This window comes from Mauremys reevesii, linkage group 5 (genome assembly GCF_016161935.1).
Source record: "Mauremys reevesii isolate NIE-2019 linkage group 5, ASM1616193v1, whole genome shotgun sequence".
Taxonomy (NCBI): Eukaryota; Metazoa; Chordata; order Testudines; family Geoemydidae; genus Mauremys; species Mauremys reevesii.
This window is the reverse complement of record NC_052627.1, coordinates 98676964-98821142: the sequence shown is the minus strand read 5'-3', so window position 1 is coordinate 98821142 and position 144179 is coordinate 98676964. Positions and strand designations below refer to the sequence as shown.

Sequence of the window (144179 nt, the reverse complement as noted above, 5' to 3'; positions counted from 1 at the left end):
AATTTAGTAGTAGTAGCAGTAGTATACCCTCAATTGTAGTATCTACCATTAGGTCTGGGTGAAATTTTTGAATGAATAATTTGATGAATAATGTAGTTTCGATAGACCCAAAACTATATCTGAATTTGACATGAATAGTTAGTCATTCTCAAGACAGATGAAGAAGGTTGTGGTCAGATTGCGACAGTTCCCTCCCCAACCCAGCCCTCTCTCCTCCTTCCATAATATTTAACCTAGTAGTTAAAAAACTCACCTGAGATATTGGACACTCCAGTTCGAATCTTTGCTCTGGAATAGGCACAAAACAGACTTCAATTCACTGGAAATACTGAAAAATTAGGTTCAGTTTGACTTGCACTCTTTTTTTCTTTGTTTATTTGTTTGTTTGTTTGTTTGTTTTCCAGAACTGCTACCAAACTGAAAAATAAGTTATTCATCAACCTCAAATAAACACCTGCCACATTTGTATTTAATCAGCTGCTTGGCTATAATGATAATTCATTAAATGTCTTTAAACAAAATGTTTTCTATATGTCCACTTAACTTTATATGATACAAAATGTCATATACAAACCATTTCATTTTTTCCTGTTTTCAAGGATAAACAGTATAGACCTTTTTTATTTTATTTTATTTTTTTTTATTAACTATTACTTTGGGATACCTCTACTTTTGGATTGTTCATGTAGTCAGTCTCCCAGGAACTGGATTTTTTTCACCTTTATCCCAAGTCTCTTGTCATCCTAGGCAGTCCTTATGGTCTGATCCCAGTAGTGATTCAGACAAGAATGTAACTTTGATTGATGTTTGATTTTGAAGGCAAAACAATGTGTAATTTTGTTAACAAAAATCTGCACACATTTTCTTTCTTATCATTTCTTCTTGGATGACATTCACCAACTTATTTTGGATGCCATAGTGTTTTCAAACTGCCCAAAGGGATGGCTGTCCTTATTGTCAATTGTCTAAAAGGAAAAGGAATTCAATATGGGATCACTCTGTTAGCTGAGTGCTTTTTATTTCTTCGTATGTAGCAGAACAACTGAATCTATCATTCCTTAGACTGTTCTCAGAATCTCATAATTGCAGCACTTAGATTTTAGAGACATAATTCATCATCATTCTGTTTGCAGTTGCTATAATATTTCAGTCAAACTCCAAAGTATTTTTTTCTAATTTTCTTTCTCAAGGTTATTTTGACTTTTCTTTTTGGCTGAATTAATCAGTTGAATGACAGAATTTCAGCTTTCTCTATTATATTCAAATTAAAAATAACTTTCTATAGGTAAATAAACTTATTGTATTCAGATTTTTTAGAATTTACTTGTATACCAATTTACTTATTTGCATTAGACACGTTAGGAAAAAGTAAAAAAATAAAAACTTTTGTCTTTTCCTGATATTTTTATGATGTGCCCTGTGAAAAAAACAAAACCACTTTATTTGCTATTGTGATGTTCCCCTCTGGTGTTATTTGGACCGGTGATCTGAAGGTCACTCCAATCCTGGACTCTGGGAGCCAGCCTTACCCTGCTCTACTGTGAGAACCCCCCTCCTGGGCTGTTCACGCACAGCCTCTGGCATGTAGGCTGCACCTTGGATTGTGCAACTGAATGACACTAGCCAATATTTCCAGGCCCAGACACAACCCTAGGAACCTCCATCTTGCAGTGTCCAGTTAAGCCCACTGGGTGCTGCAAGCTTCTATGAGTTCATCAATTTAACAAAGAAATTTATATGTACCAGGCTTGTTATCCCAAGGGGAGTCTCTCACATGCTTCAAACCAAATGCACTGCTTCCGGTAGAATAAACAGATTTATTAACTGTAAGTGATTATAAGTCAAAACATAACAAGTCAGATTTGGTGAAATGAAATAAAAGCAAAACACATTCTAAGCTCATCTTAACACTTTCAGTGCCCTTACAAACTTAGATGCTTCTCACCACAGACTGGCAGGTTGTTCTTCAGCTCTCCCCTTTGATCAGCGCTTCAGTCGCTTGGTGTGGTGTCTGTAGATGTAGGTGGAAGAGAGAGGAAGAGCATGGCAAATGTCTCTCCCTTTTATCATGTCTTTTCTTCCCTCTTGGCTTCCCCCCACCCCCTTCAGAGTCAGGTGAGCATTACCTCATTGAAGTTCCAAACTGACCAAAGGAAGAGGAGTGACTCCCTCGGGAGTCTAACAGATTCTTTTGTTGCTGCCTAGGCTAGCATCCTTTGTTCCTGTGAGGCTGGGCTGGGTTTGTCCCAACCATGCCCTGATGAGGTGTGAACTGCCCCTCTGCTTCTGGAGAGTTTTTGCCTGGGCTTGCTTTAAACCATAAGGATACATTTTCAGCCTCATAACTATATACATGAAATTATAACCTATAACATCACTATAACAATGCTCAGTACATCGTGAGCATTCCAAAGACATCCAACATGACAAACTTTGCATTGGATACCACACAATCATTTTACAAGGATGAACATGGGGTTGCTGGGTGTTTTCCCTAGGTACAGAGTGTCACAGCTATATTAGAAATATCAGGTTTTCACTTACTTCTCATTTCTAGTGGTCTTGGACAAATGCTCAAGAGAAAAGAATTGTGACATGTTTAAGACCTGGACTGAGACTTGTGAGTCAGGAGATCTGAGTTCATTTTTTTTCTATGTGCATAGGCATATTGTATAACCTTGAACAAGTCACTTAATTTCTGTGCTCCTAATGGGATAATGACATTTTGTTTCCCTTACCCTTTATCTGTCTTATCTAGTTAGATTGAAAGCACTAGGGAGTAGAAACTGTTTTTTTTTTCTTCTTCTGTGATGTTTGTGTAGCACAGGGGTCGGCAACCTCTGGCATGCGCTCGCCAGAGTAAGCACCCTGGCGGGCTGGGCCAGTTTGTTTACCTGACGCGTTGGCAGCTTCAGCCAATCGTGGCTCCCAGTGGCCGGGGTTCGCCGTCCCAGGCCAATGGGGGTGACGGGAAGCCATGGCCAGCACATCCCTCGCTACCCCACTTCCCGCTACCCTCATTGGCCTGGAACGGCAAACTTCAGCCAGTGAGAGCCGTGGTCCGCCGAACCTGCCGACGCGGCAGGTAAACAAACTGGCCCGGCCCGCCAGGGTGCTTACCCTTGCGAGCCGCGTACCAGAGGTTGCCAACCCCTGATGTAGTAGCATCTATTACAATGGAGCATTATTGTGATACATAGAATAAGAAATAATTATAATTGTTAGAGAACAGTTTCATGTCTGTCTTTCTTTACAGTAAATCCACAAAGAATGGAAATTCTTAGCCGAGGATATAACCTCCATACAACTATGTACATTGTGGTGTCTGCTGATGTTTGGTATTTGTGTCTGGGACTGATATTTAACTATAGATTTAGGAGCTTAGACAACAATTACATTGTGGATACCAGATTTAGGCAACTAAATGCATACTTAGGCAACTAAATGGCCTGATTTTTAGGGGTGCTAGTAACCCACAGCTTGAGCTGGAAAATGTTGACTCTAGGTATTACAGCAATGGACGCTATAGATCAGTAATTCCCAAACCATCAATTGTAGCTCCCCAAAGGGTTGGGGGGAGGCATGACTGTTTAGATAAAATAATTAATTGATAGCCCTCCCCTCCAATTAATTGGGCTTAAAAATCATCTGCATCTTATCCATGGGTCTGTATCTTATGCTGCTGCTGCCTGGGCTGGGAGCCTCTCTGTGCCCTCCACTCTTCCAGGGGACCTTCATCAGAGAGAATTCCTGCTGAATATGGAGGGCATAGAAAGGCTCCCATGGCCTGCAGCAGATAGGGGAAGAGGGCTGAGGGAGCAAGACCTGAGTTTTATATTTAAAACAGAAACATTTTTATCAAGTGCTAAACCTACATATAGCAAACATTTGCTGAAGATGATACCAATTGGATTCGAAACACATTCTCAGTAATAGTTAACTCCTTTCCAACCTTAAGTATCTCAGCTCAAGAAAATCTGTTACAATTGTCAAATGATCACACACTGAAGACCAAGTTTTCAAACCTAACAAATCAGGAATGCAGGACTTCTGTTCAAGGACAGTACGAAGAACTCAGTGATGAAGCTATGAAAAGTGCTGTTTGTAGTTTGCATCCAGTTATATCTGAGTCTGAGTTTTCAGCAATGATTTTTGTGAAAACTAAACAGAGAAATCATTCAACCTGGAAAATGACTTACATCTGGCATTATCAGATACTCAACCAAACATTGTGCAACTATGCAGTTCAAAGCAGGAACATCCTGCTCACTAAAATCTTAGGCTATGTCTGAACATGGAAGAAAATCCGTATTTTCAAATTAGTTTTAAAAACACAGATTAGTTTGTATTATATAATTAAATCAAACTGTAAGTATTTTAATAAAGTCACAATGCCTTCTGAACTCTAGTAGCCCTCTTGAATCTAGTGTCCTCGGGTAGTTTAAATAAAAGGTATTTGGTTATGGGGAGCCAACTAGTTTTAAAATATCTGTAAAGCAGTTGCAGTACTAAAAAGTTTGGGACCCCCTAAGAGTAGGGTGACCAGATGTCCCGTTTTTAAAGAGGCAGTCCCATATTTAAGCCCTTTGCAGGTGTCCTGACTTTTTCTTTAAAAAAGTCGTACTGCTGGCCAGATTCCTGATCTCCAGCCCACCAGCGGTGAGTGGGGGGTCTAGTGGCTGAGTATGGGGGTGGGTGTGCAGGGCTGGTGGTGGGGCAAAGATGCAGCATGTGGGGCTAGCCGCTCCCCCTGCTGGTCCATCAGCACAGCCCCCACTGCGTGCTGGCTCTCCGCCAGCAGGGCCCCACCCTCTATCCTGTTTCTGGCTGGAACTGGCTGTGTGCTGCAAGCTGTGGTGGCTGGTGAGTGCGGGCAGGTGCCAGGCGGCTGATGGTAAGTGAATACCTGATATTTCAGGAAGACAAGGCACCAGGTACCAGGAGATGCTGGTCCATCCCGGGGGTCCAGCCAGGCATGGAAGCTGGAGAGCACTGGGCACGGAGGGGAGAGTCGGTTGGTTACCATCCCCCTCCCCCATGTGAAAGAGGTGTATGGGAGTGTGTGTGTGTGTGTGTGTGTGTCACCTCTCCTTGTGTGAACCCTAAAGCCTTAAAGATAAGAAGGTAAACAAAAAGAATCCAACTATGCAGTATTTCTTTTTAACAGGTGCTCAGCCAACTTGATGTTGATTTGAGTGTTTGTACTGCATAGTTCTGATTGATTGCTATGGAACTCACTTGAATATGAGTAATTTTACCAGGTGTCATGTATGCAGCATAGGAAAATATGGTCACCCTACCTAAGAGAGAGAGATTTGCATTCTCATTCTGCAGCAGAGAAGTGTTGTCGCTGTGTTCTTCATAGTGCCTTGAGGATTGGATACCTCATTTACATTACTTCCTGTCAAGCCCTATGTCCTAGCATCATGATAACCATCATTTCCTTCTGGATGTAGAAAGATGGCTGTAACTCACTTGAAAACCTGGAGGCTTTAATTCAGGTGTTCTCCACACTTGGAACTTCTTCCCCCAAGGCAAACCACATCCTGATATCGCTTTGTGCTATTGCTACACTACTAAAATCCTGTTAATTTAATGAATTTTCCATTATTGTAATTTATGTATGTGCATTGTCTGCTGCCATCCATAATCCTGGGTGTCTGCTGTGTGGGCATCTTGAGGTTTCTTTGAATACATTTGTTGCCCCCTGCTTCTTTAGAATCCCTTTCTCCATAGTTTCCATCCTACCTAAACAGTATTCTATTGCATCCTCTTTTTCTGTCTAGTCATTTTTTTTCTAACTCTTGACAATCTGAGTTCTCTTACATTGAGATTAATATCCTAGAATGTACTAGAGATGAGTAAAAATGGGGGAGAAAAAGTGAGACTAAGGAAGGCCAAACTGTCCCCAAGAAATCATAGTTATGGGTACAACCCCAAAATTTTTTATCCTCAATTCAAAACTAAAGAGCCACACAGTATCACGATGATTATATTACGGCATCGTTACATTGCAATGTCAAATCAGATGTTCCCATGTTCTAGTAGCTCACTCTGAATACCAGTGCATGAAAGTGCTGGCAGGCAGATTGTATCCTGGCAAACTGGGGGAGCTTCAATTGTCTTGCTTCCTTTTGGGTGTCTAGTGCCATTTGTGGTTGTGTCACTGGACACTTTCTTTCATTCATGGAGCACAAGCACCATGATTCTGGCTGGCTCTTGAGTAGGTTTGTAAAGGGAAGGTGAAATTATCTCTGCCTTGTCATCTTCCCTATCCCTCTCCCCTTGTGCACCAGACCAGTGTAGCCAAAACCTGACATAGATTTAACAAGTCACCTTTTTTCTCTGGTAAAGGCTATTATGAAACCAAATTACTATGAATGTACGGCAAAAGTGAGTTACATTTCTGATCACTGATGATATGTGTAACTCAGAAAAAGGTTGAAAAGAATAAAACCTTAATTGATAAATGACTGGTGACTTGGGACAAGACATTAATAAAACTGATAGTTTATTTTGAATTAATCTATTAGTGGTTGCAAGAAAGTAATCTATTCTCAAGGGAAGTGAAAAATGTCATAAGTATAAAATACAGATTACAGGTAAAATATAAGACACAATATTATTGCTTAAGTTGACAAACACCATTTTAAAAGTACTTTATTTTAAATCACTTGAAGTTAGATCCTCTTGCCTGAAGAAAGTAGTATAAGACAGTCTTCAAGGTAATTGTTTATAAACTGATATATCTGGCACATACAAAAAATGTTGTGATGGGACAAGTAGAAGACTTGATTCACAGCAGGACATTGAAATCACTGGCATTGACCAATGGGCTATTCCTGTAAAACATGACAGGAACAAAAACAATTTGAGAAATATTGAATTGTTACTGGCTCTGCCATTACTAAATAATTGTGTTTACTGGTGAACTAGCAGAATAGAGGAGGATTAGTGACTAACTAATGGGGAAATAGTTTGGGAAATAGTTTTTACTTTGTGTAATGACCCAGCCACTCCCAGTCTTTATTCAAGCATAATTGAATGATGTCCAGTTTGCAAATTAATTCCAATTCTGCAGTTTCTCATCACAGTCTGTTTTTGAAGTTTTTTGTTGCAGAATTGCAACTTTTAGGTCTGTAATTGAGTGACCAGGGAGGTTGAAGTGTTCTCCGACTGGTTTTTGAATGCTATAATTCTTGACACCTGATTTGTGTCCATTTATACTTTTGCGTAGAAACTGTCCTGTTTGGCTAATATACATGGCATAGAGGCATTGCTGGCATTATACAAAGTAAAAACTATTTCCCCATGCTAATTTTTCCCCTACTGTTATTCACATCTTCTTGTCAACTGTTGGAAATGACCCATCCTGATTATAACTACAACTGTTTTTTTTCTCCTGCTGATAATAGCCCACCTTAATTGATTAGTCCCGTTATAGTTGGTATGGCAATACCCATTTTTTCATGTTTTCTGTGTATATATATCTTCCTACTGTATTTTCCACTGCATGCATTCGATGAAGTGGGTTTTAGCCCACGAACACTTATGCTCAAATACATTTGTTAGTCTCTATGGTGCCACAAGTACTCCTCATTCTTTTTGCAGATACAGACTAACACGGTTACCACTCTGAAAACTGTAACCAAAACAGCAAAACACTATATATATGCTATACATAGTCCGTTTTAAAGCTACCATTGACCTTACTGTTGTATAGGAGACAGTATTTTTCTAATGCAGAAATAGCTCTTTTGAGTACATTCTCAGCTGTGCTCTTTTCTAATTAATTTTGCTAAATTTAATCCAACTGTCAATATAATTACACCAGTAAAATCTTTGTCAGTGATTTTCTCCTGGCAGAACATAGTAATGGCTTAAGTCATTCTTTCTTTTTTTTGCATTGAGCAGCAAGTCTATAGTCTTGGAAGGCAAATGCTGTTCCCCCCTCCCTCTCCTTTTTTTTTAATTGGTGTGTTATACAGATTTCAGCAGGATGTTGAAAGATTATTGCTATTCTTTGTTTCAGTGTCATTTCCACCATGAAGTTTTCTGACTCATTTAGTAATTTTGGTCTTTGGAATAAGATCTTTGTTAACTAGGAGCAGCCTTTGAAAATCCATTTAGGTGTCTCAGTTGTAAAACTGGAGCCTGTAACTTACAAAACATTTTTTTCCTCAAAGTAATTTCTGAATTTATTACTGGATGTCATCATATCACCAGTCACTCCATTGTATATTTTTCAGTCAACTTATGAATACAGGAATATATCTTTTGCGAGGAGCTACATATTTGGCATGCTATCTTTTTTATTGGAAAAGGAGAGATCTGTTTTAAAACATCTGGCTGAATGATGTTTAATGGCTTCTCTTAAGAGATAACATTACAAGTCTCTTGCCCAGAGGCTATGATAGTGAAAATATGCCACAGTCTGTCAACTTGTGTAGTGCATTTTAAGTCAATGTCCTTCCTACTTTGGGGGGTAAAATAATTTGGGCAGTTTGCCTTGAAGTATATGTTGGTCTGCCATCAAGTCTATAGCACACACATCTACTGTTAAGTTTGCGAAACATTTTATGTGGTTCGTGTTATCCAGAGTCCTTGTCCCTCATGATTACATTTTGAAAGACACGTTTGTTATACCTTTTTGGATGAAAAGTGTTATCAGAAGAATGAAATTGGTACACAACCTCAACTTCTTTTTCTAGGGCCCCCACAGGGATATGATGGATGTCATTATGCTGATCCACAATGTGCATTCTTTGCATTTTTCCTGACTCTTCCAAAGAATACTTTTAATGGACAAAAATCTGTATTTTATGCATCCTGCTGGGTTTCCAATTGCCCAGATAAAGTACAAGTTGTTTGAATTAATATTTCCAATACTTTTTAAATAAGCCATTTAATCCTTCTCTGTCAACAAGGTATTTTCTTATTCATGATATTTTTCTTGCATATGTTTTACTTATTACTGTATTCAGCAGATTTTCCTTTTTTCCTGCTATTTATATATTCCTTGGCCTGTAGAATATTCCTATTCTGTTAGGATGTTCTCTCCATTTTCTTTATTAGACCGTCTTAGTTAAATTGGTTTTTGTTTGGGGTGTAAAATGGAATTAATATTAAAGTTGTTGTTTTCTTATCTGATTGTATTTTTGTACATACCACTGTTCTCTACTGGGCAGAACATCAGCTCCACCCAAGTGTAGAGGTGCCTGTTGCCATTTAGTGACTGGCCCATTATTATGAATGTGATATGCAACAGAAAGGTTAAATTGTGCTGAATGGCCACATTGACTTCAGTGGGGCTTCATATGGAGTAAGGTACCATGATTAAAGGCATCAACAGCTGACCATAATTTGAATGATAGCAAATACTTCATCAGTATTTTTAAACTAGATAGCAGTTTTTAAAGTAGCTTTTAAACTACCTGAAGGGGGGTACTAAAGAGGATGGAACTCCTGACAGATGACAGAACAAGGAGCAATGGTCTCAAGTAGCAGTGAGGGAGGTCTTGGTTGGATATTAGGAAAAACTATTTCACGAGGAGAGTGGTGAAGCACTGGAATGGGTTACCTAGGGAGGTGGTGGACTCTCCTTCCTTAGAGGTTTTTAAGGCCTGGATTGACAAAGCCCTGGCTGGGATGATTTAGTTGGGGTTGGTCCTGCTTTGAGCAGGGGGTTGGAGTAGATCAGGGGTCTCGAATACATGGCCCACGGGGTTATTTTCTGTGGCCCGAGAGCTCCTCGTGGCCCCCCCCCACCCTCTGGAAGGGTTTACCTAGAGTGGCTCCAGCCTGACATGCACCGGGGGCAGGCTGCCTGCCCTGCCCCCGCGCCACTCCGGTAAGCAGCCGGAACGTGGGGAAGGGGGGGCACAGGGGTCTATGTGTTGCTGTTGCTTCAGGCAGTGCCCCCAGCAGCTCCCATTGGTTGCGGTCCCCATTCCCATTGAATGGGAGCTGCTGAGGGCGGTGTCTGAAGCAACAGCAACACACAGACCCCTGTGCCTCTCCTCCCCCATGTTCCGGCCGCTTCCTGGAGCAGCGTGAGGGCAGGGCAGGCAGCCTGCTCTGCCTCCGGTGCATGCTGGGCCAGACCCCACCCCCTAAACACCCCTGCACCCTGACCCCCTGTCCTGAGACCCCTGCTGCACCCTGCACCGACCCCCTACTCTGAACCCCCTGCCACACTCCACACCCCTCCTGCACCCCAACCCACTGCCCTGAGCCCCCTGCTGCACCCCACACCCTGACCCCCTGCCGAGCCCCCTGCTGTACCCTGAACCCTGACCCCCTGCCGCACCCCATTGCTGCCCAACCCCCTGCCCTAAGCTCCCTGCCGCACCTCGCACCCTGACCTCCTGCCACACCCCTCACCCCTCCTGCACCCCACACACCAACTCCCTGCCCTGAGCCCCTGCCACACCACACCCCTCCTGCACTCCCTGGGGGCAGGGAGGGGGCAGAGTTGGGGTGGGGATTTTGGGGAAGGGGTTGGAATGGGGGTAGGGAAGGAGTGGGAAGAGGAGGGACAGGGATGGGGCCTCATGGAAGGTGTGGAGTGGGGGCGGGGCTGAGGGCGGCGGGGGGGAGGTGTCAGTAATGCAGCCCTCGGGCCAATATACTAGTCCTCATGTGGCCCTCGTGGTCATTTGAGTTTGAGACCCCTGGACTAGATAACCTCCTGAGGTCTCTTCCATCTCTGATTCTAGTGATGGGCAAACTTCAAAGAATTCCAAGTTTAGCTACTAATTTTTATAATGAAATATAGTAATTTGTGCTACTACAGCTGCATCTATTAAGAATGTGAAAACCACTGGAAAATGTTAAATAAGATTGTGAATTCTTTGGGGAACACTATGGCAGAGCCAGGATTAAAATCCAGTCTACCATACACCCAGTTCTATGCCTGAAACATAAGACCACTCTTCTTTACTTGGACCAGCACCCCAAAATTAAGATGTTTCTGTCTTTTCTCCTTCTGTTTTGCCATAGTTCTTGCTAAGTATTATTATGATTGTACTGCTGGATCATCCAAGGACCATACCTAAAGATCAGTTTCCCTTTGTTTATTAAACACTTCAGTTTATTAAGTGTGACTTGTATGCACCCTTAATAAAAAAAAGACATTATTTGGCCCCAAAGAATTTTCAGTCTTAGATTATGAGAAGAACCAACAGGTAAATACAACAGACAAATGGAGAGAAGGAGGGAGAACACAATATCAGTGACACAATCATTATAATATAATAAGCCACTGTCAAAACACATTGGCTGCCTATCTCCTGCCTTGTGTAGCAATATTGGCATAGTGGATGTGGGAGTCAATCACTTTTTTGCTAATTTTCATTCCATCCTAAAACCTGTCTTCCTCTCTCTCACCTTTTCTCTTTTTTGGCAATAGATCTTACTGATATTATTAGAGAAAAGATTGGCAAAATCTGTCATAACCTCCCCTCTTTTCTGACACCCTTCTCTACTGAAGTCCCCTGCTCCTCCTCCTCTGTCATCATTGCTCCCTGCTTCTAAACCTTACACCTGCCCCCTAAGCCCTAGTCTCTGAGTACTGACCTTCCTTGTCCCCAAGTTCATCACCACCCTCTCCTTTCTCCTCATTTTTTCCTTCTCTCCTGGACACTCACTTTCAAAATATAAACATTCCTTGGCATAGGTGCTGGAACAATATATATATACTGTGTGGAGTTCTGGTCTCCCATGTTTAAGAAGGATGAATTCAAACTGGAACAAGTACAGAGACGGGCTACTAGGATGATCCGAGGAATGGAAAACCTGTCTTATGAAAGGAGACTCAAGGAGCTTGGCTTGTTTAGCCTAACCAAAAGAAGTCTGAGGGGAAATATGATTGTTCTCTATAAATATATTAGAAGGATAAATAACAGGGAGGGAGAGGAATTATTTAAGCTCAGTACCAAAGCAGATACAAGAACAAATGGATATAAACTGGCCATCAGGAAGTTTAGACTTGAAATTAGATGAAGGTTTCTAAGCATTAGAGGAGTGAAGTTCTGGAACAGCCTTCCAAGGAGAGTAGTGGAGGCAAAAGCCATATCTGGCTTCAAGACTAAGCTTGATAAATTTATGGAGGGGATGGTATGATGGGATAGCCTAATTTTGGCAATTATTTGATCTTTGATTATTAGCAGGTAAATATGTCCAATGGTCTGTGATGAGATGTTAGATGGGGTGGGATCTGAGTTACTACAGAGAATTCTTTCCTGGGTGCTGGCTGGTGAGTCTTGCCCACATGCTCAGAGTTTAACTGATTGCCATATTTGGGGTCAGGAAGGAATTTTCCTCCAGGGAAGATTGGCAGAGGCCCTGGAGGTTTTTCGCCTTCCTCTGCAGTATGGGGCACGGGTCACTTGCTGGAGGATTCTCTGCACCTTGAGGTCTTTAAACCACGATTTGAGAACTTCAGTAACTCAGACATATGTTAGGGGTTTGTTACAGGAGTGGGTGGGTGAGATTCTGTGGCCTGCATTGTGCAGGAGGTCAGACTAGATGATCATAATGGTCCCTTCTGACCTTGAGTCTGAGTCTATGTATAGCTGGGGTGCTGAGAGCCATTAAACAAAACTGTAAACCCGGTAAATGATGGAAACCACTTCAAACCATGGGTTGCTGCTGCACTCCAGCGCCCTTAGTTCTAGTACCTATGTGCCTTCAACATTTTCATTCTCAAAATAATATTAAAAAATCTGAACCTTAGTCCCATCTGCAAGTATTGCACCATCTACCTTCTTTTCTTCACCCTTTATAAACTCACAGAATGTGCCATTTACAACCATTTCCTCAAGTTCTTCTACTTCAACCCAATCTTGGATCCTGGAAGGTCTATCTTAGGTCAACTCCAGGCCACCAAAACTGTTAGTGATCTTTTCCTTGTCAAATCCCTGTACTCCAGCTTTATTTGCCTTGAATGCTCTGCTATTTTTGACACTCAAGCATACACACCCTCTTGACAAAAATATCTTGTCCTCCCTTGGCTTTCATTTCTCCTTCCTCTCTTGATTCTCCTCTTAATTCATTATCTTCGTTTAAAATGTTTCTAAAAGCTCTTATTTTCTGAGATGGCTACAAAAAACCTTTCCAAGGCTGTTAGGCTGCTTGTGTGCTGAGATGACACTAGTATTGTCTCATTGTTTCTTTGAATTCCTCTGTCTCCATCTGTTATCTCTCCCCCCACCCCCACCCCCACCCCGCCCCATACTTAGCCTGTAAATTCTTTGGGACAGGTACCTTATTTTTGTTATATGTTTGTACAGCACAGTGGTGTCCTGGTCCATGACTGGGGCTCCTAGGCACTACAGTAATACAAATAAATAATGATAATACCTCTCTAACTCATTCACTATCTCATTCGGTGAGTCATCCTCCACCCCTCTTGTTGCATCTCATGCATCTCATGCGGGCCGGGATAAAGCACAACAACCAATATGATTGCAAGCAGAATCGTTTATTGTGTACAATGCATCATATTATATAGGCTTCTCCAGGTTAGCAAACGTCAGACACACCAACATCACATTGCTGCTGATTGGTTCTTTGTCTGATACACACACTTTTCACATGCATGGCCCTTTGCTTACTGGTTTCCCATTTCCCATGCAATCCATCTGATTATGGACTTGTTTATCACCTTGAAACCGATCCCAGCTAGGCCACCTGGCGTCTGTCTCCCACGGGCTAGCTCTCAACTTTCTCATAACAACTTTATCTAACTCCTCTATTCTTGTTGTCCTGCTGCTGTAACTTTCCACCAAGGCAGCATAGGGATGATGTAACCCCACACCCTCTCCTGCTCTCCAAGGCAGGGGGTCAAGAGGACTCCATCCTTGCCCTGTATCTTCTCTTTTTACATCCTCTCTCTGAATGATCTCACCTCCTGTTTACTTTGGTAAGTGTTTTTTTGTTTGTTTGTTTGTTTTTACTACCATTACCCCAGTTACTCAGTTGTATTGGATAATTTCTCAGCATAAATTTAACATGGCCAAAAATATCTTCCCTCCAAAACTCTTGTCACTCCTTTCTCTGTCTCCTTTTTACTTGAGCCCAGTGTGTGTGTGTGTGTGACACACACTGACTCGCTACTCCTTCTTCTATCTAGGAGCATCATGGAAGCTCCTTCCCAGGAGGTTTTCAAAAGGAGTCTGTATACCCATCTGTCTTGGAGGATTTAGACACAACAAATACTTGGCAGGGATTACACTAGGTGACCCTTGCAGTCCCTTCTAACCCTATGGTTCTCTGATTTGCTGATTCTCTTTTGCTCTACATCTCCATGCTGTCTAAAACTTTGGTGTATCTTCCGCCAGAACACTTTTAAGCTCTGTCTCTTTCTTTCTGTTCAGACAACCAAAATTTTCATTCAGATCCTCCTCATCTTGCCTCAGGTAATCTCCTGCTGTCTGGCCTATTTAAAATCCAAATCTCCCACCACTGTTCCATATAACATTGCTGCTAAGATTATCTTCCTTACCCATTGCTCTGACCACTTCATTGCTCTTCTTTGAATCTATTTTGCCTCAGAACCAGCAACTTGTTCTTCCTTTCATGTTCAATTTTGGGGTCTAGTTGGGGGGGTGATGAAAGTAGCTTTGTGACTTTTCCCTTTCCCTCTACTTTTGTAATAGCCAGGGGCCAGCTAAGCTCCCAGCAAAACTTAGAGCAGCCTGAGAGCCCACAGGTCCCAAGACCTTTGCCTCAGGTTTGCAGGAGCAGGGCCTGCACTTCATCTATGTCTTCTCCAGAAGGGGGCAGTATAAGGCAAATTCATGCTGGCTCTGAACCATGCAGAGAGAACCTTCAGATATTTGGCTAAGCAGTCTCTGTATCTTCTTTGTACCTGAAGAGCAGCCATAGGGGAAGCTAAGATCTACTCCAGTGGTTTTCAACCTTTTTTCATTTGCGGACTACTAAAACATTTCAAATGGAGGTGGGTACCTCTTTGGAAATCTTAGATATAGTTTGAAGACGCCTAGGATTCCTTGGACCACAGATTGAAAAAGACTGATCTAGCCCACAGTACCGTCCCTTTAATCCAGTTCTTCATGAAATGGTGTCACTATATGAATTATAGCCTCTTATCTAATAGTATGCATTCAAAAATAGATTAATCCCTTTGGAGAAAACATTCTTATGAAATAGAACTATCAGAGTTGTAGTACCTACCTGTTTGCAGGAAAGTGAGAAAGAAAAATGCACGACACTAGAACTTTCCCGGTTCAGAGGTTCTCAGTCTTTAGGGTAATGGTTCTGATTACTTCTGCTTCAGAACATTTAACCCCTTGTTAAAATATCATTAACATTGTGGAAATATTATGGAAAAAACTATATAAAACTGAATATATAGCTTCTGCCAAATGATTATCTCACTTCTGGAATACACATGCTTCATGTGCTGTGTCCTGACAGAGCCTATATTAATCCTATAATGCAAAAATGTCTAATTAGGACAAATGTGATAAGCAGTCAGTTATCTGCATTAAACATATGTGTCACCATTCTTTGTACAAGTAAACCTATTATTTCTAAATGAAATCAGAATCATTAGATCAGAAAGGCTTACTGAAATAGAACTTTCTTCATTACTAAGCAAAATTGGGGATTTCTATTTCAGAAGAGAACATACATATCATTTCAAAGTAAATGACACAGTAATAGACATAATTAGCACTATAAAGTGTTCAAGAATCTTGAGAAAATTAATGTGAATGTTGAGTTTGAATGCACTAGATTACTTAGGCCATCTACATATTCCATTACAAACAGGTTTTAAGTATATTAGCGTTTTAAACAGGCTTATGGAGAAATAGATACTCTATGAAGCAAAACACTGGAAAATGAATCTTAAAAGGGAATGGAACTCTTTAAATTATTGAGAACTGCATACAAAGGGGGTTCAGTGATATTTATTTTTTTACAAAGCACTGTAAATTAGCATGGCACATACAAATAACAGTGGAATTCTTAAGATGAGACTTCATTGTTTTGCATTCTCCATCTTGATATATTGTATATGAGGCCAGATCCCAAAAGAAGCTAAACATCCTCAATTTCGGTTGACTCCCATGAGACTATGATGGGTCTTCTAACTTCACAAAAGGTGTTCAACCATTGTTTATGTGCCAGCTGTTAAATATTTGTACAGCCTGTCCACCTATGGAAACTCTCCAAGAAATATGACAAGTTTAACCAAAATTAGAACATGTTTACCTGTCTGCATTTAAGTAATATACATTATGTTTGGGAAATAATTGACAGAAGCCTTCATAGTTTGATGTACTAAAATGCTGGACCTTGGAATTCAGCTAAGCCCCACCTTTCACCTTTCCTCTCCACAAACATATGTGGTACCTGGCTATGTTTGCTGATGAACCCCTATGTTCTAGGTATACCTAAAGAACTTACTCACAGTAAACAGGTTATTTGTTGAATTAAGCTCATTTAATATTTGTAGAATATGTAGGAACAGAATAAGATTTTTATTAATGTGTTTATTATTTGCAACAATTCAAGAAATAGTTTGAACTATACACTGTGACTATTGCTGTGAGAACTTGAGTTTTGTGGTTTGCATTTTCTGCTCTATGATTTGTAACCTAAGGCACATAGCATTGTTTTTCCTTCCTGACTGGATCTTTTTTAAACAGAAGGAGGGGTTGAATAAATTAGTAACAGTATTAGCATTTCTGCAAGTATATATTTACACAAGTATTCATGTCTTTTTGACATGAATATTGTAAATATATATTCACACACATTCATGTTTCATGAATATTCTTGCACAAAAGATTCATTTTTGGAATGATAATAAGAGGTCCATGTGATACCGCACTCTAAGTATCCAGCTGTAACTTTGCCTTTCAGTTGCCCTCACAGTCTCCCCCATCTTCTCATTTTTTCCCTTTGCTGCGTATAGCAGGATGTATTAATAGAAAAAAATAACGTCTAAGATGGAGAGTTCTGTTTCGACTGGGCTTTACTAGAAATAGGTGCCAAGTATAGATAGGCAGACTGTAGCTACCATATGGCCCATTAAGCATGTTGGCATTACTTTAATGTCTTAGTAGCTCTGGTTGTTATTACCAGCCAACCTGTACTTTTATTAATTATGTGCTATGCCAGTCTACTCAACTATTTGTGCAGAGAGAATTGGAATTTTCCCTCTCAGTTTTATTCACATAGAAGTGCTTCCCCCATAAATTTATTCCTCAAAAATGGCCTTAAATAGATTTAGACCGCAACTAACTACCTCACTTTCTAGTTTCTGATCCATAAAACTCTTGGAAGCATTGGTAGAAACAATAGCCTGCCATGTCACATATTATTCCATTTATTTAAATGTGTTTCTAGCACAGTGAACCAACTCTTAAGCCCCAGTTCTGAACATTTTCAATTAGAAAAACATTGCATTGGTACTTTCAATAAAAAAGAAACATCTGAACATTCCTGAATCAAAATGTTTCCTTTCTATTGGTGCAACATTAAACTGTCTCCCTATGATAGTACATTTCCTCCTGGATGTTGTTGTTTGATTGTCTGATGTCCCTGTTCTTCCCTATGTACTGGCCACCCTGGCCCAACTACATCTCCCATGATTCACCATGCCACTTGGAGACTGTGTTGCATCATGGGAGTTGTAGTGTGGTCAGGGAGTCCAACGCATAGAAGAGAATGGGGACATCCAGTTCTTTGCCTCATGGGAATTGTAGTTCAATGTGCCACAACAAGACAATGCATGTTGGGTCAGTTGAACAATCCAATCTATTTTATTCAAGTTAATGTTTTATTTCAGGTCAGTTTTGGGTTTTGTTTTGTTTGGTTTTTTTCCTGACAGAAAAAAGAATCAGCAACATTAGAATATTTCTTGCACCAAAATAAATAAATAATTTTTCAGAAATGCATTTTCTATTGAAAATCATTTTGACAGAAAACTCCCATCTGGCTCTAGTTACTGTTTTGGGTGAAATCATATTTTGAATCTATGTGTGGCTTGAGTCCAAATACTTTTTTGAGGTTTTGTTCAACAGGTAAATAACAGTTCAAATTAAACAACCTGGATCAATGTACTCCCTCAACTTTAACTAAATGCAACTCGAACTTTTTTTTTTAAGGTTAAAAAAATGTTGTGGATTCATTTATTTTATTTTATTTTCCAAATCTCTGTGATTCCTGGTTTTGGCTGGCACTGGAAATGCTGGTTCTTAAAGGCTGTTTTATCATCCCTGCCAAACCAAGAAGTCTTAAGAATTTGTTTTAGGAGCCTGAACTCATGAAGACGTTCAGTATATTTGGCTAGGCTTCAGAAAAACAGCCAAAATAAAAGGAATCTCTTAAACTTTTGACATTTGCTGATCACCAAATGCTTTGTGTGATAGACAAAAGATTCATTAAATTTTATGTCACAAAAGAAATGTTTTTTTTTCTTCTGCTGATTAGGAATATTCCTCCTTTCTATGTTTTGTGCTGTCCTAATTCCACATTAACTGACTATCAGAAAGATTAAAAAAATCAGGATGTTGGCCAGCTTTATTTAATAGAGGCAGAACATAACTTTCATTAAAATGGATTTTGTTTGACCTGTGGTTTGACAAATTAGTTACTCATTGGTTAGCCTTGTCTTTTATTCTTCAAAAGCTACTTCATCTCAAAATTATGGTTGTCAGACCATGGTTCATTGATTTGAATACCAGACAGTGAAGAAATTTATTTGCACTGATTACAGCACAAAAAAGCAAGTTAAGAGACAAATCTACGCATTCTGTGTCATCTACACATGGTCCAATAAAAACACCAAAGAGTCCTTGTGGCACCTTAGAGACGAACAAATTTATTTGGGCATACGTTTTCGTGGACTTCATCAGATGCATGAAGTGAAAAATACAGGAACAGGTACAAATACATGAAAGGATGGGGGTTGCTTTACCAAGTGTGAGGTCAGTCTAACAAGATAAATCAATTAACAGCAGGATACCAGGGGAGGAAAAATAACTTTTGAAGTGGTAAGAGAGTGGCCCATTACAGACAGTTGACAAGAAGGTGTGAGTAACAGTAGGGAGAAAATAGTAATGGGGAAATTAAGTTTAGGTTTTGTAATGACCCAACCACTCCCAGTCTTTATTCAGGTCTAATCTGATGGTATCCAGTTTGCAAATTAATTCCAGTTCTGCGGCTTCACATTGGAGTCTGTTTTTCGGTGAATAATTGCCACTTTTAGGTGACCAGAGAGATTGAAGTGTTCTCCTACTGGTTTTTGAATGGTCCAATGGTTAGGACATTAACCTAAGACTTTGGAGACAATTTTCTGCTTTGCCACAGCCTTCCTGTGTGGCCACGGGCAAGTCACTTAATCTCTCTGTGCCTCAGTTCCTCCATCTGTAAATTAGGGATAATAGTATTTCCCCATCTCACAGACGTGTTGTGAGGATTAATACATTAAAGGTTATGCAGAGCTCAGATATAGCTGTGATAGCTGCCATATGAGTACCTTTAAATAAGCATCAACACTGTTATTAACACACTCTGAACATTCTGGGAGGTGTTCACTTCCATATCCAACAAGCAATATATATTCTAATTTGCTCTGTTACACAGAACCTTAACAGTGACCACAGAAAAGTTAAAGCAGAATAGCTTTCTAAATGAATGCACTATGTGATAGTCAAGTGTGTTGATATGTTGATACAAGACAGTATGTGGTCACCATCAAATTTCTGCAAGATAGAGTGAGGTGGCTGGGTGGTCTGGACTAGTGGTTTGAGCAACCGTCTGACCTGCCAGTTAGAGCTGTATTCAGACAGGTCAGGTCCTGGAGCAAAGCCAAAGGTTGGAGCCCGAAGCCAGGATGGAGGTGGGTGCTGGGGCAGGATCAGGTACAGTTTGGGGCTGGAGCATGTCTAGAGACAGCAGAGGCAGGGACAGGATCAAGCACAGCTGTGGGCAAGGAGCACATTGAGCAGCCACTGGATACCAAGGACGAGGCTGTAGGCCCCGCAAAAGTCCTGCTTAGTAAAAATTTTGGTTGAGCAGAGCCTCTCAAAGAGTTCATTAATAAGTGACAAAGGGTAGTGCTTTTTGAACTGTCACTTTGTTCACAGCTTGATAGTCAACCCAGGGGCATAAGGAGTCACTGTTGTCCCACTAATTAAATTTGATGGGCATAAAATGGTAGCCAAAGGATCCACATCTGACTCAACGTATGTGCAGTGGATTAATTGCACTGGTTTGACTAATTCAACAAAGAGGAATTTGGCTGAGAATATTTGTATTATTGTGCTGCTGGTGGTGATTGCATTTCTTCAGCACTGCATGTGTGTGGCATTCTACAGCCAAATAAAAAGCTGTGTTTTGAATGATTTGGTCTGTCTGAACACTGGTTGTTCCAGGACTGGGATGGGGTGCAGGCTATGGTGGGTTTTGCACCACCTGTATAGCTTCCTCATTCTGGGATTGTCTGGGAGCTGATTTGGCCCCTGTAACAGGAGCTTCATAGAACCTATGACTCCAATGGCCATTGCAATAGCTGGGAATAGAGATGCCCCAGCCAAAGCCCTTGCACCAGCCACTACCCTTACAATAGAGGTTACAAGTAGAGGGGCATACAGTTAATGCACTGACAATAAACTATCCAGAGATTCCTACTATGCAAGAGGAATTCCAATTTGTCCAGAGGTGCCAGCTTTACTTCCCCTTAACCCCTTTGTATTGGCAGAATGGCACAAAGGGGCTATTAAGACGCTCTCTGCTCTCTGTGTCCATGCCCAAAATTGTTTACAACCTAAATCAAAACAATATCTATCAAGGATGTTAAAAAAACATAGATATGAATAGAGACAGGAGTTCAGGAGCTAGAGTAATAATAAACTGTGTTTGATAAGGCTGTGTTTGTCTTGAGGTAGAGGGCCAAATTCCACTCTGGTAAGCAAAGCAACTCCACTAAAAAGAGTGAAGAGAAGTCCATTTGCCAGATGTATTTGGCATATTTTCTTTAATATTCAGAGCTATACAGAGTAACAGCAAAGATTTTTTTTTACTAAGTGTAGTTATGTCTCGAAGTTAATTTAAATAGACTGATGCAATACTGATGAGTCTCTTTTCATGAAAAGTATCAAAGCTTTATTTTAAAAAAGCCTGTCAAAGTAAATCTAAATTGCCTAACCTGAAATTGTGATACAGTTGATGGCTTTCTTTCAATTGTGTTCTGACTTGTTTTTTGCATGAATGTATTCACTAAAGATAAACCATTTAATATTCTGCCTCATCACTTTGTGAATAGACTTTTTTTCTTTCATGGTAGATAATGTTACTCCACTGGAATCAGTTGGTATTCTGTGCTCAAACCGGTATTAATGGGGCTTCCCATAAGCAATCTAAGCTTTCAAGAAGGTTTCATTCTGTTAATTAAATCGTTAATATTCTGTTATCAAAATTTCAGTTGACATATTTACATTTTAATGAAGTGATCGCCTTTTATTCTTGACCTTGTGTTGGGGGGAAAAAAAGGAAAATATCCTACATAATTCTTTTAATTGCTACTAATTATGTTAATAGGGTCCTTTTTATAAAAAAACCTAATGGTTTGCCTGACAAATGACACATAATGAATAAAGGTCAATCTCTTAGTATTAACAGTCATTTTTTCTTGCATAGTGTTATGTCTTTAAGTTCCAAATCATGACTACAATTTCTAATTTCTTATATTAGCTATGTCTGACTAACTGATAGAAATCACTGTCATCCTCTAATGTTAATTGTCCTACTCGAAAAAGTGGGACTGAAAGGTTAGTGAACATAAACAAATATCACTAAAGAATAGATTTTTGTTGCTTGAAAAGCCTCTAGGATAGAACTTGGACTGACCTAAAACCTAATACATCACGGGGAAAACAATGCATTTTGATTGTAACAAAAGCAGAAGTAAAAAGCAAATATTTTCCTTAAATATTGGGAAGGTTTTTCCATCTCACTCTATTTTGCCCCAAATCCAATATGTAAAATTTATTCCAGGATTTTTACAGATCAATATTCTGTTTTAGTTATGACCAAACTATTATGAAATGCACCCAATAATTATTAAGGGCTCCTGGTGATATCAATTTTGCTATAAGATACTTTTGAATTGAGAAAATATCCTTAATTCCCCTAAACTGAGAACTGGGGCAGGCCAATGAAAAGAGGGATTATCGGGGAACAGTTTAAAAATATCCCTTTATGCTGCTTGTTGGTAAAGCCTATTGAATGTGCAAGGCACAGAATTTGTGAACATTCATTCAAATACCAAATAGCTATATGATTGTATGTACATACCTTGTTGTTCATGAAAATTAATGTAATTTTTCATTGTTGTTGCACGAATATTTAGAGAATGGTTGTTAATTGTGTTTGCATGTGAATAAAAACATTCAAGCAGAAAAAAATTGCTATTCACTATTTAAAATGTGTTATTCTATCATTTGCTACAATTTTCTAATTCAATGAATTTGCTATTCAATTAAGAAGCAGAATCAATTCCACATGACTTAGGTGAATTGGAAAAAGCCAAAGGGCTAGATTCACAAAGGAATTTAGGTGTGGCTCTCTTCCTTGTAACTTTTAGCCTAGTAATTAGGGTATTCAGGTGGGATATGCAAGACCGGCTGCTGCCCTTTTCCAGATCACCTTCCAGGTGAGCGGGATAAGGGATTTGACCAAGAATCTGCTACTCTGCAGCTGAGTGCCCTAACCACTGGGCTATGAGATATTCTGGTCTGGGTTCCCCTCAATCTCTTCTGTTGAAGCTGTTTCACTTTAGATAACTAAGTAAAGTCACTGGAGCATTACACCTGGGTGCATTCTGTGCCAAAAAATTCTGTACCAACAAATTAAAAATTCTGTGCGCAATATTTTTAAATTTGGCAATATTTTTGTCAAAATAATGCTACATAATCATGCCAGTTTCAATTATGTGGTAATTTATTTCAAAATACCTGTTAGCAAGTAGGTCTGTAACAATAGACACACACAAAATTTTCCCCAGGAGTAGAGTTAAAGAATCCCCTATGACAACCCAGTTCCTGTTTCTCTCCCCTTTCCAACCCTCCAAGCCACCCACAGGCCCTCCCCACCCAGAGCCTAGCCATGGGGGTCCCCCAGCCAATACACCTGAACCCCCTCCCAGACCACAGCCACGGGGACCCCCGATGCCCAAATACCTGCACCCTTCTCCCCACAAAGACTAGCCACAGGAGCCCCCCCATCCCAGATACACCCCCCCTTTCCCCCACAGAGCTTAGCCATGCCCCCATCAAGCCCAGATACCTGCCCCCTTTCCCCCCAGAGCCCAGGGATCCAGAGGGAGAAACATCTTGATGCTTGGTCCCAGGCTTGCACAGAGTTTCCTGTGTGCCCTCCTCTCCTTTCCTCAGGGTGTGTTGGGAATTGCAGCTGCCAGAAAGCCTCTAGCTCAGTAGTTCTCAAACTTTTGTACTGGTGACCCCTTTCACATAGCAAGCCTCTGAGTGTCACCACCTTTATAACTTAAAAACACTTTAAAATATATTTAACACCATTATAAATGCTGGATGCAAAGTGGGGTTTGGGGTGGAAGCTAACAGCTCGTGCCTCCCCATGTAATAACCTCGCAATCCCCTGAGGGGTCCTGACACCCAGTTTGAGAACCCCTGCTCTAGCTCCTTTCCCCCACCCCCTGGCAGTGTCTTCTATGTGCGAGCTGGGCTCTGTCAGGTCCAATGGCTCCTAGTGGAGGCCAGCAGCACAGCAGCCCATTTCTGTGGGGGAAAGGAAATTCTGCACGCACGTTAATGTTTGCAAAATTCTGCATTGTGCAGTGGGGTAGATTTCCCCCAGGAGTAGAGCATGGGGATCCTGGGTCTCCCACTAGGCTATAAAGTCATTTTCGTGCTTGCACTCTCCCTCACTCACTCTCTCTCTGGCCTAATGGCTCATTATTTATCCAACATGGAACAGCTTCAGCAGGAGAGATGATTGAAGAAGCCCCCACATCAGAATTTCCCATAACCCAGTGGTTAGGGCAGAGACTAGGGTTGCCAACTCTCACTGAAGCTATTCTGGGAGATTTTTTTTCCCCCAACATGATGTAATGTCATTTTCTTAAAATAGCCTATTAAAATCTCCTGGATTGCTTTCAATAGTCACCAGAAGATCGATGCCAATTCCGGGAGACTCCAGGCCAGTCCTGGAGGGTTGGAAACCCTAGCAGAGTCCCATCCAAATCCCTTCTCCCCCTTAGCTGGAGGGGGGACTTGAACCAAGGATTTTCCACAGCATAGGTGGGCTAAAAGTTATGCAGCAGTTTCTCACTCCCCACACCTTTAGGTGCCCTCTCATACAAGTCCCAATCCCATAATTGTTTTCTCAACACACCTACCACATCAGGCCTCACAGGTGAATTAGGTGGAAGAACACCCATCTCACCCCAGTTTGTGCATTGTACTAGGGCTTAAGCATCTGGAAACTAGACTGAGCCAGCTGTGCACAGGTGCAGTGGCAGAAACATAGCCACTTAGGGAATATTTACAGTACAAACTTAAGTATCAGAGGAGTAGCCGTGTCTGACCAAGTGGGTATTCACCCATGAAAGCTTATGCTCCAATACTTCTGTTAGTCTATAAGGCACCACAGGACTCTTTGTCGCTTAGTACAAATTTAGGCACCTACAAAGTTTGGGGGCATCTGAGAAGGGAGTTTGGGAATCTCAGTGAGTCCTGATTCTGGGATTTATGCATCTAAATTGGCAGTTAGGCACCTATGTTCCTTTGTGAATCTAGCCGAAAGTCAACATTTCACAACCCATAGGCTGAACACTGACAATCCTAACAGTGTAGTGTATTCATAGGCATAGTTTGACATCTATATTTGGTGAGGGCAAAGGGCTTGATAACATATATAAATCTAATTTCTGGATTTACCGATTGTTAGTGGTTAAGTAAATTACAATGTGCTTGAAATCACAAATACAGTTTAATTTCATTATTTAATCATCCTTATTTTTTATTTTAACTTAATTATTTGCCATTTTTACCAGCTACCACTTAAAAATCAACATTAGCATAAAAACAAATTCTTCAATAAACAGAACTGAACACTTTTCATGTCACCTTAAGTCCATTTGTGAGCAAGGACCTGAAATCAGATGAATTTCAGTTGAATTCAGCTTTCTGTTTGTTCCCCAAACTCCAGGCAAACATGCAGGAGGGGAAGAAAAGGGAAAGCAACATCAACAAAATAAGATTTTTACACTCCAAACTGAGATCTCTATCTTGCACATAAGTTCTGCTTATGGTACACATATCGTACCTTTTGCAAGAAACATATCTGCCTGCATCACTTGCCACAGAACTAATTGCAATTTTAATAACTACTTTGTATTTATTAACCTTACTAACATATGTCAAAATACGTCTTTCAGAAAGACCGATAGATCAGATTTTCTCTTTCCCTATGTCACCTTTTTAGAAAGAAATACAACCTGTTCTTCTGGGATGGGAAGGCTACTATCTTTAGTTGCTGTTCAATGAAATAAGTCTAAACTGTTTTTTTCAGCACAGAACAGACCCTGCCCAGGCTCTTCAGCACATGCAATGCACACATCAAATAAAACCATTGCTAAACCCTATTGCCTACCCCTCCACACCAAGGAGGGGCTTAGTGTGGCAGAATCCAGGTGTGAGGTGAGATGGTTCTATGTGGGGCAATCTGGGTGTCGGTGGCTCAATGGGGAGTCTGGATGCAGCAGGGATCTGGATGCACAGGGGCTCATTGGGAGGTTCTGGGCAAAGGGGGAATGGGACTTTGCAGATAAAGGTGGTTGGGGTTCAGCAGGGGAGGTCTGGGTGCTGGGAGGAGTGGGGCTTGGTATGTAGGGAGGGGGGGTCCAGATGCATAGGAGTTGGGCAGACAAGGGGGACATCTCCCTGTACAGTGACCCCTTCCCCCCTCCCCCACAGCTGAGGAATGATGGGGACAGGAAGCAAGGGGGTGCAGGGTTTCCTGCAGCAGAGGGAGGTTCCTGGGGGTCTGACCGGGCCAGTGGCTCCCTTCAGGGGAAGTCCTGTTGTTCTCTTCCTTTGCCTAGCCTGGACTAGCAGCTGAGCCCTCAACTGGATTGGGAAGCCACTCAACCGCCTGCCTCTCCTCACTGAAAATGGCCACAGCCCACGTGGGGAAACTGACCTGCAGGTACAGAGTGCCTTGAGTCATTGCTCACCTCCGCCCCCCATGTTCCTCCATGTCTTCTCTAGGGGATTGAGGGGGAGAAGGGGGGCAAGCAGTAACTCCAGGGGCTCTGTGCCTGCTGGTCAGTTTCCCCACATGGGTTGTGCTGTGAGTCATCAGGAGCTCCTCTCCTGTCCTCCCTTTAGGCAGCCCATGTGAGTAAACTGACCGGCAGACACACTGCTCTCTCCCATTCCCAGCCTGATCATTCCTCTGCAGGGAGGAAGCAGGGCTAAGGGAGTAATCTGGGTGCCCCCCATGCCGCATGTTGCCTCTGCCTCATATCCAGTTGGGGGGGATGACAATGCCCTCCCCAATTTCCGCCCATGAGTGTAATATTTGCACAAATCTATGTCAATTCATAAATGAGAACAATTTAACACAGTGTATCGTTTGACCAGATTTTGTCTTCAGGATTTGAAGACACCCAACTACTAGGCCAAGCATGCTGACAAGGATGTGTTGTCATCTGGTAAGCTTTAAACGAATTTTATTTGTACAGAGAGGATGGTTGTAAGATAGAAATGGAAAAGGGTTTGTCATGGAACTAATGAATCTGCAAATGTGTTTCAGTGATTACATTGAGAGAAAATGCACTAAAGCAACCATTACTGTAAGTTAACTTAGTTTTTATAAGGGATAATATGCCACACCTATCCTCATTTTTACTCTTTCCCTTGTGAATGTATTTAAATATTATTCAGAGGGAAAATATCCCAATATTATTGCTCAAAGAAGAAAAAGTTTTACATAAACATATTGAATTGTCACAGGAATATGCCATAATTAATCACACAATTTTACTTTCCTGTGGCAATGGTTGTCCCTGTATGCTACTTATCTTTTGAGCTCTCCAATTAACAGCAGCAGTATTCAGGATATGATGTTTTGGTCAGAGGTTAAAAATGCAAAATAATTCAGTGGATCTTTGATCAGTTTCTAAAGCACTCGTTCTTCGCTTATTGTGCCCTTGAGGTTCAGTCACACTATAGTACACCCAGCAATCATTCTCAAATCCTTTTTATCTTTCTGAGTTTATTTCATGAGTAAAAAGCATAGCAGATGTCACAGGTTTATATTTTTTTCTTATCCCCCTAGATATTGTATTCCCCTTACTGACAAAACATTTAAAAATTTAAAAGTGCATTGTTTTGATAAACAGGAATCATCGTTAACTTTTTGAATTCCCCCAGATAAAGTGTAGTACATACACAGTATGGCATTTTTATGGCCCTAGGATATAATTGTACCTTTTCACACCTCTCATTTGACATCCTCCATTATGTCAGGGGAGATGACACATAGGGTGGTTTTCACTTTATAAATTATCCTTTAACCCAAATATAGAATTTATTCCATAAAACTATCTTGGTCAAATGAAATTTCTCTCTCTTTCCCCCTGATTCTAAACTCCAGATCAAATAACCTCTGTAATGTTCCCCTGGTTCTGACTCTGGGTCATAGTATTAAACTGAATAATGTAATGAAAGCTGGAAGACGGTAGACATGTAATAAAATATAATTTAAATTTTGGATTCTTCAGGTTTTGGATGCCCAATGTGGAATACTTAGAGATGATTTTGCTAGGTAATCTGTTTTATATTTCCATCTCTCTATTTATGTTCTTATATCAAACCCACTTCTGTACTGCGTGTCATTTGATGTCAACAGGAACTGAGGGAACTCAGCATTTCTGAAAATCTGATCATCAGTTTTAAGCCATTTAAGTTTCATGATACTTACTTTTTCTTATTTGAAAAGATGAAAGGTATAGCTGACAAATTAGCCACAACAGTTTTCAGCTGTTGAACAGACACAAGGCTTTATGGTTACAGCACGATCAGGGGTGGCTCCAGGCCCCAGCACGCCAAGCGTGTGCTTGGGGCGGCAAGCCGCAGGGGCGCTCTGACGGCGCCGCAAGGGTGGCAGGCAGGTTGCCTTCGGCGGTTTGCCTGCGGAGGGTCCGCGGGACCAGCGGACCCTCCACAGGCAAACCGCCGGAGGCAGCCTGCCTGCCGTGATTGGGGCGGCAAAATCCCTAGAGCCACCCCTTAGCACAATCCTTTAATTAAGAGCACATCAAGCATAATAATCATTTTAAAATACTTCTTTTAGAATCCAAGCATCATGGTACTAGAATTGTAAACTAGCTGAGAGAGAATTTTGACATTTTGAAATTACTTTTCATTCAAAATTTGGAATAAGATTAAATATTTTTGAAATTTCCTGCTGAAAGGGAATTCAGAAAAAAATGTTTTGGAAAATTTTCAAAATTTTGTTTCAAAATTAAATTTGTTTTATGACACATCAGTAGTACTGTATAATATGACATCTCACAAGTCTAATAGCCTAATATGAGTCAAATTATTCAATTAATTTTATATTTTATTTTTATTTTAGTTTATTTTTAAAATCATAAAGATCATCTGCTATCTAATATGTATTGAAACAATTAATTTTATTATCTAGATTCTTGGGTTTGAGTGCAATTATTTTTTTCTAGGATACTGAGAATAGCGGCTCCTCTAACTAGTATACTCAGTGCTCATCATCTTTTCTTGTTCAAAGTGTCATATTGTCAAACTATTTCATTACAACACAAACAAAATTTTGAAAATTTTGCAGACATAATTTTTCAAAAGGATTTTTCAAAATGAAAAAAAAAAGATTTTAATGGGATATTTTGTCACAATTTCACACACAAAAAATAAATTTAATCACAACTTTATTTTCCAACAAAAAAGAGACAACAAATGTGAGGCCCGTGGTAACTAGAACAGTGGAAATATCAACAGTGGCATAATATATGCTTAACCCCATATGATTGGCTGAAATGTTCAAAACATCTGGAAAAACATTATTCCAAGTTGTAGATTAGGCAGGCCTGTAATCATCCAAAGAGAAGTGGGGAATGTAACAAGGTAGCTGGCTCTTTAAGGGAGACGGTCCAATCCCACCTGTTACACATTTAGTTCACCTCCCCTGGTGGAGAATATGAGCAAAGTCACCTGACAGGCAGTCTACCTGGCTAAAGCAGATCCTTTGGAGTGGAGATAAAACAGAGGCCCATGGAGAGCTGGAGAAAGAAGACTCTAGGTAGGAAACCCTGAGAGTTGCTGTCTGCTAGAGAGTAGGGAGGGACTCAAAGGTGCTTGGAAGGGGCTAAAGAGGGTTTGAAATAGTAGAAGTCTTTTTGTTTATTTTCAGCTTGAATACACTGGAAGGGATGGATATTTTCTCTTATGATTCTTCCAGATGGCCACCACAGCAGGGCTGACAGTTTGAATGATCCAACATCTGTGAGGGAAAACTGAGGCAGCAACTAATCTAAAGTCAAACCAGGAAAGCAGTACTACTAGATGGAGATTCGAATAAAAAATACACAAGGTTTCCCCTTTTCACATTCCATCACATAAACACACTCACACCATCTATCTTCCTCTCTGGCCCTGTGGTACCTTTGGATGAAAAAAAAATCAAATATCAGAGGGGTAGCTGTGTTTGTCTGTATCCACAAAAACAACAAGAAGTCCGGTGGCACCTTGCATCTGAAGAAATGGTTTTTTACCCAATGAAAGCTTATGCCCAAATAAATCTGTTAGTCTTTAAGGTGCCACCAGACACCTCATTGGTTTTTGTTTGTTTGTGTTTTTTAATCAAAGTAAATCCTGCATCTGCTTCATTTTTCTAAATGCCTGAATATTCAAGGGCCTTATAAACAACCCCCATGTTATCAAACTTCAATATACCAGTGATAATCTGGGATGTAATTAACAAAACACCTAATGGTACTTAGAATTTATAGTTCTATAGTGAGTATATAGTAAATACCACAACCAAATACCAAATGTAAGCCAATTAATATAAAAAGAGTGATCCTAAACCTTTGCTCAAAATGTAATTGGAACTGAGACCCAATTGACTCTGCTTCTGATGATGATTATGGATAGTAACCTAGCCTTGGGGTGTATCTTGACAGGTGGTTTGCCCACAATGAAAGCTCCATATTTATTTTCAAAATGGCTACTGAGCATTTGTAGTAACTGCCACACCTCAGATTCTGCATGTTTATGGTCCTTGCAGTGTAGTTGCCCCTAGAGAGGCACAAAATGCTCTAAACTAACAAACAACATCCATGCAATTCCACTGCTTTCCTCCCATATTTGAACAATTGAATGCTGCAGTGCAAGAAGGTGAGTTACAACTGCTTCTGTTCAATTGTAACAAATACAAAAGTGTGCATGCTCTTTTTAAAATCTCAACCTGAACCTGCATCTTCTTTATTTCCTTTAATCTTCACACTCTTCTCCACTTCCTCATTTGTGACAGGAGCAGAAGCAGACATACAAAAGTACTATGAAAAAAGGCTATTTTTCAACCTGGTCAAAAGCAGGATGCAATGGAACTCTCACAAGGAAGCATGTGGGGTTCTATTTTTTGGTTTTGTTTCTATTCCCGCTGTAATTCATAGATTCAATTTCAGAAAAGATATGAGTAAGCAATTTAACCTTTTGATAGTACCTAAACTATACCAAACATCTGAACCTTTTAAGGTTTGCCTATTGCTGATAAATGCCCATGCAGTTTTGATTTTTCACACATGCCAAAACTTTTTAATACCTTTCTGCAAGGTTACACTATTATGTTTAGCGTTTATTGCAAGAAGAGTAGTCAAATCAAAGTACCTGTTTGTCCACTCTGTATGATGAAGTATAGAATCCACTGGTACTAATAGCACACAATCTACATACCTATCTGTAGAAAAATATTTGTGGATATCGCAGGAGGTTTCCAGAAGGTTTGACAAAGATGAGCCAACTGTGAAACTTCTGTGAATTGCCATATGGTTAGGATTCAATGGAACTGCTAAAATGCACTGTTTTTTTAGACCTCTCTTCTCCTTTAATACTATAAGGAGGAAGTTGCTCGCTCTGTGTATGTACATAAAGTATTAAGCAGAGTCCTCAAAATAAAAATGCCATAAGGCCCATTTGTATTACATTAATGTTTTGAAATGTCTTTGTCTTAAATATCATACTGTGTTGTTAAAGACCACCCACATTGACTTGGATTTCAGAGCTGTTTTTGTACATCAGATTTTCTTTGTAAATCAAAAATAAATTCAACAGCCTTCATATTCTGCCAAAAAATTGCACACTAATCACCCCACTGCTGTGTTAAGAGTTTCCTTCAAAATAAGAAGCCCTTTATACTGACTAGAGTTTGTTTACTGATGAATAACTGCTGGATTTTCAGGTTTTAACAATGTGTGGTTCTTGTAGATGACCAGGCATATAATCTTTTCCTTTGGCTCATTGAAGAATAGTGAAAGGCTGAACTTTCATGATTTTGCTACCTATTGTGAAAGTCACAAGAACCAAATAACTCTTGCTACAGTTAGGCTGCATGAAGCTTGGGGCTCAGTGTTCAGGTCGGCCTGCTCACCAACAGTACAGTTTCTTCCATGGGCTGATATGGAAGGGACAGGACCATGGCTCTTTGGGGCACCAGCAACCCTGAGTGCATACTAAGGGCCTGATGCAAAGTTCATTGAAATCAATGAGAGTCTTTTCACTGCCATTAATGGCCTTTACATCAGTCCCTTGTGTTGCTGCAATTGTGACAAGCTCTTGCACAGAAAAGAGAAAAGATACTCGCAGTTGTATGATAGAGGTGCTTGTAATGGTAGGTGGCAGGGCTCCACAGCCCTGGGGCTCACTTCCAGTTTATCTTATGGTCATGATTCAGGGTTTCAGGTGAACACTGTCAGGGGTCAGGGAGGGATTCCACCCACAACGTATCCTGAGAGGTGTAGGTGGTTTTTTGTTTGTTTGGTTTTTTTTTAAATCTCCTTCCTCTGAAGCATCAGGGATGACCATGGCTGAAGATGGGACATTGGGTTGGGAGGGCTCAGGCTCTGAGTTGGCACTGAGCATTTTCTATCTCAGGTGCTTGACTGGCTGGTTCTTGCTCACATAGTTAGGGTCTAACTGATTGCCCTATGTGGGATGGGGAAAAAATTTTCTTCCAGGTCAGATTGTCAGAGACCTTGGTGGGGATTCACCTTCCTCTGCAGTGTGTGGGAGCAGGTCATTAGCCAAGATTATCTGAGTATATCTCACTTCATCATTTTCCTGACATTATGGGGTCTTTGATCACCTTAGTCCTTCCTATTCTCTGCCTGTGGCACATAATAGTTTAGTCTGTTGTCATCTGTAATATTTTGGTCTAATATCAGTTGTTGGGTTTAATATGCAGGGGTTGTGCAGTGTGAGTGGTCTGCAATATCATAGAAGATTAGGGTTGGAAGAGACCTCAGGAGGTCATCTAGTCCAACCCCCTGCTCAAAGCGGGACAAACCCCAAAAACAGACTAGAGAGAGAGAGAGACTAGAAGTTCTGGTGGGCTCTTCTGGTCTTAAACTCTATGACTTGTTGTCCCAGGCTGCACAAGGAAAGGGGAATTTTTTTGTGTGCACAGCTCTGTAAAGGGTTGTCACATATCATAACATTCGTTGGCCTTAATTTGTGAAGTAAACTAAAGCAGGGACCTGGTTGTGTGTTATGTCTGTTTTTTGGAGTAGCCCGTCTCTCTAGTTTATCTTACAACTAAAGTACTTAACCCTGTGAGGAATGTCAGTGAAGAATGTTCACATGGACAACTGTAATAGCTTTGCAAAGGAACGTAATTATACTAGGCCTCCTACTCAGCTAATGTAAATTAGTATGACTCCATTGAAATGAATGGAGTTGTGCTGATTAGTTCCTGAGCAGGTATAAATTTAGTATACCAAAATGGTGGCCATTTCCGTATTCTTTTAAAAGCCTAATCAATGTGCGTAAGGAGAACAAGGCATGAGTTTTGAAAAGGTCTCATGTTTAGAAAAATGAGAACAGAGAAGGATTCCATACACATACCCCTTTATATTATGATAATTATCAATTATTTGTATTGCAGTTATGCCTGGAGGCTGCATTATGGTAGGCACAGTACAAACACAAAGTCAAAGATGGGTCTTGCCCCAGAGAATTTAAAATCCTCTGAAAAACCTGCGGGAGGCATTTTATTACCCCATACTGAGCAGTATTGTGATCTCTTTTAGCAAGTCCCATAGAATAAAAATCTTGACTTAGGTAGAACCCTCAACACTATGACATCCAAGAGGAAAAAAGTAGCTAAGAAATCTCTTTGCCAGTCTGTCTATTTTGCTTATGTCATATAAGTGACTTTTTAATTTTTTCCAGGCATTAGTTCTGGAAATATCTAAGGAGAAATTTCCTCATCTAAGGAGGATAAAGTGGTCACACTTTAAATGTTAATTCCAGTTCCAGCAATATTAAGTTCTAGTTATATTCCCATTTTAAGCACTGTAATATCTCTGAAACTTTTGCTATCTCTAACTGGGATAAACTTTTAAATATACATACTATAGGTGACTCTGGTGCTTTCAGAGGCAATCCTTGAGGTCACTTATGAAGCTGCAATGGGTCCTATGGCTGCAGAAGTGAGCTTTTTGCATGCCAGTGCACAGGGGATGGGTAGGGACAGGACAATCAGGTTGGGAGAAGCAGGGAACTGAGGGGGAAATGCACGGGGACTGGAGCATCTATTACTGTCTGAATGCTCCTGTCTTGTCTACATATTCAAAACATGCAAAATAGTCAGCAAAGCTACTGCATTGTTGGGTCCCTGTTTAAGAATTTTCCCCTACTGCATTGCCATCCTGTGAGACAGGTAACCTTATTGCCATTGCTCTAAGCAGCAAAAGCCTCACAAGTCAGCAATATTAGCATAAGACCAGAACTTCATACAAAGGTGGACCAAATATGAGCATGCTAAAATTCAGAAGCATTCACATCTGCTGTTCTGGTGAGGCGTGTTACAGATATGTGAAAGTCAGATTGAGGCGATTTGGTTACGGACCATTACATACAGGTTTTTCTTTTGGCTTGTTTAATGTTTACAGTGTAGTCTGTAGGGGATTGTGTGTTTGGGGCCTCTGTGAGAGTGGGGTCCAGAGGCTTACTAGCTGCTAGCGTACTGTGCACTAACAAAGCTCTAGCCTCCTGTCCTTTATCCTTGATCACCCTTTGCTTGTGTGTTAATCAGGGGGCAGGGTGGACTTGGGAGAGAAGGACTTAAAAGCCAGACACTAAGCTGCCAAGCAGAGCTAGTGAACAGCAGAGTTTGAGAGGGAGACAAAATAAAATCACCCTGGTTCGAAAAGATCACATAGCCAATGCCAACACTGCTTCTGGTTCCTCCACCTGCACCTGTGTCCAGACAGAGACCATTCATGGATGCTTCTACCAGGTCCTGGTGTTGATGTGAAAAGACTCTGTTCTGCATTTCTTCAGTATAGAAATCCAGTCTAGGGAGACTATCCATTGTGAGATGTCTATTGGTAGAATCTCTCAGGAAGCAGGTGGGTGAGCTAAAGAAGCAGGTAACCTGGCTGAGGGGCATCTGTGCACATGATGAATTAATTGAAAATATGCATATGGAGACCTCCAAGGTTGAGGAAGCAATCCAGCTGGAGAGGACTAAAATAGCACCGCCACGGGAGGCAGAAACAGTTCCTTAACAGGGAGGAAGCTGTCTGCTGGCTACTTCTAGCAGCAAGCAGTGCTGCACCCCTGCACCAAACCCACCATCCATAGAAATTAAAAAACAAGTGTGCTGCCTTGACAACAATCTCTTGCATAGGTGGAGACGGAGAATCCACATGGCTTCAAGGCTGGCAGGATCACAGCCAACTACAGAAATTAAGAGTGGTGGTGATCAGTGAGTCCCTTCTAAGGGGAACTGACACATCCATCTGCCAGCCTGGGCTGACATCCTGGGAGGTGTGCTGCCTGTCAGGGGCCCCTATCAGAGACATTATGGAAGGATTGCCAATGATCATCCAGCCCTCTGCTTACTATCCCATGATGCTTATCCATTTGGGCACTAATAATTGATTACAGGGCTCTGAGAGTGAAGGTGAGAGAGTTGGGTGTGCAAGCGGTGTTCTCATTGATCCTTCGTTTAAGGATAGAGGTCCTGGCAGAGACAGAAACATCCTGGAGGTGAAAGCAAAGCCAAACACAAAATGAGATTACACTAGCTAGTGACATAAAAGATAAAAGAAAATATTTTACAAATATTTTCAAACTATACAAAATAGTAAGGACAAGGTAGGCTCAATAAGGAGGGAAAGACAATAACACAAAACATAGCAATGGCCAAGATGTTAAATGCCTTTTTTGTTTGTTTTCACTAAAAAGGTTTTCAGTGAACAGATGACTACCATAGTGAACATCAATGTAAATAGGGTAGGATCTGAGGGAAAAAAACAAATTAAGAATTATTTAGACAAGATAGATATCTTCAAGTCAGCAGGGCCTGACAAAAGACATTCTTAAGAAAGAAGAATTGATTGTCTAGGGAGGTGTACTGCAGAAAAAGATCTGGAGGTTATCATAGATCATGAACTAAGTATGATTCAACAATGTAATATTGTTGCAAAGAAAATGGACATCATTCTGGGATATATTAGCAGGACTGTTGTCAGCAAGACACAGGAAATAATTCTTCCACTCTACTCTGCACTGGTAAGTAAAACTATGATTTTTAGTAAAAGGCATGGACAGATCATGATCAATGAATAAAAATTAATGGAAGCTGTGACCTATCCCTGACTTTTACTAAAAACATCCCTGACAAAATGGGGAGGAAGTAGCCCATTGGCTGGGAGCTGGGAGGAACCCTTGACCTGGGCTTGGGTGCTCTGGGAGATTTCCCTGCCACTGGCAGGGGCTGGGAGCTGGGAGGGTCTCCTGCACTGTCAGCAGTGGCTGGGCTGCTGCAGGACTCCCATCTTACAGAAGTGATGGAATCTGTGACTTCCACGACCTATGTGACATACTAGTAGCCTTACTGATAAGACCTCAGCTGGAGTACTGTGTCCAGTTTAGGGCACCACACTTTGGAAAAAATATGGTCAAATTGGAGAAAGTTCAGAGGAGAATAACAAAAATGATTAAAGGTGTAGAAAAAACATGACCTACAAGGGAAGATTGAAAAAAAATGGGTTTGTTTAGTCTGGAGAAGAGAACTGAGGGAGGACATAACGGTCTTCAAGCATGTAAAAGGTTGTTATAAAGATGATGGTAATAAATTATTCTCCTTGTTTACTGAGGACAGGACAAGAAGCAATGGGTTTAAATTTTAATCAAGGGAAATTTAGTTTAGACATTAGGAAAAAAAATATAATTTTAAGTGTAGTTAAGTACTGGAACAAATTACCTAGGGAGGTTGTGGAATTTCTGTCATTGGAGATTTTAAGAACAGGTTAGACAAATAACTGTCAGGGACAATCTATCTCCTGCCTCAGTGCAGGGAACTGGACTAGATGATATACTGAGGTCCCTTCCAGTCCTACACTACTATGATTCTATGCATCTTTCATATTTACCTTGACCAGATCTGCAGATTGTCTTCAATGAGACTTAAGCACATGTATTTAGGCATCAGGGAGCAAAAACAGCACTATGTGGCTAGGCCACTACTGACATTTCATAAATAATAAGCAGAGGATAGTAAAAGATCAACATGAGCAGTTGATAAACAACCCATAAACTGAAAATTGTTAATCTAAGCTATTCAATAAAAACTTTGAATATTAAAAAAAAATTGTGAAAAACCAGAAGGGTTCATGAACAATTCATAAACAGAAAAAAAGGACTAAATTTGTCAGACAATTCATTCCCAACAGATAATCTGATCAGGTCTAGTCTATAACACCAAATTTGCATTAACAAATCCATTAATTAATAAACAGAAGTATAATTCATAAAAACTTAGTCCTGTGAATATTGCCTGCTTCCTTAAATAAAGAGTACACCAACACCTCTGATTCTTTGAAAAATATAGACAAGGAGAGGCAGGGTCACCCTTAACTATACCAGGAAAACATAGTCACTCAGAGGAAGACAAGGAGTGAGAGAAAGAGGCAACTGCATAGCATCCTTTAATGTATGCATTATTGTCTAAACTTGTTTAGTTGTACAGAACAAGGAGAAGACTGAAGAGAGGAAGAACAAAATTATAGCATGCTGAGTCTATAATACATAATACATCCAACATTTCATTTCTCTGAGGGAGTGTGGAGTATCTTGCATTTGTGAGATCAATTTCCTAGAGAACTAGAGTGGCGGCACTCAGATCAAGGTAGTCCTGTCTTCATAAAGGAAAGAGCATTGCCTTTTTTATTTTTTTTACCAAGACAAGAAAAAAGCAGCAATGTGGAAACTCAGTCTTGCTGCCATTTGCAAAACACTACCATAAGTCACCTGCCTTTCAAGTACACAAATGCACACTCCGATACTAGTCCCTTCTGCCAACAAAGTGGTGAAAGAATTCCTCATCCTGACTGTAATTGGAGTCATTCATCTTTCTGTACCAAATCTATCCTGATCCTCTTGATGAGAAAAAATATTTTCATTCTTTTGTATACTTTAAATGGAAACGTTGACAATAGTTCAGATACATCTTAAAATAAGGTATTGGTCTACTCATTACAAGTTTCAGCATGGTTTCCAGTCCTTTTGAAGGGAAGTTGGGTAGCTGAGACCTGTAAGAAGTTCTGAATTCATGTTAATATTTTTTTGAATTTACCTTGGACTTTAGCATCTGATGAGTATTTTAACATACTTTCCCCTCTTACTCTCGTCTCTTTCCAGTATATAAACTTACACCTATATTTTAGACATAAATTTATTTACTGTCTGCTCAAAGGGTTATTGAGAAAGCTGATGAGATCTAAAATTAGATTTAGAGTGTTATATTTTAAGGAGTTTATTACACATATGCACAAATGGTTTGCTATTGCATTGATATCTACCTTTTGGGGTCATTTCTTGGCATTGTGAAACTGGAACTAAGGGTTTTGAGATTTAAAAGTAGTCATAAGAATTAATTTTTTTTCAGTAGGAATGAAAATACTGACAGGGAGTTGTTGTGTTAGGCTTAGAGGGAGCAGCTTGGACTTGAGTTAAAACAGCACCAACTGTAAAAGGAGCCTTTACCTCTCCCACTGCCTTTCTGAGTGAGATTGTCAGACATATTCCCCTCAGAAGACTCTTGGTATTGTGAGGAGCTATGGTTCTGCATATAAGCCTCCCCTCACAGATTTATACTGATTGATGAGGGGTTGGTTTGGGGGCTTTCTATAGCAATTAGATTAATATTTAGAATTTACATAATGGTTAAAATCTATGCTCTGAATATTGTTTATATTTGATAAGTGCTAATAGTGTAAGATTTGGTGCTTTAAAAAACAGATAAAGAAGAAAGAGGGTATTCACAGAGTTAAAAGCCCTCACATTTTCTTGTCCTACCTGCACCAATGTGATCACACAGTTATCCTTTAAAAGGTTGTAGTGTAAATCATGTTGCGTAGAAATAACAATTGCAGTAACCTTCTTCAAGGCTTTGTCTTGTTCTGACTTCTAAGCAAATCCGTTATTACACATATTTCTTTGTTTCTGTGTGAGTACATTTTAAAAAGATGCAAGATGTTTTATGTATGCTGGTGAAGAGATTACAAGAGAACACCAAAGTACCGTAAACATTTAGAAAAAAATAAATGACAAGCTCACTTGAGATTTACATTTCAGTAATGAGTCCTTCATGCTGCAAATAAGTTGCAATGTCAATAAGTTACAGTATGTTGTCTAATTAAGTAATTCCAAAAAAACCCAATATGAACCCAATATTTCAAAGCAGTGTCCTTCAGTTATTTTGATATGTTTTAACCAGATCTTATTAAAATGCTTCAACCAATTACCATATGAGTGATATACGCTTTAGAAGGCTAAGCAATGTAAAACTATCCTACTGAAAATAAATTATAAATAAAATGCACATAAAAAGATCACAAAATTGAACCTTTAGATGTTCCACAGAAATTTCTCTTGAAACGGAAATGCTTTTTCAGTTCAGAGTTTCATGAAAGCAAGCATTGGCTAAAATCAATGTACAAGCAAGATAAAAGGCATAATAGTGTGATTGCAGTGATCAAAGCCTTTCAAAAGAGGAATCCACTTTTCTTAACTCCATCCAAGTCACAAAAGTCATCCATATGTAATGTAGTTTATACTACCAGTACAATTATTGAAACTTGGTAACTCCACAAGAAATGTATTACCTAGATACTAGGATGATGTATGCTCTAGAAATGCCAGATAGGTGTGTGGGCAGATGAATAGAAGATAGATGTTTGTTCTAAAAAACAAATGCAATCATAACTGTAGCTAATAGTATTGAATATCTTAAGAAAACATTAGAGCAGACTAGATAAATATTGTTAATTGTTTCTCTGCACTTGATTATATACAGTACAGCGTAATTTGTAAAGGTTTTTTTTTCTTTGTCGTAGAATATGTAATGCAAAAGTAACCATTAATAAAATATTAAAGATGAGTGAATTGGTTCTGACTTGGAAGAAGATCTGAGGTTAGTTGGTAGAGTTTCTTTAGAACAGCTTAAGGAGTAAAGTACTACTCAACGTGCACAAGGGCATCCAAATCTGGCCATCAGTTATCTAGCACAACATTGCTGCTCATTCTTGTGTGGAAAGACCATTGTGATGTAGGATTTAGGCCCTACACATTTTGTGAATTTATGGGGTTATGAAGAGGTGTATAGAAGGAGATTGTGTTCTAGGTGATGGTGTTCAGTAGAGAGTTTGAATAAGTTATGATAGGGACATGGAAGATTTTAAGAGGATATATGATGGAAGACAAAGTAGGTGGGAGAGCTACTAGAGGAGGTGGCTAGGCTGAGGAATATCCGTGACCAGAAGGAATTGATTGAGAGTATTCATATGGAGCTGACTGAGGAGATATCTGAGCCATTAGCTATTTATCTTTCAAAAGTCATGGAAGACAGGAGGGATTCCAGAAGACTGGAAGAGGACAAATATAGTGCCCATCTATAAAAAGGGCAATAAGGACAATCCAGGGAATTATAGACCAATCAGCTTAACTTCTGTACCTGGAAAGATAATGGAGCAAATAATTAAGCAATCAATTTGCAAACACCTAGAAGATACTAAGGTGATAAGTAACAGTCAGCATGGATTTGTCAAGAACAAATCGTGTCAAACAACCTGATAGCTTTTTTTAACAGGGTAACAAGCCTTGTGCATGGGGGGAAGCAGTAGGCATGGTATATCCTGACTTTAGTAAAGCTTTTGATACTATCTCGCATGAACTTCTCATAAACAAACTAGGGAAATGCAACCTAGATGGCGCTACTATACAGTGGGTGCAAAACTGGTTGAAAAACCATTCCCAGAGAGTAGTTATCAGTTGTTCAGAGTCATGCTGGAAGGGCATAACGAGTGGGGTACTGGAGAGATCAGTTTTGGGTCCAGTTCTGTTCAATATCTTCATCAATGATTTAGATAATGACATTGAGAGTACATTTATAAGGTTTGTGGATTATACTAAACTTGGAGGGGTTGCAAGTACTTTGGAGGATAGGATTAAAATTCAAAATGATCTGAACAAACTGGAAAAATAGTCTGATGTAAATAGGATGAAATTCAATAAGGACAAATGCAAAGTACTCCATTTAGGAAGGAACAATCAGTTGCACACATACAAAATGGGAAATGACTGCCTAGGAAGGAGTATGTGGAAAGGGATCTCGGGGTCATAGTGGACCATAAGCTAAATAGGAGTCAACAATGTAACACTGTTGCAAAAACAGCAAACATCATTCTGGGATGTATTAGCAGGAGTGTTGTAAGCAAGACACAAGAAGTAATTCTTCCGCTCTACTTCGTGCTGATTAGGCCTCAACTGGAGTATTGTGTCCCGTTCTGGGTGCCACATGTCAGGAAAAGATGTGGGCAAATTGGAGAGGGTCCAGAGAAGAGCAACAAAATGATTAAAGGTCTAGAAAACATGACCAATGAGGGAAGATTGAAAAAATAGGGTTTGTTTAGTCTGGAAAAGAGAAGACTGAGAGGGGATGTGATAACAGTTTTTAAGTACAAAAAAGGTTGTTACAAGGAGGAGGGACAAAAATTGTTGTTCTTAACCTCTGCGGATAGGACAAGAAGCAATGGGCTTAAATTGCAGAAAGGGAGGTTTAGGTTGGACATTAGGAAAAACTTCCTAACTGTCAAGGTGGTTAAGCACTGGAGTAAATTGGCTATGGAGGTTGTGGAAGCTCCACCATTGTAGATTTTTAAGAGCAGGTTAGACGAACACCTGCCAGGAATGGTCTAGATTGGGGATTGGCAACCTTTCACACGCGGCCCTTCAGGGAAATCTGCTGGTGGGCCGGGATTGTTTGTTTACCTGCAGCGTCCGCAGGTTCGGCTGATTGCAGCTTCCACTGGCTGAGGTTTGCTTTTCCAGGCCAATGGGGGCTGCGGGAAGCGGCGGCCAGCACGTCCCTCACTCCACACCACTTCCCGCAGCCCCCATTGGCTTGGAATGGTGAACCACAGTCAGTGGGAGCTGCAATCGGCCAAACCTGTGGATGCTGCAGGTAAACAAACAATCCCGGCCCACCAGCAGATATCCATGATGGGATGCATGCCAAAGGTTGCGGATCCCTAGTCTAGATAATACTTAGCCCTGCTATGAGTGCAGGTGACTGGACTAGATGACCTCTCAAGGTCCCTTTCAGTCCTACAATTCTATAAGTCTATGGTAAATGTTTATCCTTTTGACTATTTATTATTCTGGTTCTATTGTTTGTTTGTTTTTACTTTGGATGGAGGGGGAGGAATGTACACCAGTGAAGTGATTAATTGGGTTGGATAACTGGGGAAGGGGACTGTTTATGGGTGACTGAAGTACATACAATACTTAAATGTTTTGTTGACATGAGGACTTTCTAAAGTTCACCACCACTTATATGTAATCTTAATAGTTTGGTATAAACCAAAGGTCCCAAGCATTTTCCCAATGTTAACAACAACATAGTAGAAAGATTTTTTTTGTGTACCAACTTCCTTCCCCAACACTTCCCACTTCCCATGATCAAATAACTCAACTGTGGCAACTACAGCATTTGCTTACATAAAAAATAATAGGAGGAAAGTATTTAATATTGTTTTAGCAGTGTGTAAAATGGAGTTTAATAGGCAAATAAGTACAGGCACCAGCACTCTTTGACCAGACATCTCTGCAGATTACCAGCAAGTGATTGCCATACCATAGTTTGGGAAACGTATCTATTTTCTTAAAGGTCTTCACATTTTTGATCCCTCATGGTAGCTTGCCCATGCCTTTACTAGGCCTTCTAAATGTTTGCTGTGATTCTGACTCTAACACACTTGAAACAGTTTGCATCCATACCTAAACTATGTACCTTAGTCAATTCTGTGCCACTGTAGCACTTCAGTGTAGATACTACATACACGAATGGGCAGGATTCTCCCTTCAGGGTAGGTAATCCACCTCCTTGAGAAGCATTAGTTAGGTCAGTCAAAGAAATCTTCCATCAAACAATCTCTATCTACACCGGAGGTTAGGTTGATATAGCTATGTCTCTCAGGGATATGGATTTTTCACCCCTCAGAAATCTAGCTATACCAATGTAAATTCCTAGTGTAGATCAGGTCTTAGTCAAGTGTGTAAAGTTGAAGATACCTGTATCCATCTGAAACTGAAGAAGAAATCTAAGTAAGCAGAATAATCAGAACTAGGCTAAGATATAGTAGAAAGTGTAATGCTGCACCGTTGGTAGGACATTGGCAGTGGGGATTGAACCTGTTAGTAAATTTATATATAAATATATAATATAAAAATATGCCTCTTGGGAAAAAAACAGATTTTGGAGGTTCAGACCTCATCTTACAAGCATGCTGAGAAGCAGCAATATAGATTGCCAACCCAAAAAGTGTATGCAAAAATATTTATTGTGTCAGGAAGAAATATGTCTTGTCTCCCAAAATGTTATCAGGAAACATTTTCAAGGGAACATTGTTTTTGTGAAACCATTTATTGCATGCCTAAATATCAGATTCTGATGAAAAGATAACAAGCTTTAGCATGCACTGAAGATTTTTGATTAACAAATCAAACTACAAAGCCCTCTGAAAATGATGTCTTTTTCTTTTTTGTGACTTCAGATAGGCTGATCTCTTGTTACAGTAAACAATATATAGTAACAGTCCTAGATCTGTTAAATTTTGTGAAATGGTCTTTGCCCACACAGATGACAGAGATTTACATGAATTGTCCTGGAGATAGAGGAAGAATGATAGGATGTGAGGGATATGGTTTTAATTGGGCCACAAGCTTATTAACTTAACACATCTGTGAATTATCCAGTAATAGCTCATACAGTACAGATCACCATTCCTTCCTTATTCATTTCTATTTATCTAGGGAGTGCTTCTGTCTGTCCCCTCACCCGTCCAAACCTAGTCCCAGCCTATCAATAGGATCCCACTGCCCTCCCTTCATATGAGGGTAAAGGTGCTGGAGAAAAGGAGCTGTCTCCTTCCTGTACCAAACATTAGGAGCTTAAACCCTGTTTCCCAGCTTGTATTGGGGATTCCTTCCCCTAAGTTCACTTCCAATTGTGATTTATCAGTGACCGGACCCTCTATGGAACACCGGAACCGGCAATGGACACCTGACACATGCTAAATTGTGATCATTTGGTGCATTCAGATTGCCCAGCACCAGCCACAGCTCCTGGGCAGCTGCTGTGTTCACTAGTGCCTGCAAGTCTTGGTGGAAATTCTCCTCTTCTTCTTTACAATCCTTGTTGAGATGCATACGCTGATATCACAAATGTGATGCACTCTTTAATGTGGACTCCTACATCTGTCAGTCTGTCACTCTAATAATTTTAAATACCGTACCTCTCCTCTCATTAATACCCTGACTCATTATACCCTATTTGTCACCCACATAGAAGAGTGACAAAGAGTCCTGTGACACCTTATAGACCAGGGGTCGGCAACCTCTGGCACACAGCTCACCAGGGTAAGCACTCTGGCAGGCCGGGCCAGTTTGTTTACCTGCTGCGTCGGCAGGTTCAGCAGATCGTGTCTCCCACTGGCTGTGGTTCGCCATCCCAGGCCAACGGGGGCGGTGGGAAGCAGCACAGGCGAGGGATGTGCTGGCCACAGCTTCCTACCACACCCATTCCACAGATTTGACAATGCTGTGAACATAAATACTAGGCTGGTAAGAATAGTGATACATATAATGAATGTCAAAGCTTGAGTTGAATTTCATGTCCCATAATGAATGAACAATGCTATACTCTTTCAGCCTGGGGTGAATATAAAAGTGTGAAACATTCTAGGAATAAATATAGTTGAAGGAATACCATTTCTAACATCTTCTTAACATGTACATAATACATTCATAGAATCATAGAATATCAGGGTTGGAAGGGACCTCAGGAGGTCATCTAGTTCAACCCCCTGCTCAAAGCAGGACCAATCCCCAACTAAGTCATTCCAGACAGGACTTCGTCAAGTCTGACCTTAAAAATCTCTAAGGAAGGAGATCCCACCACCTCCCTAGGTAACCGATTCCAGTGCTTCACCACCCTCCTAATGAAAAAGTTTTTCCTAATATCAAACCTAAACTTCCCCCACTACCTTGAAGTATTCCAGTGCACTTTACAAAAATCTATATATAACATACATAAGGTGAATCCTCCTCATCTCATCTTCAGTAAATGGGATTTTTGCATAGGACAGGTGAACGTTGTTTATACACCAAAGTAATCAGCTGATACCACACTGAAATTTAGCCATTTCTGGGGCAAAATACAGCAGCTGTTTGGCAACATTAATATTGCCAAATCTCATGATATCTGTTTCATGAAGCCCTAGCTTCTGGATTCATGTTCTTAGGTGAGAATTTCAGGTTTCATCTAAAATAAATATGTTTCTAGAACTGTTGAGAAAAGCTTAAAACCATGATCTGTGAGAACCCTTAAAGGCTCAGAAACCAAAAGACAAATAAAATGAACTCAACATTTATTTGGGTTAAAAATAATGAGGTTTTTTTTTAGGTCTCACTCATGACTTTTCATATATGCATAAACTATAAGACCAGAAGGGACCTCTGTGATCTTCTTCTAGTTTGACCTGCTGTGTAACACAAGTCAGAGAACCCCCCTGAATTAATTCTGTTTCAACTACAGCGTATCTTTTAGAAAAATGTCCAGACTTGATTTGAAAGTTGCCAGAGATGGAAAATATACCATGATCCTTGGTAAATTCTTCCACTGGTTAGTTAAACTCACTGTTAAAAAAAATTATACTTTATTTCCAATCTGAATTTCTCTAGCTTCTATTTCCAACCATTGGATTGTATGTCTCTGTCTGCTAGATTGAAGAGACTGTTATCAGATATTTGTTCCCCTCCAGGTACTTATAGACTGTAATCTAGGGTGACCAGACCGCAAGTGTGAAAAATCGGGATGGGGGTGGAGGGTAATAGGCGCCTATATAAGCAAAGCCCCAAATATTGGGACCGCCCCTATAAAATCGGGACATCTGATCACCCTACTGTGATCAAGTCATTCTTTTATTGTCTCTTTGTTAACTCTATCACTATAAGGCATTTTTTCCCACTACAGCACCTTCTCATACAGAACCTGGAATTGAACTTATTGTTCCTGAGTCTCAGTATTCCTTTGAAGCCTAGCAAATATCTGTGAAATTTATTGGCAAACTATATCTCTATCCACATCCAGTGCCAGGTTCACACAGTAGATAACAGCCTACTACTACAATTACTGTACTCTAGTAGCACATATCAGAGGGGTAGCTGTGTTAGTCTGGTTCTGTAGAAGCAGCAAAGAATCCTGTGGCACCTTATAGACTAACAGGTAGTAATAGAAGACTGTGCTGTGGTTCTAAGGGTTGCAACCCTGCGGAAGACCCATGTTGGGTGTCTATATGGTTGCACAGGATGAAATTTCAGTTTTTTCCCATTTTAAAATTTATAAAAATCCTGGAAATTTACATCCAGAAAAACTACACTAAAAGAACATTAAGGTTTCAGGATCAAGTACCTAAAAGTTAAGAAATGCTTGAATTGAGGTTGCCGTGCAATCCAGTTCTCCAGGGTGACCTTCAACTACCTTAATCACATGACCATTCTTTCTCTTCCTGCTTCCCCTGCTTGACATGCCACAGAAGTAGCAGGTGTGCAGTGAATTAAGAAGGGGATGGCAGGAAAAGAAAGGATTTTTTGGTTTAAAACAGTTGAATGCGACAATAGAGAATGAGAGTCTTTCTTTGACTCTGCCAAAGTTCCTGTGTAATGGTGGGAAAGTCACTTAAGCCAAACTATTTACAAATGGCCACTGACTGTTCCTTGTTTTCTGGGTGCCCAATTTGAAACACCTGGGGTCTGATTTACAGACATGCTGAAAGCTTACAAGTATAACTGAGGTGAATGGGAAGTCTTAACCGATCATCTAAAGTGCTGTGAAAAGCTATGTCCTCTGAAATTAGGCCGTAGGCTTTTGAAATTGCCCCCAAATTAGTTACATTCTTGACAATTGTCTTAATTTCTAAGTTCCCCATGTGCAAAATGGGGATAATACCACCTCACCTAAAAGGGATATTGTGAAGATAAATTCATCAATATTGTAAATCACTAAGATACTATGATGACAGCTTCATATAAATGCCCATGAGGAAATTAATAATTCTGTATTCAGTTCAGGATTTGGACGGTGTGCCATGAATCATGCTTGGGACCATATATTGAATGCTGAGGATAAAAAGAAATTTCAGTTAGTCATTCAGTCAGCAACATTCATCTTGGGAACTAAATAAGGTAGGAATCTGTAGAAAAAGATAGAATGTAATCATATAATTAAAGACTGTATCATAATTCTATGCACAAGGGGACAAATTAAGGGTTTCTGTGCACAGGCGATCTTATTTGTGGCATTTCCTAGCTTTTTGAGTGCTTGACTTTGCAAACATAATGTTTTAATATAATGTTTTTGAGTGTAATATAATATACACAGGCACGCACACACAAATATATGCATGTGCATGCATGGATGTATATGGCAGAGACCATTTCTAGTACCTAGGTAGAAAGATTTTGATGAACAGAAAATAGATTGAAAGAGAGAACAGATTTGTGGAAAATCTATTTCTAATTTGTAAGGTGTTTTTTCCTCCCACCATTATCTCTTATTTTTATATGACTGCCAACAGTTTATTTGAATCATTTTAATTTTCACTTACTTTGAAATGTCATTAGGATCACTGCAATGTCTCTCTTATATTATCTTTGGGATGTATAATTTAGGTCTTTTCTCAAACCTTAAATCCTTGCATTAATCCTGGTCATTCTAAGCTACACCCCAAGGACAAACATATTCATTTTGCTCTTTAAACTTTAGTAAGACTCTTGACTGAGCAGCATGTTATAGGGACATAACAAACACCAGATTAGAAAGAACAAAGACAAGATTGTTTGCTAGTTAAGAAGAAAAGGTTATCATTTCAATGTGATGCATTAATCTTGTTTATTACTAAGGGCTAAGCAAGAGTGGGACCTTTTGCGCTAGGCCTTGAAGAGCTATCTAAATAGGCAAAATAGACACCGAGTTGGGGAAAGGGGTAAAAAACCCAAGCAGCGTGAGCAATGTGATAGTGGCAAATGTCATATTCATTCCAAAATGATTTTAATGCTTTGTTATGTATTTTATAAATATTTGTTTATTGGGGGGATTTACTTAGCAGATAAATTAAATGAGAAGAGAATAGGGAGTGGGAAGAAATGGGTAAGAGGACAAGGCATGGACTGAGGCTGAAGTGAAGAGACTGTGAGGGAGCAGGAGGCTTGGTGCAAACAGCCAATCAGATTAGGTCAGAGAAAGTCCATTCAAAAGTGTAGAGCGTTCTCTGAACACCCAAAGATCCCTGCTTCCGCGCCTACTAGCTGTGGTCTCCAGCTTGCTTCTCTCTCTGGCTTTCTCCCAAGGCTACCTGGTGGGGGACAGGAAGCACCACCATTGTCCTAGTGCTGCCAGAGTAGACTGTGTCTTCCCTGGATAGTTCTGAGTCTGAGGACTCCTGTGTGGAAGGTTGTCCCTGGCTGGGCCTCATTTTGCCTCTTGCTCCTCAGTGAACCAGTCCCTTTTTGGCTGCTTCTTCCCCTACTGCCTGGAATCTCTGGCTTCTCCACTGCCACCAAACCAAAATACAAAAGAGATGTCAATTAGGTGCAAAACAACCACATTTAATATCTGGGTTCAAATTCAGGCTTTTGGGATGCAACCAAGTGCATTTACATTACAAGAGCAGTGGTAATATGGAGAAGGCAGATTAGGCTAAATTCATAGAATCATAGAAGATTAGGGTTAGAAGAGACCTCAGGAGGTCATCTAGTCCAACCCCCTGCTCAAAGCAGGACCAACCCCAACTAAATCATCCCAGCCAAGGCTTTGTCAAGTCAGGCCTTAAAAACCGCTAAGGATGGAGATTCCACCATCTCCCTAGGTGCTTCACCACCCTCCTAGTGAAACAGTTTTTCCTAATATCCAACCTAGACCTCACCCACTACAACCATTACTCCTTGTTCTGTCATCTGCCACCACTGCGAATGGCCTAGTTCCCCACTTTGGAACCCCCCTTCAGGTAGTTGAAGGCTGCTATAAAATCCCTCTTCACTCTTGTCTTCTGCAGACTAAATAACCCCAGTTCCCTCAGCCTCTCCTTGTAAGTCATATGCCCCAGCCCCCTAATCATTTTCATTGCCCTCCGCTGGACTGTTTCCAATTTGGCCACATCCTTTCTGTAGTACGGGGCCCAAAACTGGATGCAATAGTCCAGATGTGGCCTCACCAGTTTCGAATAGAGGGGAATAATCACTTCCCTCGATCTGCTGACAATGTTCCTACTAATGCAGCCCAATATGCCGTTCACCTTCTTGGCAATAAGGATGCACTGTTGACTCGTATCCAGCTTCTTGTCCACTGTAATCCCCAGGTCCTTTTCTGCAGAACTGCCGCATAGCCAGTCAGTCCCAGCCTGTAGCAGTGCATGGGATTCTTCTGTCCTAAGTGCAGGACTCTGCACTTGTCCTTGTTGAACCTCACTGGATTTCTTTTGGCCCAATCCTCCAATTTGTCCAAATTGTGTCGATCATCTCTCCTGACCTCAGATTCTGTACCACTAGTCCCCATTAATCCATTACTTCAGCCATAGAGTACCCATGGGGTATGGAAGCTGAAGGTTTGATGGTAAGACAGCAGGGAAGCACAACATTCTTCCTCCTTTGATAAATATAATGAGACCAGATTCTCATCTAGTGTAAAATTAGTGTGGTTCCATTGAAGTCAATGATTTTACATTGGCTGATAATCTGGTCCAGTATTCTGGTTTGAAATGTGTGCACAACACCACTGCACTCCAGAATAGCCTTATATATGAATGTGCTCTCTTCCATCTCTATCTTCTATGATGCTGGCTAACTATGGAACTTTGTGAATCATTGTCTCAGACAGAAAATTTATAGACTAATAGTCGGATTTTCTAAATAGCTTGTGGGAATTAGATGCCCAACTTCCACTGAAAGTTAATGGGATTTGGGTGTTTAATACGGTTCAGCTTCTTTGAAAATCCAGCCTTGCACAGAGAATAAGTTACAAAATAAAAACAAGAGTGTTAAATACATTATGGGGAGATGACAAAATATGTTTTTTTAATATGAATTTCAGGATAATTAACATTTCGAAGAAAATGCAAGTCAGACCACACAGAAAAATAACAATTCAATTGGCACTTTTAACCAGAATAGAAGAACTTTACATTGTAAGTACAGGTAATTAAAAACTATGACCGAGGCTTACAAAACTGAGTACATTAGGTTAGGTTCCTACAGCTATATTTATTCATTGGGAGCTCAGCATTTTTGAAAATCAGGTAATTTGTTTAGGTGCCTATATCTAGAATTAAGAACCTGCCTTTATGCACCCATTTTTGAGAAACTTGACCTCTGAGTCAGTAAGGATAAAATTGCAGGCAGTGAAGGCAGCAGTCAGTTAATAGAGTTTGAGTCCTTCTGTTGACTTTCCTTTTGGCAGATGGCACTCATAGCAAACCAGTAATAAAAAAGTTTAAGAATAAAACTGGTCCAAAATAAATTTAAATTAGGACAGGGAAACCTACTTGGTGAGAGTATATCTGAAGTGTAATAGAAATGAAAGACTTCTGTAGCTCTTCATATACACTGCATATTTCTAAAGTTAACAACACCCCTTTCCTCCCCCACATTCTTCTTAAAGATTTGGCTTACTGGAGGGGAAAACTCAGAAATTTAATTTCTCAATTATTTTGACGCACAACTAATGATTCCCAACAATTCAAGAAACAAATAATAAGAAAGAGACTCTCTCTATATAGGAAACATCTAGATTCCATTGAATTGTTGCAGTGTTGTTTTTTTGTTTTATCTTAGAAGAGCTGGGTTTTATAACTGACCAAGACAAGTGTTTGATCCTGAAAACACTCATATTATGTAATTTCACAAAGCCTGGGACAAAGTGTGTGAGAGCTGAGTATGAAACATTCTTGGCCAAGTGGATCTGGCTAGGGAACTAACTTTTGGGAGAAATTAGGCAAATGCTGAGTCTAAACATCTTTTAGAAACACTTCAAATGCTTCCTCTTTGACAAAGCTTTTCTGCCAGACCAAGAATGGCATTGTTCTAATAATTAAGATTATACTTGATATACAAGAGAAGTGTGGGACCAAGAATTAATGAGCCAAAATTGGTGTATCAGAAATTTCAGTCTAATTGGTGGACAGAATGATAAGTGGATGGGCTATTCCACCCATCACTTCCTTTTGGGGTCCTCAAAAAGATACTTTGGGAGGAAAAATGGTGAAAGAGGAGGCAACACACAAAAATTGCTGACAGAAAGAAGGGGAAGGAGAAAGCTTCATCATTATGGCTGCCATTGTTGCCATCTCCTGAGACCCCAGGATCCACTATGACACCGCTGGATCTTTCTTGGCCTAATCTGAGAAACGTCCTGACCTGACTGGACAGAGAGAGGGAGAACCAGAAAACATCATTACCCCCATTGACTCTGGCTAAATCCTGAACACCATCTGGGCAATGAGACTTTGCAACCCCTTCCTGCCCACCCTCCATGTTCTTTTCATTCCCTGCCTTATTTTGTCTCTTTCCTTCTCCTTTCCTTTTGCCTTCTATCTAATAAGTCAGGCTTATAATATTTTGTAAGCTTGTAACTCACTGCAGCAAGCTTGTAACCAAAAAGGCAGCTAAAAACAATGCCCTCAATAACCGAATGGTAGTACAAGTTTGCCTGGTCTTAGAGTGACTGATAAGACCATGTGTTGTGCCAGTAAGGGTGCAAGTAAGAGTCAAAGCCAGAGACAGAAGTTGAATTTTCTATTGTTGCTGTTCTTTTTTCTCCCTTTTGTGACTGTTTTGCTTTGTCTTCTAGTGAACAAACTTGGACTTTAATAACAGCAATACCAACAGCACCAACCCATCTTAACTAGCTTCTTTTCTTTTCCACAAACAATGACAGTTATTACCATGTTTAATACAGTCTAAAAGACTGTTGGTGTGTGTGTGTGTGTGTGTGTGTGTGTGTGTGTTTAAAACCTCTCTTCAGCTAGAGGGAAAGGGAACAAAAAATGTTAAACTAAAAGTCTCACTTAATACTTTACATTTCAAATGCTTTAACCTTTTTTCCTTTCTTCCCCCCGTCCCCTCTGCATCTTTAATAAAAGTTTAGAAGAATGTTTAATGGTGTTTTTGCCATGGTACTAAACCAGCTGAGGTGTCTATATACCAGACCCTGAATGTTGTTTAACATTGTTTAATGTTGGACAGTAACAGGGTCATGTTAATGCCTTTTGGGGCTAATTTATTCCATTGACATTAAGGTTGCATCTACACTTTGAACTGGAAGTTTAATTTCTGGCTCAGGTAGCTTTGGTTGAGTTAGTGCACTAACAATAGAAATGCAACCGTGGTAATGTGAGTGAAGAGATTATCTAGCTGCCTGAGTAAATATATAGGGTCCCTGGTGGCATTATTCGTGGGGCAGCGAGCTTGTCCCACCACCTATAATACTGTGGTTCCATTTTTTTTAACATTTGCTCAGTCAAAGCTAACATGGGTCCATCTATGTGACCTGCATATTACACCTCTAGTTCTCAATGAAGACGTAACCTCACAATGCTTACCCTGACTTCAACCTTTCCCCCCATTAAAATAAATAAAAGCAACTCCCCAAACTAACTGATCAAGCAACCATAAAATCCATACCTCAAGCAGAGGTTTTATACCTCCAGAAAAGAGAAAAGTGGTCCCTGGAGTCTCCTAAGGATGTAGCTATTGGTAATCAATTTTATATGGAAAGTGCTCAGATATTAAAGTGATGGGCAGCAGAATAAAATGCTAAAATGGGTGTGAGTAGTTCAATGGAAGCCTGTGGGATTACTCATATAATAAAGTTCTAAAGTTTGGGTAAACCTTGCACAATCTACTGCTATAGTATGAACAAGATTCAAATAATAGACAATGTGCTTCTGGAGTTAAAATTGTGTGTGTTATATTTTGCAAGCCCTATTTTTGGCACAAATGCACAATTATGAATTGACTCAAAGAAAAGTTAGCTGGTGAATGAGTATCCCTATTATAAAACACAAATGCTATAAATAGTAGCAGAGAGAACATAGAAAATGATTGGCTAAGTAATATTGCTTTTTGTGTGAATATTCTTACTGCTTTCAAGGTTGCTTCCAGGTCAGCAGTAACTGAGTCATTACCATCTGGTAGCTGTTTGGGGACCTATGTGAAATGAGCTGACGGTCAGACCACTTCTTAGTGGACAGGTGTCTGTATCTAAAAAAGATCATCAAAATTAGCATTAATTGGTATCCTTGTTGCCAGGCACAGCAGAGAGGGCAAAGATTAAATGTACATAAGAAATAAACTACCTTCACTTCTAGAATTGGTCTCCAAAGAATAGGACTGACACACATTAGTAAGGCAGTGTGGGGAAGCTGGAACTTCTGTGCTCCTGCTGGGTCTTTTCTGTAGATAGAAGACTTCAGTTTCCTCACTATCATCAGTCAGATAGAAGCACCACATTATTTTTTTGAAAGCAAATCTATGGATTGGGCCAAAAAGTGAGAATGACTCTCGAGTCCCGTGGTTTGGGCACTTGCCTGAGAGTTAGAAAACCACGGTTTAAATCCCTTCTCTTCATCAAACAGAGAGAGGAATAGAACCAGGGTCTTCCACATCCTGGATAAGTTCACTAAACTAAAGGTTATAAGAGAGGCCTTCCCTGCCTCTTGCTGTTTTTGTGTGGAGTTAGACATGTGCTGCTACTGTTCTGGTAAGAAATAACTAACTCCAAGTTCCAGGCTGTGGATCACAAGTAGAGATCAGCACCTCCTTCCAGCCCAGACTTGGGATCCTCACTTTGAGAGTGACAGAGCTTAAGACACACCTCTCTTCTCATCATCTGCTACTGGTTTGCTTAGACAGCTCCCTGCCTAGGCATACTGCCTATTTCTCCCCAGGCATTGTATAGAAAGCGTAGATGCCTCAGCAAGGTTTCCAGTGATTTTCAAGGTGCCTAAAAGTTACCCATTGCAATGCTCAGCATTGCAACATCTGTGTCACTTTTGTGGATCCAGGCCCTTGTGGTAGGAATGGATGGATCCTTGCCTCCATCTCCTCTCCCCAGGGTGCTGGCTCTTTGAACTGAGCAGCTACAAAGGGGGAAAAGTGTGATTCTACCATCCCTCCAGCACCTTACTTCCTCCCTGGAGCAAGAGGGGAACAAAAGATGAGTCAGAGTCACAGTGTGTAACCTTGGTGGCCTCTGGGGCAGCAGAACTACATAATGTTTATTAACTAGTAGCTTGGGTACTAGCTTGGAATTTGAGACCTGCATTTGATTTCCTCTATAACTTTAGGTGAGTCATTTAGGACTTGATTCACAAAGGGACTTTGGTGCTACTGTCATTCTGAACATTATCACTCATCTGCTGCCTAACTCTGTAGGTGCTTAAGTTTCCACCAGTGGGCATGTGCGAAGCAACTTAAATCCTAATGCTAACCGAGGTAATAAGATACTTGGAACCTTCACCCACACCTAAGCCCTGGCATGATTCTAAAACTTGGTGTTCCCCTGCCCATCTTGACTGTGGAACCTGATCTAGTAATCATGTTCTAAGCATATCTAACATGCACAAAAAAACAGCTGGAAATGAGCAGGTTGGGCATGTTTAAGATGTGTACATATGCCCAGAATACCCCACAGCTCAGTGGTTAGGACACTCACCAAGGATGTAAGAGACTTAAGTTCAAGTCCCTTCTCCAAATAAGATAAAGCAAGGGTTTAAAAAGAAATATCCTATATCTCTAGTGAGTTCCCTGGCCATTGGCTATAATAGGGTGGGTCTCTCTGCCTTGTTACAAGAAAGGGTTGACTTGGCTTAGGTGTTTAACTCCAAGGGAGGGTTCACAGATGAGGCACTTAAGGGGAGATAGGGGTTTTAACTCCCATTGATTTGGGCCTTAAATCCTGCTCTTTTCCACTAAATTTCATTCCTGGCTTGTTTAGGCAGCTCCCTGTTCATTTTGCTGGCTTCTGTGAATCTCTTCCTTAGGTGCCTCACTCTCCCCATACTATGTAGGGGAAGCCTGGACACCTACCTTGGGGCTGTGAATTCCACTGCATGCCAAGGCACTAGGATTTAAAGTCCCTTTGTCAATCTAGCCCTCAGTCTCTCTGCCACTGTTCCCCATCTGTAAATTGGGGCTAATAGTACTAATCTACCTGACAGGGGTTTAGGGAGGATAAATATACTAAAGATGCTCAGGTACATGGCCCCCATTACTACAGTAAAGGGCTAAAATATACAAATTCTTAAATCACAATCTACCTCTTAGTGAAATGTGTTGTGGGATCTTCAGATATGGCCACGCTTATATGGGTCAGGATGTTGTTTTTGTATCTCAATTGAACGACATTAAACTCATTGACTTACCAATACAATCACAAATATTCAAGCAAGGGTGAATTATATTATAAACAACTAGCTCCAAGAATGTAAAGTCAATTGATAATAAATAAATTAAATATAAAATATGAACAAAATGCATTTGTTCTTAACAAGTGAATGGTGAAGAACAAGAGGTTGTTATGAAGACTCACAAAATCCAAGAGCAGTTGGTTGTTCCTATCTGAAGCTTAGGGAAATTATATTGTGATGGGGCTTAGAAATCAATACTACCCTGAGAAGCCTCGCTTATTTTTTTAATTAGTAATCTTTAAGATTGAAAGCTTTTTAATTTATTTTCTTTGGCCCAGAGAGGCATCATTTTTATTTTTATTTTATTTTCTTCAGACCTGAAAAGACATCTTTTTTTATATTTATCTCTAGAGGACAGTGTTTTATTTTAACCTTTCTTTTCTTTCTTTTTCAGATGGGCATTTCTCTCTCTTAGTTCTTCTTTCACATCTGCCTTGAGAAGGCCTAATTTCTTCAGCACAAGGGGATTTTCTTCTAAGCCCCCACTGAGCTGGGTGCCAAAGAACATAGGGCAGGCTATGAAGGGTTGTCTGTGGATTTATTCTTTATAAGCGTTTTAACATGTTTTCTCTAACCCATAAGTGAGGACTGCTAATCATATTTTGAGCTGAGAAGGGCTTACTTTAATTCATTTTATTCAGCCCTGGAGGCTTCTTTAACTTCCTGTAATTTCTTCAACCCCCAGAGAGAGCAGATTCTTTACCTTTTTGATTTGTTTCTATCCTCCCTGAGAAGGGCTGTTTCAAATGTATTACTTCATCTCATTAATTAGTATAATTAATATATTTGCTTCCATCCTGAGAAATGGAAAGGGCTTCTGTGGTTTTAATTATATTGTGCTGCATACATTTTTCAGTCCTGGGAGACAAAAGTTCTTATTTAAGAAATGAATCTTCATCATCCCGAGAAGGATACCTCTCAGTTTTACCTGATTATGAGGTAGTGTCACCATTTCAACTCCCAGTTACATCCAATCCATGCAGACTTGGGCTCACTTTTTCTTACTGTTAATTATTAATATAAGCAATGAGGGAATATGTATCTGATGGTTTAGAAAACTTTGCACATCTAGGTAATTAATCCCATGTTATATTAGGATTCCTATTCTGCATGGTTTCATTGTGTCCCTCAATTTGTGTCTGCCACACATTTTAGAGGTCAGTTTTGGACATTTGGGTCCTGGGAGGCTGAGTGATATGCTTTGGAAACTTTTTTCTTAAAAACCTATAAAAGTCATTTTCCAATATACTTTTCTTCTCAATCTCATCTATTCATCATAAGTCAAGTCCAACAACACCTGCATCTACTTTTCACTTCCAGTCTTTCCCTTGATGAGAAAAAAATAAGTTTTGTTGAATTATGATGAATGCATGGATCTGAAGGGGGAAAAGCATAATATATTTGAAAAGCCTCAAACTAAGGCTTCAGTTTTGATGGTGTGGATGGAGCAATAGTAGAGCTTTTCCAAAAAAAGATTCCATGCATAATACTCAACCTGCTAGAAGCCAGCTGTCTGACACTGGTCTTTTAAATGCATGACAAAGATACAAATCCAGGGAAAAAGTAACATGTAAAGTAGGAATCTTTAAATGTGGGATTAATTTTTTAAATGTGTAAAGTTTTCTAGACTCACAGATTCATGATTCAGCATTTCCGTTGTTTTTCTTTGTTTTCAATTTCACATTATCTTATGGAGTGTATGGCGTGGTGCGGGATGATGGAACATGTTTTGAGCAATGGAGCCCTGTCATCAAACTACTGCAAGCTGTTATGGCTTGTTGCTTTGTCTCACAGAGCCTGCAAAAGACAGCAAATCAAACCTGTTTTTAAACACCTGTCTACTTATGATTTATTCTATAACTTGGAGAAAAAATCCTCTTGACATAAAATATTTGAGGCACTCTGCCATATACAAAAACAAGGTGGATGAGGTAATATCTTTTATTGGAGCAACCTCTACTGATAAGAGACACAAGCTACACAAAGCTCTTCTTCAGGTGGGAAGGGTACTAAGAGTGTCACAGCTAAATACAAGATTAAATCGATAGTTTAGCAGTGGTGTTGTAGTCATGTCAATCCCAGAAAATATTTGACCTATCAGTCCTCCTCCTCAGAAGAAGAAACCTGCACAACATTTTCAAAAGATGAGCCTGGGAGCTTAAATTCATAACTTTGCCAGACACTAAAAATCATGGTCTTAATAAAGACACTGGATTTATGGCTTATTACGACACTCTGTAATCCATTAACACCCCCCTCCTTTTTTTGTCCTATGACTACAGGGGTATTAATGGGCCACTTCACCTGGATTATTCCCTTAGTGTGCTAGCTATGATAAACCTTGTTTGGTCTTGTATTTAGCTGTGATACTCAGTACCTTTCCCAGACCTGAGGAAGAGCTCTGTGTAGCTTTTGAAAGCTTGTCTCTCTCACCAACAAAAGTTGGTCTAAGTTGCACCGATGCAGCTGTGCCGCTGTAGCATGTCTGGTGAAGACACGCTATGCCGACGGGAGAGTGCTCTCCCATCAGCATAATTACTCCACCTCAATAAGAGGTGGAAGCTATTGGTGAAAGAGCATATCCCACCGACATAGCGTGGTGTGGACACTGCTATAAGTTGCTGTGTGCCCTGAGCAACGTAGCTTACATAGACTTAAGCGGCAGTGTAGACAAGCTCACAGAGGAGCAGTTATGATATTGATTTGAGCGCTTTGAATTTGGGACTAATACTTTATAATATTGGTTGATCCCCCATGTATTTTCCTAAAAGGATGTGTTATCTGTTGTCTGCAGATCTAGTGGATGAGCCTCTAAGGTGAGCCCTAACCTATTATACTGCAGAAGGGTGTCACAGAGTCCACAGCCAGGAGAAGGCTATGAATGTTTTCTAATATGTTGATCCATTCAGGAGAAAGGTTGGTCTACTATAAAGGCTAATAAACTCAACTAAACCCTAAGACTTATGTTGCAATTTGGGAGGAGGAAAATTCTTATCATTGTGACTCATACCTACCCTGCTACTCCCTCTCTTGGAATTTTATTAACATTTTCTTATTGTTACAATGTTATGAGTGTGCAAGGCACTTTACAGACTTTCCAAAGCCTACTGAAGTCAATGAAAGGACTTCCATTGTCTTCTATGAGGTATAGATCAGGGCCAAAGTGCTTGCTGTGAATATATTAAAAAAACCCAGGCATTTGCTCCCAGTGCTGCACCCTGTTGTTTTTGAAACTAATGGATTAATAGATTATAAGGCCAGAAGGGACCACTGTAATCATAAGGTTTGACCTCCTATATAACGGATGAGGTAGGACTTCCCTGAATTTATTCCTGTTTGAACTAGAGCATATCTTTTAGAAAAAATATCCAGTCTTGACTTACATCCAATCTTAACAGTAAAACTCCCATTGACGTCAATGGAGACAGGGAGTTTAGATATATATACCATAAGTGATGTTACAAAGAGGCTTGGAAGGGGAAGAACCGGGTTAAGATGATGCGGTTGTTTGGGTGTTTTGAATATTTATCTTATTGGTTCAATTAAAAAGAACTTCCTTATAATATTTTATGGTTTGCATGTTTTTATAAGGAAATGATTTTTTTTGTATATTTTAATGTGGTAGGCAGAGGAAGTGGAAGAACATGCAGGAATACAAGAGGATGGAGTGGAAAGGAAATGGGGTTGGTGAAGAGATAGATCATAGAATCATAGAATCTCAGGGTTGGAAGGGACCTCAGGAGGTCATCTAGTCCAACCCCCTGCTCAAAGCAGGACCAAACCCAACTAAATCATCCCAGTCAGGGCTTTGTCAAGCCAGACCTTAAAAACCTCTAAGGAAGGAGATTCCACCACTTCCCTAGGTAACCCATTCCAGTGCTTCACCACCCTACTAGTGAAAAAGTTTTTCCTAATGTCCAACCTAAACCTCCCCCTCTGCAACTTGAGACCATTACTCCTTGTTCTGTCATCTTCTACCACTGAGAACAGTCTAGATCCATCCTCTTTGGAACCCCCTTTCAGGTAGTTGAAAGCAGCTATCAAATCCCCCCTCATTCTTCTCTTCTGCAGGCTAAACAATCCCAGTTCCCTCAGCCTCTCCTCATAAGTCATGTGCTCCAGCCCCCTAATCATTTTTGTTGCCCTCCGCTGGACTCTCTCCAATTTTTCCACATCCTTCTTGTAGTGTGTCCAAAACTGGACACAGTACTCCAGATGAGGCCTCACCAGTGCTGAATAGAGGGGAATGATCACGCCCCTCGATCTGCTGGAAATGCCCCTACTTATACAACCCAAAATGCCATTAGCCTTCTTGGCAACAAGGGCACACCGTTGACTCATATTCCGCTTTTCGTCCACTGTAACCCCTAGGTCCTTTTCTGCAGAACTGCTGCCCAGCCATTCGGTCCCTAGTCTGTAGCAGTGCATGGGATTCTTCCGTCCCAAGTGCAGGACTCTGCACTTGTCCTTGTTGAACCTCATCATATTTCTTTTGGCCCAATCCTCTAATTTGTCTACGTCCCTCTGTATCCTATCCCTACCCTCCAGCGTATCAACCACTCCTCCCAGTTTAGTGTCATCTGCAAACACCCTAATGGTGCAGTCCACACTATCCTCCAGATCATTAATAAAGATATTGAACAAAACCGGCCCCAGCACCGACCCTTGGGGCACTCCACTTGATACCGGCTGCCAACTAGACATGGAACCATTGATCACTACCCGTTGAGCCCGACCATCTAGCCAGTTTTCTATCCACCTTACTGTCCATTCATCCAGCCCAGACTTCTTTAACTTGCTGGCAAGAATACTGTGGGAGACTGTATCAAAAGCTTTGCTAAAGTCCAGAAATAGCACATCCACTGCTTTCCCCTCATCCACAGAGCCGGTTATCTCATCATAGAAGGCAATTAGGTTAATCAGGCATGACTTGCCCTTGGTGAATCCATGCTGACTGTTCCTGATCACTTTCCCCTCCTTTAAGTGGTTCAGAATTGATTCCTTGAGGACCTGTTCCATGATTTTTCCAGGGACTGAGGTGAGACTGACTGACTGATCTTCCTTCTTCCCTTTTTTAAAGATGGGCACTACATTAGCTTTTTTCCAGTCATCCGGGACCTCCCCCGATGACCATGATTTTTCAAAGATAATGGCCAATGGCTCTGCAATCTCATCGGCCAACTCCTTTAGCACCCTTGGATGCAGCGCATCCGGCCCCATGGACTTGTGCTCGTCCAGCTTTTCTAAATAGTCCCAAACTACTTCTTTCTCCACAGAGAGCTGGTCACCTCCTCCCCATACCGTGCTGCAGAGTGCAGCTGTCTGGGAGCTGACCTTGTCTGTGAAGACAGAGGCAAAAAAAGCATTGAGTACACTAGCTTTCTCCACATCCTCTGTCACTAGGTTCCTCCCTCATTCAGCAAGGGGCCCACACTTTCCTTGACTTTCTTCTTGTTGCTAACATACCTGAAGAAACCCTTCTTGTTACTCCTAACATCTCCGGCTAGCTGCAACTCCAAGTGTGATTTGGTCTTCCTAATTTCACTCCTGAGCAATACTTTTATACTCCTCCCTGGTTATTTGTCCAATCTTCCACTTCTTGTAAGCTGTTTTTTTGTGTTTAAGACAAGCAAGGATTTCACTGTTAAGCCAAGCTGGTCGCCTGCCATATTTACTTTTCTTCCTATACATCGGGATGGTTTGTTCCTGCAACCTCAATAAGGAACAAAGGAGTCCCCTCAGGGATTGAAGTCACAACCCTGGGTTTAGCAGGCCAATGCTCAAACCACTGAGCTATCATCATTGAGGGGGACAAGAAGGAGAAGTGGAAGGTGTTAGGATTTGGAGGAGTTAACAACAATGTGTTGTCCTCACTGGGACTACTTGTGTTCAATACCTTGCAGGACTGAGCCCGGAGTGAGACTAAATTAGAAAAGATCTGTACAGTTCTATGAACATAGAAAACACAGTATGAGGGCTAAGTAGGAGTAAAATTGCAGGCAACGTATTCATTCTGCATACAAAGTAAATTTTGTGCAGTGATTAATATTTCTTTCACCTCATTCCAGTTACTATGAATTAGAGGTATAGAAAACATATCCCAGTTGAAGGTAAAATGCCTTGGTTCTCCAGTTCCTCTGCAGATAAATATGATGTTATTCCATTGACCTCCAGTGTTTTTGCTATGAAATTGTGATTCATATATTTCGCATATCACTTAAAATGCAGTGAAAAGCAACCAGGGTGTAGTTAAGCAGTCTTTCACCTGCTCTTTCATTGCTTCATTGGTGATACCTAAGTTGGTACTATGTATAACATGGAGCCTGTAATTCTGTTTTATGAATGTGAGCTGTATTAGTATGCTTTTCACTGCACCACCAATGAAAATGAACTTGTGCTAAATAATAAATACTTTATATACTTTCTAGTTCAGGCCATGAATGTAATTTGAATAAAATATTACTTGTATATGGCAGTTTTACAACAGTGAAATGATAATCAGTGTGAATAATATATAATTTCTAACTGCAAGGACTTTATTTATTTATTTTTGCTTTTAATTTAAGATGTATCCATAACCAAAATCATAAAATGAGGAGAAGGTGATTAGCTGGTTTCATGAAATTGTGATTCCAATTTCCTGCTTTAAAGTTCTTCTACTTAACATTAAGTTTTGTGATGGGCAAGGAGGAACATATTTTTTCCACTGGCATTCCCTCCCCGCTTATAGGCTGCAGTTAAAACTCTGCTAGCTAGGTTCTAAAATACTGAATCTTCTGGGAAACACATAACTCAGGAATTCTTCTTTCACACATAAAATAGAGATGGCCTCTATTAACCTTCTTAGTGACCATCTGATGAACTTCACTGATCTTTATTTCCATTTCTTCAGGTTCTGATTAACTGAAGCAACAGATGTAGTGTAAAGGTAAAGCAACAAGAGGTATTTTATTTAAGGTAAGCTATTTTTGAGTGGGTATCTCAGTTATCTTAATGAACTGCTTTGTCTCACTACTAGAGCTGGGCAAAACTTTTTGGAAAAATAGTTTAGTTGCCAAAAAATGCAGTTTCAGGGCAACTACAATTACTCATGAATTTGACATGAGATTGAAAAAGCCTTACTCCAGAATACTCTGTAGCCCAGGGAGTAGGGCACACCTACCTGTATCATGGGAGACCAATGTGCAAATCCCTAGCTCAGATCAGCTAGACTGGGGACTTGAACACAGGACTCTTACATCTTAAGTGAGTGCACTAACCAGAGGGCTCAAGTGTATAAGCAGGTTGTTGCTGCCTCCCCCTCCTTAGTTTTATGAATGGTGTTTCCAGAGTTCCTTTGCTTTTCATAAAAAAGCTTTAAATCATTTGAAAACATTTGACCTGAAACAAATTTTTGTTTTGTTTTGTTTTTTGTTTAGCTGAGGAAAAAATATTTCTGGTTGATGTTAAAAAAAAAAAAAAAACCAAAACACCTTTTCTGTTCAGCCAACTAATCAAGAAATTGATTATTCACACAGCTCCACTCAGTATGAATTTTCAAAAACTGATCATAACAAAGATTTGATTAGAAGGAGTTCATAACAGTCTATTAACACCTGACTAACTTCTGTCAAAGTAGCACTCATACAGGGGCGGCTCCAGGCCCCAGCACGCCAAGCGCGTGCTTGGGGCGGCATGCCACGGGGGGGCGCTCTGCTGGTCGCCGGGAGGGTGGCAGGCAGCCAGCCTTCGGCAGCTTGCCTGCGGAGGGTCCGCTGGTCCCGCGGCCCCTCCACACGCACACCTGCAGGAGGTCCACCGGAGCCACGGGACCAGCGACTGGGAGAGAGCATCTATCATAGATTCCACCACAGCTTCTCCCTAAAACAGGGTTAATACAAACATCTTTGTCTGCATTATCTTTGCACCATTCATCCCAGGTGCCAGATTTTCTTGAAGCATCCACGCTTCTTTTGTCTGGCCAGGAACTTGGAGTGTAAGATCTCCTCTGAGGATGCCACTCTAGGCTAACGAAAATTCATAATGAATGTTCATTTAATGTTCCTTATCAGTTCATTAAAATGCTTGTGCACCAAGTTTATGAACATCTTTGATAAACATTTGGATTTGTTGTGCATGAACTGCTGATGAATAGTCATTAAACTGTCCTTAAATTTATTCATTATGAATGCCTATTAATTTCTCATGAATTATTATAAAATTCAAGCTTGCTCTGGCAGTCATCCATAAACACAGAATAATCTTTCATAGTATATCTATACATTACTATTAATAAAATAACATAGTCTACAGTATGATTAATGTGTATTAATATCATCAAACCTAAACTATGTTAAAAGAAAACTACATAGGGGACCTTAGGCATGGCAACCCCTAACTTTCAGGCACCCCGCCTAGCGGGGGAATTCACAACCCTGAGTTAGGCCGTACAATGCATGAAACATTTAGGTTCTTAAAAAAGGGATTTGCGGAAGCCAGCAAGTTGAGAGGGAGGCTGCCTAAGCTAGCCAGTAGGAAATGTCAAGGAAAGGGGTTGGGCATAAACCCCTCCACTCAAAGTAAATTAGGTGCCTAACTCCAGGATAAAGGGAGATCTCTCCCTCCTCTCCAGATTGACAGATGTGAACTGTGCTACTATATATAGTAAGGATGAAAGAATTTGGCCCTGAGACTGCAGAATCCTCAGCTTCTTTGACTTTTTAAATTAGATCTTGTCAATGAGCATCAAATAAAGTATCCGTGACATGCGTCCTTTATTGATGAATGCTTGTTTGCACTATAGATCTGATCAAATAACATTGTTTGAATGAGTTATTCTTTGAATAATATTAATACTTTCTTCACTGTGTATATAAAAATATTATATTAAAGAACATTAAGTTTGCAAAGCCAAGCATTCAAATGTTAAGAAATGCCATATTTAAAGTTTCCTATGCAACCTTAATTCAGCCCCCTGATGCATATGTGTTATGATACAGTCGTTTAATTACAGGATCACATACTTCTCTTCCCCTCTCACTTTGAGTCCCACTTTTCTCTTCATCACAGCCTCCATTTCCCTGGCTCCTTTTCCCAATCTACTTGACTAGCTGTTACCCAAAGAGAAGGCAAATTTCAAGAGTTGGTTTATTTTGACTAATAAAATGTCTTACATTTTACCTTCACTGTAATATTTTTTTTGACTGGGTACCATTTCACACAGAAGTAACTAGCATCCACCTTTTACATTGCTTCCATTTCAGGGAAGGAAGGAAGAAAGGAAGAGAGAGATAATAAAACCTGAGTGCTAGGTGATGCAGGTAGTAAGTCATTGTACCATTGCCTAAAAGAAACTGCTGCAGCTTAGTATAAGTTGGAAATAGACCAGTCAAGTTCACAGTAAAAAATTAAAAAGCCAAAAAAAGGGTCCAGAAGTTAAAAAAGCAAAATACTAAAAAAATGTTAGAAACGCTTGTGGAAGGGTAGGCTCTGAATACCATACTGTAAAATCATCAGCAACAGTTGCAGGTAGGAGATATGGCCCAACCTCACGCAATCATTTCAGCCCAACCTAAAAGAACTCATAAAACAAAATAGAACATTTTAAGAATTTTTTTCCCAAAGTATAAAGGAGCCAGAAACTCTCAGGCTTCAGCACTGTTATCAAATTCAGGCTAACAGAATACAAACAAAGACCAACCCCTTTGGGTCTGCTTTTCTCCATATCAGTTTTTAAACCAGTGTAACTCTACTGACTTAATAGTTAGTCCTGATTTTCATTTGTGTCTGTCTATTATAGACTGAGGTAATATTAGCAAACATTTATGTAGCCAGTCAGCAGCACTATGCTCCCATTTCTTAGTATATCACTCACTAGTCATTTTAAACAAAATTCTATCCAAAAAGTATTTTCTTTCCGGCTCCATTTTTGCAAAGCTGGCAGCATTCCTTGTGTTCCCTAAAAGGATGTGCCTGACCTATGCAGAGGGATGCAAAGAGGTGTGTGTGTGTGGGGGGGATCTTTGCAAGCTCTCTCCAGTGATGAGCTGTCAAAATCTTAACAACCAGTTCCCTATAAAAAGTTCTGATTTAAGGGATGTTCCACAGTATGTATTTTTTGTACCTTTCCCCATAAGAAATGGCAATGCACTGAGTTATTGGAAACCATACTTAACAATAAAAAAAACATTTTTACATGTTTATTAGAATAACCCCTCTCCCTCCCCCCCCAATAATTGTGAGGTAGCTGTTGATGTTTTTCTTACACTCGACGGAGCATTGCTGAGCTCCTGCCGCTCAGCCCGCCAGCTCTGAGCAGGAGGAGCTCAGCCCCAGAGACATTCTCGTGGCCGGGGGTCCCTGCAGGGCCAAGGGCAAATTTCCTCACTTGCCTCCCCACCCCACCCCACCCCAGGTGGCCCTGGAGCTCACAGCCTCCCCCTTACCTTGCCAGCGGCTGCTCAAAGCGGCAGGACTCAGGAGCTGAGCTGCCCAGCTGCCAGCAGCTCAGCACGCTGTAGCTCTGCGGGGGAGATGGGGGAGGAGATGGGGGATCCTCGGCCTTCCTAGCTGGGACTCCTGGGAGCTCAGGTGGGCGACAGGACAGTCCCGCGGGCCGGATGTGGCCCGCGGACCGGAGTTGTTTGCCCACCCACCCGCCCCTTGACAGCCAGTTCTACACCGGCGTCTAATTTTAACAACCGGTTCTTGCAAACTGGTGGGAACTGGCTCCAGCTCACCACTGGCTCTCTCCATTCTGATCCCCAGCAGGTCCATGCATAGTCAATCCCCAGGCCTGATCCTCCTCTCACCAACAGCAGTGTAAATTGGTTGACATTACATTAGTTTAAATTAGTGTGAAAGGAGAATTAGGCCAACTATATTTATTTTTTCCATTAGAATTTCTTTTCCCCTTCTCTTCTCCTTATTTCCACCCCCTCTGTAATTGTTTTCACTCTGTGTGGTTTCTGTGCCATTTTCACACTGCTTTTCATAAGAATTTTTCCTCCTCAGTCCTGTTTTCACAGTCCATCTGAAGCAGACTATAAACCCAATAAGGTACTAGTTAAAATTCACTCTCAAAGGATGGATGGATGATTCAAGATCAGAAATCAAACAAGGTAAATTTGCCCACTCTTAATAAAAACGTTATCTATGTTTTCAATCAAATATATTCATCATTAATATAGGGCTAGGACTCCTTCCTGTGCAGCATTATAGGATGTGGAGCTTGCTGCCACCACCACTGTTCAAATACATGCAGAAGCGGTCCCTGCCCATTATAGCTTACAATCTATATAGACAAAATGGACAGTTTTTACTTGTGTGAGTAGTTCCACTGAAGTTTGCAGGATCAGTCTCAGGGTTTAAGGAGTTAAGTTGGCATTTATTTTATCTGACAAACTTGAATACACTAATTTCAAAGATTCGCTTAACATAGTCTGAAAATTTACACCAGTTTAGGCTCTGGGCCATAAATAATAAAGAGAAGGAGATATCCACCTGTTAATGCTTGAGCAAAACCTCCATTAATGTTAATGGGATTTAGGCATGCACATCAAGGGGCAATGTAACCCAAAGATACTTAATTTATGAAATCAAGGACTCATGCCTTTATCTAATTATCTAGGAGTAATGAAAAGTGATAATTGCACTTTGGTAGGGGACAAGGTAATTGAAGACACCAGGCTGATTGAATAACACTGCCCTATGGTTATTTTTATCTGGAATAACAATAAATATATTGGTAAATAACATTTTGAAAAGTAAATAATTTTAAATATATGTATGAAAATGGAACCTACACATTAAAGAAGTTAAAAAATGCTGAAGTGAATAAAAGAAAGTAAAAGGATAGTTTTAAACCACATTTGGTCTAGTTCAGAGATGCTAAGTTCTTTCTTGCACAAGCAAGAATACCTATCCTTCACTTATGCTTATAACTTGCTTTATTATAAGCATAACAGATAACACCTGTAGTTAAGATTGTCCAACACTTTCCTTTTTCAGTCCTTGTTTTCAGTTGCTTATAACTTTGTCAGACTTATAACCCTTCCGGCAGCAGAGTTGCCCTAATTTCATGTGCCGTTTTCTGTCTGTGTCAAATCCACTCAAATTTGGCAAAATTATAATAATCTGAAAATCTCATTTCCCACATATGCAGTAAAGGCTACAGTTTGGCAGTGAAATTCCCTTAAGGTTCTATCTGCAACAAGCATGTTCTAGTCCAGGCCTGCTGCCTTACAGTTGCACTTCTCAGAAACCAGGGACCATTGTGGATTTGGGCACAGGACCTGAGAGGATGGAAACTGTCTCCCTTCTGATCTCAGTGTTTCCTCTGTTGTTCCTTAGTTAGTGGAGAAGGAGGAAGCAGCCTGCCTGGAAAGCAAAGGGGTGAAGAACCACATGTCAGGAAATGGCAAGGGGGAGACACAGACAGAGAGCTCTGAGGGGAGGGGATTGGGATGAAGAGTGAAGGCTGGCTGGAGTCAGGGGACTGGAAATCAGATAGACAGCTGAGAGGTGGGAGATTGGGATGGGGTTCTGGAGGACTGAGACAAGTGCCAGCTGAATGGGTCAGAGGCAGAAGGGATTGTAATCAATAGACACACTCTCCTCAAAACCTGAAATAAAACCTAGGATACAGAATCTCAATGTACCTCTGTTCACAATCAATATCTGTGAAACCCAGAATACAAAATACATGTTTCATCTCCTTCTAGTGGCTGGCACACATACGGCTAACAGTTGATCCAATAGCTCAAGGAACAAAAGTCTCTGTTGTTAATCTATTGCCTAATCCCACTGATGAACCATTTGAAGGTGAATATGGCTCTACTTAATGGAATAGCTGTTCTTTCCATTTGCTTTTTTAAAAAAGAAAATCCCATAAAAAAGTCATTAAAACCTACTAAGAATTCTAAATCAAGAACTCAGAAGTTAGGAAATGCCAGAATTAAGGTTGCTTGTACAACACTAATTTGGCCCCGTTGTGCCTTACACAGTGCACAGGATAGATGGTGTTCACTGAATGAGGAGCTGTTCAATATTTTGTTTTATCTTTGTTTGCACAGGCTGTATTTACTTCCCACTATTCAAATTTTAATCTGACTATAGAATTATCAATTCTAGTTCGATCTTCCCCAGGACCTTCTACCCCTTGAAGAGCCCCCTAAGTCCCTGGGACACTCACCTACTACCCAACAGTAATTTCTAGCTTCACAACAGCCTCTCATCCCTCCCCGCAGCAACCTGGCACTCTCTACCCTCCATCCTCCTAATTTTCCATCATGAACCTACCCCGTGCAGCAGCACCTCTCTACACCTCCTAAAGAGCACACTACCCCCAACACCTTCTACCCTACTAAAAGCCCCCTAATCTCCCCCCAAACAAGTACCCTCTACTCCATTCCTCTCCCCTCAGGAGACCCCCTAGCCCAACCAGCTGTAGAATATTTCTCCAGACAGTCAAAGGAAAGTCCTTTAAAAGCCCTTGGCTTAAGGCACAACTTATTGTCTGAAACAAAGGACTTAACACTAAAATAAATAACTCAGTTGACAAATGCTGGTTAGAAACCCCAGAAGCTTTTCTCTGCCTCCATTGCCAGGGGAAAAGCAGAGACCCCATTCCCCTAAGATTATAAGGATGACAATCTCCTCTCACACTTACGCTTCCTCATATATCCTGCCCAGCCATGTGATAGGCAGGGATCCCTTAATTATTTTCAGGCTACCACTTTATATTGTCGTATAGCCACTCCCTACCATTGTGGCCCAGAGCACACTCTGTCCAACAATGTAAGGCCATAAGAATGACCACACTGGGTCAGATCAATGTCCATCTAGCCCAGTATCCTATCTTCCAACAGTGGCCAATGCTGGGTGCTTCAATGGGAATTAACAGAACAAGTAATCATCGAGTGATCCATCTCGTCATGCATGTCATGCAGAGGCTGACACCCAGAGCATGGGGTTGAATCCCTGACCACCTTGGATAATAGCCATTGATAGACCTATCATCCTTGAACTTATCTAGTTCTTTTTTGAACCCTGTTACAGTTTTGACTATCACAATATCCCCTGGCAGCAAGTTCCAGAGGCTGACTGTGTGTTATGTGAAGTACTTCCTTTTGTTTTAAACCTGCTGCCTATTAATTTCATTGGGTGATCCCTAGTTCTTGTGTTATGTAAAGGGGTAAATAACACTTTCTTATTCAGCAAAAAGAATGAGAAGTATTTGTGGCACCTTAGAGACTAACAACTTTATTTGAGTGTAAGCTTTTGTGGGCTAAAACCCACTTCATCGGATGCATGCAGTGGAAAATACAGTAGGAAGATATATATACACAGAGGACATGAAAAAAATGTATGTTGCCATACTAACGATAACACCATTCACAATTTTATTGACCTCTATCATACCCCCTCTTAGTAATCTCTTTTCTAAATTGAAAAGTCCCAGTGTTTTTAATGTCACTTCATATGGAAACTGTTCAATATCCTTAATAATTTCTGTTGCCCTTCTCTGTACCTTTTCCAATTCTTGTATATCTTTTTTGAGCTGGGGCAAACAGAGCTGCACGCAGTATTCCAGGTTCAGGGATGCCATGGATTTATATAGTGGAATTATGAATTTTTCTGTCTTATTATCAATTCCTTTCTAAATGGTTTCTGGTGTTAGCTTTTTAGACTGCTGCTGCACAATGAGAGGATATTTTCAGAGAACTATCCACGATGACTCTAAGATCTCCTTCTTGAGTTGTAACAGCTAATTTAGACCCCATCATTTTGTATGTATAGTTAGGATTATGTTTTCCAATGTGCATTACTTTGCATAACATTGAATTTCATCTGCCATTTTGTTGCCCAGTCAATGTTGGGAAGCCCTTTTTAACTCTTCGCAGTCTGCTTCCAACTTACCTGTCTTAAATAATTTTGTATCATCTACAAATTTTGCCATCTCACTGTTTACCCTTTTTTCCAGACCAAGTATGAATACGTTGAACTGTACTAGTGCCAATACAGATCCCTGTGAGACACCGCTGTTTACCTCTCTTTATCTGAAAAGTGATAATTTATTCCCAGTCTTTTAACCAGTTACTGATTCATGAGACAACCTTCCCTCTTATCCCATGATTTCTTACTTTGCTTAAGAGCCTTTGGTTGAGGGACCTTGTCAAAGGCTTCCTAAAAGTCCAAGTACACTATATCCACTGGATCATCCTTGTCCACACACTTGTTGACTGCCCTCAAGGATAATTCTGTTCTTTACTATAGTTTCAACCCATTTGCCTGATACTGAAGTTAGGCTTACCAGCTGTAATTGCCAGGATCGTCTCTGGAGTCTTTTTTTTTTTTAAATGTGTGTTGTATTAGCTATCCTCCAGTGATCTGCTACAGTAGCTGATTTAAATGATAGATTACATACCACACTTAGTAGTGCTGTAATTTCATATTTGAGTTCCTTCAGAACTCTTGAGTGAATACCATCTGGTCTTGTTATTACTGTTACTGATTTATTACTGTTTAATTTATTAATTTGTTCCAAAACCTCTGCTATTGACACCTCAAGTTGCAACAGTTCCTCAGATTTGTCACCTAAGAAGAATTGCTTAGATATGGGAATCTCCTTCTAACCACTTATTTTACTTTGTTAGCTAGCCATGGTGGCACTTTTTTGGTCCTCTTATAGTATGGGGAGACTTTGGCAAACCAGTAAAGTGCTTGAAATCACTATTGCTTATTGCTAAAAGTAGCCCAGTCAGCTGGCTGTAAATTGGCCATGCAGTGGCTTTAGCTTAACCAAGGCAGGAGGGGAGGGGGTTTTGGGTACCACAGAAAGGGCAGCTTGACCGTGCATCTTTCCTGCTAAGAATGTTGAAATTGCTGATACGTGTATTTTAGAAAAAACAGGAAGCTTGTCTATATGTGCCATCAGGAATGTGTCTGTCCAGGGTCTCAAGGCATGCACACTCTGGGGAAAAAAAAAACACAACATATCTGGTTAATTGATAACCATAAGGAAACCTCTTGCTTGACCTTTAAAAACTGCTTGCTTAGCAAGTTTTCTTTAAGTGATATGTCATTATATTACTAATGTATAAATAAGGTGAAAAAGTTTGAGGTAGCTGGACTCTTCGGAAGGGTTTCTTCGGGGACCCTTCCTCTGGACGCATCTTGGGGTCCCCACCGGCAGATGGAAGTTTGGCCAATGGAAGCCTGTCGTTGTGCCACTCGAGAGCCAGGGCAATTAGTTTGGTAATTATCGAGGGTTGGGGGTGTTTTACTAACCTGTTGCAGATGTGTGTAAGTGCTTGACACTAAGTAAAGTTTAGATTTAAGTGAAAGCACTCTTGTGTTGTCCTGTTTGTGCCAGCCATCTGTTGGTCGGACAGCCATGTCTTCTTTTGTTTATTTCCTGACACCACCTTGCACAGAGTAAAAGTTACCAAGAGTTTTGGGTTGAAAGAATCCCAGATAACATTACTATGTTTTTTTAAATTTGGGGCATACATTTAATTTGAACCTCTGTTATGGTGTTTGTAAAAAGTTTCCATGCAGCTTCCTCATTTTTGTGTAGTTCCCCTTTCTGAAATTAAATGCTACTGTGATGGGCTTTTTTGGTGTTCTCCCCCCCCCTCCCCAAAGGCTGTTAAATTTAATTATATTATGGTTGCTATTATCAACCATTCAACAATATTCACCTCTTGGATCAGATCCTGTGCTTCACTTAGGACTAAATCAATAATTGCCTCTCCCTTTGTGGGTTCCAGTACTAGCTGCTCCAAGAATCAGTCATTTATGGCATCAAGAAACTTTATCTCTACATCCCATCCTGAGATGACATGTACACAGTGACTATGGGGATAGTTTAAATCCCCTGTTATTATTGGATTTTCTGGGGGTTTTTTAGCCTCTCTAATCTCCCAGAGCATTTCACAGTCACAGTCACCATCACCATCCTAGTCAGATGATCGGCAGTGTATTCCTACAGCAATATTCTTATTATCTGAGCATGGAAATTCTATCTATTCTGTGGTATACAGTAGTTTGATTTTAGTTAAGATTTTTATGCTATTTGACTCTATGCTATACCCCTCATGCTTGGCCCCAGCCCAGAGCCTGTACCCCCTCCTACACCCCAACCCCCTGCCTCAACCTTTCTGTCTGTTGGGACTCTGGAAAATCCAGTTTGAACCAGTACATACAAACCTCCCCAACAGGAGGAATCTCTCTGGAGGTGTTGATAATGTGAGTGATTCACCTTAACCACCCCCACTGCTTTTGGTTCTTGGAGGAGCTGTTATTACTTGCCTTCCTGGAGCTGCATACAATACCTGTCCCAGAGTTATGTATAAACTTAATATAGTACGGTCCTCAAAGATACTGCATGTGGTTGCAATAGTTGTCGCACCCTCCTATCACCCTCCACACTCCCAGGAGCCCCATTGCCTCCTAGCAACCCCACAACCTCTTCCCCATAGCACTCTGTACCCCAGATCCTCCTCAGCATTCACCTACCCCACCCCACCCCAGCAGCTCCCTAACCTTTCCAGTACCTCTGCATCCAACAAAATGCCTACAACGCCCAAATGCTCTACTTACCCCACTAAACCCTTCTTTCCCCCAATGAGCCCCCTAACCTACCCTACACTATCTGTCTCCTTAGCAGCATTCTAACCCCAGAGCACCAGCCTTCTCCTCTGCCCCCACAAGAGTCTCTCAACCCCTTAGGCACCACTTACACCTTCTCAGCATTCTCATACCCTCACCACCTCAGCTCCCTGACCTTCAGCTCCCTCTGCCCCACCCAGCATGCATCTTTCTACACATACCAAAGCTCCCAGCAATGCTCTGTAACCTCCTCCCTTCAGCAGTCCCCTGAGCTCCAGCCTCCTCTACCCTTCCAGAATCCCCAGTTCCCACTGGGCTCAGTTGTTTTGAGATGGAATAAATGGGCTAATGGTGTTAACATAACCCAGTCACTGTTGAACATTAAACAGTGTTAAACTAGATTTAGGATTTTGTATACAGAGACCTCAGGACATATATAATCATGGCAAACAAACCATTATACATTCCTTTAACCTTTTCTTGATACAAGGTGTGTGTGTGGGGGGAGAGTAGGTTAACACATTTGAAATTTAAAGTATTACATGAGGCTTTGATTTTTAACCATCCAGCAGGCCCCTCATCACTAGCTTCTCTATCTTCCCTCCTATTCATCTACCTACCGCAAGAGCCCCATCAGCCCTATTATGTCCAGCTTCCTCTAATCCCCCAGCCTCCTAGCTCCCAGTGGGGTTGGGAGAGTGTGTGGAATTGGACCTTTTGCAAGCAGGAGCACTGCCAGTACTGACTAAGCAGTTCATTATACATCTTTGGAACCATAGCAGGCACACTATGGCTTGGCTAGACTTTCCCCTTGACCAGGAGTGCTTGTGCTCCCAGCTTGCAACTGGACAGCACCAACCGTGTGAAGCTGCCTCATTCTGTGTATGGGAGGCAAAGGCCCACATCTGGGTCTTCCCTCCTCCCCCCATGTGCCACTGCTGAACATCAGTTTAATTTAACCAATGCCAGCAAACACCAAAACACCCTAGTAGCCACCTAAACCAGTCATGTCACTGCTGGGCAGGCCATTTCTTGGGTTTATATATTTTTTTAAACAATTACATCAGACCCGTTAATTTTAGTGCCCTTATTGAGTCAGGTGCTCACCCTTAATGCCGTATCTACACAGTGGGATTTTTTTTTTTGTCTGGGAAGTTCCTTAGAGTTTAAATTAATTTTTTTCAAACACTAAACAAAAAGCCCAAAGAGAATGCTACCGAGCTATTTCTAAATGACTAAGATGGGCAGTATCAATCTGAAAGCACTTAGTTTATAAAGTTTAGGCGCAGAGCCAGTAGCCTAGCAAAGCAACACAAAACAGCCAGTGCAGTCTGGTGAATATGACCCTTAATTTGCCATTTCCCAATTAGTTTGGAGGGCTAACAGTGAGATCAGTGATATTTGCAGAAGAGTGAAGAGAGCCAACTCCCTGAGTCCCAGTGTCTCTGGGTATGCCTATACGCCATAGTAAGCCCAGCCCCATGTGACCTATGCTTATAAACCTGTTCTTCTAAGTGAGCAGCCACATTGCATTGCTGTTCATGCCTCATACTCATGCTGGCATGACCATATTGTGGGAGCTAATATGTCAGACACTCTGGCTTTTGGGGGAGAAGCCCAGGCTTTTTAGTACCTTTGCTAGCTGTAGAGCTTGGTTCATGGTGTAGTGTGGGAGGACCTCTCTGTCCATCCTTGACCAGAAGCGCCCTTAGCTTGTCAGCATAGCCAGATGAGCCATTTCAGGGCTGCATGCTCCATGCTAGCGTGGAGCCCATAGGCGCCAACTCCGTGGGTGCTCCAGGCCTCCAGAAAAAAATATTGGGTGCTGAGCCACTAGCCATCAGCTTCCACCTTTCTCCCCACTCCCACCCATTGGTGCCCCACTGATCAACCCCCCCCCCCGACCCAGAGCCTACCACCTGCTGTGATCAGCTGTTCTGGAGTGTGCAGGAAGCTCTGGGAGGAAGGGGGAGGAGTGGGAACTGGGCATGCTCATGGGAAAGGGTGGAAAGAGGTGGAGAAGAGGCCAGGTGGGGACTTGGGAGAAGGACGGGGCCTGGGGTGAAGTGGAGGGATGGGAGTGGAGGCTTTAGGGAACGGGTGGTTGGGGGCGGGGGCAGATCAGGGACAGGAAGAGGCTGGAGCTTGGGGGAAGGGGTCGAGTAGGGATGGGGTCTGGGTGGAGCAGGGGATTGAACACCCCCCAGGCCCAGAGGAAGCTGGTGCCTATGATGGAGCCAGCACTGGTGGAAGACCTTTTCCTGCTTGCAGTTTCCCTGCTATTTCTGAATTCAGACAGAGCATCTGCAAGATGCTGGTGGACATTTTGGCAGCAGTATCAGTCCAGGAGGCAGCCATTGCCATAGCTTCTCAAAGTGCACAGGAGCTACCGATGGGATTCATGTGCCCATAATTTGTCCTACACAAAGCCCCTAAACATACATAAAATGCAAAGGGTACTATTCTTGGTTATGCAAGTCTTGGTGGACCTCAGAGGCAGATTCACAGACACCAGCCTGGAAAGAGTGTATGATGTCAGCATTTTCTGGAGATCAGGACTTTACTTTCATGGACAGGCAGGGACCATGTTCCCTCCAAATGAGATTGTTATAAAGTGGAGTCTCCATCCCCACTGTTCTTCTAGAGGACCCATGTACCCTCTTCTGCCCAGCTTAAGAAACCTCACCCTGACTACAGAGGGCCTGGCAAAAGAAAATTGAATCACATGTTCTGTAGCTGTAGGATAGTAGGTGAATGTACGATTGCTGGGTTGAAAGTGCATCCCTCATTACTGGGGCAGGATCCCTATGTGCAAGGGAAATCAGGGCTGCCTTGTGCACCATGTGATGGGTTTTCAAGGTACCATAGATGAGGGGAAATGAAGTAGTGCAGTTACGCCACACTGCTCCCACAATTTCTGGGGAGAATGCCACTTATGAATTTACTAAAACATGTTCATGTAACCCTGGGACTAGTTCTTGTTTGCAAACAAAATACTTTATTTGAAATATGTACTTAAATAACTAAAAACCCTTATAGGCAGCCCAGCTGCCAGCAAGAGCCAAAAGGCAGTAAAACAAAGAAAGTGAATATAGCTTGATAGTTTTGCAGTGCCATTGCTACAGTCTTTCTGGTAGTGGAATTGTATGTCCCCTGTATGCCTCTACAGGGTACTTTTGATTGTTCCGTAGACTGTTCATTGCTTGGGCCATGGGCCAGCCAACCCCAGAATAGGCCATTGAGTGCATAGGCTTAAGGAGATGATAGCATGGTGGGAACTCACAACATGGATCTTGAACAGTAGCTGGAGTTGCAATTGGCAGTGGAGCTGGCCCTGGGGCTTGTAGTTTGGTGAGAGTATGTAACTTCCCAAAAAGTTGTTCTGCTGCTCTCTGTCCTCCTCCATCAACTTCCAGTCCTGCTCCAGGAACTGTGCATTCATTCTCGCCTTGTGCTGGGTTGCCTCTTTCACCCTCTGCAAGCTTCTCTCCTCTTTCTCTCTGGAATTACACCTATTTGTCTGCCTTGGCCAAAATGTCCTGCAGCATTTCATCCCTGATTTATTTCCGTCTCCCACATATGTTGAGTGTCCAGGCACCTGGTTTCTGGCCTCTGCCCAGCAGAGGTGGAAGGGCCTGCCAAGGAAAATAGAAGAGCACATTTTTTTCTCATGGTCAGACAATAGAGATTTCTACCCTTTTAAGGGACAACATCACAGCAAGGTCACAGTTGATAGTTTTTATTGTTTGGTTTTATTTTCTTCAGCCTTTACTCATTGGCCTGGTCAGAAGCTCCACTAAGACCCTGGCCATCTTGACATATCATGTAAGATTAACATAACAAAATCAATTAAAATCATGTATAAATCTCATTTTCCCCCATTCTGGGGGGAGGGGACCTATGAAGGGCCCTGTTAATAGCTTTGGTTTTACCATCCCTTTAAGTAGGGCATGCTCTGGAAGATATTTGTGTGCTCTAAGTGCCTGAGTGGAAGCAAAAATTCCTATTACAGGCCCACGAAGTACCATCCACCCTGCTGAAAAGATTTTTCAGCATCTGGATGATTGGCAGCCCATCTACAAATGAAGCAGGCTCGTGAGCTTCAGAGGAGGCCTTAATAAGTATGCCCTGCCCCGGAATTTAAATCAACCATCTTGATTTCCTATTGTATGAGACGTTTGCATGTATTATCAACCAGGAATGGATGAAAAGTCATTGCAAAATCAATAAAAGACTAGGATAGAGACACATTATAGCCCTCCTTACAACAACCCTGCATTCCTGTACAGACTGAACAGAGGCTCAGGAGACTACATACATTCACTGCTGCCATTTGAACTGGTAGTACAGGCAGCCTGGGACACTTCAACTATGTGGGGAGGGTGTCTCAGCATGGCTGAATCACAAACAGAACTGTACATGTAGAAACATGAATCTAACCCCTCTTTCAAACATCAACATGTACCTTCTAAAAAGTCGATGCTAACTTATTTTGCTTTTTTCCGTGTTCTGGTATCCAGTGTGGCACCTACATGTTATCAGCTGGGGGGTGAGGGAAGGAAGGGAAGGAGTTGGTGTGACTTCCACCCCCTCCCCTACCCGGAGTAATAATTTTACAGGGTATAACAAAGATGGTGGCCACAGCTCCAGTACTTTTCATGGTGCTGCTTCTTCTGTGTGATGCTTGCCTGGACGATCTCCAGACAGGTCCCAGGATGTGCACTAGCTGGCTTGACTGCACAGCCTGGTACAGGCCCAGCAACAGCAACACAGTCTATTTGTGGGTGTATTCCAGCAACTTCAGGCATGCCACTGTCTCTGCCATTGTGGCTAGAGAGATCCATACCATCCCCGCTCTGTGCATGGCACAATTCCCAGCACCCAGTTGAATTCCTTGGACTATGGGCAGGTAGCTGGGGAGGTCCCTGATGTGTAAAGCTAAGATTTAGTCACAGGTATTTTTAGTAAAAGTCATGGACCGGTCACAGGCACTTAACAAAAATTCAGTCAGTGACCGGTCCATGACTTTTACTATAAATACCCATTACTAAATCTCTGTTCCTGAGCCCTGTTGCTTTAGGGGGGGTCCTGGGGCAAACAGCTGGCCCCTGTTCCAGTGGTGGGGGCTGACTACTCCCAGTGATCTGCTGCCCCAAGGCCCCCGAACTGCTCTCCCAATGGCCTTCAAGGCCGCCACTCCATCAAACCCCCGGGACCACTGCTGCTTGGGCAGCCGCCGGGGCCGCCCACAGGACCAATGCTTGGGCACTTTCCTGTGCTGCTTCTCCAGACGTCCTCAGGACTGCTGTTGCTCAGGCAGTTCCCTGGGACCACCCAAGCAGCAGCCTGTGCAGCTGGTCCTGAGGCCACTCCAGCAGGGGCTGGTAAGGCTGGCTGTGGGGTCAGCTGCTTGGACAGCCCTAGGCTGGGGTCAGCCACACTGGCTGCTGCAGCTGCGGAAGTCACAGTGGTTGTGGAAAGTCACGGAATCCATGACTTCCGTGACCTCCATGACAATTGCAACCTTATTGATGTATTCTTCTGGCCTGCTGATAGTATGCTGGGTGAGGGGGCATCTTATCCGTTTTTCAACGGGATAGATGACTGTGCTTACAATTGAGTAATCTGTGTGGAATGGAAGAGTTAACATCAAGCAGATGTAGCTGAAAAAATGCTTCTGGCTCCTGGGAATAGAGTGGGAATTTGGGGAGAGAAATCCAGACCACACAGGCCCAGGGGATTTGGGGCTAACATTGGCAGATTCTCCAAACACAAGACTGGCCACAAAGGCTTTGGCTACATCCTCTCTGGGACCCACGCTACATGCTCGGCCCCATACGCCTACGTGAATCAGCAGGCCTGTGTCTGAGAAGGTTCTGGCATGTACCAGAAGACAGTCTACATGTGTGACTGAGGGGCGAGGGGAGTGGTTGGCATTCAATGTGAATCAGCACTTGCATTTACTATACAGCGCGAGCATACTGTCTATGTTTTAAGGGCACCCCGTGCTCTAGAATCAGTTCCGCTGCCATGCTGCCTTAGTGCTCAATGAAGCTGAGACAGCAGGGGCATAGTAATCTTTTCATGCACTGATGCCTTAGCTGGTATGGGGCATGTCATCTACCTATCAGAACTCTGGACATCTGTATCCAGTCTCTGTCATATCACTGACTCATAGGATTGCCAATTGGGTTTGGACATATTCCTGGAGGTTTCATCATATGACAATATTTAATTAAAGTTTAATCTTTAATTCCTGGAGACTCCAGGACAATCCTGGAAGGTTGGCAACCCTACTTACTCATTACAACTAAATGAATTGTTGCATGCAAATTTGGTGTAAAGGAAGGGTGATAATTGGTTGAGTTACATCTGCTGTCATATTCCACCCCATTCCCCTCCCCGTTAGCTGAATTGTTGAGCTGAGCCTGTTTGTAGCCTTTGCAGTCATAGCAATCGGCTACAATAATCATTATGTAACTTAATTAAAATCTAATTACTGTGACCTTAAGAGCATCTTAGATTTCCTTTGAGAATGAGGAATGAGAGGTCAGATACAGAGTAATCACTTTGTGAAAAGTGCTCACTCACAGATTATGGTATCCAGACTAACACGGCTACCCCTCTGATACTTGTCTTTTACAGACGCCCCCCGGGTTACACAAACCCGACTTACGCAAATCCGCACATATGGAAAAAGTTCTATAAGCTAGAAATAGGAGGTTTTTATTTTGGGGTTTTGTGTAATGGTTGGGTATACGTTTCTGACTTAAGCAAAATTTGAGTTACGAAAGGTGTTCCAAAATGGAATGCTTGCGTAAGTCAGGGAGCGTCTGTATAATTTTTCCTTTGTGAATTCATTTGATAGCATAGTTATTGTCTGGTTTCACACACATAGCTCTTATTGGGTCTGTGGGGTGCTTGCTTCTGATTATGAGCTTGGAGAGGCATCATCTCATCAGAAGCATGTTCCCCACAGATCAGGGACACACCAACTCAAAGCAGCACCAGACCCTGCCAGAACTACAGATGCAAAACTTGCGGACCTATCCCCACAATGATCAACAGCCGCCCACAACACATCTTTCAAGATCCATTTATCCTACACAGACAAGTCTACTGCAAACATCTGGTGTACCTTCTCTACTAAATACCCCAATAACTGTGTAGGTGAAATCTGCCCAACATCTTCAAAAGATAAGTCTGGGAGCTTAAATTCACTACTTTGCTAGACATTAAAAATCATGGGCTAAATAGAGACACTGAATGTATGGCTTATTACAATCTATCACTCACAAAGAACTTGTCCTTCCCCACAGATGCCTTTTTTTCTCTCCCTTCCTTCCCTCCTTCTCTTCCCCCCTACCCCCGGTGACTGCAAGGGCATTAACTGGCCACTTCACCTTGAAACACATTAACTTCTTATGCTAAACAATCAGTTCCACTTTGTATTTAGCTGTGCACTCTGAGTATGTTTTCCAGATGTGAAAATAAGACCTGTGTAAACGTGAAAGCTTGTGTCTCTCTCACCAACAAAAATTGGACAATAAAAGATATTACTTCACCCACCTTCTGTCTAATATCCTAGGGCCAACAAGGCTACAATCCTACAAACTACAATATTTCTGTATTATAAGTTTATTGTGTGAGGTGTTTTATGAAACTCTATGACACTCTGGTGATTGTCATCATAGAATGTATGTATTAACACTATATAAGGAATTATGGATATTCGCTGATATTAGGCTTTATAGTCTGCATGTGAACAAAGGGAGAAACGGGTTTTCCCAGACGGGAGGGAATGTCATAGCTATTTACCTGTCTCCTATGTAAATTAAGTATAGTGGAATCAAAACAATGGACATATAATTTACATACAGGGGGTTGGAAGCCCACAGGAAGGAAAGAACATCATGAGGGCATTCTGCCTCTTGAAAAAAGGTAATTAATCTTTGAAAGATATAAGCCAAGACTGAAGCCATCTTCGACATCCATCAACTGAACTAGGCCACTCCCTTTTGAGCTCTGCCTCCACTGTGAGCATGCCCAGCAGGTATGTCTGGGTGGGGCCTTCTGGGCCTACAGCTGATTGTTAACCCTGACTTATACACCCCATCACAGATGACTATATTTACTTTTTATGAACTATAGTTCTAACGTCATAACAATCTTACATAGTAAGTGTAGCCAGCTGTAGTCTGACTACATTCATGAAATATATGCATGGAGTATATATGAAAATCACTAGACAAATACAAGGGAACAGAGCTTGTGCAAGCTGGGAAAGATGGGTGCTTCAACCAACAGGAGGTTGAAGTCTCTGGAAACTGAATACAGATGAGAAACCTGCTTAGGCAAAGATCTTTCACTTAGGAAGACAAAGGTTGCCAGCATCTTGTATTTCTGTGGAAGGTCATGACTGAGGGAAAGTTAGCCATGCAGGAAGAACAGGGCCGGAACTTCCATTTAGGTGACCTAGGCAGTCTCCTAAGGCACCAGGATTTGTGGGGGGCGGCATTTTGCCAGGAGGGCGGCAGGCGGCTCTGGTGGACCTCCCGCAGGTGTGCCTGCGGAGGGTCCACTGGTCCCGCAGCTCCGATGGAGCATCCGCAGGCACGCCTGTGGCAGGTCCACTGGAGCCCCGGGACCGGCGGCGAAATGAGTAGAGCCGGCCCTGGGCTTAGGGCGCCAAAAACCCTGGCGCCGCTCCTGAGGAAGAAGGAAGATTGGAGAGAAACCATCTTGAACAAAGTCTGTACATCGCTAGATTAAGTTCTAGATGTGTGTTTTCACTTTTATTTGCTTGTACCCATTTCTATCTTTATTCCTTTTACTTGGCATTACTTAACATATGTCGTATTGTTAATAAAATTGGGGGTTTTTTTTGTTTTTTTTTACTACAAACCAACTCAACGCTGTGTTTGACGGGAAGGGTGGATTTGTCCCAGTTAAATTAGTAAGCTGTAATATATTTGTGCCTTTTTAAAGGAGCAACAAACTTTATTATTTCTCTGAATGATCAAGTTGAGTGCTGGACACTTCAGGGCACTAGATTTTTGGGGAAATTCAGGACTGGGAGTGTGTTGGGATCATCTTGCTGGTTGAAACCCAGGGTGGTGGAAGCCAGAGTGGGGCTACAGCTAGTCTGCTGGGGTCAAGAGCTGCTGAACCAGGGCTGCTTAGCACACAGACACTCAAGGTGTGACCTGCATGGTTGTAGACTGACTGTGAGCATCCCAGGTTGGGAGCTACAGCAGTACGGGGCCAACCACTGGAAATTTTCATTGGTGTTACCATGCGTACGGCTGCACATGTTGGGAATTAGAGTTTCTAAGGGTATGTCTGCACTAAAAACTCAAGTCAACCTATATTAGGTCGATTTACAGCATGTCCACAGTATCCTCCTTGGGTCGGCAGTGCGCGTCCCCACCAGGAGCATTTCCACCGACCTAAGAGGGGCAGTGTGGGGAGCTGAAAGGTTGATCTCTCAGCTTTGCTGGCAGCTCCCTGCTGGGAGCCTGGCTGCCTCACAGGCTCCTGTCTTATGCTGGAGGCCAAACCAGATGGTCATAATGGTTCCTTTCTTGCCTTAAAATCTGGACATTATGACCATCTAGTCTGACTGACTTTATAACACAGGCCTACATCAAGCCTGTTAATTTGTGTTTGAGCTAGGTCATCACTATCCCTCTTGATTCCCAGAGCAGTAACAGCAGCAATTCAAGCTTCCCTACTTCATCCCCCTTCATGCAAACCAATGCTGATCAGCTCTGGATGCATGATTTGTGCTGCCTGGTTAATATGATGGATAAAATCAATGTCAATATGCTCCATTCCCACCCAATCCCCTATCTTGCTGTCATCTGATTTATTCGGACTCCAGGTTTTATTAGACCTGAAGGAAGTATGGCTGTCTTTAGGTGGTCTCTCCCCTAGAAGATTCAGGTCTTTTTTTTCCTTCCCTTTTTTAAAGCTAAATATTCTTCAAATACCAGCCTGAGCAGAGCTTATGTGGAAACTACCTTTTCCCTTGAGAAAGTGGAAGAGATTAAACAATCTTTCATTCCCACAGAGTTTTAGTCTGAAAGCTTTGTTTAACTGTAAGAGGAAACTTTTGCTTTGAGAACATGCAGGCTTTTGTCAATCTTTGAGTTGTTGGAAAGAACATTTTTGGAGGTATATAACTTTGTTTGTATAATTCTTATTTAAAAAAAGCTGATCTTTTCATTATTTGGATTATAACTCTATTGTAACTGAGAACATTTATCTCTATGAATGGGAGAGATTCATTCCATTAGTCCTCATGGTAATCAGGACTACTTCTGCTAGTGCAATGCATCATTCCCCATTTGAAGTAATGACAGGGAGAGGAATGAGACTCTCAGTACATCTATTGTGGGAAACAAGCTGTCAAGCTCTTCTGCAGTGGCTCAAGAGCATGTGTACCAACCTCAGGGCACACTATTAAGAAGCAGGGCACAAACCCCAAATTAGTTATGAATTCTATACTTAGATTTTACCAACCAAGTATCAAGTGTGAACTCCTCAAGTACTAAGGCCAGGTCTACACTACAAACCTATATCAGTATAACTAAGTCACTCAGGATTGTGTGAAAAATCCACACCCCTCAGCAACATACGGAAGTTATACCGACCTAACTTCCTGTTAGCTTCTTCTATTGATGAGCTTCTCCTGTCAACATACCTACTGCCTCTCAGGGAGATGGATTAACTAGGCTGGCTGGAGAAGTGCTCCCATTGGTGTAGTGGCATCTTCACTAAAGTGCTTTATGTGAAAATAAGCCCTAAGACAGTAAAAACAACAAAGAGTCCTTGTGGTACCTTAAAGCCTAACAAATTTATTTGGGCATAAACTTTCGTGGGCTAAAACCCACTTCATCAGATGCATGGAGTAGAAAATACAGAGGCAGGTATAAATACACAGCACATGAAAAGATGGCAGTTGCCTTACCAAGTGGGGGAGACAGTCCTTTTTGGGTACTTGGATCTATCTTGCCACCCAGGCAAGCTTGCCTTTGTGACCAAAGGTCCCTTACACCAAAAAAATCACAACAATATTCTGATTACACCCAGTCCTGAAGGATCCGTCACTTATCCCAGGTAAGTTACACTATAGATCCTACACCAAAGACAACACTTGTAAACCAATCTATGCCAGACTAACTGGAGATTTATTAACTAGGAAAAAAAAGTTATTGACAAAGGAGTTCCAGTTTTAAGTTTCAAAAGGTGACAGAAGCTTGTATAATAAGCACACTTTATGTCCTTTAGGGTTAACCCTGGGCAAGTGGCTGATCCCTTGCTTATGCTTAGAAATTGTGCCCTCCCAAATCCCAAACAGTCTCCTCTTGTATGGAATTTTTAATCCCTACCTCCCAGAGGTCAAGTTGATTGGATGAGTCCTCTTCATGGGTGTGGAAAGGGAATGCAAATGCAATTAACAAAGTCTGTGTTCTTTGAAACCAAATGAGCCATTGTGAAACATTAACAGGTCTTCTTGGTGGGAAGGACTTAACACCTACTGTAGGAAACCAGCATTGTACATTAATTAATGCTTCTTTCCTGTTTGATGACTTACATAATCATAGAGGATTATAATACAAATCCGTACGATAACCTTATAACATGGGGTACCGATAAGTGATATTAATACATGCAGCATCCTACGGGCATATCATAAAGTCTAAACACATTCTTATAAACTTAAGAATGTTAAGGTGAGCCAGACTAATTCGAGTAGGTATATGTCAGTGTCCAGCTGAGGCTTGAGGCCATTGCATGAGCTGGCACCTGGTCTGCCAGCGTCACACAAGCAATCTACACATTATTGTGGTAAAATGGACACTTTTATGCAAAAATTGCCAGAATACCTTAAACAGGTACACCTATGCACAGCTAATGAATTGAGGAAGACAAACGGTAAGGCAAAAATGTACTTTGACAAAGGAATAAGAGAGAATGATTGGAAAGTAAGAGACCGGATCATGCTTCTGGTAAATGCGGTACTGGAGCATAACTTATGTCAAATGGCTTGTTCCCTGTTAATTGTGGATACATTAAGTTAATCTGTGTAGGAAAGTCATGTTACTGGGAGCAAAAAAATGTGGATAAAATTGATCATGCTAACCAACACAGATTTTATCAGGGAAAATCGCTTCTCTGTGCAGAAACTAACATTGCTTAAGACCCTTGTTGCTTATCCTGACATGTGGGATTGCTTGGGGCCAGCAGTATATAGTTCCACCTTCCCCACAAACTGCTGGAAGGAAGCAGAGGTGGCAACGTTCTTCTTTCAGTAATATATGATGGGAATAGGTTACCCATAATAATATGGTGATGGAACAACTTTTTTGAGACAAATTTAGTATGGACTAATGCCTATAACACAAAACGAGGCAGCCATTATCTGGAATGTGTAGTCAGATATGAAAATAATGCCTCTCTGTTACTTAAAAGCTTAATGCATGAAGATGGGGGACTGTTTTATGCAGGGGTAGGCAACCTATGGCACACGTGCCAAAGGCGGCATGCGATCTGATTTTCAATGGCACTCATACTGCCCGGATCCTGGCCACCGGTCTGGGGAGCTCTACATTTTAATTTAATTTTAAATGAAGCTTCTTAAACATTTTAGAAACCTTATTTACTTTACATACAACAATAGTTTAGTTATATATTATAGACATAGAAAGAGACTTTCTAAAAACATTAAAAGGTATGACTGGCATGCAAAACCTTAAATCAGACTGAATAAATGAAGACTCGGCACACCACTTCTGAAAGGTTGCCAACCCCTGGTTTAATGTAACCTTAGCAATTCCTAGACTGGATTGTCAAGTAACTCCTGTCACACATAGGATCTGTCACTGAGGTGGTGAAGGATCCTCCAGCTACTGCACCACCCATACTTACTACAATGTCATGAAAGCTTATGACTGCCTCTACTTTTCTAAGCTGCACTGATGTAGAACCTGGACCAATGAGCAGGTTAACTAATACCTAAATACTTGGAACTTTCCTTACTATTATACAATTTATGCATATATTGGTTTTAAATTTCTCTCACTCGAATATGGCTGAATTTGGATAGTGTGTATTTTGGATAGTGTTGTTTTTTGCCTCTTTGTTGGTAGATGAGATAGCATTGTATCAGAACTGTGCTCATAGCTGGAAAGACACATTCATCACAGGCTGGTATCTTTCAAATCAGCAACTTTAGAGTTGAGATAGAATTATTGGCTCTATTTCAGGTTTATTTAGTTCAGGAATGTCAATTTGGAATAGAGCAGAAGATATAAAAAGCTACTTTGAGCACTAGGGGGCTGAGACAATGTTCTATGCTATGACTGAGGAAATTGATGCTCTTGCACCTGTGGAAACGTATGCTGTGCTTAATACTTGTGATTGATGAGGCACAGATGTTTTCTGTGATTGATAATGATCTAATGGGAGATGCTCTTAGATTATCAGTAACTGCTCATTACAAATCTTTTCTGTCATAATGACTTGGTTACAGGTGTCTTTAGCTTATCAGCCAGATACCATCATGAGTGCTCCATGGTTCAATAGGTCATTTTCTTTGTCTCTGTTTCTGTAAACATGCATGGTAGATAAGGAGGAAGTTTTGGGGTATTAGGAATGAACTGAGTTGCAAAGTCATTTCTCCAGAATGGTTTGGTATATATAACCTTCCCTTCTGAACTGTGCTGCATTGATATTTGACTAACAACCTTTGATTAATAAAATTACAATTGAGCCTGATAATATGAGATGTCAAATAACCATCAAAATTTTAACCTGTAGCAAACAAAGCCTTCTCAAATATTTGTGCATATACATTCTACTATAATTAGTATTAAAATATTCACTGATTGCCACTATCAGTTTGTCAGTACAGCCACCCACCATTGCTAACTAAGACTATTAAATAGAGCTATTCACAGTAAATAAAGTTAAGACTCCAATCCTGCAACTGGTTTTCTGCTTGCATGGAGAACCATTGATTAACTGACAAATACAGCTATTAAAAAATGAGGAACATTTTTCACAAAACAATTTTACTAACATTTACAAAATATCAACTGGCTCTACTGACAAATCACACCACACATGAATTAAATCTGTGGTACAAAGATCTGTGGTCCACTGCTGTGAGCAGAAGACTGATATGATGATCTGTGTTGGAACTGAAGGAATAATTGGCATTTCCTTTTTAAAGATTATGGGGAAAACAAAATTACCATTGACTCTTAAGGAGAGCAGGGAGCACAAAAGGTGAGTTCAGAATAGAATGGAGTAAAATAAAATATGACAAAGATCCTGTTGGAGAAGGAAATGACATTGCAAAGGAATGGCCAAGATGAACAAGTTGCTGAGCATGAAACTAGGAGTGGGTAGGTTCAGCAGAGAGAAACTGACTATTAACACATAGGCAGTCAACTTTATAGCATGTTTGGGTTGGCAAACCTCACAGAATACCCTAAAAGAATGTTAGAGGAAAAACATTGAGAATTCAAGCCTACAATTTCCACAAAGCAAACCAGGCCTTTCAGTTGGAAGAGAGAAAAAAATAGGTCTAGATACTAGCCCCTTGTGGAGTTATGAGAGTGGTGCAAGGCATCATGAGGACAAGAATTTCAGGAATGAATCTGAATCAAGGCCTGGTTTCATGATTATATGTGATGGGTTAATGGGCTGTGCGCACATAAACCTGAGGTGGAATCCTGAGTGGCATAATTTAGGCATGACAAAAATTTAACAATTGAAAAGACAAGAGGGAGAATCATTCCAGAGCTGCTTTAAAATGGACTGTGAGTATTTCTGTCAGTGACAATATGAAGACAATGGTTCCGAGCCCTGGGGGACCTGAAGAGATGGTATAATTCAAGGACAAGAACTACCTGATAATTTCAGTGAGGAGTGGGACTGGAAAAGGCTGGTGATGCACGAGGGTCAGGGAATGGTGGAATGTGAGCAAAACTCCATTAGCTTCTCTTAGCACAAGTAATTATGATGGATAAGGGGAATAACGCTTGTTCTGTTTAAGACCTAAATTTCATGAGCGGCTCAGGTCTGTGGGGAAAACAAAAGTAATCTAATTCTGAAATTTAGCTCTGACTGTCTAACCTTCTTTACCCCTTATCAATAAAAAATCCTAGTCACTAAAAACTTCAGATTTCACACACTTGTCTTGGATGTTATGCTAAAGTATAACTGTGAGAGATTTCAAGTTTATAGTGACTGGGGTTGGTGAGCTATAACAGGCCAAAGAAGATGACAGTCCAGCCTACATTACCAGATTAGAGGACTTTGCCTTCTCTTAAAGAGCTGTCTTGAAGTTTATCCCCAAACAATCATACTGTGACAGAATGCAGACCTGTATTCACACACTACTGTAATAATCTTTGTACAAAGTATGCCTTGTGAGCTATCATTTGAAAACTCATGACTTGCTGGTCAGTATTGTCATAGTAACATTTATGTAGCAGCACTGTGTTTAAATTATGACATTTCCCCGTATCATGTTTAAAATACATGTTCAAAACCCCCATAGCCCTGCGTAGGCAGAAGTCATCAAACAGGTGTGTCTTAAACAAAGGAGCATATACTTATCTTAATTTGCATTTAAGCAGTAAACAAAATCTTCAAACAGAAAGGGGGAAGCAGGAAAAACAAAGGAAGCTCATAGGTGAAAAAGCCCAGCAGGAGCTGCCTCCTGGTTCTCAGCTGGAAATGTTTTTCAAAGAAGAACTATACAAAGCAGAGGCAAACACCCCAAGACATCCCCCTCTCTCTCCCTCCTGCCCACCTCATTATCTGCAGCAGAAAAGACAAAGGAAGAGTGTGGTCAGCAATGCTGGAAGCACATGGTGAGAAATTTTGCTTGAATCTAATATAGTTTGTTAAGTTAGACCCCAGGAAGCGTTTAATCTTTTTTCTTGTAACCATTTCTGACTTTTGTGCCTCATTACTTGTACTCGCTTAAAATCTCTCTTTGTAGAGAGCTTGTTTAATCTAATGCGTTTAAATTAAAGTATCTGGATTACTCAATTGAGGTTAAGAGGCTAGCGTACATTAGTCCCTTAAAGGAATAATGGACAAAGTATATTTGGACTGTCCAGGAGAGGGCTGGGCAGTACAAAACATACATTTCTGGAGGAAAATCTGGGACTGAGTGTGTTGAGTTCACACTGCAGCATAACCAAGCCTCATGAGAGCCAGGGTGAGACTGACAGGCTGTATTTACATGCAAACACATCAGAGAGTGACCTGCATGCTGGTGGCTGTTTGTGAGCAGTCCAGATTGGAAGCTACAGCAGCAAGGCATCCCAGGTTGAAGGTCAGGGGTAACACAGCCCCTCACTGGTAGGGATTGTATTTTAGTATGTCACACATACTGAACACAATTTTCTCCTGAACTGTGGTAAATCTGGAGACCAATTTCAATCACTACTAGGTGAGATGGATCTTCATCCTGTTCTAGGTGAAATGCTCACAACGTTAGCTACAGAGTTACTGCTTTCTTTTCTCAGATATGTACAGAAACTCTCATTTGGGTCAATTTGAACATCAAGATTCTCACAATCTAGTATTAATTGGATCTTAGTGGCTTTTGCAAGTCTGTACAGATTTCAGGAAGTCAGTAAATACTTCCAACTTGATTCTTATTTAAAAGTTCCATGTAAAAACACATGACAAGTCACCTAATTTTCATTCAGGTGCAGTCTCAGGGAAGGATGTACTTTATACAATCAACCATATTTATGATAAAGTAAAACACTGTATCCAATTGGTATCTCACTAATCTTCTCATTAAATTAGATGCATCAGTCACAGTGTTCAAATTTAAACATTTAGAATCTCTCACTTTGTATCTGGCTCAACAGATGTGACTGTTTTTGTCTAGGACTTAAGATATTTAGCAGTGGAATTTTTACAAAAAAATTACATTTGTTAATATTGGACTCTTGCTCTGTGCACCAGAGAATAAAAACAAACAAACAAACAAAAAGCAACAACTATGCAGTACAAAAATGGATATCCACATCCCTGGTAAGACTGCCAGTTTTCTATGCACACATCACTGAATGCCTTTGTCCCGCGCTGCCCCTCCTCCGAGTTCGTGCCCCTTCTGAAGCCCTGACCCTGCTCACTCCATCCCCTCCTTGCCACCCGGTCGCTCGCTTTCACCACCCTCACTCACTCGCTCATTTTCACTGGGCTGGCTCGGGGTTGGGGTGTGGAAGTGGGTGAGGTCTCCGTCTGGGGGTGTGGACTCTGTGGTGGGGCCAGGGATGAGGGGTTTGGGATGCAGGATGGGGATCTGGGATGGGGCAGGGGTTGGGGTGCAGGGAGGGGTTTGAGGGCTCTGGCTGGGGGACGGGTTCTGGGGCAGGGGGTTTAAAGTGTAGGAGGGTGCTCTGGACTGGGATTGAGGGATTTGGAGGGTGAGAGGGGCATTAGGGCTGGAGCAGGGGCATGGGAGAGGGTCAGGGGTACAGGCTCCAGGCGGTGCTTACCTCAAGCAGCTTTTGGAAGCAGCAGCATGTCCCCCCCTCTGGCTCCTACACAGAGGTATGGCCAGGCTCTGCGCACTGCCATGTCCACAGGTGCCGCCCCCGCAGCTCCCATTGGCTGTGATTCCCAGCCAATGGGAGCTGCGAAGCCAGTGCTTGGGGCTGGGGCAGCATGTGGCGCCCCCTGGCTGCCTGTACACCTAGGAGCTACAGAGGGAGCATGCTGCTGCTTCCAGGAGCTGCACAGAGCCAAGGCATGCATGGAGAGCCCTGCTGCACCACTGACCGGACTTTTAATGGCCTGATCAGCACCACCAGGGTCCCTTTTTGACTGGGCATTCCAGTCAAAAACTGGACACCTGGCAACCCTAATCTGTGTGAGGATATCTGTGGATTTGCAGGGCTCTAAACAGTTTCACAGGTCACCGTGCAGCAGTGACCCAGGGCTGTGCCAAGCCCCTGTCTCCCAACTTCTCCCCAGAGACCTCCTGCTCCACCGCCTGCTCCGTCCCCACCAAACCTCGTTCCCCGCTACAGGTAGAAAGGCTACAATCTTGGGCATTCCTATGCAGGGCTGCCCTCCCATGGGAGTGGGGAGAGAAGGGGTTCTGGACACCTGTATGCAGCTTCAGGGGTTTTAATGCATGCAGACCCGACCCAGGCAGAGAGTGGTGACAACTACTCTCCCTGTATAGCACATGCCCTTGCTGCCCACTAGTTTAAATTATAACACCACACATCTTTCAAATGACACTTAGCTCACACCCTTCTGGGAGTTGTAGTCCCAGCTTGCTTGGACAGAGGAGGTAAACTACAACTCCCAGAATATCCAGTGGGCTATCTGCGTGATTCGAGAGCCGTGCTGGAGCCTGCAGGATAGGTGACAGCCACTCCATTCTGGTGAGTCTGTGCTGCAGAGCCCTGTGCGGATACAAAATTAGTATCTGCATCAAAGCTGCTATCCACAAAAATGGTCCATGGATATAAAGTGGATACCCACAGATTTGGTGAACTCTATGCACAGGACATACTATGAATACCATGATAATATTAACTGAACAAAGGACAAAATTATAAAGACTGTTATAGAGAACACTGGAGAGAATGGACCTGAGTCCTAAAGGTTCTTTAGCCTTGCCTCTGAAACAACTGCAGATATAAATAAGGGTACGTAGAGGTAGAGCCAAATTAAGGTAATCTAGGTAATCTAGAGCCCTAGGCATATCACAACATAGGCCTCCCTTGGCTCCACCCTATGCCATAGCCCTGCCTCTCCCATGAAGTGATGCTAGTGTAACCTTGGCTGGGCTAGATTTTACTTCCCTTCCCTTCTCCTAGTGCCTAAAAACATCTCCTACAGAAAAGCACATGAAGACCCAGAATTCAGTCATTGAGAATTTGCAGCAAGGATTGCAAAGGGTCAACCTCCCGACAATCAGGTAAAGAACAAAAGGAATTAACTTAATTCTTAAGTACCAGCTTTATAAAATCTTGTAATTCTGAAGAAAAAATATTATAACAATTTTATTTCTATAACATAACAAGGATATTTTATAATTCACAATATATTATCTTTATAGTTACACATAAAGAAAACAAACTAAATCTCAAAAGGCCAGTCCCCACAGAAACAATGAGAAGTAACAGAGATCCCTAAAGCTTAGGCTGAGTTCACCTGAGTCTCAGTTACAGTCTTTGCTCACCAAAAATCTATACAGTTTGGGGAGTCAAAAGCACTGCAACATCTTCCTTCCACTTGCTTTCAGCAACCTCCAGCTGGAATCCAGGCAGACTCTTTCTCTTCCTCTGCTGAAATCAAGCAATTAGCTCATTGGCTAACTAATTAACCAGCCACTCAGATTAAGTATATAAATAAAAATCTCTGTTACAAGAAAAATACAAAACTGAGAATGGCAAAAAAAAAATGACTCTTTCCCCATAATCACATTTAAAGAGATGAGTTGGTGAACCAAACCAGTTGAGACCATTTAATTAAAACAGTTTGGCTAAAATCAAACAACATTCAAAGTATACAATTAAAATGGAAAAAAAATCCCTCTTAATTTTCCTTTTCTATAACTAACACTGCCCTGGTCTTCCCTGCTGGAAGGTTAACAATAGCACTAACTTGCTGTAATACTTCAGTATTGGGGTGGGGAACCATCCTGCTTCCTGCCCCTGGTACTCAGCTTCTCCCAGTCCATCTAGATCACATGGCTTTGGTAAAACAGCTGCCCTCAGTGGAGTCTGAGTCCAATTACAAGGAGTCTATTGAGCATGGGCACCACTACCACACCCAATTCCAGAAACTTCTGGGCATAAGAGTGTTAATTATGCATCTGCTTAGAAACAATGACCCAGACACAACTCATTCCTTCCCACTCTTCCCTATATATCTCTTAAAGAGATAGCTCCCTATTAGGCATGTGGGTTACAGTAGCATGTGGAGTTCCTGTCTTCCAGGAAATGCACCATTGGGCTGCTTTCTGCCCAACAGCAGGGCAATCCTCTCCTCAAGAGCAGCAGCAATCCTCACTGATCCTCATAAAGGCAAGGATTGCAGCAGGGTCCCCCACACTTAATTCAGCTGCTGGGGTGTTTCTGACTGGGCTGGTGAAACTCCCCTCTTCTTTTCCTGCATATGCAGAACATTTTGCTGGAGTGGTGTTGGCAGGGCAAACCAGAACAATGGGTCTTAGGGTTAAGACTCCATAGAAATATACAGAGATGTTCACGTCTTAAAGCTATTGTTTCAGGCTCTCTTCAAATGCAGGCAGACACCAATGCATTCATTACATACATTTACTTTGTAACCATAACCACTAGAAACTTTTTGTCAATGACATTTTAGATTCTAATATAATCACATGACTCTAGGAGCTGAGGCCCTAGAGACAAATTTATAATACTTATATTTTAATCTTGTATAGATGGCTAACTATATGACTTGTGAGCACAATCAGCTATCTATATGCTTTTATTTTTTGTGTTCAAAATTGCATCCACAAAAACTGTGGGTCAGGAAATCATTAAAAAGTTATTTTAAAAAAAATCAGGCTCAAAGTATTCAGACAAAAGAGGCCAGAACCTGTATTCCTTCTTTCCTTGTCTGATCCTCAGGGGTGAAAGTAAGTTCAAGGACTTACCGATACGCCAGAGTCCTGGGCAGGTGCGGGGCCTCAACTGGAAGAGGTGGGGCCTTTAAATCAAGATTTAAGGTCCCGGGGCTCCAGCTGTGGCTGGGAGCCACAAGGCCTTGAAATCACCCCTGGAGCTACCAGCTGCAGAGGCGGCTGGGAGCCCCAGGACTCAGGGGAGATTGAAAGGGCCTGGGGCTCTGGCTGCCGCTACTGCAGTGGGCCCTTTAAATTTCCAGCAGAGCCCTGCGCTGCTACCCCGGGGCTCCAGCAGCTGGGTTCGGGTGGTGATTTAAAGGGCCAGGGGCTCCCTGCCACCGGCAGGGCTCCGGCAGTGATTTAAAGGGCCAGAGGCAACTGCCGCTGTGGGAAGCCCCGGCCCTTTAAATTGCTACCTCAGCCCGGCTGCTGTAGCCCCGGGGTAGCGGCGGCAGGGCTCCAGTGGTGATTTAAATGTCCAGGAGCTCCTGCTACTGCAGGGAACCCCAGCCCTTTAAAGTGCCACCCAAGCCCCACTGCCTGAGCCCTGAGTAGTGGCAGCAGGACTCCGACAGTGATTTAAAGAGTCGGGGCTCCCCGCAGCAGCAGAGCCCCTGGCCCTTTAAATCACCACCAGAGCCCTGCTGTCACTACCCCAGGGCTCCAGCAGCAGGGCACCGGAGGCAATTTAAAGGGCCCTGGGCTCTGGCCACTGCAGGGAGCCCCGGGCCCTTTAAATGGCCAGCCAGGGGAAGCCAGTTGGGTCCAGCATGGCGTACTGGCTCTTGCTTGTACGCCATACCAGCCCATACCGGCTTACTTTCACCTCTGCTGATCCTGTTTCCCTTATGCACCTTTTGTATGGAAACAATGGGAGTTTTAGGAGTGCAAGCAATGCAGAACAGAGCCCTTTATTTAACTTTGATAAAACTTTTCTTTCTAGAACTAATAATATTTCCCAAGTTTCCTGCACACAGTTTTGTACTACACAGTAATGGTGTTTCATCAACAAATTACAACACAATTTTAGAACATATTTTACATCTGTAGGCATTTTAGTAAGGGTGTTTGCAAGCAAATTAATATTTGAACTGATCATGAGTTATAAAGCATATCAAATAATAATTACACATATGCTCATTTTAACAACTGAAATATTACTACTTTCTCATACATTTGCAGGCATATGATGATGAAACTGACTGTGTGGAGCAGATAACATCTCTCCCCCATAGTAAATTATACTAGATATATTTAAATAAAATATACAAAACCATTTGTAGTTAATTGTTGTACCAAATGTGATCATAATTAGTTAAGAAAAAGGAACACATATTTGATGAACATTTTTGTGAAAAATGTTACCCTTATTTCATTGAAAATCTGAGTTTTGACATTTTTAGCCATTGTTAATTATGTTTTATATATTTGTAAGCAGAGTCAGGATGAGCCCCACCCTGACATCTGGTGGTAAATTATGGGGAGTGCGGAAAGTGTTGCATTGGTATTTCGGTTATTTGCATGGGCACTCCCACCCCACTTAGCATACCGCAAAGCAGCATGGGATGGTTATTTTTGCAGCTGTGGGAGCCCCAATTTCGTTGTTATTGGGGCAGGAGGAATGAAATGTTGTCACCCTGATTGGGTAGATGGGGAACTACAAAATTGTCTTGTGATGGGGGGTTTCATTGTCAGCTGGATAGCGCTTGCTAGATGGGGCACATGGGTTCCAAAACCCATTGGAAAGAGAGAGGCTGGGGACAGAGATCTGTACTTGGTGGTGCAGGCTCTTTGTGTGAGCCAGAACCACCAGTTCCACCTGTGCCTCTCTCCACTGTGGAATGTCAGAGTTATTTTTTGATTCCCTTAAGAGTCTAAATGCCGGTTACTGAGCTGAATTCACTGGTACTGGGGCTCCCCTACTAAGAGCTGGAATCACTAAGAGCTGAAATCACTGAAGAGCTGGACTTGCTGAGCTGAGAGCACTGAGTACTGTGCTAATGAGTGGGGGAGCCTGAAGCCATACCATGGAGCAGAGCAGCTGGCAGAGCAGAGTGGAGCCAAGCAGCTCGTGAGGACGGCTGGTGGACCAGAGCAGCTGGCAGAGCGGAGTAGCCCACAGAGCAAGCGGCAGGGCCGCCCAGAGGGGGGGGCAAGAGGGGCAAGTTGCCCCAGGCCCCACGTCCCGCAGGGGCCCCCACGAGTGTTTTCCGGGGCCCCTGCGGCTCCGGTTGAGCTCCCGCAGGGATGACTGCAGCAGGTCAAGCGGAGCCACGGGACCACGGCACCCGCCACAGTCACTCGTCCCGGGCTCCGCGGGAGCTCAACCGGAGCCAAATGCCGCCCCCCCAGGGAAAGGGCCGCCGCCGAAGACCCCGGGCCCCCGGAATTCTCTGGGCGGCCCTGGCAAGCGGAGCTGAGCTGTTTGCGGAGATGACTAGCGGAAGCAGAACCCCACGAAGAGGCAGGGCAGTTGGCCCCGAAACCACATAAGGTGCCCCTTTTCTACCCAGGCTGGGGAGGGGGACCTCTGCAGAGAGACTCTTGAGCTCTGGGGCTGCACTGACCCGGGACAGAGACTTTGGATTGTGGGACTTTTGGGACTGTGGGTGATTTGGGGGTTGCTGGACTCAAGGGCCCCGAGAGAAGGACATGGCCCAATTTGCTGGAGTGGGTCTTTGCTCACGGTTTGACCTATGAACTCTAGCTGAGGTATTTTCCCAGTTTAATGCTTGTTGTTTGTCATGTAATTAAACCTTTTCTGCTACACCAAGACTCTGTGCTTGCGAGAGGGGAAGTATTGCCTCTTCGAGGTGCCCAGGGGTGAGTGTAAGATTTTCCCAGGTCACTGGGTGGGGGCTTGAGCTGGTTTTGCATTATGTTGTGGGGAAGGGACCCCTATGTATTGAACGCGGCCCTTGCTGCTATCGTTTCGGCCCAGCAGAAGGGTTACATATTAAAATACTTTGTTTTCAGTGGTGCAACCTTTACAATGACATCGTTTTTTATTCAATTTTTCTGTTTGCTAATCATTTGTGAACATGCTTAGTTTTTTTCTAATCCATTCATGGCTCAGCAGGTGGTAAGCTGTGACTTGCTATCTAGTGTGCAATACTTGGTCATTTTGCTCTTCCAGGAAGAATATCAGAAAGAAGCATACATGCCATGGAAGAAAGAAATCAGATACGGTGGAAGAAAAGGAGATAATAAGGAAGAACTCTGACACTAAAAACAAACCTGCAGAAAACCTGCTAGCAATTGTCTTATTTATATAAATAGCATATGGCTGCCTCTATCCATTGGTCCTACGGAGGTAGATACTCGGTGGCTATCATAGCATCTGCTGCTGGAGAGGGACTCCCCAGCTTAGTTCTATGATGAGCCAGTGAATCCATAGTGCCAAGCTGCATGCTGATTACATCAGTATCAAAATGTAAGAGCTGATTCAGTATTACCTAGCATCCTATGCAATTCTTTAAAACTGTGCATTGTGCATTCCTGACTAGAGCTGGTCAAAAATTATATTTTGTGCACGTGTGTGCATTTTAGATTAACAGTTTAAATTTTGTTCAGAAATGATATGATATATATATAAAATGAAACAATGCTTTATTTAATTTTAAAATGTCATTTTAAATTTTGGTTCTTCCCCATCTGCCTCCCTCCCTTTTTGTAAACTTTACTTTTTCCTCGGGGAAAAATGTAAAAAACAACATCTTTTATTTATTTATTTTCCATTGGTGGTTATTGCAAATTTAGATGAAAGATAAAAATGTAGCACCTATGACATTTTTCTACTTAAAAAAAGTTCACGTCAAAACTCCATTTTTCACCCAAAAAAAAAAAAGGGAAGAAAATTTGTCCAGCTCTATTACTAATATTTTCCATCCAGTGCTACATCGGGTACAGAGCAGTCCAGAATTAGGCCCTTAGATGGAAATGCTTGCTCTCTTCTCATAGGCATTTCATTTTATGTACTTATAACAGAAGTAAAAGGTGAGCGAGGTCTTGCCCATTGCAAGCTATGGGAAGTAGGCCCACTTATGTAATTCTTTTACTAACATTTTACAATGTGAGCTACAAATTTAAATTAAGAGTCCAATCATGCAAAGACAATTCAGACTTATCTTTGTCACACAAGTGGTACCGATGATTTCAGGCTTTAACTCACAGTCTTTACTCAGGCAAATATCTTATGGACTTCAGTATGATTCTCCCCCAGCCCCAGGTAGGACTGCTGGGTAGTACACAAATGGCAAGGTACTTATGTGATTATTCCATCCTAATTATATTCTCAGTAACATTATGTCATACTATAAGGCTATAGAGGTCATCATTTACCAACAGTAACCACAACTGTAGTATGTATTCTTTTCCACATAGGGAAATTACTGTGCTATTCCACAACCATTGTGTGGTAACTGTTGATAAATGCTGGCTTTAAATGGCACACACTGTGCTGCTTTATCCTGTGTTCTCTCCCAGGCATATGAAAGAGCCCCTCAGTATTCAGCCACCCTGCTGAATTCCTGCTCCCTCACCAGTTTTTCCTAAACTGATAAAGTTGATATCCTCCCTGCATGCAAATACTTCTACTTCTCCTTGATATCTTTTAACTTGTCTAATGCCTTTTCACCCACTGTTTGAAGATAATTCTCTATCTTCTAACTTTAAAAATCCAAGAACTGAAATGAATTTACGTACTTTACCTTTGAGGTTTAATTTTTTCCCTTTCTTTTTTAAAACCTTTTCAGCAATATGGTAATATATATATATATACACTTACAATCCCATCTACCCTTATACTCTTTTTGTACCGCATGAGCTAATACAGTTAAAGGCTTTTTTATTATTATTAAAAGGAGAATCAAACCATAAATCTCCAAATCCTTGTTCACTATCTATATTTAACTTAATCAAAACATATGTATTTTAGTCTGCGGAGGAAGACTTTGAGTTTTCCTGTAGTTTTATATTTGCAAACAGCATAGCTGATTGTCCTTGGAAATGATTTATTGTCCCGTTTAGTCAACAGAAAAGACATCATCAATAATAATTCCCCAGTAGATGAAACACTTAAGGGCAAGAGAGTATGCTCAGGTTTGTGTGAGTGTACAATGGCATGCAAGGAAGTGAGCAAGAAGTTTCTTTTCATTGCACCCCTTCACATGAACAACACAGTCCCAGTACCTCTATACATCTCTATCTATCACTCCTCCTGCAGAGTATGAAGTAAGCATATTGGACTGCACTTGTTGCGTGGTGGTGGATCCGCTAGAGAAGCATGCGTTCCATCACACGGGGGGAGGTGGAATTTTGACTGAGTCCATAGTGCCACCATATCCCCAAGGAACAGAGAGCTATAAATCTAGAATGTGTCTATCTATATTGCATTTGTCATCAGTACCTGTGTGAGAACGGGATTGTGATGCATGTAATTGATATTCACGGTAGCTATGATATTTGAAACATACCATACATATTTCATGCATAACTGGCAAGCAGAACCCAACAGATTTGTATGCATCAATTTAAAATGTGGTTCTACTTTGTAAATTACTCATTGAAATAGTTGTGTGGGGTTTCATTTTTATTTTCTCTCAATTATTTCCATATCAACTGTATTCAGTTTAAAAATAAAAATATGAGGTTTCTAACTGCCAGTCCTGAAAATAGAAGATGGGATTCAATAACCAAACTCTGTCTTTTTTTCTCACATCATCACCAACAATATTCTTCAAACACAATGACCCTCTGATCCAGCCATCTTTCAAGTCAATTTGAGAATTTGTCTAATAATATAAAAACAAACAAACAAACCAGTGTGTTTCACTGTGATTATAGGTGTTTGGCTTGAGCCCACAACCTCCCTTCTTCAAGCTATATTCATGATATAATTACAGCACTTTTTTCACAGAAACAGTGAAAAAAACCTTCAGAGATGAGTGTACAACATTTTTTGTGTTTTAATTTAATTACAGCATTTAATGAAGTTATACATTGCCAGTGGTGTATACAGTTTTCTTTGGGGTTTAAGCTTTTACCCCTTGCTCTGGATGCTTCACCAGGAACTCAATAGCAGAATCTATTTTCTGAGTTCAGTGGGTGCCTTCAAACAGAAAGATAAATAGAAATGAAGGCATCCTGATAATGGACTGGCTTTTAGTTCCTTACTCGAGCAAAGCGCCAGCTGATGACAAATAAGAGTTTAGCTTGAACATGTGAGACATAAAAGCCCAGTTTGTCCTTATACCCCTCCCTGCCTCATACAGTTTAGAATTATAAGACGTTCCACAACACACCCTCTCTGCACCTTTTGGGTGAATGCCATCACATGGGGCTGTAAAGAGGGAATTAGGATGAGGGCCCATTGAGCTGTTCATATAAAAGCCCACCATGGTGGCAGCTTCAGTGCTCCAGGCAATGCAGGGGCTCTAAACAAGTCACTTGTCATTAAAAGCAACTTGTAGAATGGGGATGGGATCTAGACAGTCATGACTCCACCTCCCACATGGTAACAAACAAAGGAAAGTGGCTGTATGGAGGAGAGGATGCTGCACCCTTTTTGTACAACACCTACCACAAAGAAGTCCTGGTCCATGCTTATGTGTTAAGATAATACAAATAATAATATTTAGCGTGATGTGTAAAAAATTCCCATCCCCATTCCCTGGGCAATGCCTCTAAGTGCTCTCTCCAGGACCATGTGCCTTTTCAGTTCCCCTTATCATGGGCTCCATGCTAAAAGAATGATGCCTCCCATAGTGAATGTAAAACCAACCCTACCCTACAGCAGTGTGCACAAACATACCCATATCATATCTGCTGTCCAAAGTATCCAAGTAAAATAAAGGCAATATGCATTGTCCTTTCCTGTAGCATGAGTTAATGTGCTCTCAGTCAACAGTCATCACAATAATCAAAGGGAAGATGTGTTTATATTCATGCTGCCTTTCTCCTCAACCCATTTATTACACATCCTACCCTGAAGATGTTTTTAATTAGTTGATAAGGAAGGCAAATAATAAACTTCATGAACATTTTATTACAGTGTATATGAGTATTCATTGCTGCCAATTCATCTACCCCAAAGCGCACTACCACTGGAAAAAAAAAAGATGTATTATTGTCTATTCTATATTTATGAGCCTGAGTTCCTCTTCAAAATAATAGTAAACAAAAATATCTTTTGAATATAAATTTCACCCACTGTTTTATTCTGTTAGAGTTGGCTCTGTATACTATCTTCAAAAATATTCATTAGTAACTGAATCCCAATGATGTCCTGATTTAGCTTATTCTCTGCCTTTGTAATTATGGTTGTGGTAATTTCCTTTGACTCTCATCTGCCTGCCACTGAGATTGTATTCTTAGCCCAACACTTTCCCTCTTATATTTCCCTCCCATTATCTGTTTATTCATCAGTGGTATGGGCAGTAGCTTGGCCCTCATTTGCCTTTCTAAGCTCATGGCCAAAATACCCGGTCTAACCTTGGTTTCTCTTTCTATCCTGCCCTGTTGTTTCCTTCATCCATTCTGAAAACCAAAACATCCCAGCATGACTGATAATTGGGAATGACGTGACTTTTAGGGATTGAACTGAACATAAGTAGAAATATACAGCCGGAGTGGGACTTTGACTAAAGCAGGGCATAAAAAGGGAAAAAGTAAGGAGTGAGCAATCTCTATGTTCTCTTTAGTATAAGGATTGCAAGACTATATGGCAATTCCCCATCCCATGCAAAGGAGGCAACGTGCACTTCTCTCCCTTCCTCACACTGCATTTGTAGAAGGGGCAGGAAGAAGCTAACGCATTATCATGAAGAAGACTTTGCTGTTAGAAATGAGCTTTTCCAGAAGAAGAATTTGCCTCTCAATTACTCACTTCCAGAGGTTAATGTAAGTGTGTAGGATATAGACATACGTGATTATTCATTAGAGCTGCCGAACCATAAAGTTGCCAGTGTGTGTGGTGATTCACAGACAAACAGAAAATAGAAAACCCAGCCCCAGATAGCTAACACTAGACAGTTTGCCATATTACAATTGTGGTGTTCAAAAACCATGAGTTAGGCCCCCTCCACTCCCAATTAATATTACCTTAAAACACATGAAATTGTAAAACCAAAAGACAAGAAACAACACTCTTTTTGTTATTCTTTTCATTCACCTTCTGTTTATTTTTTAAGTCATCAAGGTGCAGTTCTGTCACATTTTCAAGCTTTTCTGTGCAACCATATGGTCTAGAAACTTAAAAAACAAAAACAAAAAAAATTCTCAGATTCTTACCAAATCATATGCCTCTAAGAGTTGGGCTTTAAGAAAAACACCAAATACCATGAGACTCATGATCATACAGCAAAGGATAACAAACAAAAGGGAGAAGTGGGGCGTTATTGGAAGGACCAGTCCTACAACAATAAGAGTTGTTGTTTTATGTCTACCTCTTGTCACAGATTCATCGAGTTTAAGGCCAGAAAGCAGCATTAAATCATTTATTCTGACCTCCTGTAGATCACAGGCCATTACATTTCACTCAGCTACACTTTTTTGGAGGCCCATAACCTGTAGGACAACTGTTTTCATGGAAAACAGTATTTCTCAGTCTGATGCTAGTGACCTTGCCCCAACCATACATTTGAAGTTGCCACTCAGCTAGAGTCATAAAGAAAAGAATATAATATACAGTATTCTAGCAGTAGATTAGAAAATACAACCACTTGCATACAAACCACAGCACTTTCTACTGTTCCCCAAAGCTATGGCGTGAATACACGGTTCTTAGAGTCTAGCCAGACTGCAGAAGCAGGGACATAGAAGTCAATGTTCAAAGTGCTAACTTGAAGTGAAAAAAAGTGAATCTTGATAAAGGATTTGAAGATGTAAAGTGAATCTGCATCATGCACAGGTTTCAGGAAGATATTCCAAGCATAGGGAAGAACACAATTAAGGATACAGAGTTCCCCTTGTCAGAGAGGGCATGCAGAGGTGCAAAGGTTGCAAGAACAAAGGCACAAATGGGTTAAAAGGGCAGTGGAAGCCACAATAAGGCAGAGGTTGCAGGGGCAGACTTTGGAAAGCCTCAGAGTGGTAGAATTTCTTCCCCAAAATATCCAGCACGAGCCATAGCCAAGGGAAGAGCGAAGACATTAGTGGCTTCCAGACCTGAAAGTATCTACTCAAGATGCAAAACCAAGCAGCTTTCATTCTCCCCCTCCACTTGGAAAGCAGAAGTCAGGCAGAATTTGCAGAAGGCAGACTACAGAAAGCTCCTTCTCCAAAGCAGCCAGCTATAGCTAGAGCCAATTGTTAAAAGGTAAGCCCCAGACATTTGCCACCTCAGCTCTGAAACTTGGACTCTAATCTATACCAGTGCCATAGCAGGCTCCTTGAAGCACTAAATGGAAATGCAGCTCAGAAGAGAATCTAGACCTAATTATCGCTGGGGAACAATTTGAGCCACGGGGTGGTAAATGTACACACTTGATTCACAGTTCTCAGAACTGGCAGAGTAAAGAAGGCACAACCAGGGTTGTTTTGGACCCATAACCTGGTAATTCCATGCTTTCAGACTTCTAAAAAATGTTACCTAACTCCAATTTCATGCTTGTCCTAATCATTATTTCCCTACAGCATTCAAATAAAGTTGTTGCCCATGCAGTTATGAATGGGAATATTCAAATTTAAGTCAAGCTTAATAAAAGGGGCATGGGGGAGGGTTGGGAGTTCACACTGGATGAGAAGCTGGACATGAGTCATCAGTGTGCCCTTGTTGCCAAGAAGGCCCAATGGCATATTGGGCTATATTAGTAGGAGCATTGCCAGCAGATCGAGGGAAGTGATTATTTAGCACTGATGAGGCCACACCTGGAGTATTACATCCAGTTTCGGTCCCCCCACTACAGAAGGGATGTGGACAAATTGGATACAGCGGAGGGCAATGAAAATTATTAGTGGGCTGGAGCACATGACTTTCAAGGAGAGGCTGAGGGAACTGGGGTTATTGAGTCTGCAGAAGAGAAGAGTGAGGGGGGATTTGATAGCATCCTTCAACTACCTGAAGGCGGGTTCCAAAGAGAATGGAGCTAGGCTGTTCTCAGTGATGACAGATGACAGAACAAGAAGCAATGGTCTCAAGTTGCAGTTGGGGAGGTCTAGGTTGGATATTAGGAAACACTATTTCACTAGGAGGGTGGTGAAGCACTGGAATGGGTTACCTAGGGAGGTGGTAGAATCTCCATCCTTAGAGGTTTTTAAGGCCCGGCTTGACAAAGCCTTGGCTGGGATGATTTAGTTGGTGTTGGTCCTGCTTTGAGCAGGGGATTGGACTAGATGGTCTCCTGAGGTGTCTTCCAATCCTAGTATTTTATGTTTCTATGAATGGGTTTGGCTTGGGAATTTATAAAACAGAAATAACATAAAAACCAGTTCTCAACGTGATTTAATTCTCTGTCTTTGGGATGCCAGATAGCTCACACTAAACCACAGACTGAGATTTTTTACTGCATGAACAGTTAAATGCATTTTTACAAAATTCAGACAGAAAAGATCACTTTGTTTTGCCTTGTAGAATGTTGAACCCTGCGCTCTAAGTACACTCAGACCTCCACAACACATGCCTTAGCCAGCCCAGCCTTGACTGCCTCGTGCTTCTCCTAGGAGGTTTTCCAGCACTGTTTTTATAATGAGCAAAACATTTCAAATTCTACTCACATTTCTGCTGGGCTTCTTGGAGCAACAGGAAAGGTTGTCAGCACAAATACATGTGTAGCTGCAGTGCTAAAAGCACCATTGTGCTTTTCCATAAGGCAATAAGCCTTTCATAATCAGGATAAATAATGAGGAGAATTGTCTTCAAGTGGTTTATCCACTAAGGAACTGGATTACTGCCTAATAAAAAAGCTGGCTCTATGATGACTTGAACAAGAAGGATGTTTCCAAAATAACTTGCCGGGAATATTTTCTGAAAATTAATATGAAAGGAATTCAGCTTTTTGACTTCAAGCACAAGCAGGTCCTTATCAATCAGTTTAATATTTTATAAAGCTGGCATTAATCTTAAACTGAGCTACAAAATGATCTAATGTAAAACACTTTGAATGTTTTAAATTTGCAATATGAATCAATGTGGCCAGTAGTATTTGGGCTTCACTGTAACATTGCAACATGCTCTGTAACATTGCAACATTCAGTGGCTCTCAGAGGCACAATTCCTTCCTTGCATCAAGGGAAAGTAAGCTGCTACTGATCTATACCACTAGCAGGGAAGGAAAACGAGGCTCCATCCATTTCTTACCGTTGCTCACCCACTCACCTCCATGGGAGAGAGAGCAGCGGCCCTGTGCAAGCTCTAATTCTTACATCAAAAGGAGCTAAGCTTACCCTGGATACTAAGAGAGAGTTTTTGCTCCATCTTATTCCCTTGTGCACTGTTATAAGGACAGGTCACAGTCTTGCCCTTTTCATTTACAATAAATGGCATCTGTCCTCAGCTCTAGGCACACCTGACAATTATTTTAATATATCTTGACCAAATTAAGCTACCTTGTGCCACTCCAGCATCACACAGGGGAATTCACCTAGTGTACAAAAATGCTAAAAAAAATCATTTCTGAAAAGGAATATTTTCAGATGTCGTTTAAAAATCTGAAGTGATAAAATGACAATGGATGTTCTGTATTAGAGGGGTAGCCGCGTTCGTCTGGATCTGTAAAAAGCAACGAAGAGTCCTGTGGCACCTTACAGACTAACAGATGTATTGGAGCATAAGCTTTCGTGCGTTTGACGAAGTGGGTATTCACCCATGAAAGCTTATGCTCCAATACATCTGTTACTCTATAAGGTGCCACAGGACTCTTTGTTGCTTTTTAATTGATGTTCTGTGGAATACCTTTCCCACATTCTAGGCAGAAGTCACAGCAAAGAACCAGTTGCCTGAAACCTAACTTCAGGACTCCAGCTCCAGCTAAAGTGGCTGTTAGGCATCTAAGTCCTTTTGTGAATCCAGCCTCTGAGGTAATGTGACAATGTGACTCCAATCTTTGATTGGGGTTCCCAAGTGCTATCTTAATGCCCCCTAATACAATACATAATAATACTCTGACTTACGAGCACCTTTTCATCCTGCAAATGTATTTAAAAGAAATCTGGATTGTTATCTAGTAAATCCTCTTTTAAGTTTGTTCTAACCATTATCATAAGAAAGTCATTCTGTGTTTTACAAAAGAATACTCACTATTCCTATAAGTTATGCCCTGGCCATGTTAATACTACACAGAGATTCTCCATTATAATAGCTCAATTATCCCAACATCTTTATAGAATCTTTACTAAATTTTATAATCAGTTTTATAATGAAAACCTATTACAGATCAAAAGAGTAAATAGAAATATATCAGAGTGCAGTATCTAATCTGCATAATGGTAGGTAAGTTACACATTAACAAGCTTACTGAAGGATAGCATGGTGATTTTGCATACAAAACAGTTATGCCTCATGTACCCTTCTATTCCATTATTATTAGTTAAGTCGTGAACTATGTACGTGCATTCTAAGGGTACTGTAGTTTGAAAGTCTTGCTATTAAAAAGAGAAACAAATTTTAAATGCAGTCCTGCAAGTGCTTATGCGTACAAGCAATAAAACTGAGTCCAAAGAGTTCACAACATCTTAGCCTATGCTAAAGAAACAATTATTTATTGTACAGTGGAGAAAAGTCTGCTCTGTGTTGTGATTAATAGTAACTGATCATCTTTTTGGTTAACAAGAAGCTACACTTTTGATAGATAGTTCAGTCCACAGTGAAGCTAAAGGAAGTTATTGTTACTCCTTTTCAACCCAAGTGACTAGTTAAAGTGGGGCTCCGAGGATGTTCCAGTTAGAAGGAGGAATTAGTGATAGTCAAGTATTTCTTTGAGACAATCTTGTTTATTTACAAGGAATTTAGAAAGTCCTGTTTCTTTGAAGACAGGACTCAAATGGCAGGAAACAGCACCAACACTTTTTCCATCTCCATTCCTGACTCAAAAACCTCTCCTTAGATTGCTTCCAGGGTGTCTCTCTCTCTCTCTCACACACACACACACACACCTCTGCCCAAAACAATACTCGGCAAAACCTGGGTGGGTTCATATCTTCTTTTTGTCCTAGGAGGAGGCTTAGCCTTACGGTTATGTCAACTGAAGGGTGTGTTCACGCCTATTAATCTCAATCAGGTTTTAACGCAAGCCAGTTCATGCTGCTTTATCTATTTTTTTTTCAATTGCAATACACTCATTTTGTAAAAAGAAGTATCTATCCTGTGCTCTAGGTAGTCCTTGCCACATTTGAAAAAGACACAAGAATACAAACAGACTACTCCTGCAGCTGGGCTCTGCCCAATCATTAATATAAATCATAACCCAGCAGCTAAAAACATATTTCCAAGCATGATGTTTTCCTACCATTCTCTTTCAGCTAGAGAGAGAAAAGATGCCCAGCAGTAAGGCCTCAAGGTCAATAAATGAGGGTTGTTCCAGAGAAAGAGGCATGGGGAAACAAATTGACCATACTCTGCATCCTATGGATTTGGATCCCTTATTAGTGTTTGCATGATTACTAAAACCTCTGTCCTATGAACCCTTAGGTACATTCTGTTACATTGTGAACCCTAAATCAAAGGTCAAACTTCCGGTTGACTTGAAAAAATATGTAGATGATTGCAAATCTCTAAAAAGTCAAGGTGGGTGAAGTAAGATTGTTTATAGGACCAGCTTCTGTTGGTGAGAGAGACAAGCTTTTGAGTTTACACAGAGCTTTTCTTCAGATCTAGGAAGCTAACTGAGGTCTACATTAGAGACCTATACTGGTATAACTATGTCGCTCAGGAATGTGAAAAATCCAGCCCCCTAAGAAACATACTTATACTGACCTAACCCCTCCCCAATGTAGACAATGCTATGTCAATGGGAGAGCTTCTCCTGTCGGCATAGTAGTGTCTTCACTTAAAGCGCTACAGTGGCACGTAAAGGCAGATTAAGTTTCCTGGGTCCTACACTGGAGCAAGTGTGTGTGTGTGTGGGGGGGGGGCAGCACCAGAAACATGGCCCCGCCCCACCCTTTCCACCTGCAACCCCGCCTCTGTTTCACCCTTTCCACCTGCGGCCCTGAAACAGGAGAATCTCTATGCTTCTGCCGTGGGAGGTCCTTCAGACTTCGGGCCACGGTGGAGGGAGATTTTTTTGGGACCTCCAAATTGGCGAGGGCTTCTGGGACCATGTGGTAATCCAACGCTGGTGGCACAGCTGCACTAGTGCTCTACATGAAGACAAGCCCCCAGAGAGTCATTGATAAATACAAAGTGTAACAGATTGTTTAGCATCAGTAGTTGACACATATTACAAGGGAACAGGAGTACTTGTGGCACTTTAGAGACTAACACATTTATTTGACCATAAGCTTTTGTGGGTCACAGCCCACTTCTTCGGCTGCATAGAATGGAACATATATTGAGGAGATATATATACATATACAGAGAACATGAAAAGGTGGGAGTTGTCTTACCAACTCTAAGAGGCCAATTAAGTAAGAGAAACTTAAAGAACATATTTATTTAATACCTATTCTTACTTAATTGGCCTCTCAGAGTTGGTAAGACAACTCCCACCTTTTCATGCTCTCTGTATATGTATATATATCTCCTCAATATATGTTCCATTCTATGCAGCCGAAGAAATGAGCTATAGCCCACGAAAGCTTATGCTCAAATAAATTTGTTAGTCTCTAAGGTGCCACAAGTACTCCTGTTCTTTTTGCGGATACAGACTAACACAGCTGCTACTCTGAAACCTGTCATATTACAAGGGATCATTCAAAGTGAAGTGTCCCATTAACACCCCTCCAGTCATAGGGAGGAAAGGAAGTAGGCAGAGAAAAAAGGTGGAGGGTGGGTTATTAGTGGGTTACAGATTGTTGTAATATAAACCATAAATCCAGTGTCTCTATTCAGTTCATGATCTTTACTGTCTAGCAACATCATGAATTGTGTAGCTCAAAGGCTTGTCTCTCCCACCAACAAAAGTTGGTCCTATAAAATATATTACCTCACCCACCTTCTCTCTCTAATATCTTGGGACCAACATCACTGCAATAACACTGCATAGAATCTCTAAAAAGAACAGTCTTTTTTTTACTTCACTGTATGAATAGGTATTAAATAAATATGTTCTTTAATATAGGATAAGAGGTTTTGTGAACTCTTTACAGTTATTCATAAGAGAGAATAGGTAGGTGAGGTAATATATTTTATTGAACCAACTTTTGTTGGTGGAAGGTACAAGTTTCCAAGATACACAGAGCTCTGTGTGGCTCAAAAGCTTGTACCTTTTCTCTCTCATATCCTATGACCAACACAGCTAAAACAACAGTGCAAACAACTATTCATAGTGGGCTAAATCCTATCCTAATTTAAGTCAATGAACTGCCATTAATATTTTTGACTTTTTGATTCAAAACTACATTTCAAAATTTATTTTAATTTTTTTAAAAAATGAACAGATGTAACAAATGCCTGAAATCAAACTGACATATTTTGATTGAACCAAAATTATTTTCTTTTTTTACTTTTTGATTCGCTGAACATTTCCCTCTCCTTGGCCCCAATTTTCAATTTTTCACTTACCAGCTAACCAAGAAAATCTATTATTTGCTAAGCTCTATTTAATTCCCCTTAAATAGGCTTGCGAGGATTAGATTTTTATCTGCAAATGTGGAGAAACATTAATTTCATTGTACAGATAAATGGACAAAAAACATCAATAATACTCACAATGTACAGATAGGCATAGTAAGGAAAAATGTGTTTGAAAACTTTTATAGAGTTCGATTTAAGACTATCTACTTTGTATATTTTGAAATGTAATGTTGTCATTCATTTTTTAATGGTTATAGCGCTTAAACTTTTTGAATCTCAATGCCTGTCATTAAATAATTTTTGGCTGGCCATTCTATTGTCTGACTTCCTCATAATCTCCCACAATTGTGAAAAGTTATGTCAATAAAAATAGAAAATGCTTAAAACCCATAATTTTGTGCAACTATGAAAACTTAAAATAGATTAAAAAATGTAAATGCTTACAAATAAATATTTATATTATCCAACAAAAATCAACTTATAAAATCAACTTCTGCCAAGCCTACCTTTAAACAAAGTTTTTGCTCATGAGATAACATCTTTGGATTTTTGGCTCCAACAAACTTAAAATAGGGTGTCAAATGTCATCTGGAGACTGAATCTTTCACTTAAAGCTGTTTTCCTTGCAGCACTAAACTTCAAAATATAAACCAATTACCATGGAGGGCTGTCAATGTTAAAAGAAGAATTTTTCCACAAAAAAAATTGAGTTAATTAGCCTAGCTGTCTATAAACTAAGATACAGTTGTGATCACTAAGTTAAAATATTCATGAAATCTTCCCCAAGAGTCTAGCTTGAGAACGAGGAGCGGGAGGCATTTAATATTAAATATATTGGATTGGTCTTTCCAACATAATTTGCCTTTTTCTCTGCTGCACTCCCCATCCTGTCCTGCTCCCCTGTCCCACAATCTCTTGCTGATCCCAAAGCCCCTTCCCATGGCAATATTCAATTTTACACTAATATGATGTCTGCAGGGGAAGGGGGGAGGGAAGGAGACTGAGTGAATGAACTCAAAAGAGCATGGAGTGTTGTAAGGAAGTGAGTAAAAGTGGCAGAATCAGGCCCTTTGTGTCAAGGTGACATTTTTCCTACTATTACAAATCTATGACTATCAAAATCACAACAAACTGCCCTCAAACAACACTGACATCTGATGTTATGGAGTAGTGGTCACCACTGCTTAGTTTAGGTTGCAATTGAGTTTCAAATATCAGTTCGATTTCATTTAGATTAGTAGTAAATTTTGCAGTAAAGAACTTCTCAAAATAAGTAAGGGTTTAGAAACCTTCTTCTGTGATTTGCAAAGATAATATTTATCTGTACCATCTTTAAAGGAAGAACAGTTTTTCAATCTGAATAAACAGGATTATTTAAATATGCCCACACCTACCTTTCCAAACATTGAATTAATAAAACAGTGAAGTGAGATCTTGTTTAGCCCATTTGTTAGGAATCTGTTTTCAAAGTCATTTATTGTTTTTCTGATCAGGAATTATTATACCTTTATTAATAAAAATGGAATCAAGACTTAAAGCAATCTTTTGTATGCATTGTTGAATAGGCTGATTGCTCTTCTGAAACAGAGTCCTACAGATGCTGGTGCTATAAAAGAAAAAACGCTTCTCAACCGGTTTCATTTTTCACAAACTTGACATGGGTCTCATATGATATGTTCCAGAATTATTACCTGCAGCATTGCTGATTAGGAATTACCTTTTTTTTATTTCCTTAAATTACATATAATTAAAGTGATGGGCAGGTAGAAAAACCTGTTCTGTTAAAACACAGCTCTACTGTTTTATATCACTAAGGCACAGATTTTTAAAAGGTATTTCAGTGTTGCTGCACTGAGCATTGCAAAACCAAATTGATTTAGGAGCCTAAGTCTAATTTTAAAAAGAGATTTAGGCACTAAGGAGCCTAAATCCCATTAACTGTCAATAGGAGGTTGATTTTTAACACCCTTTTGAAAATGTAGGCTCCTAAATCATTTAGGTGTTGCAAAACTGAGTACAGCAAGCCTAAATATCTTTAAGAATCTGGGCCAAAAGGATTGATCTTGTAAGATTCTGAATGGGTCCAACTCTCAGTGACATCAAGAGTCTGAAATGCATGATAATTCTTAATTATCAGGCACTAATGTAAAGGAGAGGTTCTTAGCTGAAGATAATATACAACTGCATCACAATATCAAAATGACACTTTCAGCAATAGATGGATCTAATCCTGTTTATTTTACCCATCTAAGTATTCCCATAGTGACTCATAAGAGCAGACTCAGTGACAGATGGGCAGGATTTGGTTCTATATTTTGTGTTAAACAAATTATGCTTCTAAGAAATAAATGCCCTGGCATATCTTTATAAAAGTGTTTTTGTTAAAATGCACTACTCTACTTCTTTTCCATTTTATATTTATTTTCAGTCCCCCTTGTCTTACACTGATCCCTCTCCTTCCTGGCTGGTGAAAGATGTGAACTTCTGAGGACCAATCCCAAAACGGGAAAGCTCATAAGCACATGCTGTAGACTGTTATTATCCAAGAAAGCATTTAAACGTGTGTTGTGCGCTAAGCAGTATGCACTAGAGTCTCATTGACATCAGTGGGACTTAATCTGAATCTTAAAGACATGCTCAAGTGGTTTCCTCAGCAGGGATGCTTTCCTGGACTGAGGCCTGAGGTTGGCATTTTTAAAAGGAGCTAGACACTCAAATTCCATTGACTTTCAATATGAATTGGGCATTGAGGACCAGTTTCCCCAAAGGTATTTAGGCATCTAATTCCTGATCCTGCCCTACTGAAGTCAATGGGAGCCTTACCATTTCATAGAATCATAGAATATCAAGGTTGTAAGGGACCTCAGGAGTTTATCTAGTCCAGCCCACTGCTCAAAGCAGGACCAAACCCAACTAAATCATCCCAGACAGGACTTTGTCAAGCCTGAGCTTAAAAACCTTTAAGGAAGGAGATTCCACCACCTCCCTAGGTAACCCATTCCAGTGCTTCACCACCCTCCTCATGAAAAAGTTTTTCCTAACCTAAACCTCCCCCACTGCAACTTGAGACCATTACTCCTTGTTCTGTCATCTGCTACCACTGAGAACAGTCTAGATCCATCTGCTTTGGAACCTCCTTTCAGGTAGTTGAAAGCAGCTATCAAATTCCCCCTCATTCTTCTCTTCTGCAGACTAAATAACCCCAGTTCCCTCAGCATCTCCTCATAAGTCATGTGCTCCAGCTCCCTAATTCATTTTTGTTGCCCTCCGCTGGACTCTTCCCAGTTTTTCTACATCCTTCTTGTAGTATGGGGCCCAAAAATGGACACAGTACTCCAGATGAGGCCTCACCAATGTCGAATAGAGGGGAATGATCACGTCCCTTGATCTGCTGGCAATGCCCCTACTTATACAGCCCAAAATGCTGTTAGCCTTCTTGACAACAAGGTCACACTGTTGACTCATCCAGCTTCTCATCCACTGTATACACCTAGGTCCTTTTCTGCAGAACTAGCCATCCGGTCCCTAGTCTGTGCATAGGATTCTTCTGTTCTAAGTTACTTTAATGGGAACAGGAACAAAATGCTAAATCCATTAGACACTTTTGAAAATCTCAACCTCAGATTGTAAATACCTCTTTGGAGAAGGAAATGTATCAGCCGCCATAAAAATGAAACATTTCAACATTGCCAAAGAAAGGTTTCATTTTTTTCTGCCAAAATTATTTGTCAAATTCAACCTAAATTCACAAATAGTTTTGATTGCTCTGAATATAGGTGCAGGAAGTAGCGGGTTGGGAGGTAATGCAACACCCCCAGGTTTTATGCAGGGTCCTGGCTGCCGGCTGCACACGCAGTATCCCAGCTGCTGGCCCTGTTCCGGGAGGGGTCCCAGCTTCTGGCCCAGCTCCTGGTCACACGCATGGGGTCCTGCATCATGGCTGTTGGCCCCAGGCCTGGGGGGTCCTGCTGCTGGCCCTGTTTCTGGCCGTGCACACGAGGTCCCAGCTGCCAGTCCCACATGCTGGGCTCTGCTATTGACCCCACGCCTGCCCCAATCATGGCCCCAGCCTTGCCCCCTTATCCCTGTGCCCCCCTCCTGGAGACACGGCCTTGCTCCCGGCCTCATCTGTGGGGGATGGGGGTGGAACAAGGTAAAAAGTTGGGGATAGTTTTACTGGCTTTCAGCACCCCCACTATGAAAAGCATTCCAATGCCACTGGATCTGAATCTGCACTTGTCAGTGAAAAAGTATTTGAATCAGCTCCTCATTCCTACAGGATGCTCAAATTACCACACAGCTTGCTTTTTCCATTGCCCTGCCTTTTGTTGTGAAAAATGAGTGTAAAGTGCTTCCTGTTTTGATTACCTACTGTTTTACATTTACTTTTCACTCACTTTGGACAGAGGCAAATACCAAATGACTGTTCTCACACTGGGGCAATTCCATTTGCCCATTTGCACTGATGTAATTTACTAGTCCTGTATCCTCAAAAGAACTGAATATTTTTTGAATATTTTTTCTCCACATTTCTAGGAATTCCTATAACACAATAAAATTAAGATGCAAACTTTGTGGTCTCTCTTGCGATACAGAATTATCCCTGCTTAGCTGTAGAGCTGTATTTTTGAAGGGCACACTTGAATAGCCTAGGAATCTAAATGACTGAAAGAATGTTACCATACATGGGATACTTCAGCTATGATAATAATGGGTAATAAAAGCAACCAATCTAATGTGGACACACCTCTTATTCTTGGCCCTCTCATTTCTTCACATTCTAGTCCACAAGTGATTCATCATCCACTCTGTCTCATACGCAACATTCACCATCTATTACACTTAGAATGGAAACTTCCTAAAAGTACAGGTTTCTTTCTAGTTTATTTTCCAAATGTTTCCCTCTATTGTGTGGTTGAACACATTTCTTCTTTTGAGATTTCTTCTTTTACATCCTGCAGGAAAGAAAATAAGAATAATACAATTTAGAAAGCTAATAAAAAAAATAATATTGTGAAGCCTTTTTTTAATTGCCCAAGTCATTAAGCTAGATGGACTGCACAATAATAGGAAGAACTAAAGATAGGAATTGGTAGGACAGGCAGCTTATTTGTATCTGTCTATAGTGAGTGATTTCATTTAATTATCAACTCTAAAAGGAGTGATAGAAATTAGCTATATAGGAGGAAAGCATTAACTATTTTGTCTCTTAATAATCAAGCCAATGATTTCATAACTCAGCAAGTTATAAGTATTTAATATGTAGGTATGTGCACTAATACAAGTGTCTTCTCAAAGAATTCCATAATTTTAGTGTAAGTAGTAGGGCTGTCAAGCAATTAAAAAAATCACAATTAATCATGTGATTAATCACACTGTTAATAATAGAATACCATTGATTTAAATATTTTGGATGTTTTCTATATTTTCAAATATATTGATTTCAATACAACACAGAAAATAAAGTATACAGTGTTCACTTTATTTACATTACTGTGTAAACAAACAGCCAGACAGTTTGTTTACATTTGCACAGCTCCCACTGGCCACGGTTTGCCATTCCTGGCCAATGGGAGCTACGGAAAGTGACGCGGGCTGCAGGGATGTGCTGGCCGCCACGTCCTGCAGCTCATATTGGCCAGGAAGGGTGAACCGTGGCCACCGGGAGAATTGTACAGCGTTATGCCCCCATCAGCCAATTTTTTTTCATTATAAGTATTGTTTTATTGAATTATGGATGTAAAGGGTTAAAGTACCCTGTAATAAATATTGATAGAGATGTATGCTATCAGGAGATTGATATATTAGGTCTTTTGGCATTGGTTTGGCTTGCTATTAGATTTTAACAAAAAGCAGTGTATCTAGATTACTTTTTTCAAAGTATTTTTGTTATATTCAGAAACCACAGGCAAATACGGGAAAAGGTGTCAATTCTGCTTTGTTGGCAATGGTATAAAGTTTGTTCATTTTGGATCTACAGTAATTGATTGACCTATGTAGAAACTACATTTGCTAGATGTAATAGCAGGAGTCAGGCTATTTATAGTTCTACATGTTCTTTAAAGATCTCCTGTAAAATTTAATGGGAAACACTATGAATAATTACAATGCTATAACAACCAGTGACTCACACAGAATTAATAGTTAGGCCCTGATCCTGCAATGACTAGGCCCAAACAAATCTTATTTCAGAAATAGGGCCCTCTTCTTAATGAAGGGACAGAATTAGTCTGACACTGACTTCATTTCTTGAGAAACAGAAAAGAGGTTCTGTGGTTATCTCTGTAGATTTTGACCACTGGCCAATACAGCCCAAACTCTGCAATGAGCTCTATGAAGGTGGAGTGGTCCTCACACTGGAATCTCACTGATCTATGCTATCAAATTGTAGTGGTCTAGCGGTGGGGCTCCTTTCCATCGGGGTCCGTGGGAGCCACAAAGCCTCACTGCACACCTGTGCATCACCCATCCTGAGGAATTAGCAGGGTGGCAAGAGTCTCTATCTCAGGGGGCGAGCAACAAACACAGTTAAATAGCCTAGGCCCTCAGTCAGGACAAGGCAACAGGAGTCTAGGGCTCGAGCCTGTGGTCAAGGCTGAGCAGCAAACCCAGTCTGGAGCCCGGACCCTTAGTCAGGGCAGGGTAACAAGAGTCAATATTTCAGGCCTGTACTTAGGGCCAAGCAGCAAAGGATTCAGGGCTGGAGTGGAAGGGGGGGTGCAGGCCCACCCACTCCACTGCGTCCTGGCCCAGGGCCCTACCAGTGGTGGAGGGATCTGCCAGTGGATCAGAGGGGATCCTCACCACAACACGCTGACGTGATCTCCGGCAATACTGCAGCCAGATTAGGGTCGGCTGCCCCAGGGCCACTTCCTAACTCCCCCTCTGGTGTACCTGGATTGGTAGAGTGTCCTCCAGATCATCAGGGTAAGTGGTCTGCAGTAGTCCTGGCCACTCCTCCGTGGTCATGCAGGGCTCTGGCCAGTCCTTAGTTCCACAGGGGCCTGCGGCAGTCTCCCAGCTCGGGTGCAAGCAGGAGGCATCTAGCTTCTCTGGCGGATGCAGCAGAACTGAGCTCCCAGACCTGTTTGTTATACTTCCTGTCCCACCCCACTGATGGCCTGGCTCTGCCCACCATGGGGGCGGCCTGCTGGTCGCCGTGAGGGAGGCAGTCAGGCTGCCTTCGGTGGCATGCCTGCGGGAGGTCCGCCGGTCCTGCGGTTTTGGCGGCAATTTGGCAGCGAGTACGCCGAAGGCGCGGGACCGGCAGACCTCCCACAGGCATGCCGCTGAATCCGCATTACCAGCGGACCTCTCGCAGGCGCGCCGCTGAATCCGCATTACCAGCGGACCTCTCGCAGGCGCGCCGCCAAAAGCCGCTTGACTGCCATGCTTGGGGTGGCAAAATACATAGAGCCATCCCTGCCTCTGCGTTACGGGTGGGGGTGGGGGCACATCATCTCACCACACATATATAAATAAAAAATTCCACAGCAGCCTTCTTGGTTCAAATCTGACTCTTTTCTCGACTGCAGTCACTCTTTGCTGCTGTTTCTTATAGCCTGTGTATCTCTGATGAGTTTTCTTTGCCCCTCATTTACAAATATCTTTGTCTTTGATTCAAATATCAATCATAATATAAAGTAGTCCTTCTCTTGGTACATTATAAGCAGACTGACTTCTGAATAATGTAGCAAGGAGCTGCAAGAATTCTGCAGGAAAGAATTCTCCCTGAGGTGTCGGAGAAGATTCAGAGAGACTTAGAGGAGACATTTTTCATCCCAGTAGCCAAAGTAGCTCCTTGCAGCCTGACGCAGAGGAGCGGGGAGAATCAGAGAATCCATGCAGTGTCAGAACTTCTGATCAATTCCTCTCTCACCCCTTTCCCCTGCTTCCTGCACACTATTCTGCTGTAAGTTATGCTTATCTGATGATCTCAAAATGCTTTCCAAACATTATGAATTTAGCATCAAGATACTCATGTGAGAAAGGTAAACTAAGAAACTATTTTACAGAAAGAAACTAAGGCACAGCACAGTTAAAGCCAAAATCTTCTAATTAGGGTGCCCAAGTTACTTGTCTAAATCTATATTTAGGCACATAAGTAAGTGGCCTGATTTTCAACCGTGCTGAGCTTCCAGAGAAGTAATAGAAGTTTATGAAGTTCTTTAATTTCTTCACATTTGATGGGGTTATAGAAGTCTGTCACTGACTTTCTCTGTGACCTTAAGTGAATTATTTCCTTTGACCTCTAGGGAAGTCAACGGCAAAGCAAGGAATAAAACCCATGTTTCTGTGCCATAACTTTAAAACTATCCTTTCCCTATAGAGGTTAATACAATCTCAATTATCCTGGACTGTGTGGCTTTAATTTAACAGATAAAGATAGTGAGAGACTACACCAGAAGTCAGTGCCTACTTTGGGCAAGGATTATGATGAAAATAGAACTTCTTCCCCTTTAGTTTTAAAGTTTGCACAAAAAGCTACTGCAGCCCCAAGTAACAAAAAACTTGAGCTATAGAGTGAATATAGGAAGAATAACAATTCTGAAAGCTATGGAAGTATTTCTTCCTTATAGCTGACCTTGTGTGAATATGTTATTTCCTATTAGAAATGTTCTGATTTGAAATCTCATTATGTTGTGCAAAGCATTACCCTTTCTGCTGAAAATATGAGTTCAGGTTACAAGGAAAACAACATTTCTTAGCATAGAACACCAGAAAGTTAGGCTCATGATGAAGCCAGACTTTTCTAAAGATATCACAAAACTGTTTTCATTCACTAGTTGTAATGATTTAACAATTTTCTGTGATATTGTGAAATGACAGGGCAGCATTATGCAAGAAAGGTCATAGATAATCTTTCTGAATTGTAAAACATGAAAATGTTATAATGATTGGAGATATATATTTTTCTACTATAACTCTGAAAACCTGGTGATAAAAGCTATTTATATTTAAAGCCACAGTATCTGCCCTAAATCTAGTACTTCAAAGTTGAGTTGAAGTTAAAACTAGAATGGGCTGAAGAAAATCTAGTGGTTTACCAGATTCCAACGAGTGATAATTTAACATTTAATTGTTAATTTATCTTCGTATAACTTTGTGGTTACTCAAAAAATGGATTGTGATTTTGAGACAAGGTACTAAATATTTCTCCAAATTACTTATTTTTCTAGTCCTGACCTGAAATTGCAATGAAAAACTGCTTATTACCCTGCATGGCTGGTACACAATTCGTGTATCCATATTCTACACATAAAAGTTTTTTATTCCTTACTACTAGGCTCATTGTGGCACCTTTCCAGTCTAGGGATGTATAAATTTATAGAGCTGAAACAAGTGCTGTTAAAATAAGAATTTGAATAGCAATGATTAATTGCATAGCCAAGCAAGGCAAGTTAGCAAAGTTAATTAAACTATTATAGCCATTTTTGTAACATAGAAAAACCTGTGAGTCAGCAACACAGCTTCATCTTCAATTACTTTGATTATTTATACTTACAAATGAAGAGTTTGACCCCTCTTTATTGCCCAGGATAGGAATCTAAGGTTAAAATTAACTTTTATGAGATTACACAACATGTATAAGACTCTTGAGCATTTTAAGCATAATTGTTCTCCTCAGTGGTGAAGAATCACCTCCCTGAAGGTGAAAAGCACTGTACACTGAAGTCTGAGATCTTTTATTGACTGCAGTGAGCTTTGGATCAGTATCTATAGACTTGATTCTCCAATACCTTACAAGTTCTGTTGACCATCATTTATGCATGTTCAAAATGCATGCAAATCAGATGGTAACCTTTTCTGTCCACTTTATATCCCTCTCTAGGATTATGCAAGGGGCAAGGCAGTGAAGAATCAGACTCTTGCTACTCTGATGTATATGCACTATTTTATTATGGCCTTGGTAGTAATAGAAGTCTATGCATAGGTCTAATTCAGTCACATCAACTCAAAACCACAATATCTTTAGGTACATTTTAAAAAAATTAATGTCAAGGAAGAATTCTGAAACCACATAACACCAGTTTTCAATAATTATTGTGCTTATCTTTGTTTGCAGCCTGAGTTTTTTCTTTAATTTTAAATTTCTTTAGAAAAATAATTATGTCCAAAGCATCTAATTGAACTAATACTGAAAATAAACATCCCTTCCATTAGTCTATGTGACTAGTGCCACAGTAAAATGCATATCATAGATACTACTAACAATCTTAGGCACCAGCTCAACATATATGCACACTCTTAACTTTAAATCTGCCTGAAGCACAAATTTGGGTGCTTAAATATCTTTAAACACCTCCACCTGAAACTGTTTGTCCTGAAATTGCAAATTGACTCAGAAACATGATGGAAATGATCTAAAGGGGTCCTAGCATGCAACTTTTAATCCTGAAATCAAAAGGAGAGATGTGCCTAAATACCCTTTAAAAATCTGGCACTTAAGGTAAACCTCAAAAAACCTGGTTTAAACCAAAATAACAGCATTTAAACAGCCTTTTCCACCAGCTTAGTTATACTGGTTTAAAATTATACCTTAAATTAAAGTGGTACAACTCTGCACGTAAACAAGCTTGCATGCACATAAATATCACTGTGACTTTTCATGTGAGTAAAGTTAACCATTTACATACATATGTGGGGCCTCAGTATGCCAGCGCTCCTCGAGTCAGTAGTCTCTAGCAGTTATCTTTGTTTTTCCACTAGGAGAGAGAAAACTAGATCACAGATAGTGATTGTTTTATTAGTAGAGCTGGTTTTCCCTTGGAACAACTGACAGAAAATGCAGTTTTGGCAAAATCGAAGTTTCCACCAGGAAAAAATTGATTTTGCTGATTCCAAAATATTTAGTTTTGGTCAGTTCAACATTAAAGTGCATTTCTCTATTGTGGCACATTGTCCAATAGGAGATATACTTCAGAGGCCTGGTACCTCTATTCTCTTATATGGATCAGACTCCATCTCTGATGTGTAATGCAGTCTCCCACTGACTGCCTGGTATCGTGTGTCATGGGATCCACTTCTAAACTGAAAATTTTCAAAATGCTTTGTTTTATTAGGAGTTTTGATAATTCAATTTTTCATCCTGTTTTCAGATAAAAACAAATGTGAATGTATCAAAAGTTCCCGTAAAACAGAAATCCACATTTAATAGAAATGAGTGAACATTGGTTTAAAAGAGTTGTAGTTTTATTTTCGTTACTTCTTTTGGTAGAATAACTTCAGGTGAACCTTAAATTTACTCAATTGTGTTGGAAATTAATGGAAAATGTGAACTGTAAAGCAGTGGTTGTCATGGTTGGAGGAACCAAGTGAGCTTTCTATTTCAAGAAACACCTGTTTTATTTATACACACACTGGCCTCTACATTTTCAAAGAATTGTTTGAGGGTTTAGCTACATGACTCCCATTAAAATCAATGGGAATTATACGGATAAAACCCTAAGCAACTCTTTGCAAAATTAGGGGTGTGGATGTTCAGAACATCTTCTATTTAATCCAATTGGAGCCAAAAATTAGCTGTTGGTGCTGAAATACTCCCACATGAAATAACCACATGCTATTTTATGAAGACAAAAAATAGATAATTTGAAAACAGGCCATGCAGTACTTAAATAATGTTAGCTCCAGGTGAAATGTGTATTTACACTGTCATATTGCATTTTAGCTCTGAAGCTTGTTTTCTCGTTGCAACATCAGTAAGTTTGATTCTTTTTGAACCCATGAAGCCTGCTATTTTTTCACATTTAATATGTATCATTCTTTGCAGTAATCATTCTGTGTTTAAAGGAGGGAATAAGATAATACAAAAATACTGAAGTCTGATATGACATTCTTTGTTTAGTACAATGATAAGGTCTTCCATGCTGCTTGACTGGCCATGTTTGTGTTGGAACGTTAAATTAAATGACATTTTCCTGCTTTAATTTCTCACAGCAGACCTCTTAGTATATTCTCCATTCATGAAATCTGATTAAACACATTCAAACAGTGAAGGGTTTATTCCCAGTTTTGTTGTACGCAGTAAGAATGTATTATAGTTTCATCACTGTAATACAGATTATTAAAATTATAAGGCAGATTCATGGCTTGCAAGCCTAACTACATTATCCCAGCCTGTATATTATTAAAGATACATAGCTCTCAAGGAACTCCCACTTAGGAACAACAGGAAATCCATTTCTCCGAGGGCACAGTCACCATTTTGTCCTGCTGATTCTAAAGAACAAGATCCCATAACTAACATTCACATACCCTTCACAAGGACAGAGCCCAATAAAGCACCTCTGATTGGGTTAGGATGCAAACTGTGATCTAGTGGATTGCAAACTGGGCCAACAAATGACTGTGTGAAGAATGTGGGAGTTATCTGTATTATTTTTAAGAAATTATATTACATTTTTAGAGAGAGACAGACAGAGAGAGAGTGTTGGAGGTTATTATGTTGCTGGCTAAAAAGAGTAACTAAGTGTTAAATCAGCCTTAGTTAACTTGGTCTGCAGGAACAAAAATGTAATGGATCTAGCCAGCCCCGATAGTTGCTACTGAAATGGACAATGGGGCTGATAAACCTCCAAATAATTTTCTCTACTGATGTCTAATCAGAGGTTACCTGGTACCAACAGGAGTGGAGGGGTGGCCATGAAGGTACAGAGACTAACCTGGGCCTGTCTACTTGCACAACACAAATGCTAAATTTGGGTAAGACAATATGCTCTTTGACTTTTATTATTTTAGCTCTTTTCCTCTAGGAGTCTATGTTTATGTTCCTATGGATAAACACATACTTTGATTTGAATAAGGTGTTCTCTGTTAATGTGTTTTCATACCAGTCACAGCTCCATGAGAGAAGTCTATAGCAGGGGACAAAACCAGTTGGACCTGCTGTGATAATAATGTTAGTAAACAGCTGGCATAGTAGCTTGGGAATCCAGTCTCAAAGTAGGGTGAATCATGGGATTCCACTCTGAGAGATGGGCAAGTGGAACAGAGGAAGAGGGGCCCATGGAAAGACTGAAAGAGAGGTCAAAGGTACAGCTTCATCCCTGAACCATAATACTAGTTACATAGGGAGTATGCCATTTTTACATATGCTACATGCTTATGAGCAATAGTTATTATATGTGCACATTTCATAGTATTTCATATAGAATTTTTATGTCCTGACCCAAAGCTTATTGAAAATCAGTGAGTGTCTTTCCATCAACTTCAATGAGCTTTGGATCAGACCAGGTAAGAAGGTCAATATGTAAAACATGGCAATAGCAGAAAATATGAGGTCTACTCCTAGCTATGCTGGCTTGCTGTATGACACTGGCAAAATTACTTGTCCACTCTGGGCCAGATTTTCAAAGGTATTTAGATACCTGAAGATGTATATAGGTTCCAGATGATGTAATGGTGCCTAATTCCCAGTGAAATCAATAGGAGTTAGGTGCCTAGGCACACTGGAAAATCTAACTCATGCATTTTCAGGTGTTGCTTGACTGAGGGGAGAATGCATAACCCTTAAGAAGTCCATTGCCTCACATTAGGCAGCTCTGTGCTGCGTAGGCTGTGTGTGGAGTGCATAGGGATAGTTAAGCACCTAAAAAAGGGATTATTAGAAGCTGGCCAGTTGAGCAAGGAGCCACCTAAGCCAGCCAGGAACAGCTGACCTACTGCATCTGGCTGACAGGCCAGATATAGGCGCTTCCCTCCACTCAGGAACCTCAGTCGCAAACACTTTTCTGGAGTTAAGCACCTAAGCCTGATCAGCTGTAAGGTAGCCCATCCTCTAGCAGCTGAAACCATCTCTGTCCATTTCCTACTCATGCTCCATCTCTCTCTCTCTTGCTCACCCTATGTTTCCCTGTGACCCCAACTGTCTTTTGACCAAGTGCCATACTGCTCTCCCACTGGTCCATGGCCCATATTCAGCCTCCCTGCTACGGGATCTGACTAGTATCAGGTCATAGGCCTGCTCTAAGCATGCCTATGGGATTGGCCTCTGTTGGCAAGATAGGCTTCCCCGACAGTGTAAAAATCCTGGTTTGGGGCCTCCAGGGATTCAGCTTGAGCTAAGGCTCTGAGCAGCTCATTAGCTGTGGAGTGGTGTCAGCACTTAGGCTGCTTTGAAAAGGCCGACTGATGAAAACTTGAGTGCCATTCTTAGGCACCTAGCGGTGTTAGGTGGCACCTGAGCTGTGACTCTCTGAAAATATTAGTGTTGTCTACATGGTAAACTTAGGCACCTAAATACCTCTAAGAAATACAGCAAGGAATCAAATATGGGTCTACTTAGTCCTAGGCTAGTGCCTTAACCCTTGGTCAACCTTCTTCAATTTCCTCATCTCTTTAAGAAAAAAAAAGGAATTAATGCTCAGTCATTATTGCAAGGCATTTTGATATTTCCAGATGAAAAAGGCAGGACAATATATTGTAAGTGCAAAATATGATTAGGATTTTTCTAGTAAGAATAAGCAAAAATAATTTAAACAAACCTATGAAGCAAAAGTCCTGTTTTAAGATACTCCACCCAGCCCAATCAAAACAAGTACCACAGCCATTTTATACCTCAATTTGCATTTAAATCGGATCTGGGCCAACTTTAAAAGTGGAAGTGACCTGTGAATAGTTTTTTGCTTCTTTATGATGTACAAAGGAGGCCTTACTTTTCCTCCTGCAAAAATAGGTTTTGCTACTTTTGTTTACCTTGTTAATACATCAGGAATGTCAAATCTGGTCAATCCCTGCTTTTACAGAAACATATTGGGGGTTCTATGCATATTTATGATGAAGAGGGAGGTGGTGGGCAGACTGAGGGATCTCAGAATGTGTGTATCCTGTTTACTTTAGGTCAAGGGCCTGATATAGCAAAGTATTTAATCTTACTTTGCCCAAAGTAAACAAACAATTTAAACCGTGTAAAATTTGTACTGTGAGGAGACTGAAATTCATTGAAGTTCAAAAAGAGTTTTGTTTTTTATTTTGTAAGTGAGTAAGGTGCATGTTTATGCAATTCCTAGTTTCAGCTAGGACAGGAAACAGAAATATCACAAAACAGACTGCCCATGAAATATTTTCAATGCAGCTAAAACCAAAAAATATTGTGACTTTTACAAGAGAAACTCTGCTTGTAAGTTGCCCATGGCAAAGAGCTTGGATAAGTATCTAAATATTCCAAAGGGAACCTAAACGATTTAAAATTTACTGAGCATGATTTTGAATTCAATACCATTCAAAGCCCCAATCCACGTGATAACAAGATAGCTTTCCCTGTTGCAACAGTTTTATTTGCTTATTCAATATAATAGGCAGATCATCAGCTATCTCGGATAAGCCTAAAGCTGTTAAAATTTAAGTACAGTGCCATATGATACAGCAATATAAATGCTAACATTTCCACATAATTTGTAAAATCGCTTGTTTTATGGGGCATAGAAAGAAAAGTAATGTGGGATCAGAACAGCTTCTCTGAAGAATTGTATATTCACAAGATGTATTGTGTTCAACAGAAAATTAATAAAAATATGCATAACAGAGTATATAATTTCATTTCTCTCTGACAGTATTTGACAACCTGGAATTTATTGTTCGCTCCTAAATTTCTGCACTTTGTAATCTGAGAGACATTTCCCAATGTGTTGTCACGTACATTCAGTGAATGTACTTTTCACCATACTGTTGTGACTTATTGTGGATGTGAGGAAACTACTTCAGCACATTCCCTCTCTGAAAGGCCATGGTAACTCACATCTTCCTCTCAGTACTCAAACACACTGACTTTGATGACATCTTTTGCTTTTTTCAGAGATGACACATGTTGGCGTTATCAGAGGAAACCTTAACATTTTGCCTAAGAGTAAGTCCTGGCACCATAGGTCATCCAGCAATTTTGCTGTTGAAAATTATGATTTCTCTTGTATTAGATGATTTCCCAGCTTGTCAGGAATTATTCTCATCACTGTGCTAAGATGTGGTTTGTAATGAAAGTGATAGTGTAACATATGGCCTTTGCTGTAGGATGGCAGAAACATATTCTTTTACTCATAGGCTATTAATCAGCTCCTGATGTGCTGCCCTTAAACTATATAACCTCACGCCTGTGTTCTGCAATAGAAAAATCACTCAACCAAAGTCTTTAAAGGAAACTCCAGTTTATCTTGTAATTTGAAGGGAAGCCGCCTATCTTCCCCTCTGTAATTTCAGTTTCTTTTTGGAGCGCTAAACATGAGTTGATGAGCATTGGTACCACAGCACTATACTCTCATAGTGACTAATTTTTTAACAATTATTGACTTAATGTGATGTACCTATTTAAAAAATAGCATGTGATGAATTAATTCAGGATAAGCAGAAGGATCCTCTGTAGGTAGTGGCATTTTTCCTCCATCTGTTTTTTTTTTTCCCTTTTACATAACTTACAGAAAGTCTGTTCCGGAGGTTTCAAAAGGGCATTTCTTCATTGCAACAGATTGAGTGGATTCACTGGCAAATAAATTATGCACAGCTATACAAAACTGGAATACAAATATACTGCAATAAGCAAAATAGAATAACTCAACACTTTTTGCTCCTGAAATGTCACAAAAATAAAAAGCCACAAGCAGTTTAACTCCCCGACAATTTTAGTTAAGGTGAAGCTAACGTTGCGAGTCAATAAGGTGAAGATAAAAACTCTTACAACCTTCCATTTAGGCGAAAAAAATCCCCCCACCATTAAATGGTTAAACCAAGAGAAACCCAATTGTTTGGAAGTATGCACACTCACAGTTAAGATATATGGACTACCCTAATGCTGCCCCCACAGTGATTCAGACTTCCATTCTTTGTTCCTTAATAATCTAACTAGATTATTGATTTTGTATCAAAGACTTGGACTAAGGATTTTATAGTGTCCACAGCCAATGGTTTAAAATTTTGAACAGCTGCTAGACTTGCACAGCTTGCAGGGGAAGTATCAAAAAATGTGTCCCAAAGAACGTTGACTCAAACTAGTTTCATCACTCCACTGTAGACAGGCTAGTTATGTGTGTGATGATACTTGGATCACGCTCAGCATCTCGCAGGATCAGGCCCCTAATGAAAAAATGAGGACTATCTGACCTCCTTATGCTATTTATCTAAACAGGAATTTGTAAAGGAGAGTTTTACTTATTTGATTGTAAAAGAAGGCCAGCTGACATAACCATGATTGTTCCAGTGAGAATACTCATGTGCTTAAAATTGAGCACATGCATAAATGTTTGCAGGACTGGGACATATATAATTAAGAATAAACCATTGCAGGGTGATTTTTCTTTTTTTAGCCCTGAGTGAGGGGCAATGAATAACTGCACTGCCCCAAGAGGAGCATGAGGAAGGATATGTGACTCAGACACACCACACTGAAGCAGAAGTTGTCCAGAAGTTGCACCTATTTGCTGGGGTGGGGAGTATGCCGCATTAGCCTTTTAGAAGATGCAGTATACTATTTACATTGTGTGCCGCTAATACTGCTGGCTGGTGGAAGGAATGCGAGGAAGACATTTCTCCACCAACCTGCCCCTCAAAAGTCCCCCACTTACACTGTCTATGCTGTCCCTTGTGTGTGAGTAAAGAGAGGTTTCCAATCTCCAATATTATGAATCTGGCATCTTTTGGCAGCATTATGCTAACTCTAAAATATTATTAGTATAAGTAATCAGAGATAGATAGTAATTTTAATACATGTTAAGTGTCATGTTGCCAGCTAAGAGCACCAGTCTCAGGTCAGACTGCCATAAAACAGGGCATATATCCCAAACTGGGCATGTACCAGTTTGGGGTACATGCCCTGTTTTATCATAAGATTTCATCAAGACAGTAACAAATGTGGGCTTCCAAAATACTATATTACTTATTATGAAGCCACAGGCAGTCCCTTCAGGCCCTCTAGCCCCTCATGCACCACCCAGACAAACCAGACTTTTGTGGTAAATAATTATTAAAAGCAAAGGTTATCCCAGTTCCAAGGAACCCGACACACACCCCAGGTCAAATATACTTCAGAACTTACCCAAAAAACAGGCTGGTAGCCCTCTTTTATCAGAAGGGGAGGGGGCACCTCCACCTCCAGTGGTTTTTTGAATGATGTTTCCACATTTCTATCACTTTAATACAAATGTGGTTTTAAAATGCTTGAAAATGAAATGTTTCATTAAGGGATTACCCTTATTTATTTTTCCCGACCCAAACCAGTTTTCTTGTTTGATCTGAAAAACTGGTTTTCAGCAAAACAATCTGAAAAAAAATCTATTAGTCACATGGTTCTAGTTAGCAGCATCAGTAGCTAACAGTGTTTTGTTCCTGCCAGATGTCAAATAGTTGACTTTTAGTAACAGTTTCAGCACACGGCTTTTTTTGCACTGTGGATATGATCCCATAATTATCTTTGTGTAACTGGTTTGCCAGACCTTTCTTCCTTCCAGTTTTCTCTGCAGAAGAATTTCTGAGAATGCTGCTGATGCCATTCTAGCTACTGAGGAAGTATAGGATTCTTCCATCATGCACAGATACCAATACAATTAAAAAAGCCTTGCATGGTAAGTGAGGGCAAAATTCTGATGGCAAAGAAGCTGCCGTGTGGACACAAGCTCAGCTCTGTCACTTCTTACCGGAAAAGGAGACATGGATAAAAGTTACAGTGCAGAAAGGGCCTTACACTGGACTAAAGATGAAAATGCAAGTGTTGTAGAGGGAATTCAGAATAATTATGAAACATGTTTTTTTTTCTAGCTCAGCCTTAACTTTGTTATATATTTTGAAATTCTCAATTGATATTAATTAAGCTTCTCATGTTCATTTACTAAAGAAACTTTACTAAAATGAGCCAGGTAGCCAGAGGAGTTGACCTAAGCTTAATCAATTCCAGTCTCGAGCTGGTACAGTGTGACACAGTGCACTGTGTGAACCACCATATACACTTCCATCTGCTGACTCATTATTTGATCAATAATTAACATTTTATCTACAAACAGGATTTTATCTTTTTTAATGTCAAATTAGGGAAGGAAGATATAGAATTCAGCTACCATTTTCATACCTTCTGAAGTAAGGAAAAACTGTGGATTCCTTATGGAAAACTTATAAAAATCATTCTATTAAAAGCATGTCTTTTTTGTTTCTTTCCCCTTATTCTTTATTACTAAGTGCATTTGACAAAACATAGTCTTTGTTTCATCAAGTGTTCATTCAATCCTGCTTTTCATTCCCCACTTCGAATCACAGTTCGTGGTTACTGCAGACAAAAAAAATCAGAAGGAAATTATGATGTAACTAAATGAGGAATAGTCTCTCTAAAATATAGTGATCATATGACAGCACTGACCTGAAACAACTATCCTGGAGGCAAAAGGCTACGCAAGCTTCCTTACTCAGTCTGATTGTGTCCTGCAATACTTCTGCTACTCCTTTGTTGGCTTTTGTGAAGCAAGGTTTCCAACTGTACATCGAAGAACAAGACAAAATTTAAACACCTAGATCTCAAATGGGTGTAATGTTCTCAAACTATCACTGGAACTCCAGAGAATCATGGTTTCAGGGGTAGAATTAGCAGGTCAAGTCCATTAACTTGTAAGAAATACATATCCTGATTTCAAACATATCTATAATAATCAAGAAATATAGGTGGATTATTTAATAACATGCTGCCTCCCTGAATTTCTTTAGCAAAGGAAACACCTATAGGCCATTGGACAGATCTTATCATTATAGGTGAAATCCTGCTTATGTTGCAGTCAGCATTCTATTTCCCAATGATTTTCCTCGCTGACAACTCCATTCCTGACTTCAGTCAGGGGATATAAAAGCCTCGGGGCCAATTCCTTAGCTTCTTCCACCTATCTTGTCTCCCAGAAGAAACTGAAAAAATCTCCATGAATGGAATCACTCAGTATTGTTATCTGAGGTCCTTTCTGCAAGAGGGAAAGATAATTCAACTATTCAAAGTTTATTGTCACCCTGATGTTTGTGCGGATGGAAGAATGCGAATTAGAAATACTAGAGACTAAGGCAAAACCATGAACATATGATTAGTATAAGTGGTGGTAGCTAGGCTGATGGAAAAATTTGTCCTTTGCCCTGCCTGGGGGGTTAGGTCAACAAGACTACAGTGCTCAAAGGTGTGAGTTTTTCACTCCCCAAGTGAGATAGCTCTCAGTCTACACATTAAGTGTAAACCAACCTTAATATTTGAGTAGTTAGATTCTTTTTAAGGTAGTACAAACCGGATAAAAGTGGGTACATTATGAGCATTACATATACTTAATCGCTGTATGAATAACCAACACTACTTATCTGTTACACAGGTCTGTGAAGTATGTGTTATTCTATACTACAGTCAGGGGCAGAAGCATAAAATCCTAAAATAGATACAAGAAATAACCATTGCACTGCAGGTCCTTGAGACTGTATTCATTCTATTGTGTTCTTTTAAAACATTCTATATTGAATAGAATTGGCAGACAATGTCACTACACATTACAGTAGAGCAATTTTTATCAGTGCCTAGATTCTACAGCAGTAAGAAAGATCTGAGCAAAGAAAAATTGTTTCTCCTTCAAGAAATTGTATGAAAATAAAATATTTGTAAGGAGAGATAAATTCTGCAAGAACTGCAATGTCTCATCTGTGATCCGCATGATAGAAAAGCTTTGTATCGGAGCTGTGCTAAGTAAAAAGCATACACTGGCAATGCTACAATATGGGTATTGACTTCCCCACATATTCCTGTGCAATTCGTCTGATCAAATTAGTCCAAAATTAATTCTTTGGTACCAGGACTCTTCTAAACTTGCCTCCCTGGTAGAGTTAATATACCTTTATTGATGGATATAATATACATTTTTTGTACCTGTGTCTGTATCTGGGAATAAACTCAGGATACACTTTCCCCTCAAGCTATGAATTCTTCACCAGATCCAGTTGTAGGCTCTAATCTGGATAGTAATGGCTCTGGATCGGTTGGTGGCACACATGAGAATATTACCATTATTCTTTCCAGTTTGAACTGGAAATGGAACATACTTTCATGTAGCAGATTAATTAGATAAGCAGAAAAACATGCTTGCTTATTTACTAAATCTTGTCCTATAACATACACAATAGGAAACTATCCTATTCCTTTCCAATACACATGATACATCACAGTTTTCCTTGATAAATCAGATGCCATTTCTTTATTGTATGCATGAGAAAGCACAGAATCTGATAATTCAAGATACATGGGGATACATGTCTGTGTATCAGAAGAAGGGATCAAAACTATGGTTGTTTTTTGGCTATTTTATTCATTTCATACAGTTTAACTGCTAGTTGTACTCTCTCAATGGAAATAAAAAACTCTACAATACCAGTGCAGTAAAAAAGGCATTATTTATCTTCCAACAGATATTGTACAATGTAGATATTATTTTGCAGAAGATTCTGTAATATAAAAGATGACATTCCAAGAAAAATCAATGACTTAATACTTCTCATGAGTAATGTTATCTTGAAAATTCATACGATAAAGTAAAGCCTTGTTGAGAGATATTGTTTGCACACAAAGAACTTTCAATTTTAGGTGGTAATGCTGGATATTAAAGTAAGTAATTACAAGAAAAAGTGGAGAAAATGACATTTTTTGCCATATAATAAAATTAGAAATAGTCAAACTAATTAACTGTTATATCAATGCTAATTCATAAAAGCTACACAAGTACAGTACTTCATAATGCTTGAATTAGAGTAGCTTAATTTCAGACAAATTTAGATGCAACTGGGCATTTTTCAATTTAGATTCATGAATTTGAAACCAAAGTTATACAGTCTGATCTTTATATCTTTCAAGCATGTATCATTTAAACATATACATATCATTCAGATATACAGAATATGAAATTTGGATATAGCCAAAATTGGGGTAAATGAAATTTATATAAGAGAAAGGATAAATGAAAAACTACTGGAAATAAAGACAGAAAATGGAGATGCGGCCAAGCTGCAGAATTCAGCATTGAATCCCTTTCCATATTAACCCAAATTTACAGATCTGGGATGTGAGATGAGCCTATCCTTAATGTAAACATGTAAAACATTCATTGAATGCCAACATGAATGGTCTCATATAGTGATATTTGGTGAAATCATCACTAATTTCTCACATAATGCCGAATGCCTCATACAGTTGGTAGCAGTTAAAATTTTAATAAAATATCTCAAGAGATACCCTGCCTGTCAGAGATGTCAGATTAATGTTGTCAGTTAAGGAGTCAGTTACAGAAGTTTCTACCCAGGGGTTTTCTCTGATTTGAAAGTCAGCATGGTGGTGACTCCCACTAAGCTCAAAAAAGTTCACTATCTTTATCTATGGAGGTCTGAAATTAATGATGAAGCTGAGGTACTGCCCTGACAATTCTAAGTGCTGAAACTTAATTCTTTTGAGACCAAATTGTGGTCCTACTGAAGTCTGCATTTTGACACTGACTACAGGGTTTGCCCATTCGTGATTTTCCACACACCTAAATTCACACCATGCCACATAACATATATATGTGGAGAACTAATGAAAATATAGAAAAAATACCCGTCTAACAAAACAGTAAAACACCTAGTAGATTAACTTTTTTCTACATAAACTTTTGCATGCATAAAAACCAAGGACAGATTGCTATGAACACAACTATGTGAAATCTCAGTCTCTCTTATGTAATGTTCTATTTTGTTTCCTTGTAGCTCATTATGGGTTAGATTTTAATACTCGACTCATATTGAATAGCATCTCACTCTATGAATAGTCTCACTAAAGTCAATAGAATTACATGTGAAGTAAGGAGCTATTCAGTTTAAGTAAGGGTATTAGAATCTGGTGTGTAGATTTTATTGCATTCCAAGGACAAAGAAGCCTGCTGCATTAAATTAATGTCTGCAAATTGCCAGGGATGATAAAGAGACACTATATAGGCTAGTGACCAAAAAGATATACTTCATCATTCAAAGTTACATTGTGTACACAATTAAACTAGTGTCATGGAGTAGGCAAAGAACAGGGTATCTTGCCATCCCTTATGGTTTTTAAAAGAACAGTAATTTGGGACCCTTGCATTCAGACCTTCTTAACTCCCTCAAAAGACCCTGATTTTTAGCCTATTTTGCACGTGTGTGTGTGTGTGTGTGTGTGTGTGTGAGTGTGAGAGAGAGAGAGAGAGAGAGAACGAACTGTGGGGATTTTCTCTCCCTGTTTCTCGAAGCTACTGCAGTATTCTTCCCAAACTGACAGTTCACAGGGGAAGTAATCTTTTTTTTCCTTTTATGTTTTTCCCTGTCCAAACAACTCAGGGGGAAGATAAACGAATAGTGCAGCTGATATAAAGCTGATGTGAGACTAGTATTCCCCTCCCAACAAAAGGAAGAAAAATATTAATTTATTTGCTTTTGCCTCTTGAAATTAGTTGGCCTTTATTTATCTACCTGTTAAGGAAATAGCAAATATTTCCTCATTACCATATAGCTCCAGAAAGGTTCTGGATATGTGGGAGATAAGCACCTAGTCTTTTGGTGGATCTGGGCCCCATCTCTTAAGTTGGAAATTCTGCAGCAAACATATTATGTCATGCTCCTCTCCAATTCTGAATCTACTACAAGCCCTCATCTTTAAAGCACTGAATATGGTATGCCTTACCTATTTCAGAGACTGATACTCCCTTCATGACCTGCTGGAACAGCTACAATCAACAGGGATATTCTAGCAGATGGTCCTCAGATTGAAACACTTTAGGTTTGGATGCAGTGCATTCACAATGGAAGGGATTTGGCTGTGGAACTCCCAAGTATCAGAGATCCATTTTAGTCCAATCCTTGCTACTTTGTAAATGCAATGCAAGGCCTTCTATTTGCATCAAGCTCCACCCAAAAATGAAGTGCTCTAGATTTATTCTCCTGGAAGACAACTAAACTAATCTCAGTCAGTTGTACAGCCTCAAAACAAGGCTGGGATACAGGGGACTGGTCCTCAACTCATATGACCCAATGACACATCCTCTGTGTGAATTAAAGGAAAAGAAAAATAATGTTACTGATTCGAAGTATTTCATAGGTAATCAAGCCACTGTAGTTTTGCAATATAAAGATGTTACAAATGCAATCTATGGCCATGATAGGTTTTTATAAACACATAAACCCAAGCAAGTAGGGGTGAGGAGGGGAAAATTTATGTGTGACAGCCCCAATCTAACACGAGATCTTTATTATTATTAATTATTATTATTATTTATTTATATTGTGGTAGCTAGAAGCCACCATTCATGAGTCAGGACCCCACTGCATTAGGCACATATTACAAAAAGATGGTCCTGGCCCCAAAGTGCTCACTGTCTAAATAAGACTATGTGGGGCACTATTGTCTCAGTGTTTTCATCAGCATTGTATTAGAACTAGCACAACAGAGACCAATACACTCTTTGTAGGCCTGCTCTGGGAGGAAGAACAAATCCTAACCTCAGGCCTCCTCACTGTACCTAAGCATAATAAGGGGAGGGAAAAGGTAATGTTTGTTATCACCATCCCATGGCATGGGATGAGTGAATGAAGTAGGGTGAAAGAGGAAATAAGGAAAGAGGGAGCATAAATCATAAGTTGGGGGAAAACATGACTAAGGAATGGAGGGGGGGACATATACACACACACACACACACACACACACACACACACACAAACCGTGAAGAGTTGTGGCCTCAAACAAACAAAATGGGCCTTGCTAATAGGTAGGGCATACCTTGATTAGCATTCAAAACTCATGCAGCTCTAGACTGGGATGGGGACCAAGCTAGCTCTAACTGTGTCTTGTTTAACTCTACCAATTAAATGGATTACCCTCTTTTAATATGGTTTGTGTATATCAAACATACCATTACATGGCTAATGTGTTGTTTTCTTACTTGCTTTGTTTCGCGTTTCAAATGTTTGGGATCAGATATTTCTGAGTTTTGCTCTGCTGAACAGATTTAAGCTTTAATAATTTCTTGTCAATTATCAGTTTTCCCAATACTGTTTCATAAACAGGATAAAAATTATTTATTTTAAACCCTTATGCATCTGTTCTGATTTTGTTTTTATTTTGAATTAATTTTTTTTATAAAGGCATCTGATCTGGTTGCAACTACTACTTGCCTAGACCTGTGTAATTGATGCTAAAAGTTATAAAAATAACTTGGTACATACTTTGTTCACTTGGCCTGCACGCTCTTACCATCTGTTGACAAAACTGACTTCCTTAATAGCTGAAGCTTGAGTGCTTGTGTGTACGAGGCAAAAGCTATCTGAAATTTAAGTGTGCTAATTCACAACCAGTCACCCATTACACTCTGAAGACAAACATGGGGTAGTCCATTCATATCAGTGGACATTTTATAGGGATTTACTATACATTAGATGTTAAAGGCACTGAAAATAATTAAGTAAAAGCAAGAGATACACTAGCCTTCTCTGGATTTACCACACACCGTGAGAAATATGGTTACTATTTAATTAAAAAGTGAACACTAAAAGGTCACTTAGGGCAAGTCTACACTACTGTGCTACATTGATGCAGCTGCAGCATGTCTGGTAAAGAGGTGCTATGCCAACGGGAGAGTGCTCTCCCATCTGCATAAGTACTCCACCTCTGCAAGAGACAGAAGCTGTGTGGACAGTGCTTAAGTCGATGTAACTCATATCGCTGAGGGGGGTGTCTCCTGAGCGATGTAAGTTACATGGACTTAAGCAGCAGTTTAGACCAGCCTTAAGTAAAGATGACAGCTTTCTATTTTGGTTAAATAATACTAATATGTCAAAAAATCATAGAATCGTAGAACTGGAAGGGACCTCAAAAGGTCATTTAGTCCAGTCCACTGCAATGCCATGGATTTTGCTGCCGTTATGTTCCTTTCTTATGAAAAGGTATTTTATTGTGTTTTCCCCCCACTACACACCACTATGTACTACCGACCCTTGTTAATAAAATTTATGAATCAAGACTACAGATACCACTATAGCCACAGTGCTCAAAAGTAAGTAAAAGTGAGAGATCAAATGTAAATCTACAAATTATAACCGAAGTAATAACCTGTGACAGAACGAAGGCTGAGAAATGCATATAAAACAAAAAAGCATATTCAGGGAAGCCCTGCCCAAACAGGATGACTCTTAGAAGTCCTGATACAGGACTGTACCTTAAGTATGTGGTTAAATGCTCTGTGAAAAATGTCCCTGTCTTCACTCTGCCAAAAGGTGAGGTGAGCAGACTTCAGTGGTGAAAGAACAGGTTAAGGACTATTTAGAAAAGCTGGACATGCACAAGTCCATGGTCCAGACTAATGCATCCAAGGGTGCTGAGGGAGTTGGCTGGTGTGATTGCAGAGCCATCGGCCATTATCTCTGAAAATTCGTGGCGATTGGGGGGAGTCCCGGACAACTGGAAAAAGGTAAATATAGTGCCCATATTTTAAAAAGGGAAGAAAGAGAACCCAGGGAACTACAGACTGGTCAGCCTCACTTCAGTCCCCAGCAAAATCATGCAGTACTCAAGGAATTCATTTTTAAGCACTTGGAGGACAGGAAGGTGATCAGGAACAGTCAACATGGATTCACCAGCGGTAAGTCATGCCTGACCAAACTGATTGCCTTCTATGATGAGATAACTGGCTCTGTGGCTATGGGGAAAGTGGTGGATGTGATATATCTTGACTTTAACAAAGCTTTTGATACAGTTTCCCACAGTATCCTTGCCAGCAAGTTAAAGAAGAATGGATTGGATGAATGGACTAGAAGGTGGACAGAAAGCTGGCTAGATTGTCAGGCTCAATGGCTAGTGATCAATGGATCAATTTCTAGTTGGCAGCCAGTATCAAGCGGAGTGCCCCAGGGGTTGGTCCTGGGGCCGGTGTTGTTCAACATCTTTATTAATGATCTGGATGATGGGATGAATTGCACCTCATCAAGTTCACATTCTCTTTCAAATCTCACCTTAAAGCCCGTCTTTGGCATGACTCCGATAAATCACTATCATCTGACATTATGCGGGCTGGAAGCCACCTGTGACTATAACTGTGAATACCAGCTTTTGAAGCTGTACCTGTCTTTACTGTTACCTTGCCCCATTAGTTCCTTTATAAAGAGATCGGGTGCTCTAGACAAGTTTGGGTGCAACCAGAATGTATTAGTCCTGCCCCTCCGTGGGGAAAATAATCAACAACTGCACACAAAGGTTACCATAAAAAATGGTAGCCTTGTCCTAGTGAGATAATATTTGGTTCACTAGCAAGCTCTGAATTAGAAGCAACCGTAGCTAGCTCCCTTTCTTCTGAGGTTTCTGGGTTTTTTAGTCTTTCCCTTGTTCCTTGGGCTACCATTTGCTAACCTGCTGAATGTGCTCCTCATAATGGTGTTTGGCTAATCTCTTTCTTCCAGGTACTAGTAACCCAGCAACCACCAACAGGCGTATTCATTTATCTGTTTCTATCTTTCCCTGAAAACAAGGGCAAACAGAGAATGCTGTAGTGATTAACAAATAACATAAGGGAAAACCTTACTATCATTCATCCTTCATTGAAATCTCAACCACTCACACTCATACCTCGCAAAACAAAACAAGAAACAGAACTGAACCTCAAAGAGAGGGAGGGGGACCATGTGATGTAGCCCAGAGCCACCCAGAATTGTGAGAGACGTCACCACCATATGCCCTTAGCATGAGGTAGCCTTGTCTGTGCCACCTGTAGCTCAGCTCCCTGAAACCAACAGCCTCTGTCAATCCAAGCACTGACTTCCAGGCCTCTGCAGTCCTTGTGCTTGCTGTGTAGCTTAGTGATAGGCACACACCTACCCCCGAGTCCTCAGTGCTCTCTGCAGTGGTAAGCCCTTAGCCTGGTCACTCACAGAAATTACCTGGTTTACTGTTCCCAATGGGAAGGTGCCCATACTACCTTGTTTGATTCAACTCCTTTATAACACAACACTGAGATATTTATGGTGAAAAGAATCATAAGGTTATTCCCTGGTGTGTTGACTCCATGTTAACTTTGTATGCAAAAAAGGCTTCCACTGTGTTGGCTTACAATGCTTAATGTACATGTGAACTGAGCAGGGAAGCAGGTAAATATACATCCTTTGTCTGGCAAAAACCTGTTTGATAACTGTCAGGGTTCCTTCCCCACTCTGAAAGCCCCCTAAGCTTATTTCTACCAGCTTAGGTTAAAACCTGGTATGCTGCCGCCACCAAGTGATTTAACAAGAAACAGGGAAAGGACCACTTGAAGTTCCTCTTCCCCCAAAATATCCCCCACGCCCTTACACCCCCTTTCCTTGTGAGGCTTTAGAATATCCTAACCAATTGGTTACAAAGTGATCAAAGACTCAAAACCCTGGGTCTTTGGACAATGGAAAAATCAGTCAGGTTCTTAAAAGAAGGATTTTATTAAAAAGAAAATGTAAAAATCATCTCTGTAAAATCAGGATGGAAAATAACTTTACAGGGTAATCAGATTCAAAGAACCCAGAGGAACCCCCCTTGCCTTAGTTTCAAAGTTACAACAAAACAGGGATACCAAAGGTAAAATTCACAAGTTGAGAAAACAAAGATAAACTAATATGCCTTGCCTGGCTGTTACTTACAGGTTTGAAATATGAGAGACTTGTTCAGAAAGATTTAGAGAACATGGTTGATGTCCGGTCCCTCTTAGTCCCAAAAGCGAACAACACCAAAACAAAGAGCACAAACAAAAGCCCCCCCACCCCAAGATTTGAAAGTATCTTGTCCCCTTATTGGTCCTGTGGGTCAGGTGTCAGCCAGGTTACCTGAGCTTCTTAACCCTTTACAAGTAAAAGGATTTTGGCGCCTCTGGCCAGGAGGGATTTTATAGTATTGTATACAAAAGTGTTGTTACCCTTCCCTTTTATAGTTATGACAGCAACCCTGCTTTGATTCAGACTCTAAAACATATTTTCCACTTCATATACACAGAGCTCCTTCCATAGTGTCAGCACATACATTTGACAATAATATTAATGACCAGTGTGATCCTGGCTTTCATTTGAGATTTCACTTGCCAAAGCAGTGTTCTAGGTGTAGTGAGTTTGTCAGGCCAGATAGGAGTTGCTGTTATAGAACAGTGAACCCTTCGCTAGTGGCCACTGAAGGGTTCTTAGGGTCACAGACTACCACCATCCCAGGACAGTCTCACATACTGCCTTGCCTCCTCTGTTGCATACTGTCAAAATCATTGCTCATAGCTTTCTCATCTTTTTGTTATTTATTTGTACAGTTCATGGTGCAAAGAGGTCCTGGACCCTAAATAGAGTTCCGATGTGCAACCACAATTGTAATAATTAATACACAGGTTGAGTTATTGTCATTGTGAGCACACCTTTATCTTCAGAATATATTGAAAGCTTTGTAAACTATGCCCAAGCATTTGGATTTTGGTGCACTAAGGCAGATGTTCTTCAGTCTTATATTCACTTGATAATAAACAATGGAATACAAGCCAAAAATTGTTAAGCACAAACAACATTTTTAAAGGCCTTCCCCCTCTTCACATGTAAAGGTAAATTATTCCAGTTTGATTAAAAATATTCTAAACTCACCCAACCAAGCCAAAGTTAGTGTTGGATCACACTACCATAGGTATGTGGGAAAGGTGCATCTTCATACAAACATACTGTTAAACATGTCATATAAATGGCCGACTCTTAATATATTTCTTATCACTTTGTTTTAAAATCTCAAGCACCCAGACAAACAGAAATAAAAGTGTGCTGATAAAAGATCATACTCTACTCCACAGAAAACTAGAGGTTGTTGAAAGCTATATTAAACCTTGTAATATGACGATGTTGAATTTGAAAACATATTTTAATAATTACTTTCTCTTCAATATGATAAAGGGTTTATGAGCGATGTATGAAAGAGAAAAGGAAGCCTATCATAATTAGAACAAAATAATAAACTATGCCTAGGAATATATTAAGATTAAGCAAATCAGGTTTGGGGGGGGGGCATTGTTATGAAAGTTTTCAATAGCAACATCAATATTTTCTGTTTAATCTTCAGGGCTCAGACTGTTTGGAGAGGGGAAGAAGTTTCCATATTATGTTAGAGTGAAAGAGTCTTACAACCTGGCACTCACATACACTCTCTCTCTCTCTCTCTCTCTCTCTCTCTCTCACACACACACACACTCTCTCTCTCTCTCTCTCTCTCTCTCTCTCTCCTCAGACTTTTCAGTTACAAGATGGTAGTATGTTTTACTTTGCAAGTATCTTCTAGAGTCATTCAATAATGTATTTTAATTTTAAATACTTTCTTGTCTTTCTGGAAGTAGTCCAACATGATCTGAAGACTTGTAATCTTTACTGTATTTTTTTTTCTGTTTTACTCTTTGGTATTTTAATCAATAAGGTATTGTTTATGACTAAAGTATGAAAATTACATTTTTAACAAATAGAGTTCAGTGCATAAAAGGGGCCTTAAAATGTGCATATTTCTGTTAATGAACTATTTCATCCCTAATGATTTGAAAAACTTTTTGGTTGTGTGTTTTTTGAATTCATACATTTTGCTTATTTAGGTTGGGTTTTTCCTGTCTGTTGACTTCCTGCCCTCTTTTGGGCCTCTTTCCCCCATTCCTCTCTGTTGTAAAACTGATGATAATTCCAGTAAATTAGGTAGGTGAATACAGAGTTTACACATGTTAGATGTAAAAGCCAATTTTCCATTTATATTATGGGCATGTTGGAGTTACACTAGGCATATGGCCAAGATGAACAGGCACCTTAAACTAGTTTAGCATATCCCTTTTATTGTATTTGTTCTCCTTTGAAAAGACACTGTACACCCAATTCAAATGAATTAAGGAAAATTGCATACCATTATGAAAATTTCCCATGTTGATCCATCATGGCAAATAAAACTATGACCATTAAAATAATAGTAAGCTTTTATACTACAAAATATAATTGTCAATGTGTGGAATCACTGCGGTCTTAGTATGCCATTATATAATTACTCTGTTCCATTTAGGTACAGCATGCGAAAGAACATTTTCTAGTGTAACAACTAAAGAACAAAACTTTTACTATGGTGCAAAAAGATATTTAATGGTCAACTAATGAAAGATTACAGGTCCATGCAAGTAACATAATAGAGCAGCATATATAATTCTATGCTGAAACTGTGCCTACACAAGGCTTGTATAAGAGAACCAAGTACACAAAAACATGTTGTGAATGTTTTATGTTGCATTTTTATTATATGCTTTTGTAGATCTTCTCCAAGGTCTTGATTTTCTTCCCAGTGTAATTCAGTAGAACACAAACTTAGTTATAATGTAGCCACTCTAATCACTAGAACAGGACATTCACATGTAAAATATAAGAATCACTGGCAGTATAGCTCACTGAACTGCACATATTAATTTCAACAACACCTTCCACATCTGTTCAGGACCAAATTTCAATGCAAAACAAAACTCCAAGGGCTCAATTCAGAGGAGAACTAAATCAGTGTGCATATTACGTGGTATAAGTCAGTGAGAGTAGGTATTAGCAGGTTTTGCTACATGTTGAGGGCACAGAAGAACAATCTGTAGCAGGAAAAAACAACCTACAAGATGGTGCAAGATAAAGCAGCCAATGCGCTGATGCTCTTATTGTCTGCTTTTCTTGATGTATAACCACCCTTCCAGCTCCCTCCTCCAGCATGAAATTTACAATCACTAACATTCATTGAGGCAGATTGAAGGCCAGTGCCTATTGACTTACTGAGGGTTTTGTCTGTTTATGCTAGAGCTTAAGTCAATCATTAACACTAATTACTGATATGTAACCTGCCATCACTAGCACCTCTGTGTTTGGTCTGTAGAGTTCCCAATAATTTTAGTAACAAGTCAGGATAAGAAATTGCTCTCCCCTGACATATAATAGTATTCTCAATTGTTTTTGTAACTAGCTGGATAACCATTATTTGATGTTAGAGGACTTTATTTTCTGCTGGTGACTGACACAGCTAGATTGAAGTAAACAGAGATGTACCAATTTACAGCAATATGGTCCAGGGAACTTCCCTTTTTCTAACCAACTGCTGCTAGGATTCCATGAAACATGAGCAATTTATTGTGAGTATAGCTGAACACGTTCACATGCAGATTTATTAACACATGTAGTCCTTGTGGGGTGGGAGAAGCTATCCTATCATCCATTCCCTTCCATCTATTCTTGGGCGGGGTGGGGGGCAGGGAGGGTTCTGTCATCCTCTGAAAAGCAGCTTTCACTGGGGTAGCCTCTAGGACTATGTTGAATGCAAAATGCAGTGTCTGAGATATAGTTTCCCAGTTGCACCCCTTTGTTCTAGTATTTATTTACCATGCTGATTAGCAGCTGGGCCTCATCCAGTGATGTACTTTAGAATCCAATGCACCTTCCGTTTTGTCTGTTACTAAACATCAGCCCTTAGCTGTGCTGGTAATTGCTAAAAGCTATTAGCATTTTGCACTGGCCTGACCCACATTCTTCTATGAATTGGAAGTCACTTACAGAATGCCATTGATGTTTCTAAAATGAGACTAATGGGCTAATTTGTTCAGAAGTGGCACATGGTATTGAAAAGCTCATGAGAAGTGTTATGCCAAAAGAGAATATCCTAGACAGAACTTTTGGAGTTCTCTCTCTAAGTTGGCAAGGAGGTGTCAATCTTTTCCGTCCTCGCTCTTCTATTTAACTTTATCAGATTGCTGAAGGATTGACATTTCACCAACTCTTCATATATTAATTATTGAGTTTTGCACAGTACTCAAGCAAACACTGAGAAATCTGTGAGCCATCCAGATGCATGGGAGCTTCTGGATACTTGATCTACTTTTCAAGCCACACGCAGTAGCTAAAAGGTTCAGGTGTTGGCTTGAAGTGTAAAATAGAAAATAAATCAATGTATTACCCTATACCCTATAGCTCTTCCTTCATGCCTGTAGTTAGGTGACTCCCTGAAGGCTTCTTAAAAATAGCATACAGGTTCATTGAACCAGTTTATCCCATTAAAGTGTGCCAAGCACAGATGGAATGAACTGGTTCAGTGATCTTTAGTTACCTATAACCCTGTAAAATATTGGAAAACCCCGACTGGCTAGATCGTAATAAAAAGCATCTGCTGTTCAAATGTGTAGGCCCAGCTGGGAGCCTTCACCTTTAAAAATGAAACTCTTGCTTTGTTTATTTAAACACACACACACACACACTCCAGCTTTTTACTCATCTGATGTTCAAGTCAGACTCCATTGTGCCATTTAGCGCAGTTAGAGCAGGTATTTCTGGAGTGGATTGACACACTACACAGCATACCCTTCATACTTCTGTGATTTATCTAGCCAAGCATGGATTTCCAACATCCCACACAGTTACCGGTAACTGAAGTTCACTGAACCAGTTCATCCCACCTGTGCTTAGAACAGTTCAAACCATCACCACTGGACCTCATCAGATGCACAGCATTCATTTAAAGGTCTTGGAATCCTGGTGCCATTTATAACAGTGCCAAAAGTGGTCACCTCAGCATGGCAAATAGAACAGTGTTAGGCTGCAGTGGGTGGGAAAGTCATCCATAAGTGCTAAATAAAATAAGGACCAGTTATTGAAGGTATTAATGAAAAAAAATAAGAAACTTTGATGTGTAAATAGATCCTCTAACTACTTCGATCAGGATTTCATGATAATTCATATGAATTTATTTGAAGTTACCAGGGGATAATGTTGTAGAACTGAGGCTAGCAAATCTAATACCACTATTTCTGTATTGTTATAACAGAGATTTTTACTTTTAGAGAGACAAAGATAGCCTGGCTGCAGTGAAAGGGTTTACAAATATTTACCAAATGTTTGGTACCTAAAGTTACCAAAATGCTATTTCTGGGCTCAGTTATCCCTCATAGGCACAACCTTTGGAAATACCAAATGCAGGGTTGCACATCATAGAGGGAGCTCAAAGAAGGATTGCATTGCAGAGAGGCACAATACCTATGGAGCTGTCAGTACGTATGGGCAGTATGCCCACTGTTGTACTCTTTCAAACGTCTGGCAAACATGAAGTGGGAGGGTGAACCTATCCCATTTGGATTCCTACTAGTGCTTGAGGTGCAGGGGAATGAAGAAAGAGCAGCACTTATACTCAGGGAACATAAGAAATGCAATTATGCCTGGCCACTACATGAAGGTGCAGGGGAAGGGAATGGTTTCCTTCCTCCCCGCTCCCTTACTTTCAGCACCTGGGCACAATCAGACATGTCATATGTCCCAGGAAACCTTATACAAACGTGTGATGAAACACTGAAATATTTTACAAATGCATCCATTTAGGAGTAACCATTTATTGCAAACTGTAGCAGCTGACATTGATTTAAAAAATGAGAAACTCATTTTATTTTGAATCAGGATTTTTACAATGAACCATGCCTATTAACTGCCTGCAGTCAGCTCTCCGTCATCCTTTAAAATTCCATCTAAATTTGCCCACATTCTATACCCGTTCCTATGGCTCTATGCACTTCATCTATTCCACAGAAACTGAATGACAGAATGATACACTGAAATCAGCATGCAAGTGTGCTACAAAGTAATTATGTTTGATGGTGCAGATGTGCTCAAATTAACTTTTTTTCCCGGACTTCAGAAAAATCTGTAGCACAGACTTAAGGGAGCATTTCTTACGTTATTAAAAATAAATTACTTGTAAAATGGGGCTGTGATTGATCCCATTCTAACATTTTAGAGCACTGAAAGAGAAAACAAGCATGCTTTGTATATTTAACAACTGATTATACAGTAGTTTTTGTCCTGGATTACGCTTCACAAGCAAAAGAATTTTAAAGTTATATTTGTCAGTCCTTTAGGAG

At 40.7% G+C, this 144179-nt stretch overlaps 1 long non-coding RNA gene across 2 annotated transcripts; it reads left to right on the top strand.

Moving 5' to 3' along the window:
• The first annotated feature begins 29315 nt into the window (after positions 1 to 29315).
• LOC120407110 lies at positions 29316 to 96930 on the top strand. 2 transcript variants are annotated; one of them, XR_005599796.1, is made up of 4 exons: positions 29316 to 29358; positions 58161 to 58282; positions 62259 to 62323; positions 96748 to 96930. It is a non-coding gene; the product is annotated as an uncharacterized LOC120407110 (long non-coding RNA). The 2 variants fall into 2 exon arrangements; XR_005599797.1 differs by lacking the exon at positions 29316 to 29358 and adding an exon at positions 30325 to 30455.
• The last annotated feature ends 47249 nt before the right edge of the window (positions 96931 to 144179 follow it).